At 42.8% G+C, this 144,179-nt stretch overlaps 2 protein-coding genes across 3 annotated transcripts; one reads left to right on the top strand and one right to left on the bottom strand.

Annotated features, from left to right (window-relative positions):
- Positions 1-20,007: 20,007 nt before the first annotated feature.
- On the bottom strand, positions 20,008-32,537 carry TDRD15 (tudor domain containing 15). 2 transcript variants are annotated; one of them, XM_048499105.1, is made up of 4 exons: positions 32,406-32,537; positions 30,462-30,580; positions 23,493-29,908; positions 20,008-20,809 (listed from the first exon to the last, which is right to left on the bottom strand). In XM_048499105.1, the coding sequence occupies exons 2-4, from the start codon at positions 30,499-30,501 to the stop codon at positions 20,795-20,797; spliced, it is 6,471 nt and encodes a 2,156-aa protein (XP_048355062.1). In that variant the 5' UTR covers positions 30,502-30,580; positions 32,406-32,537; the 3' UTR covers positions 20,008-20,794. The 2 variants fall into 2 exon arrangements, with proteins under 2 accessions (XP_048355062.1, XP_048355054.1); XM_048499097.1 differs by lacking the exon at positions 20,008-20,809 and having other exon boundaries at positions 23,197-29,908.
- Positions 32,538-79,134: 46,597 nt separating this feature from the next.
- On the top strand, positions 79,135-131,652 carry APOB (apolipoprotein B). Its single transcript, XM_048499092.1, has 29 exons — positions 79,135-79,221; positions 83,954-83,986; positions 87,288-87,403; positions 89,273-89,418; positions 91,235-91,388; positions 91,566-91,721; positions 93,848-93,972; positions 94,074-94,156; positions 95,151-95,373; positions 97,289-97,516; positions 98,979-99,096; positions 99,190-99,336; positions 100,567-100,778; positions 101,870-102,104; positions 104,707-104,883; positions 105,723-105,914; positions 107,002-107,169; positions 107,788-107,999; positions 108,081-108,263; positions 109,263-109,384; positions 110,783-110,993; positions 111,101-111,276; positions 112,403-112,590; positions 113,487-113,626; positions 114,887-115,260; positions 116,563-124,128; positions 124,956-125,070; positions 126,644-126,827; positions 128,752-131,652. The coding sequence occupies exons 1-29, from the start codon at positions 79,167-79,169 to the stop codon at positions 130,435-130,437; spliced, it is 13,725 nt and encodes a 4,574-aa protein (XP_048355049.1). The 5' UTR covers positions 79,135-79,166; the 3' UTR covers positions 130,438-131,652.
- The last annotated feature ends 12,527 nt before the right edge of the window (positions 131,653-144,179 follow it).

Raw genomic sequence — 144,179 nt, 5'->3', positions numbered from 1 at the left:
GTTCATTAATCATTCACACAGAAGGCCAGTTTGGCACCCAGGGAGAACACAAGTTGGGGAACTCTGATTATGAGATGACATATCTATAGTACTAATTGATTTCACTGTGCTGGCTTCAAAGTAACCCTGAAAACTGTGGCTTCATTATTGTGGTGACAATCCCATTATAAATCCCCAACCCTCCTCACAAAATAAATCCCGTGGTTACTACGGGCACGATTGCACGGAGCAAACTGTAGCCTGTAATAGAAACACATCCAAGGAAGGAGATATTGTGGATTCTCAAATGTTTAAAAGCATAAAAAACTCCCGAACATTATATATTTGGACAGAAAACTAAAGCAGATCTTAGAAGAAGAGTTCGGATTTTATAACCCACCTTTCTCTTTTGTAAGGAGACTCAAGGCAAACTCCTTTCCCTTCCTCTCCTCACAACAGACACCTTGTGACGCAGGTGGGGCTGACAGAGTTCTGAGAAAACTGTGACTAGTCCAAGGTCACCCAAGAGGCTCCATGTGTAGGAACAGGGAAATAAATCCAGTTCACCAGATAAGAGTCTGCTGCTCATGTGGAGGAGTGGAATCAAACCCAGTTCTCCAGATTAGAGTCTACCACTCTTAACCACTACATCACGCTAGGTCATTTTGCAGAAATATGGAGAGTCACTTTAGTGTAGCAATTAGGAGGTCAGACTATGATTTGGAGACCCTGCTCTGACATGGCAGCTCCCTGAGTGACCTTGGACCAATCACTTCCTCAGCCCAACCTATCTCACAGGGTTGTTGCTGCAAGGAGAAAAAAGGAACAGTGCTATAAGACACACTGGGTCCCCAGTGGCAGGAAAATAGGGTATAAATAAATAAATTTAAAAAAATTGAAGCCACAAAAGCAAGCTGGACACTGATTTCAGAAGTTATGCGTTCCATTGTTCAATCATACTGTAGTAAGCAAGTATATTCAACATATCATTATTGACCTGTTGCTGGTAAATGAGTACAATGTATTTTTGTCTGCCCATTTACATTGGGAAGAGAAAAGGGAAAGTCACAGACATTGCCTGAAGCACTCAGCTAGAAAAATACATCACATTCCTTTTTACCATTTCTCCCTGAAATCCAATAACCTGCCCCCCCCCCCTCCTTTTAGGCATCTGGAGTCCATTTAAAGTCAGTTCCATTTTTTATCAAAAGAGAAATCTTTAGATTTAGAGCAATTCTACAAAATTTCAGAATTTCATTGAGGTGGTGGTAAAAAGCAGACAATGTTTTCCTATACCTTTCTGCTAGACCACTCTGTGGTAACATAAAAAAAAATAGTCCCTGCAAGGGTAAAATTTCAAAAAGACCCACAGAGATAGAAAATTACAAAGGGAAATTAAAGAGTTCTTCTGCTGACATAGAATAGGAGGAACTGATTTTAAAAATGTGAATTCTGGAAAAAGAAATTCCACTCCCATAAAAGGGCTACAATGGCTCCTTCTGCCTACATACTGCAATAGGGGGGTAACAAAGAATAAGGTAGTATGTACCGCAGGCAGGCCAATCTTCTCTACCTCTACCCACGGCTGAGTAGAATCCCCAGAGCGAAGGAGTTCCTGACATGAATGCAAACGTTGCTACCACCAGAAATATGCAATGTCCGGTGTGGTGGAGTGGCTAACAACAGGTGCACTCTAATCTGGAGAACCGGGTTAGATTCCCCGCTCTGCCACTTGAGCTGTGGAGGCTTATCTGGTGAACTAGATTAGCTTGTGTACTCCAACACAGTCCAGCTGAGGGACCTTGGGCTAATCAGTTCTTTGGAGCTCTCTTAGTCCCACCTACTTCACAGGGTGTTTGTTGTGAGGGGGGGAAGGGAAGGAGTTTGTAAGCCCCTTTGAGTCTCCATACAGGAGAGAAAGGGGGGGGGGATATAAATCCAACTAGTCTTCTTAATACAGAACCACTACCAAAAGGGAAGTCTTAAATAGGCTACATAAGCTCCATCACAATAGTTCTTTTAATAATTTTTAATTTAAATGTTTTAATTGCTCAAAAAAAATTCAATTGCTCAAAATTTTGTTCCCACACATGCAAATTATTTGACAAAAATGAACTATTCTGGACAAGAACCATCACATGTTTTTCAGTGTCATTTTGTGCTGAAAGCTGTTCTTTTGCACAGATGTTCATTTATGAAAATTAATACGAGGTCTCCACCTGGTGGCCATGGGAATGTTTCACTAGATCCAAAATTCTGTGTCATTTTTTCACTCCGTGCATCCTTCAAAAAACAGGAGATAATAATGTACCTGTCTTTATCCTACCTTATCATAGGCCAGCCATAACGTTACCCTTCCTTAGCATACATCTGTAGGTCTAACATGAGGCAGGATTTTTCTGAAGCAGAACCAGGAGCTAATAAAGAACCAGAGAGGGATACACCACTTCATGGACCAATATTTAAAAAAGAACCTTTCTCAACTACGGTCTGAAGTGTGGCAGATCATTCTACTATTTCATTCTACTGCATAGGTATTCCAAGCCTCTCTCTGTGTGTCTTCCATTTCCTTTCCTTGCAACGTTTTACTAGACACAATGCATGATTTGAATTGCTTTCTGCTCACACAAGAACTTCTTTGGATCCAAGTGAAATCAATCAATCAATCAATCTGTCTGTCTGTCTGTCTACCTATTTATAATTTTTTAGCAATAGCAAACTGAAGATCTTGAACTTGAAAAATAGGACCACTTACAACTTTTAGAGTTAAACCAACGTCAAGAAGGGGCCGGTTACCTTTGCCTTTTGGCACTTCTGGAAGTGAGAACAGGGAGTGGGTACCATCAGAAAGTGACTTCCATGGAAGTACAGCCAACTTTAAAACAGTTTCCAGAGGATTGGACCAGTCACATAATACTGGGCAGTTCCATGTCAAGTGTATCCTCCTATGATGAAGGCATCTTTTTCCAAATGGCTACTCCATGCAGACATCAAGGTGAAGCTTTTCTGAAGCACCTCCTGTCCCAATGAAGTGACAGAAATGCAGAACTGGTTCAGTGCTCTGTCTATGAAGGCAGTAGATGCCATGCCATGAAAATTGTCGCATGCCCATTTCACAATTTAAGCCTGTATTAAAAGAGCACAGCGGGTTTTTTTCCCTACAGGTTGCTGGCAACCTTATTTTAGGAAGCAGAATTGCCACTGCAAGAGAAGGAGGTAGTAAAGCATTCTGCCTTCACGAGATTCCAACTGTTAGCACTTTGCGAATAAGAGGAAAACAGTAGCCAATCTCTTACACTGAAATCCTAAATACAATGATACCATTCCAGTTCACTGAAGTACATAAAAGGTATAACTGTTCAGGACTGTACTATTATCCAAGAGATACTGCTAGGGCTTACAAATATGCAAAAATAAAGAGCAGTATAACATTTCTGTTATTTAATATGTTTGTGAAAATAAATTTGGTGCCAGCAAAAGGTTTCTGAGTTCTACATTGAGATCTACATGTACCGTCTCCAAAGAGTTTACACCCTGGGTGCAAAGTATTCCTTCTAATATAGAATCATAGAGTTGGAACAGACCACAAGCGCTATCAAGTCCAACCCCCTGCCATGCAGAAACACACAATCAAAGCACTCCCAACATATGATCATCCATCCAGCCTCTGTTTAAAAACCTCCAAAGAAGGAGACTCCACCCCTCTCTGAGGCAGTGAATTCCACTGTTGAACAGCCCTGAAAATCAGAAAATTCTTCCTAATGTTTAGGTGGAATCTCTTTTCCTGCACCTTGAATCCATTACTCCATGTCCTAGTCTCTGAGGCAGCAGAAAACAAGCTTCCTCCCTTTGACGTGACATCCCTTCAAATATTTTAAACATAGCTATCATGTCCCCTCTTAACCTTCACTTCTCCAGACTAAACATCCCCAGCTCCCTAAATCTCTCTTTGTAGGGCATGGATTCCAGACCTTTTAACACTTTGGTTGACCTCCTCTGGAAACATTCCAGCTTGTCAAATTGTGGTGCCCAGAACTGAACACAATACACTAGGTGAGGTCTGACCAATGCAAAGAAGAGTGGTACAATTACTTCCCTCGATCTAGACACTATATGCTCATCGATGCATCCCAGAATTGCATTGGCTTTCTTGGCTGCCATATCACACTGCTGACTTGTGCTCAGTCTGTGGTCTACTAAGACTCTCAGATTCCTTTTACATGTACTATTGTCACGCCAGGTGACAATCCTATATCTGTGCATTTCATTTTTTCTGCCTAAGTGTAGAATCTTACATTTATTTCAGTGGAAATTCATTTTGTTAAGTTTTGGCCCAGCTCTCTAATCTGTCCAGATCATTTTGAATTCTGCCCCTGTCTTCCAGGGTATTAGCTACCCCTCCTAATTTGGTATCATCTGCAAATTTGATTAACCCGCCCTCTTTTTCATTATCCAAGTCATTGATAAAAAATATTGAATAGCACTGGGCCCAGGACAGAACCCTGGGGCACTTCACTACTCACTTCTCTCCAGGATGAAAATGAGCCATTGATGAGCACTCTTCGTGTTCGGCTAGTCAACCAATTACACATCCATCTAATAGTTGCACTGTCTAGTCCACATCTTTCCAGTTTACATGCAAGAATATCATGGGACACCTTTTCAAAGGCCTCACTAAAATCAAGGTATGCTACCTCCACAGCATTCCTTTCATCTACCAAGTTTGTCACTCTGTCAAAAAAAGAGATAAAATATATTCCTGCCAACTAAGTAGGATATAGACTCCTGCCTTGGGGGAGAAGTTGAATCAGGTACAGTAGACTTTCAGACACAAAGAGACTCTTGCTGGGACTCTTTCTAGAATATAACATGCCATCCATAGTAAAGAGCAGGTATCACAGGAGTCAAAAATTACTTGCTACCTAGAAGAAAGGTTACATTAGCAGCAGGCAGTTCAAATTAGTTCCTTTAAGGCTGCAACTGCCTTGCCCCACATTTAAAATCTCAGTCTCTAGAACACCAAGCTAGGAGGAAGGGAATTCCTGCAAATGAGCAACCATCTAGTAAGTGAATTTAAGAGACTGATAGAGGACACTACTTGTATAATGGCAACTTCCATCCATTCAAATAATCCAATTAGTTTTAGCGCAAGTGACAAATTGGACTGAACCACAAAACCCAACTGCTCCTTTACTGAAGATGAAGAATTGGTTTTTCTATTTTGCTCTTTCTTTACTGTAAGGAGTCTCAAAGAAGTAAAATCATCTGCCTTCCCCCTAACAGATGATTTAATGTGTAGGTGGAGCTGAGAGAATTCTGGGAGGACTGACTATTCCAAGGAATGAAGAATAGATGCATAGCCAACAGGTACTCACTGAAACCTATCATCGATGGTTGTCCCAATCTCCACAGAATATTACTAGAAAGTTGGTGATGAATTTGGTTTGTAGGCTTTGTCTAGGTGAAACCTCTGTAACAGTTAATGGTGTAATAATCACATTATTGGAGAGATCACATTATTTCTGCATGACCCTGCATTTGTTTTGATTGTTTAAAAGACTTTCTATGCTTTGCTTTGTAACTGACATGAATATTTTAAAGCAAACTTTTAGATTTCTAGAAATAGGAAACTGTTAATTTGTAAATCACTTTTTAACCAGCCACAGCCCTATCAGTTTGTTCCGCACTCAACATTTTCAGGAAGCAAGTTCAGGTAATGCCATAGCTTTCCCTTACTAATCAAGATTTTCAGACTGCTAAAGCAGGAGGAATATGGAACCTTTTAAAGCTTGTGGGGACCTGCAATGCCCAGTCTTATTTCTTTACAAACACACACACACACACACACACACACACACACACACACACACACACACACACACACACACAGAGAGAGAGATAAAGTGCAAAATAATGTTTACTCCTTTCTCTCCCTATATTTTGTGACCCGCCCAGAGTCCTTTGAGGATAGGGCGGGATATAAATCCAATAAAATAAATAAATATAATAAATAGTTTGCTGCCACCAGGAATTTAATTCCAAACCCCTTTATTCTTTCCTCTGAAGTCATGTGTCTGGGTTTTAAAGCAGCTTCAAAGGGCTACGTGTTCCTGAGAAAATTACTAGCATGGGATTCCAGGCTACTTTTAACAAATTAAAATTTTATTTATAAATGTTCTTCAACTTAAAGGTTTCAAGAAATAATTTACAACAAATAAAACAAACTGAGGCAACAACTTCTGCAGAGCTGACTTTCACTTTACATCAATTACCTCTTTCCTTCTTTGTATACACGAGACCCTATTCGGATTTGACTCCTTTTCTAGTCTCTCAGTACAGCACAGACTGACTGACTCTCTCTCAGTCCTGCCTACAGAATACTGTTTCTCTCTGTGTGTGTTCAGCACATATTTTCTCTTTCAAGTTCTGCACACACTATGATTCAGTTTAGCTCAGACAGACACCGACACTCTACAACTCAGACAGCTGTCTCTTTCTCAAAGTTTTATCACACAGAGGCTGACTACTCATTACTGATTGTCCCCCACCCTCACCCCACTCTGGCGCGAAGTCATGCCAGAAGGGCTCTCATTTTTCCCACAGAAAGTGGGAAGCACGCGTGGGGCAAGAGGAAACACACTGAGACAAGAAACCTTGTTTTAGCATTCAGAATAGAGCTATTCCATCTTCTGTTGCCAATCATATAATTTATTTGATTTGTAGACTTCCCATCTTGTAAAGTTTCCGCAGGGCCTGCAAAACGGACCTGTTCCACCAGGCATTCGGCCAGCAGGGCTGAATGTGGTTACATCGGCCCAGGCTTGCAGCCCCTGAGCTGTGCGAAGCGGCTGCTTTCGAACAGGGAGCAAGGTTTTTCGAAAGCAGCGGCCTCCAACTGCTGCTGTGCGAACGGCAGCGGCTGGAAGGCGCCATTACCCCCCTTTCCTGAACGCCTTACCGTCCCCTTCTGGCTTCCGGCGCGTCGCACAGGCCAGGGGACACCCTACCCTGCGACTCTAGAGTTGTCGCGCAGGGCAGGGGGGGGGCGTGTCCCCTGGCCTGTGCGACGTGCTGGAAGCCAGGAGGGGACGGTAAGGCGTTTGGGGGACGGTAAGGCGTTCAGGAGCCTCTGCGCAAGCTGCGCCGTCTCCCCCACCCCTACCGGGACCGTTCATGCGAACGGTCCCAGGGGTGTGTGTCGGCATCATATACGCCGACGCACCCCCCAAGCGTGGCCATGCGGAAACGGCCTTAGATAACTTTACAAGAAAATTAGTGAAGTCATGGAGAATAGGTCTATCAGTGGCTATTAGCTATGGTGACCAAAAGGAACCTCCACATTTAGAAATGTGAATACTAGTGCCAGGAGGCAGCATTTGGAGAAGGCCTCGACCTCTATATTCTGATGCCGTTTCTTCAGAGTAACTGTATGGCCTCTGAATGAGACAGAATGGTGGACTAGGTAGACCAATGGTCGATCACAGCAGGGCTCATCTTAATGAAGTCTAATAGATACTCTGGTGTTTGTTTCGCTGTTAGCTTATACACTGTTCACAGTCTGGAGGCAACATTGGGGAAGGTCTCAGCCTTTATATCCTGTATTAAGACATCCAGAGGAACCAGTTGGTCACAGAATGCTGGACTAGATGGATCACTGGTCTGATCCAGCAGAGTTCTTGTTATGTTCTTACCTCATGTAGTGTCTTTCTGAGACCACCTGCTGTCCAGGAACCATGTTACCTCCAAGCTTTCCTCAGCCACAGGGCCTTATGCAGGTATAGATACAGGAAGACATAATCTTGTTCCAAAGGTGGTAAATCATTGTCAGGGCTATGTATAATCAAATAAGTCCATGGTGAGACTGCAAGGCTGCCATGGGAAAGTTGTTACTGGACTGATACAACTCATTCTGTTACATCCAGTTGAAATCAGAAGCTCCAAAATAATTCCAAGTACAGGCTCCAAGATGCATGCTTCAAAAATAAGAAAAGTTTATTTGGAGAGTTGCAAAGTCAAATCATCTCTCTCAGTAGCCCGTCCAGTAGAAGCTGAGAACTCAGTCTGCCCTTTATGTATACAAATTAGAGATCATCAATCATAACACATCACCACATCTATTGACAATTTCAGCCCACCTTCTGTCCATCAATGCAAAAATCTCCAGAGTTCTCTGAAGTTCATCACATGACTCAAAGGAACTGTGATATGGTGAAGCAAAGGTGACCAGAGTTTACATTCAACTATGTCACAAGGTTTAATATCGGACAATTCTGCCTAGGCACATCACCTGACCAAAGCGCTTCAGTTTGACTCCTCTATGCACTATGTTTTGTTGATGTTCACTGTAAACAGTGAAGCTAACTTTGGCTGTCTTATCAAGAGATTGAGTGGTTGTGTATTGTCTACAGTAAGTTCACTAAGCAGAACACCTGCAAAGCCTTTGAGGCCTTTGTCCCTGTTCACCATGCTTTCAAGAGACAGATTTAAAGTCATGACTATTTTGCAGTACTAAAACATTTCAGGTACACTGCTGACAGCAGTGAGAGAAAAAACTCTATTATCTTAAGAAGTAGAACAGGAAGTAACGAGAACAACATAATAACGAAGAATAACATTGAAAACAAACATCAAAACGTGACGAACTCCAAGTATTTTATAACTAACTACCCCGATCCATAGATCATAATAATAAACGAAGGAATGATTAATTTTGGAGACTGCATAGAAAGTGCGCACAGGGAGGGCCAAGATGCCCTCATCGCCTACCAGGAGAAGGTCCCTTCCAGGAGTAGAGTACCAATGTACCGTTCTCCTGGAAGGCGATCATCGGGCATCTTAGTTAGGACCCTCAGAGCAGTGTCGAGGAAATGGGGGGGGAATGTTAGTCTCAAATATATGTTCCGAGGCTTACTCATAGATTCCAAAAGCAGTTTCGATTTAGCTGCCATGGGCGCATAGCCTGTAATGTCTGATAAAGGGAGGATGAAAGAGAAGGACCAGGTGGCCGCCCTACACACATCCTCCAGAGGAACCTGTCGATCCTGAATGCCGCGTTAGTTACGCAGCACTCCGAGTGGAATGAGGCATTGATGCGCTAGGCACAAGGTATGTGAGATGCTTTATATGCCTCGGTAATGCACATTCTGAGGGAGTGCTTAACTGGAGTGCAGCCTTGGACATCTGAGCTCCCAGATTTAAGAGCATGGTAACGTTTATGAATAGGGATTCAGTCCGTCCTGATATTACTCTGTTCTGATGATACAAATGTCTTGGCGCCCTCACAGGACATCTAAAAGGTGTGCCAAAAGGATTTCTTTGGGATGTGAAGGACTTGGACAAAAGGTGGGGATGATCACCTCCTGCTTCGCCAATGTGGAACCTGGGAAGCTTAACTTTTTTTGGAACAAAGGTGAAGAGATCCAGCCTCATGGCTTCTCTGTCCTTGTGCAACTCTGAAAATTCTTCTTCTGGCTGTAGTGATGGCAATCAGAAGAGAAGGTTTCATCACGCGAACCCATTTCAACCTTCAGATGCATGGAGCGGATGGGCTCGAGAAAGGCGGTTTAGGTGAAGAGCTAGAGAGCCGCGATGTTGAAGAATCTCCATAGAAAGGGAACCGATGGACTACTCCGGAGGAGTTGTTTTTGTAGAGACCCCTTTGAGGAATCTGAAGGTATATCTGGAGTGCCTGGACAGTGGTAGTCCATGAACCTTGGGCCAAACAGTCGTGAGCGCTGCCAGCTGTCAGCGAAGAGTAGCACTTCTAAGGCCCTTCTCGAGATCCGACCTGGGAGGAAACTGTAAAAACCTGAGGGACAAGAGAGGCCTCAGTAAAAGGTTACGATCGGGCCTCTTGAGCCCAGGAGGAGGAAGGTCCTCCACAAAGAGTTATAGATTACCGAGAGAGGTTGATGAGGTCCTCACGGGAGGCCAGCGATGATTGTATTGATGACCTGGCGGAATAACCTTTTTTTGGTTAGGGCCTCCCGTTCAAAAGCGCCAAGCGGTCCAGACCAAAAGAAACCACTTGAGAGGTTGGGATGGACCACGAGGGTCCCTGAGAGAGCATGTCCACAGAGGCGTTAAGAGCAGCCTCCAGAGAGTCGCGGGAAGTTGCCAGTTGAAGGATTGAGGAGAACCATGAGTCGCCTGGAGCCTGCCATGGTGCTACTAGAATGCGTGGGCATTTTCTCTGACCAGACCTTTCTTATGAGCTTCAGGGATGACTGGGGTAGGTGGATAGGCATAGAAGGAGCTCCCTCGGCCACGGGCCGTCAGTGCATCCTACTGCTAGTGCTGGGGAGATAGAAAGTATCTGGTGAAAAATCGAGGAAGTTGTGCATTTTTTTTGGCCCGAGGAGGCAAAGAGAGATCGGCGGTGCAGGACAACCCGAGGAGTTTGAGTGATCCAGTTGGAAGATGCGTCCGGATGGAGCTTCCACTCTGCTTCCCGTCACCCGATTTGGCGGCTTAGCCAGTCGCTTAGCCTGAAGCGATTAGAGATTCCCCTGTATGTGCTCTGCCCGACTAGCGATAGGGAGATGTTTCTACCGGCCCATGTCAGTATCTCTACTGCCTGTAGTATGGCGAGGGGATCTGGACCCGCCCTGATTGTTTAGATATGGAGCCTTTGCAGCTGATGTTGGCTAGCCGGATTCGGACCAAAAGATGACAGCCCTGGATCTGAAGGCTGGAAGGCCTGGAAAAGCGCCAAAGAAGGAATGGGTAAGCTTCGCCAACTCCTCAAGAAGTTGATGGAGCAGGCGTGTTTGGAGTCATCGTCCCAGAGACCTTGTGCTATAATGTTGTCCCTCCAAGGATGCCCCCCATCCAGCGAAGACTACAGCGTCTGTGAACAACTGCCTGCATTTTGATGAGGGGTAGATGAAGACTTTCCCTTTGGAAAGGTTTTCTGATAGAGACCACCAGCGAAGACTGTAAGCGTAACTGATCTGTGATCTGGAGTGACCTGTCTTCGCTTCCCTCATTCGATCCGGTATTGGTGAGGCTGGAGAAACTTGTTGAAGTCGCATGGAGACCTCCCCCACTGCAACATATGCGATAACAGAGATGAAGAGACCCACATCCAGTCCTGTGGCTAAGCTGAAGAAGGGAAGCTCTCCTGGCTGGGAGGAAGACAGCTTCACCAACCTCCTGGATCTTGAGAATTTTGGGCGGCGGAATGAAAGAGGCATTCGATTGTGTACTGTGTCTATGAGTGGCCTTTGAGGATGTTCCATTGGTGGCTGGAATCAGGGAACTCTTTTGCAAGTTGACCCTATAAACCCGTAGTGACGAAGAGGATTAGTCAGAGACTGACATCCAGGTCTCCGAAGGAGCTTGTGTTCTGGACCCGGACGGAGAATCAGGGATGTAGATCAAGTATGGGTGGATATGAAGACCTTGTTCCCGAAGAGCCATGATAGGTGCCAGAAGGAGCTTTTGAGAACTTGCTCTGGGGGCGCTGTGGCCAGCCCGAAGAGGAGACTTAGCCTTGTACTGGTAGTGTTCCGACTGTAGCGTGAACCTGAGAAGCGTCTGTGGAGTGGAGTTGATGGGGGCGATGAAAGAAGATATGCTTGGGTCAGAATTCGAGAGATGTTAAGTAATAAGCCTATAGGCTGAAGAGGCCTCCGCTATGGATCTCAAAGGTTTCCATCTTGAAATGGCGTAGAGCATGAATCTGTTCGCACGATACCCGCAAGTTCAGGATGGCTTGCGCCAATTACAGTCGCCCGTTCTTTTACTTAGTACTGTAAAGAGAAATGTGAGTAAACACCGCCAAGGAAACGGCTCTGGAGATAGAGTGCGGGTTCGATACGCCCTGAATACTCGAGTAGATGGAGAATGGCTTGCTGTGTTCTCTTTAGTTTGTCTGGATTGCATTGGGGTTGGAGGTCCCGAATTTGGATCTTACTGGAAAGGTTGAAAATTCTAGGAGATAGCCGTGTGTGAAGCTGACCTCCTTTGTCCAGCAGTCGAAATATGAGTCGCCCACCCACGGTGTTGAAAAAAATTGCAGACAACCACCTACTGGAGCGTTGAGTGTAGTCCAAGACCTGGAAGTGATGCATTGGCTCAGGTTGGAAAGGTTTGCCACCTCTATTGGTTTTGTCTAGAGTAGTTGATTTAAGGACCCGAAAGGAGCTGCCAGAGAATCCTCTTCTGAAAGGAGGTAGTGTTGCTGTTGAGGTTGTTGAGAAAACCACTTTCTGCCATCTCTGGGAGTTAGAGTGCAGAATTGATAGCTGAGTCGCGAAATGGGGAGTGCCAAAGGTTTGTAGGTGGGAGGAGCCCTGGTCTGGCCTAACGTTACCTAGAGGCATAGATTTCTTGTTTCCCTTAGTCTCCACCAACACAGAGTCCTAAATCTTTGCCAAAGAGCCTGGAACCATGATAATCGTGAAGAAGTTAAGAGCACCACCTGTTGTTTTGGAGTGGAAGTCCTGCGGTCCAGGCTCTCAAGCCAGGCCTGTCTCGAACCACTACTCCCAAGGCTAATTGGCGGGGGAGACTAGCAGAGGAGAAGAATCAAGGTGGGAATCTGCCCGAGTCTGAAAGCTTCCTTTGCTGTGAGTACTGCCTCTCTAAACCCTCTCTGAGGCCTTGCTAGCAGCCGGGAGGGATCATCGTAAGAAACCTCTCGAGAAGCCAAAGGATGGAGAGCTGGAGGCCATGGAGTGGAAGGAAAGGGGCTAGAGCCCTAATGGTAAGGAGCAGAAGTCTGTCATGAATCCCTTTTCAGGAAAGCGTCGGCCCTGCGGTCCTGCGGCATCCCTTAGGGAACCCTCCCCGTCCTTGGTGACTAATCCACCACCAGATTGGAGAGGGCAACCACAGGTGCATCAATTACAAGGGAGTTTTAATGATGTTATGTATGTGTTAGGGCAGTATATATAGACTCTTGAGATGTGGCGGGCAACCTCTTACTAGCCTCCAGATTCACCCATTGCTTTTTTTAGAATTCTTTTCAAAGTACTGCACCGAGGTAGTGGAAAAGCTTCTGGGACATCCTCCGTCTGGGGAAAAATTTTTGTAGCCTTGGGACACCTTTAACCTGTTCTCTCTTGGAGGATGGGGAGACCCTCCCAGGGTCCTCAGAAGCGTCTGCTGAATCCCTAGGAGTTCTAAAGTGGGAAATAGTTTTTGACATAATCAAGGCTAAATCCTCCTTTCTAAAAATCTGATAAGTTTTTCTTTTTTGGCTCAGCGATGTCCTCCTCCGCTTCAGAGAAATGCTCTGAGGGAATGTCCCCACTTCCACCTCACTGAATTCCCTCCCTCCCCATATTCATTAGGGGATCTCTGTAGAAAGTGGAGGTGGAGGGCTACTAAGGAGATGAGTGGGGGGGAGTGGAAGAAGAGGAAGCTAGATGAGCGTCTGCGTCTACCACCCCTCCTAGAAAGCGGGACCCTGCGTCTCCCTCTGCGTCTACTTTTCTTTTTTTTCTTGTCATAAGCCGGAAGGGAGAATCTCTTCCCTCATTGCAGCCCTGAACATACTCATTAGCTCGGGAGCGAAGGCATGCTAGCCCAGGATGCAGGGGAGTCTGAAAAGAGGTTGGAGCAGGAAGGTTGGCGCTGAGGGACTTCCCTCCCCCACGGGCCCCTCTGATCTTGCCTGAGTGGCGAAGAAGATCTATGAGGAGAGCTGCCCGGGGGAGAGCCGTTTGATCATCACGGCTTCGCTCCTACAGGAGTCCCTTGTGGCTCCCAGCGCCACCGCCCGCTGGGCGTGGCTTCAACACTTATAAAATTGGGAGCGTGGGGGGAGTCGCGAGAGCTACACCTTCAGCAGCCCGGACTGGGGCGCTGGTGCTCCCTGCGCCTTAGCACTTAGCGCGGGAGAGCTCTAGGCGCGATGTTCTTGGCGGCAGGGGCTTTGTTGCTTTCCGGCCCTGCACGCCATCTCCTGCGAGAAGCGCCCGAAGCTTGGCGGCCTTGCCGCCGCCTTACGTCGGCAGAAAGAAGAAGTGGGCGGAGCCTCAGCCGAGGACTCCTGACTGTTGCCCAACTCTTCTGATGCCCCTTCGGGTTGCTGCCCGAGAATTGCCACTCTACAGCAGCAGTGCTTGCCAAAAGACTCGAAGCGGGAAGTGAGAAAAGGAAGCGGCAGTAGAATTCCATGGGCGGCCATTTTAGAAGGCGTAGCCCGTTAAGGTGGGAAAAAACTGACAGTTGGAAAAAAACTGACAGAGCTGATTCACCAAGAGGACAGGAGCCCGACAAGGGAAACAGACACACAGAACCTGCACGTGATGAAGGAATAGAAAGTAAGCTGAGAGAAATAAGGTAGAAATAAGGTAGAAATAAGGTAGAGAAATACAAGTAGCTTGGAACCCTCTCACAAGCACTGCGCTCCCTGCTAGGCAGGAAGTAATACTGGGGATCTAAGATGGATTCCAGCCTCTACAGGAAGTGACATCATTTAGTCCTGCCTCCCTGAGTATAGGTTGGAAATCACCCAATCCAAGATGCCCGAGATCGCCTCCAGGAGAAGAACTTTTACACTTTTAAACTTAAACTCTTTATAATATAATCTTTTCTACTCTTAATAATATTATTCTCATATTCTATCTTAGCTTATCCTAACTTAACTGTGTATGGCTTATATTATATTCTAACTTTACAATATATTCTTATCTTAACACACTTATCACTTAATACCTAAAGCTTATTATTTATTAAAAATATAAGTCTCTGGTGCTGTATCAGTTGCAATCCTCCCTCTGCAGTCCAAATAAAGACAAATGAAGATAAGAATATTGAGACTAATATTGATCTCTTATGCTCCACAAGACTGTTTCTTATAATATAGACACTTAAGGGAATATAATCATCCTTGATTAGTATGAAAATGTAACTTCTACCACATTCCCTTCAGATGAACTCATGTACCCTGGAATTAGGTTTCTTGCCATCAGTAGGAAAAAGGAATAAAATGTACTCCCTGAGATATAAGTGCATGCTCTTCAGGATAGGCAGAGTAATATCTAATTTCTTAAAGTTCTGCTTCCTGTCTCCCATTTCACCTCTATATCCTCCTTTTCCTACTCTGCAGCTTCAAAGTCGACTGACTCTATTCTGTTCTCATGGACCAGTTCATTTACCCTCTGGCGTCTTCTCAACATCCACACCATCAGTCCCTGTAAACTGTAAGCATGTGTGGCCACACACTCACCATATTGGTGCTGCACAGATAAGGGGTTGCCCAGCAGGTGGGAGTCCCCACCTCCAGCCATGGACTATTTGCCCTGCTAAAGACAAAGAACTTGATAATGTGTTTGTTCCTAGTGTCCTGCCAGTGCAATGATAATCTTGACTACTTCTTCTGACTAATTTATCTTTAAACACCACCTTATTTACATTGCCATTATTTTGCAGCTGTGATTGAGTCAGTGCAGGCACTCCCTTGCTCAGCCCATTAATGACAAGTGACAAACCATTAATTCTAAGTACTATACCTGTCCGAGCTTGGGCGCGGGGGCAGCGCCCCAGCCCAGACTCTCCGGCGATCCAGCCCCACAGACGCAGAACCCGAAGTTGCCCATGATGCGGGCAATCCCCGCAACCTAGGGAACTCCTGACACGCTGACTGGGGAGAACTGACCCCAGTGTAACCCAGTCCAGCTGACCCGCGTACCACCTGCATCAGAACTGATTAGGGCGGGGGTGGCCAACTGGGAGACACTGGGTTGGGAACAACAGCTGGGGAGAGGGCAGGGACACTTAGGGGAGAGGGCATTTAAGGAAGGGAAGGGAAAGGAAGAGGGACGGCAGCTCAGGGAATCAGTGGGAGGGTAGGAGAGGTTTGCTGGGGAAACGCGGACGGGGAAGCCGGGGAAGGGAGGGAGTGGTGAAGAACAGAGTGGGGAGATAGCAGTGGGGACGTGGTGGGAGGTGCCGGGAGCCAGCCAGGGCCACTCCATGGGCATGGGTGGCGACCCTGGGAAGCAGATACCTGCTAGGCTTGGCGGTCTCAGACAGTTGACCTGCGGGAGAAGCTGATTTTTGGCCCTCAGGGCCAAGGTGAAATATCAGCCCACGGGAGGCAGCAGGGAGGCGGGACACCACAATACCAATTAACTTGAACATCACTGTTCAAATTGATCACTTCCCTCTAGTCTTTCCACTTTGTTTTAGAAGATTAAGAGTCACTTTGCATAACCCTGATGGTCCCTTTTTCCCCTATAAGTAGCCCCCTCTCCCAATAGCCAGTGTTCAACATCTCTGGACACCCGTCGGTTGATATTATCCGCAATGTGTTGTTTCTTCTTCTACCAGAGCTAGTGAAGGTCGCTCAGTTCTGTTCATTGGACCTAAAGCCACTTCAAGATCTGGTATAGTATTACCGCCAAAATCCCCCTAATTCATCTGTCTCCAAACCTATCCTGTCAACTGCTTATATTTTAGGGCTGTGTGTGTGTTCTGCTACTTTAATTATTGTGTGCTTGTACATTTATTATTATTATTAATTTCCTTAAAATTGTTTAAACAGATTTCTTGTAAAAGCAACTTTTTGTATACATAGGGAACAAAGATTCTGAGATTGCCCGATCCCTCACTAAGCAAAAGGTCTGCTTTCGCTAATTCCCCAACTTTAAAAGGAACAGACTTCCAACACTTTGGGTAACACTTCCTCCTTCCATCATTTAGCTGGTCTTTCTTTTCCCCTGTAATGTTCCCAGTCCCATTTCAGCTTCATCCTCTCTTTCAGCCCCCTCCACCACTCCATTCAATCTTCTCTTACCTTCTGATTTTCCCCATTCCATTTGGGACATGCAAACACCATCACCACCAATATTCCTGGGCCTTTTTAATAAACTGGACACTTACAAGTTGTGGGGGGGTGCATTTTTCTGAATTAAGCTATTATACTTCAGCTTTATGAGACAATAAGATTCACTGGAAGAAGAGTTTGGATTTATATCCTCTTTCTCTCCTGTAAGGAGACTCAAAAGGACTCACAATCTCCTTTCCCTCCCCCGGCCCCACAACAAACACCCTGTGAGGTGGGTGGGGCTAAGAGAGCTCCAAAGAGCTGTGACTAGCCCAAGGTCACCCAGTTGGTGTGTGCTGGAGTGCACAGGCTAATCTAGTTCTCCAGATAAGCCTCCACAGCTCAAGTGGCAGAGCAGGGAATCAAACCTGGTTCTCCAGATTAGAGTGCAATACTGCAAAGAAAACTTGAAGGAATCAGGAAAAGATGCAACATGAGATGAACTGTGTCAAAGTAAACTAAGGCCTTTAGAGGTGGAGCGAGGGGAAACTGTGCCCCTGCTGCAGTGCCACCCACCCCGCCCAGGAATGCCGCGAGAACGCTCCAACCACACCCCCTCCATGGCCTGGCCACGCCTCTTCTGTGGCTCCACCTGGGGCGTTGCGCCATCCCCGCAACGCCAATAAAGGCCTTCAATTTACAAGACGATTAACAATAGGACATTTTGAACATCAGTAATTCATATGGTTGCAATGAGTTGGAAGCAAATTGAAAACACAAAAAAATTGCCATTGCATTTTACTCTTGGGTTGCTGATTGCTTTTGCAATTTTGGTTGCTTAGAAATGCTTTTGAAATCATTCCTCCAGGTTCTTTTAATCATATTTTCTTCCCATTACTACATAACATTGTTAGGTCAACAAGGTAAGTATCTGTGCCTTTCTGTCTGGTAAGAATGTCATGTTTAGCTGAAGCTGTAAGTATGGTAGCTAAAACATTTCTGGCACCAAGGTCTGCGACCTGAACAAGTGGAGATCCCTTACATGTGTTGATCCTGGCATAAGCCTCTTCTCCCCCCTTTTCCAGGGTAAGGACAGTGTGACAGGCTGCAGAAAAAGGATTAATTTCAAAGAACAATCCTAACACAGAAAAAGAATGAAATGAATTAATCCAGAGCTCCACCTGATTGGTTGGCTGTAGCTGCAGATATCTATAAAGACCAGAGGGTGTATACTCGTAGCCAGATAGGGAACAGATACAGACAGGCTGAGAGCCAGAAAACTGAGGGAAAGAGCTTTGCTGTATAGCCAGTTTTGGTGAAAGACTGGGAAGGCCAGAGGTGTGAATCTGAGCCTAGATCCTAGGAAAAACCTAATCACATAAACAGTACTTAAAACACATGGAGGGTTTGGTTATAGCACCTAGATATGGGACAGAAGAGTCTTTGAGGGTGTGTGGTATATAATTGGCAGTGGGTTCCAGTTGTGAAACCCCAGAGCCTGCCCTGTGAAGTCCAGTGTGACTCACTTTAGTGGAAAGAGTAGGTTAAGTATTTGTTTGGATCTGTGAAAGGAAGGTTTCCCCTGAAGAAAGTAAGTCAGTGAAGGAAGCTTTATTTAAACGGAGTCAACGTTCCATCTGTGACAACTAAGGTGATTAACGAAGAACTGTCTATAACAACAAAAGGTTTATTCCAAGTATTCCTGCCTAAGAAACAGAAAAGCTTAACTATCTCTGTAACATCTATTCTGGTAATTCTGTAAATGAGCGTTCTATCTTTGTTGTTGGTTGATAAGCCTCACAGAGTCTCTTTTAGAGTGCCCAAGCCAGCCTGTCAGGAGTAAACCATTTTGGAGGGGAAAGTGAAATCTCCTCACAGCGTTCCCTCAGAGGTGGCAGCGAGATAGCCTGACAGGATCTCCTGAAGAGGTTCGGGGGGGGGGGGGAGAGGGGGGTGCCTGCTTTGTTCTGCTCTCTCTCAGCTCTGCAACTGTTACAGGTAGCATTCCTGCTATTAAAGAAAGACAGGTGGATCACTGAAATCAGCCTTTTTTTATTCAAACAAAAACATCTGGGGATATTATACATGTTCAGTACTTTTACAGTAGACTAAGCATGAATGTACATAATGTTTATACTACTTGCCAACAGTGTCATAAGTTAATCAAGTTGTTCATTAAACCTAATTATCTGAGCAATCCAAACACACAAACATTTTTCAGTACATGAGATGACATGACTACACAAGTCTGGCTCACACTGGTTGTCTGAAGAGTGCCTTCCTTGTTTATGACTGCTATTATAAATATCCCCATTTTGTCAAAGGATGAGTAAACATGTCCTCTCAGTTTCTGTAGCTTGTCAGATTCAACAGTTGCCATAACCAGATGGAGCATTCTGCCCACTGACGGGTTCTTGAACAAGGCCACTATTCAATGCATCAAATATGAGGCTTCTTACATACATAGCCATGTCTTTCAAGCTGCACTTCGTTTTTCAATAACTCTAACATAATATACTAAAAACACATCAGGCAAAATTCACAGAGGTACAAAGAAAGCTTCCCTCAGTGGATGTTCCCAGCAAGAAGTTATTTCTAAAAGTTGGAGGATTATCAGAATGGGTATCTGACACAGCACAAGAAACCTGAAGGTGAGAGCATCTTGGCGTGCTCACGAGACTCCTTGGATTTTAAATCATTCATCTATTACATATGCCACTACATGTGTATATGCATACGTTCAATTAAATAACATGAGAAAATAAATAATAATCTAATAAAAGCAATTTATGCTATGAAAACAGCAAACTTGTAACCGAAAAAAAAAATTCACAATAGATAAATTTTCATTACCTTTACTACACTGTTAGGCCATTCCTTATTACATAGCAAGAAATACCAAAGTGCCATGTAGTTTAAACAACATTCTTGTGTTTCAGAACAAATATTTTTCTTGTATACACCAACAGTGTAACTAGTTTTAACACATTCCAAAAATTGTGCTGTTACTCATTCATGTGAGACTAGGCAGAGGACTGCAACCAAATATTAAATAGCCACATTCTTAAAAATAACTCTGCCGAGTGTATGGGTGCTACATCCGCAATCCATAAGAATACATGTACCTAAGAGTAAGCACCAATTAGATTAAAGCAGGGGTCTGCAACCTGCGGCTCTCCAGATGTTCATGGACTACAATTCCCATCAGCCCCTGCCACCATGGCCATGAACAATTGTAGTCCATGAACATCTGGAGAGCCGCAGGTTGCAGACCCCTGGATTAAAGGAACATGTTTCCAATTCAGTTTGGAAGATAATGAAAGTCTTACATTCACTCTGAGAAGGCAGATCTAGGAAGAAGCCACTTTGGGTTTAAACAAAAAATCCCACACCTAAGCCATGTCAGAATCATTACCCACGTTGCTCTTCATCTATACAGAGATGGAAGTGATCCTCTCTACAACAACAGCCTGCCACAACCTAAACTAGTCTATGGAAGGACTGCATTTTAATGGTGTTTCCCTGATTAACTTTCACTGCTAGCTTTTGAAATTACTGGCAAACATACACAAAATAATAACTTAACATTCTATTTCAATAGTAATGAGGATTCCTTTCTATCATCGAAAAGGAACATTACATCTATCTGTGCAATATCAAATAAATGGAGACACTGGATAAGATTTGCAGGAAGACATCCATGCAACACGCAACAACTAGCACATGACTGTATGAACATAAAAGTAATTTCATTTACTCTTTTGTTATTTCAAAACTATCAAATTAAGATAGAAAATGACAAAGAAAATGAAAAAGGATAGCAAATAAACACGCTATCAATGCTATGTAGAGTTACAGTCTATCTATGTAGAGTTACAGTTTTCTAAGTTCACTAAAAACAATGAGCTTGGAAGGACATAACTCTGCTTAGGACTTCACTGCATGGCCAGTTCAATGTCAGGATTGTAGATCTGAGCTGCAACTTTTCCAGCTCATGGTGGGGAGTTAAGACAACAGCAAAATAACTAATTATTCCATTAAAAATTTTGCCACTTAACAATGCACATTTTCAGTCTTTCATACATGAAAGTCCATCTAATCAGTTTTTACCTAGAAAGTAAAAGAATTATTAAATTAGAATAAAGGTATACATATTTACTTAAACTTTAAAGTTTATATTGGTAATACATAGGTGGACAAACACCTATATAATATGTAATATTCTGAGCAAGTTACTATAAAGCAATAACCTCCCTTTTTGAACATGATATATGCAGGTTTAAAACAGTACCTATTACTTCCACTATCTAATATACTGGTCGTTGCAGCATGAACTTTGCTGACTTTTTCCTCCTAAAATTGACCTGGAATTATCCATGTTTAATTTCTAAGGCTGGGCTTATGTGCAGAAAACCCACTATATCAAACGTAAAAGCACATTGTACTACAGTCTAATTACACAGAGATATCATTATGAACCAGCAATTCCACATGGACAGCCCCTCCCCATTGATCGTATACTTCTGGGGCCAAATGAGACATGATGGAAGCAGTCCTGTTAGTCTGGATCAGAACAGCATGAACAAGGAGAGGGGTGGGGGAAGACACAGGTGGGGAATAGCTGAACGTCTTTCCTGACTTTTCTTTACCTCAACACCACATTTTGAAATAACTCCTTTCCTCCTATTGGGGATCCATAAAATAGCAACAGTAGGGGAAAAAAGTAGCTAAAAAGTAGAGTGTGCACACCCCAGTAGTAAAAAGGAAACTTTTTTGTCTTTAGTGTCATGGTTGTGACCTTAGTGTCATGGTTGTGAGAACATGTCTGCGCTTCAAAGGAAGGAGGCTCACCCCCTGGGACTCCTAGGGTAAGAAAGGGCAAATAACAGGTAGGCAACAACAGTGGTAAAGGGTAGGGTGTTCTGCCATATGCTTCCTTAGGTTACTAAAGGGCTAGCAAAATATTGCTAACCTGCTCTCGAACTGGTGGAGAGTGAACCATATATTAACACCAGCCCAGAAAATTTTAGCACATCATTTTTCCAGGCCTGTTTAACAGGCCTGGGAAATGAGGCACATCTGACCCAAGGGTTATAGGGTCTAGAAGCAAGCAGCTAACTTTGGTACGAGCTTAGCATCTCCAGCCTGAAACCTGAGCACCACTACAAGAGGCTTGACTCAGGCCACTCAGAGTGACTCATGCAAGTCAGAGAGTGACTAAAGTAAGGCAGGCTCAAAGTACAGCAGAGGGACAGCACCTTCTTAACTCTGACACCTCTAAAAACAGCTTCCAGAAAGGAACAGAGAACTGCCGACTACTAGTAATGCAGACAACAGCATCAGAATCCAGTTCATAGCTGTATTCCCAATGTAAATCTCTGGGGAGGGTGGTACACTGCATACAAGTCATGTCTGCCTCAGGGATTGTATCTCTCTACTGTCATTTTCCTTTCAGTTTTAGTGCAAAACTAGGACCTGAGGATCTGAGGGGAACAGGACTAGGCAGGTCACTGCGGATCCCAGATGGCATTTAGAGAAAATCTGTATCCCCTGGCTGAACCAAAAGGCTTGTGTAAAGAACTGTTATAGTGCACAACTAGGATCTGAGGGGAACAGGACTAGGCAGGTCACTGAGGATCCCAGATGGCATTTAGAGAAAAGCTGTATCACCTGACTGAACCAAAAGAACTGCCTAATCCGCACCCTTTGAAACCTCACAGTAGAGTGAGGCTGCCTAGAGGAATTTAAATAAGACAGTAAAGTTCTTTATGGCAGTCTGTGGCTCTGGTATGATCCAAAATCTGGGCAGCTCCTATAAACAAGCCAATCTTTACAGAGCTAATGCATGCATGTGTCATGCCAAGTCATATACCAGGCCTGATCATAATTCCCCTCCTGGCAAAATCACGGGTATGTAGATTTGCTCCTGCACAACTCTAGGGAGAAGTTTTTGATGGCAAGGCTGCTCTTGTCAAGAGTTGATATTCTACTTCCACCCTAACCCTGCCAATGAGGAGTATAAACAGCTCCTGCTACACTCCCCTAGTGATCCTATGTAAGTATGTGTTTTCGGGGTCATCACCTACTAGTTTATGCTTTAAACAGAAGAACCCCAGTATGAAAACTGAGACTTTCTGGATGCAAAACAGATGCAGCTCCACAGAGTAACTACCCAACCCATGCTATGCCAAAACTCAAGAAAACTGCATTCAATGAAACGGTAGCCTTATGTTGCAAAAAGAGAAAAAACAGAGAAGCTGTCCCGTATCCACTGGACACAGCTGCAGGTACCATGCTCCAAAACATTTTTAAATAAAGTTATCTCATAACAAATACGCCTAATATAGTCCTTATGCTGCCACCTAGACATTTGAAGTCTTCTCAGAAAACACATGAAATCTCCTAACTGCTTACCCTAGCTGCAATTCCAACTTTTCACAAAGCTCTGAAGACCCTGTCTATCAAGACATCAAAGCAAGTATTCTTACAACTGGTATCCCAACTGGAGCAATGTTTAGATCAGGATCCAAACCATGCTTAGTGATCACCTTTTTTGTTGCCGGGTTTGTTAACATTTTAATTTCAGCAATAAATATCACATTCTTGATATTTTAAAACAGTTTTAAAACACAGTCTTAGTTTTAAAAGCAATTTGCCATGTGCATTCAATAACCATTCAGCAAACAAAAGCACAAAGCTCCTTTGGACATGTAGACCTGGCTGTAGGTTTTTGTTTTAAATCTCTTATTACATATAAAGGACATAATTATTTTACGATAAACTTGAAACTTACCTCTCTAGTACAGTGTTTATTTGGTGGGTTCTCTTCATTGATTTGCAATGCATCAAAATTTGTACTCAATCCAGAAGGATCTGGTTGTGCCGTTTCTGCCAATATACCCATGGCATAAGTGTCCTTCAATCCTCCTCTGAGACAACACTGGACAATGCAGGACTTGTTACATTTCAGAAGATTCTCATTTTTCCTTGTTTTGCTGTGTAAAGCTACCTTCTTACATTGATGCCTCCTACAGTACAGTTTTTTAGAACTGCACTTTCTTGAGCATTTGTTACAAGTAAGCTTGGACAGCAAAGCTGATTTTTCGTGGTCCTCCTTTTCTGGCTGCAACACTGTCACTGCATCACAGCTTTTGTGACTGCCCGTTTGCAATGGATCATACAAAATTTGTGAATTCAATTCATTAAATTCTAACCAATTAATTGACATGAAAGAATACACAGCACATCCAGAAGCAACCAATACATCTGCAGCACTGGTCTTCTCACATAACACATTTACCTCCATCTTCATCCCACAGTACTTTCTGAACTCGAATAGAAGGCCTTGTCTACGAAGAAAGTGCTGAATTTTATGTTTAGCCTCCTCATTCCACTGTTCCCCAAGAACGGGTAACACCCCAAATAAACAGCAAGGATAAGTTAGTCGAGGTACATTTACAAGCTTCTCCGGGAGAACTTTTAGTCTGTGGAAATTTGAGATGGGTATGGGAGCCAATATTCCATCATCTACAAATATAAGGATTAATTGATCCGAGATTTCAGAAACTTCAACTCTATTCCATTTTTTATTAGGCTCAGTCTTGATCAAGCAGCCTGTACCAGCAACAATAAGATCCTTTGGCACAGATGGCAAGTTTTCAGGCAGATCAGAGAGCAACTTGAACAACACTTCCATAGTCTTGAATGAGTCTTCCAACTGGATGCAAAAGTTTGAAGGATCAGTGACTGATATGACAAAACCAGGATAATGCCGATTGTTTTGAAACTTTGCCCAGGAAATTGAACTCTTCTGAAATGAATACTCGGGCACCATCATTTTCACATTTAAGCCTTCCAATACATTACATTTCTCTAACATTCCTTGATTAAATATTTGAGACCAAAATTCAAGCAACAGAATCCCACCCACCAAAATGTCTACTTGCCAAATTAAAGCAGATTCTAGGTATTTCACAAATAGTATCTTTATCTCCTGACCTTTTACTATCTTCAGAGCTCTCTCAAAAGCCAGGCTATCGGTATTTCCAATCCAAGCCCACTTACAAGGTATAGCACACCTTGGAATTCTCCTCATCTTCCTGCTCAGCCTTCTTGTATCGTTAAATGATACCATTTCATATATTCCCAAATCCACCAAAAAAACCAGAATGTTCTCATTTACAAACTTTTTTATAACTTCAGATCGATGCCATTGGAAAGTAATTTTTGATTTTGTCAGGCATTCAAATCCTTCGTGAATGTTTTCTACTGCAACTGCCGTCTGAGCTGCTTCCTCAGCAGCCATCATATTTAAATGAAGCAACGTTTGTTCATCCTTTGTTAATTTTACATAGAAATTCCCATTTCTGGAAATGTGACCTATTTCAGCAATTTCTAGCTGTCCAGGGTTTATTTTTTGATAGGCAATTTTAGGAAGACTTTTCCCGGTAGGTCCAGATTCAACTTCTTCATGTACAATTTGGTTACTTTGGTTATTACCCACATTTGCAACTGGCAGCCACATTATTACTTCTCCTGTACCTGCCACAGGCATGTTTAGTAAACCCAGACTGGTTTCCATCTGAGTTAAATCTTCAATAACAGACACTCCAAGACAAAACAGATCCCATAACAAAACTTCCCATTGTTCTCCATGTTGTTCTAGAAACTTGCAAATAACTTGCTGATCATTTCCTTTACTGACAAAATAGGCAGTAGCAACACAACTCCAATTTTTACCAAGAAACATACAGTTTGCGTAACTAAGGAAGCACTGTATGCTAAGTCTTGGCAAATTTAAGAATTTTGTTTCTATCTTATAGATTTTGGACACATTCACAGTTGACAAGTTACCATAGTCAATGAACTCAACTTCACAGAATGCTTCTGACTGAACTGCTCTAACAACAGCTCGGTATATGCAATGATCCACTTCATACTCTGCTAAGACTATGTCACCTTCCTCGATGTCAGTCTGTGGTTCTAAAACTAGCGTACATCTATTCAGTTCTTCAACAAGCTGCAAAATTTTATTCTCATTCTCCTCAACATGAACATAGAAACTGGATGGGCTAGCTATGAAGGAAATATAACACATGACTTCAGAATTTGGCTCAATGTTATACTGTATAAGATCTCTGTACTTTTGCTTAGCCGAAGTGCTCCTTACTTGCCCTAAAGTGCTTGGCTGCTGGCTATGCAATTCAGTCATATTATCTGCAAGCATCTCCTTGAATTCTAGTGTTGGGTCATCACTAAGTTCTCCATTTACACTCTTATCTTTCTTTCCGGAAGTGTTTTGCAAGACTAATTCTGTCTTTTCACAGCCCACTGAAACTTGTACAGACTTACTGAACTGTTTCGGCAGATCTACCACAGTTTCTTTTACATATTCATCATATATTTCACCATCATTCTGATAACAAGAATGTACTTGATTCTCTGTTTCTCTTTTAACCTTGGTTATAATTGCAGTTATATTTTTTTCATGTTTCACATTTCGGTTCTCAAGAGGCTTTTCTATATTTCTGTTTACATATTTTGGATTCGCATTGCATTCTGTGGTACTCTCTAATAATTCAGCATGTATTTCATCATTTTGAGAACAAGAATTTATCTGATTCTCTGTTTGTCTTTTAACTTCCGTTGTAATTGCAGTTATCTGTCCTTCATCTTTCACATTTTGGTCCTCCAAAGGCTTTTTTGTATCTCTGTTTACATATTTTGGATCCCCATTTGCTGCACTCTCTAATAATAATTCCTTAATCTTCTTATTTATGTGTAGATGGTTATCATACAACTCCACACCAAGTTGGCCATCAGATTCTTTAGCTACTATTACTGCCTTCAGTTCTTTACCTAAGAAATTGTTCTCAAACCATTTATTTATTTCAACTGCAATTTCAGTATCTTTGAGATCTGACAGGTAGCACTCAACAGCTTGCATAGGGGTGAATAATATTTCTGAGGCATGATCTGGAACATTAATCAGTTCAGCATTTGCCACCACTTGTTTATTCCCAAAATCCACAAAGTATACAGGAAAGTAATCTGATGATCCTACAGGAGATGCAAAGGCCCTGTAAAACATGCCGTCTTCAAAATATTTTGCTAAGCATAATCTCTGGGTATTTGTTTGGCCTAGATAGCTTGCCATCTGACTGACTTCTGCAATTTTTCGAAACAGTTTATCAATATCATCTGCATTTCTAGTTAGCTGGCAATAGAATTCTGTAGGGCTGATTATATGGGTTACACATACCTCCTCTACATTTCCAATTTTCATATCAAAAGATGAATAGTAAAAGCTACACAGAGAGAAGGATGGTGCAAGTGATCTTGGGAATTCAAGAGAGCAGAACTGGTCATGTCCACAGTCTAAGAGAAATTGCTGTGCTCTGACAGATGGAGTCCACAAGTCAACCACATTATATAGGCATCCACGGTTCTTAACAAGGGCAGAAATAGTGCAAGTCAACAATCCACTGGAAGAAGAAATGAAGGATTTAAAATCATTACAAGCCTCCATAGTCCAATTATCTGGGTCAAACTTTAAAGACTGAGTTACACTATTAAGACAACATCTGAATGCTTGACATTCCAAAGTCAGAAAATCTGGAAGAATAGCTTGAATGTCTTCCAGCAAAACACTTATTTGATTTCCATAATCTACTAATACAACTTCAATTCTGGTTTTGGATATGTACTTCTGGATGCAAGCCCTGTACCACTTTCCATCTTTAGAGTCTTTCACGACACATGCAAGCTGTCCACTTTGATATGGTGAGGTTAGAGTCTTGTAATGAATCTGAATTTGGTCCATTAAGTTATTTAGTTCTGGCGATTTAGCCTGTAGCTGGCATGAAAAATCACCTGGTGAAGTACAACAACAACATATAACTTTGAGGACAGTTCCTGGTTTAAATCGATGTTCTTTATAGGGGGACATAGTATTACTTTCCTCAGACATTCTCCCATATTTCTTGGAAAGTATTTTTTCCCATTGTGGGAAATCAGAAGAGCTCTTTTTTGTCATAGTGTGAATATTTAGTAATTGATTAACATTTCTATATGCCCCTATGTTTTTATTCTGTGTAAGGTCTTTATGCCACATGCTTTTACTTCTACATTTTGAGTCTCGTTTTTTTAAAAACCTTATACTGTTCAGGACTGGATCTGGCTTTATTTGCCAACGTACAGCATATCCAGCCTGAACCATAAATGTGAGAACATCAAGTTGCTTTGAGCCATTCATACACTGAATATTGACACTGTATTTTTCATTTTGTTTTCCAACTACATGAAGTGTGACTGGATTGCCAAACACCAAGTTTTTAAAGAAATCTGTTTCCTTGTTAGTCCATACATCTTGAACTGGAAATGCACAGGCGAGTGAACAAGATATGGCTAAAGCTGGTAACTCTTGGAACTCTGGAAGCAGAGGTCTCACATCAAAAACCAGCACTTTTTCAGTATTACCAAAATCCAAAAAATAAACATAAATAACATTGTCAACTACTTGCTCTATGACACCCCTATAGAAGTGCATGTCCTTACTATAGCGTGCACAGCACAGCATTCCAGGTTCTGGATTTTCTAGAATCTTATTACCTGTTTCACTTGCATCATATACGTCTGAAATTTTATCCATCAAGTTTTCAAACATATCTAGATTATCATTCGTTTGAACCCAAAAATTTGAGGGATTCAAAACATATTCTACAAAAGCAACACAGACAGCATCTACTTTCATTTCTGTTGTCCTGTCAGGTATTGCTAAAACAGAACTTATGGGACAGTCCTTCACATTTGAACAATTTCCAGATTGTAGCACATTCTTCTGAGCTGGCTTAGCAAAGAAAGGGCTGGCATCAGAAATTTTCATGTCCTCATATGTAATTTCTGTTTTACAGGAAGGACAACATTTTGGAACCACATCATTTCCCTGTTGCACATATTCACCATGCCTAGTTGATTCATGCTTATGCAGTGTAACATAATACAAATGTTCATCAGCATCAAATAAGTCAATGTGGAGATAAACCATGCTCTGTCTTAAGAGGACCTCTGTAAATTCTTTCAGCTGACTATTCCTTACAGATTCATTCTGGTCACTAAGACATGACAGAGCACAAGGAAATGAGAACGTAGGCACCGATATGAATTTTGATTGAAGCTTCAGAACACAAGTAGAAGGCACAGCTTCACAATTGCCAATATCCACAAACCAAATCTTCACACTGTAATCAGAGAGGAGCTCTTGTATCACTCCTCTGTACCAATGACCATCTCTTCGTTTTGCCGCACAGAGGACTCCCAGACTGTCACAAGATGGAATATTTTCTTTATTAACAGTTTCATAGTATGAAGACATGCTGTTTGTCAACTCATCAAGCTCCGGTAGACGCAACAGTGGCTGACAATAAAATTTACTTGGACTGATGGCCACTGATATTTTTGCTAGTTCTACTCCTCCAACTGATAAAAGTGGTTGAAGCCTACCCAAAACTGGTTGAAAATCTGGTTGAATCCTACCATTATAAAAAGCTGAATCAGGTCTTTTGTATTTCTTCTGAATCAAATCTGGCATTTGCTTATATATGGGCTCCTCTGACAAGTCAGCTAACAGTTCTACAATAAGACGGAATGAGTCTCCATCAACAAGTTTTCCTAATTTCAGTTCTATTACATCACTAGTAACTTTTGGCACATCAAGAAGATATGTGTGGTATGGGATAATGGCTTGCACATGGCCTTTAATTTGTAAGTCTACTAAGGATGAAAAGTAATTCAGAGCTTTTGGAGACCATTTTTCCTCAACAGGAAGCATATTTGCAAAGATTCCACAAACCATTTTTGGAGGAAGCTGAAACAATTCATCAATGGCAGACGCAATACAAATATCTTGAACTGCTATTTTTCCCCCGCTGTCTATCAGAAATACTTCATAAATGTGGTTCTTCTTCTGTATTACTCTTCCTCTGTACCATTCTCCACAATTTGGATCTTCTACCAAACAAAGCTCACCAATGCCAATGCAATCTTTCACTTTGGATACCTGTTGTATTTCATTCTGCAATATATGGTAATCAAACTCACAGTCTGCGTTACAAGACCCCTCAAATTTTACAAGAACATCCTTCAGGTGGCAGTATATGTTAGTTATCTTCAGATCTATATCTATGAATTTTGTTGGCAAATCCATTCCACCTGGAAAAGCAGTACAAAGTATGACATCATCAATAACACATACTAAGTTTAATTCTGTTAACTTATTAAAGCTTTATCATAAGATTTCAAGATTTTTTTGTTTCCCCAAGAACAGAGCCAACAGCATGCATGCACAAACATGTATATGTGGTGGAAACCACCATCAACTTACAACTGACTATGGCGATCCCATATGGTTTCAAGACACGAGATGTCCAGAGATAGTTTACCACTGCCTGACTCTGCATGGGCTAAGAGAGTTCTGAGAGAACTGTGACTGGCCCAAGCTCACCAAGAGTTCACTGCTCTTAACCACTACACCCTGCTGGATCTCTCAAATAGGCATACACTTACACAAAAACATTTTGTAATTTTTTAAAAATTATTCTTATTATAGACTGTACTGCAATGCTGTGTAGCTGCAGCTGCTATAACTGCAGTAGTAACAGGTAAGCAACCTTTTCCCCCTGCCAGAATGCCACCAGTCTCTAGCTCCCTTCATTACAGAGGCATACCTTTCCTCTTAAGTATCTGCAAGAAAGGAAATACTTACATTTTTGTTTGAATAATCTTGAAGGCATCGCTGGACTCATGTTTATTTATACTTGTATATGTGATGCAACTTGGTGTTTTCTTGAAAGCACCATTACAAGTTCGAGTCTTTTCCATAACCTACAATGGTAAATACCTTAGTCATGAACTTCCAGCAACAACAAATCAATCGAACACCACAAACTTAAGAGTGGCTTCATATAAAGATTGCAAAATAAGTCATTTATGAAGAAAAAGAGACAAAAATAGGCAAAAGAGCCAATGGTGCAAATGAAGAATTGTATTCAGTTAAAATATAATTCAGTCATAAAGAATACATTTTACCATTAATCCAATAACCTTTACAATCTATTCCCCTCAAGAAGCTTTACTACAAAACACAGAGAATTCTTTTACTTAAACAAAATATTATTCATTTACACCATTATTATTTTTTCTGAACAACTAAGCCACAAGGCTAAGAGCCTGAAAGGGGAGGAGCAGCCCTTTAAATTCAATCAAATAAATAAAAATAAATAAGACCCTTCTATTTATTTCTTTGAGTGAAAAACATAAGCAGCAACGTACAGTGGTGACAAACTGGCAATCTCCCAGCCAGTCAATAAAAGCAGCAATTTGGGGTCTATTATTCACTGTCCACCGCATTATGAGAATTTAAGTGGAAGAAAAAGAGTTTGGATTTATACCCCACTTTTCACTCCTGTAAGCAGACTCAAGGTGGCCTACAAGCTCCTTTCCCTTTCTCTCTCCACAACACCTTGTAAGGTAGGTGGGACTGAGAGAGTTCTGAACAACTTTGACTAGTCCAAGGTAACCCAGCAGGAATGTGTAGGAGTGCAGAAACACATCTGGTTCACCAGATAAGCCTCTGCCTCTCAGGTGGAGTGGGGAATCAAACCCAGTTTTCCAGATCAGAATCCACCTGCTCTTAACGACTACACCACATTGAACCTTGGAGCGCTGCCTAAGCACTTAGAAGAAGAAGAAGCGTTTGGATTTATATCCCCCCTTTCTCTCCTGCAGGAGACTCAAAGGGGCTTACAATCTCCTTGCCCTTCCCCCCTCACAACAAACACCCTGTGAGGTAGGTGGGGCTCAGAGAGCTCCGAGAAGCTGTGACTAGCCCAAGGTCACCCAGCTGGCGTGTGTGGGGAGTGTACAGGCTAATCTGAATTCCCCAGATAAGCCTCCACAGCTCAGGCGGCAGAACTGGAAATCAAACCCGGTTCCTCCAGATTAGATACACAAGCTCTTAACCTCCTACGCCACTGCTGCTCTCCTGCAGGAAGGGAAGATGTGATAAAATGTACAGCTGGATCTGCAGAACACCCAAAAAAGGCTGCCAGCATGATGTAGTGGTTACGGTATGACTTGAGAAACCCAAGTTCAAATACCCACTTAGGACAAAGAAGCTTAGTGGGGGCAGTCACCCTCTCTCTGCCTTGATCCTTGCTAGTAATTGGATGGGATGACCTCCAAGGTACACCAGGGTGACATGGAGCCAGACAATGGCAAACCACCTCAAAGTGCTTCTTGCCTTGAAAACCCTACAAGGTCGCCATGCAGGGTGTGGCGGTGTGGGGCCAAAAAAAAAAAAAAAGCATTTCCTCTTTGGAGAAAGTCAGCAGAGTTTTGCAGAATCCGTGAGCAAAGTCGCGGGGGCGGGGGGGGGGGGGGCGCCGACACCGAAGGCTCATCCGGGAGTCAACTCTCTTCAAAACCGAAGGCGGTTCAAAGCCCGACGGTGCACCTTTTAAAAAGAGCGCCGCGCCGCCCACGCATTGCTTCATCTCAGCGCACGAGGAAAAAAAACAGGATCCAAAGGGGCTGCAAAAAGGAACCAAAAAGAGTCGGGGATGGCGGGAATAACGGGAGGATTTCACCACGCCCGTCCTTCAAGAGAGAGGAGGTCCTCTTTGCTTTTTGCTCCCTGCTGTGGCCTTACCAGCGGAACGGCACCACCGCGGCCATCTCCCCAGTCCCCAAACTCTCTGCGGTTTAGATGTGGGCTTTTTAAGCGGTTTTTTGCTCTTCCCTCAGCAGCAACCCCGCCCACCTAAAAGGCTCCAAAATTGCCTCAGCCCCCGTTAGAGCGCATGCGCCCTGGGGAAAGCAAACCGCCGCCACGCGCGGGGGCGGATGACAAAGGGGTGGGCCGGCTTTTGTTAAAGGGTGGGGTGGGGGCCGCTGAGTTGTTGACGGTTGAATGTCACTCGGGGGGGGGGGGGGGGCTTCCTCATTCCCTTCGTCTAGTTCGTTTTTCAAGCAAAGAGGGCGGGAGGTGTTTGAAATGCCACCTGAAGGGTGGTTACTTAACTACTTGAAAGTTAGTCTTTCCCCCCTCCTCCCCTTAGTTTAGTTTAGAATAGAATAGTTAATAGTTTAGGTAATAACAGGGCTTCATCTTGCAAAAAAAATATAGTGATGGTCTCTTGGCATTGGTCCTGGGTGATTCCCTCCTGCATTTTGTGCCCATCAAAGGTTTTGTGCTTTTTAGTTGGAATTGTTTTTTAAAAAAACAATTATTTATATCACAAACAATAAGAATATCAGTTCCCATTGTACAGAAATGTTATCAAATAATAATTCAGTAGTAAAACAATATCTAAGATATTGCATTTTAAAAAATAAGGAAAGGGTATATATATATATAATAAAATTAATAAAAATAGGGGAAGGGAAAGGAATACAAATAAAAGAAAAAAATAAAATGAGAAAAAAAGGAAAATGATGATGAATAATATAAAAAAGTAATTCAGCTTGTTACACAGATGTTGATATTTAAAGTTTTGCGAGCTTAGTTGGAATTGTTTGGACCTCTTCAGCCCCTGTAGTGTTGGGGAGTGGGTGGAGAGGTTGGAGTACATTGCTAGTGTTGGCTGTGTTCTGAGACAATAAATTGAATTTTGCTTAAGGCCTAGTGACCCTTAATTCTTCCTCCTACCGGATGTAGCACTTCATCAAAATCTCATCACTGACTGTGCTGTTTTGTTATCAGCAGGATCCCAAATTACCCCCTCCCCCCGAAAAATCCTTCTCTTTCTGTGCTTCAGCACCATCACTGTGCTGCAATGCTGGAATAACAAACACTGGAATACATTGCAGGAGTTTTGCAACAAATTCAGTCCCATTTCCAACTTACAGAATTAGCAGACTTCATTGCTATCATGTCACCACTCATTAGCCCTGCCCTTTCCCAGTTGCTTTAGGGGGGTGGCAGTGAACTACATTTGTGTAGGTACAGATTTTAAAAAAATGTTTATAGGGTGAAATGCTTCAATAAGCTTGAACTTCTGATTTTAATTTTACCTTTGGAAATCAGCCTGCTTCCCCTATCACAGCTATGCTAAAAAAGTGCATTGTTTTTCTTTTGTCAGTTATTTTGCTGCTCTCTGGATCCATTGCTTTAGCAAACTTTGTAGTGAAAAACATTTCCAAATATTTAAATACTCTCAGTTCTTTGCCATGGGATTCATCACTGTTTAAAATATCTTGCTGGTATAGATGGGTCTGTGACATGATCTTGTAAAGCAGTTCTTAAGAAATCCATAGATAAAGCTGTATGTGGTATTGAATTATCTACGAATGCAAAATTTGTATCACCTAAAACTTAATTTACTCTGCAAGCGTATCTTGTTTATAAAACTGCTTTTCCAACAGCGCAGTCCTAAATAGCATTCAAATTAGGGCTGTCACCACAGCTAATAACCTGCTAGAAAAAGTGGAGGGGCGGGGACAGGTTGCAGTTACACCATAGAGCAGTGGTGGCGAACCTTTGGCACTCCAGATGTTATGGACTACAATTCCCATCAGCCCCTGCCAGCATGGCCAATTGGCCAGCATGGTCCATAACATCTGGCATGCCAAAGGGTCGCCACCACGGCCATAGAGTTTGGGGCATATCCTAGAGCAGGGGTAGGGAACCTGCGGCTCTCCAGATGTTCAGGAACTACAATTCCCATCAGCCTCTGTCAGCATGGCCAATTGGCCATGCTGGTAGGGGCTGGTGGGAACTGTAGTTCCTGAACATCTGGAGAGCCGCAGGTTCCCTACCCCTGTCCTAGAGTGTTACTCTGATGGCACTTCCAGTTTTGCATGAAAAGTGATGTTTCATTTCAGTGTGATGCTTGCAAGCCTCCTTTCCCACAGTTTCTCCCCACTGGCCTGCAAAGTCGTGGTAGACAATGGGAGCAATTGCCAAGAGCTTTTCTTCTAGAACAAGAGATCTGGTCACCCCTACCCTGTTCCCCAAATATAAGATATCCCCTAAAAATAAGACATAGTAGAGGTTTTGCTGAAGTGCGAAATATAAGGCATCCCCCGAAAGTAAGACATAGCAAAGTTTTTGTTTGGAAGCATGCCCGACGAACAGAACACAGAAAAATAAGACATCCCCTGAAAATAAGACACAGCGCATCTTTGAGAGCAAAAATTAATATAAGACACTGTCTTATATTCGGGGAAACACGGTAGTTTACACCCTTCTAAGCCGATTATGTTCAGAAAGATATAACTCCAGCTAGGTTAGCAATGTAAAAGCATTATGTGCTGGTACAACAAATCTTAAAGTCAGGCTTGATAGTTACTTCAGATAGGAATGCATTTAGTTACAGATAGTATGGCTGTTGTTAATTTAACGTGGACTTAGAGAGATAAACACTCAAATCTGAAAAAGTTGTATAGCAAAGTTAATATACTATTGTGAGTTTTCTGGGATGTATGGCCTTGGTCTGATAGATTTTGCTCCTAAGGTTTATCCTGCATCTATGGCTGGCAGCTTCAAATGCATGTCACAATAGAATACAATAAGATGTGTTCATCTCCATGGCATAGTGTGGAATGATTGTATGATGGAGTATATGTTTTGTCCATCTCACGTAGGAGGGGGAGTGTGAGGTGCTTTTGGATATAACTTATGCAACTTATCCCTGAAATCAGGCTCCATCCCTGAAGACTGGAAGATGGCCAATGTCACACCAATCTTTAAGAAAGGATCTAGGGGGGACCCGGGAAATTACAGGCCAGTCAGTTTGACATCTGTTCCTGGTAAATTAGTAGAATCTATCATTAAAGATAAAATTATAAAACATGTAGAAAAGCAAGACCTGCTGAGAAAGAGTCAGCATGGCTTTTGCAGAGGCAAATCCTGTCTTACAAACTTACTAGAGTTCTTTGAGGGTATAAACAGGCATGTGGACAGGGGTGAACCGGTGGACATTGTCTACTTGGATTTCCAAAAGGCTTTTGACAAAGTTCCTCACCAGAGACTGTTGAGAAAACTCAGCAATGAAGGAATAAGAGGGGAAGTCCTCCTATGGATTAAAAACTGGTTGAGAAACAGGAAACAAAGAGTGGGTGTAAATGGGAAGTTCTCACAATGGAGAGATGTCGGGAGTGGTGTCCCCAAGGATCCGTTTTGGGACCAGTGCTCTTTAACCTATTCATAAATGACCTGGAAGTAGGGGTGGGTAGCGTGGTGGCCAAGTTTGCAGATGATACCAAATTATGTAGGGTGGTGAGAACCACAAAGGATTGCGAAGAGCTCCAAGCGGACCTTGATAAATTAGGTGAGTGGGCTCAGAAATGGCAAATGCAGTTCAATGTAGCAAAATGTAAGGTGATGCACATAGGGGCAAAAAATCCAAACTTCACATTAACACAGCTACAGGGGTCAGTGCGCTATCAGTCACAGACCAGGAAAAGGGATTTAGGCGTCTTAGTTGATAGTTCCATGGGAATGTCAACTCAGTGCAACAAGTGTTTTGTGAAAAAAAAGGCAAACTCTATGCTGGGGATCATTAAGAAAAGGAATTCGATAATAAAACTGCAAAAGATTGTGGATGCCCTCCTTTTATATAAAGCAGTGAGCAAAAGCTGTACCGCGTGACTTGGAGTACTCGTGTCCCAGTTCTTGAGTCGCCGCGATCTCAAAAAAAGGGATATTGAGGAGATAGAAAAAGTGCAGAGAAGGGGGGGGCAACAACAAGGATGTGGGATTGAGGGACTGGAGGCACTCCTTCCTATGAGGAGAGGCTGCAGCGTTTGGGACTTCTTTAGTTTGGAGAGGAGGCGCTGAGGGGGGATATGCGATTGAAGTCTACAAAAAATTCATGCATGGGGTAGAAAATGTTGACAGAGAGAAATTTTCTCTCTCTTTCTCACAATATACTTACTAGAACCAGGAAAAGGCATTCATTGAAAAATGCTGGGTGGGGAAGAATTAGGACTAATAAAAGGAAACACTTCTTCACGCAACGTGGTGGATTGGTGTTTTTCTGGAATATGCTGCCTTGCAGGAGGTGGTGGATAGCCCACTCAACCTGGATGAAAAGCTCTTAAAAGGGCTCTTCTGACAGATTGCGATATGGAGGAGAAGTCGTGATTTATGGCTGCACCAATCTTGATCCTCTTTGATCTGAGATTGCAAATGCCTTTAACAGACCAGGTGGATCCGGGAGCAACTTAGCCGCTTGAGAAGGCCATTAAGCGCTCCACATCCTACATGTGAGCTCCCAAAGGCACCTGGTGGGCCACTGCGAGTAGCAGAGAGCTGGACTAGATGGACTTTGGTCTGATCCAGCTGGCTTGTTCTTATGTTCTTATGTTCTTAACTTGGCAGGATGAATCTTCTGGGTGACTTTGGGCTAGTAACCAGAGGCGTACCAGGAGAAAATGGTGCCCAGGGCAATACCACACATGCCCTACCCCCCACGCCCCACTTACAGTAGGCGCCTGGCCTGGCCGGGCTGCTTCCTCAGCCAGAGAAGGCAGCAGTCCCAGTCAGCGGCAGGGAGGGCACCAGGCGAGGGCGCCTCTCCGTAGAAGGGGTGTAATGGGTGATTTTTTTCAGCTTCATTGGGTTAGGGGGCCTAATTTTACAGGTTCTCAAAAGGGGTGTCTCCTTGTATCCAATGGAGTTTTCAGTTGTTTTCAAACCTCTGTCTGGAATGGAGTCTGCTGGAACCAGACCCCCTTTTTATGCTCTTTGGCCATGTACAGAAAAATATGAAAGAAATCCCGGCCAAAAAACACTTGCTGTAACTGGCCAAAAAGCATTGTTGTCCCTAAGCTAAAATACTATTGGCCATTCTAACTTTCTGTCTCCACTTCCACCCTGCCCTCTCTATAGGTTGTTGGAATCCACATATGATTGTAGCCTCCTTGCAAAAATTCAGTGCAAAATGCATACATCATTGGCAAAATAGGAAAACTCCAGTGAGCTCTCCTATTTGTCACTTCAAGAAGTTCCCCCCTCCTGTTGCCTTGGAAACCAGCCACAGGGCAGGGAATTTAAAGAGATATGGCTGGATATAATATTTTAAATACCTACCTAAATTAACTAGCAAGCTCTCACTAATGAAGTGTTCACTCTGGAAGAAATGTTCACAAAAGCATACAGGCAGTCTTCCCCCCCACCCCCTCACCCTGACAAAATACATTATGGCCCCTTCTAAGTGTGGTTTCCATTGTGAATTTAAGCCACTAGGTGGCAGGCAAATATGCTTTAAAATACTTGCAGGTGTATTAGGCTTTTTGATCAAGAATTTGATTACAAAATAACAAATTCCTTCACATAATTAATTAATCAGATAAAAGTGATTTGCAGTATTACAAATAATTCTAGATCCTGGATAAATATATGTTCCACTTCTCCAGAAACCTTTTTAAAAGGGCAGTTCCTGGATAAACTTCAAAATGTCATAGGCTTCAATCTTAAGCATACTTTCCTGAGAATAAGCCCTACTGAATAACTGTGATGTACTTCTGAGTAGAACTGCTTTGAATTGCTCCCCCAGGCTTTCAGCTGTTATGAAGGTAAAATGGAATGAGCCTGTGTACATAGATCCATAGAAGAACTGTGGGTAGAAATGTCATAGATAGATCACGGTATAGGTATGTTTTGAAAAGATTAAGATGCAAGTGTTGTTTCATAAAATACAGACAGAACTTCATTATATCCAGCAAGGCTCTACCCGAGAAATTTCCCCTTCTGAAAGCGAAATGCAAAGTGTTCACACAAAGTCTAAGTTACTACAGTCACATTACTGCGTTTGCATATCGACAAGCAAAAGTGCTACTCAGTCAGAGCATAATTGACTTAGAATTTTGAAGGGAAAATCTCCTCAGGGCATGTGTCAGTGGGAAGGCTTAAGGGTACCAGCAACCCTTCTTTTTTCATACCCTCCCTGTTGGCATTTGTTTGTTACATCCCCTTCACTTTTCTCACTTTGGCTGCTTTCTCTTTGGTTGTATTACTGATGCTATCTTAATTCCTGATTCTTTCCTTGGTACTGTGATTGCTCTCTGTTTTAACTAGTCTTTTGTTTGTCCCTTCCTGTCTTTCTGCCTCCTTCTCTCCCCACTTTCCTTCCCCTGTCTGTTGCTTTTCTTCTACCACCAACCGTCCATTGTATCGCTACCATAGTCCGCTGCACATCCTCAGTCCTTGCGTTCTATTGCATTGTTGCCTCAATACCTTTTTCCTGAGCACTTTCCTTTTGCTGGAGATCATTCCTCCTTGTTGTGGAGACCCCAAACCCAGTCCCTAAGCAGTCCTTAGCACTCCTACCTCTCTTGGGCACTTTCTGAGACCTTCAAAATGATAACTATTCTCCATCCCACCATTTAAGATTTGTGTCACAAGTCCTGTTGTCTATGCCTTGACCATCAGAGGTGAGCAAGGTGGCAAGGTTTTTTTCCGTACTGGCACCCAACGGGTGATGGATTGACTCTGTAATCGAAGTCATAGCCCTCAGTTTGCAAGACCTGTTAACAACAGGATGTCTTGGAGGACATTGATCCATAGGGGTTGCCATGAGTCAGAAGCAAATTGATGGCACTTAACACACACACACCTCACATATGGAATGCGTTTCTCTTTCAGCATTGCCTGGTGCCTATGTTGCTTCCTTTTAGGTGCCAGGCCAAAACAGTGCTGCTCACCCAGGCTTCTAATTAGCAGGTTAATCTTCTAATGCTACTGTAGTTTGGAAACATATTTTAAGCAGTCATTAGTGTGTTTTTGTGAGAGTTGGGCATAAATTGAGGTTACCGGGTATGGACTGGGAAATACCCAAAGATTTATGGGGTGGATCCTGAGGAGGGTTTGGGGGAGGGGAGGAACTTTAATAGAGTATAACGCCATAGAATCCACCTTCTAAAGTAGCTATTTTTCACAGGGAAACTGATCTCTGTCACCTGGATATAACTTGTAATAGCAGGAGATGTCTAGTCACTACCTGGAGGTTGGCAAAACCCTATTGTAAATATATATGTGTGTGTGTGGGGGGGGGGGGGTTCTTAGGATAAACAAGGGCAGAGTCACATCTTGCTGAAAGTCTAAAAAAGCTCCAGTGCAACGATTGCATTTCAGCAGATTGCAGAATAAGTTATGCTGAAGTGATTATTCCAGGTATAAAACTCCACTGTTTACAATTCGGTACCAACAAAAAAACAGACTGTAAGGACTTTTGATTGTAGAAAACTGGTCTGTCTTTTACATTTTTGTGAAGTCTAGAACTGTAGGGCAGCATGTTAATCATTATATTTATCTTGTTAAATATTGTTCGTTTATCCTCTGTTTATAAACAGAATAGGTGACCTAGAACTGCCTCTTTTTTGACATTTTCTATTGGTCAAGAATGTTGCAGATGAAATCACAGTGTAAACAGAAGCAGTGGTCATACATTAGCTGCCCTGGAGTTCCTGGTTTAGATGTTGGGTGAAAATGTTCACAGGAAATCTTTAAATACACATTGACTGAGAAACGGCTTACTTGATGTTCAAACCTGTTACTCCAATACAAGCATGTGCATACATTCATGGACATGCATAACCTGGAGCAGCAGGGGCGTAGTGGTTAAGAGCAGGTGCATTCTAATCTGGAGGAACCGGGTTTGATTCCTCGCTCTGCCACTTGAGCTGTGGAGGCTTATCTGGGGAATTTAGATTAGCCGGTGCACTCCCACACACGCCAGCAGGGTGACCTTGGGCTAGTCACAGCTTTTCAGAGGTCTCTCAGCCCCACCCACCTCACAGGGTGCTTGTTGTGAGGGGGGAAGGGCAAGGAGATTGTAAGCCCCTTTGAGTCTCCTACAGGAGAGAAAGGGGGGATATAAATCCAAACTCTACTCTTCTTCTTCTATGTATATGTAACCTCAGCTTGTGGGTTCTGTGGGGGAGTACTTGGAATGAGTTGCAACAACAATTTTTAAACAACAATATGGTTTACTTTTCTTTACAATTTACACTTTGAAAACCATCAACATTTAACGTTACAATTCAAGGTCCTGTTCAGGTTTGCATTTCAAGTCCTTATATTTACAGTCTACTGATATTGCCAAGTCCAAATCTTCTTTGCAAGTTGGCTGGCTCCTGAAGACTCCAAGGGCTTGATGAACAGGTTGCAACATGATGAAGGTTTCCAGGAGAACTCTCACCCATTACAACCACAAAAGAAAACCCTTAACAAGGTGTTAAGGGCTTATAGAAATCAAGGTCCAAGTCTGGTAGCCTTGCTTCTTCTGCAAAAGAGCTCTTGCAGCCTCTCTGCTGCTCCGAGTCTCCACCCCTTACTGGGTCAACCCATTCTGGGCCAACCCATTCTGGGCATGGGGGTTACATTCTCCCCCACTAAAATTCTGTCGTCCCGACAGTAATTGCAATGCAACTTTTGAAATCATTGCACAATGATTTCCCCAGAGATTCCTGTACTTGGAGGAACCACATTTGGTGCATCTGAATGCAGAACATTGTCTTTCCCTTGCAAGGATTTCCAACTGTTCCAAACTTAGCTGCACTGGAAGTTTGCAAAACTCTTTACAGCAATTGTTGCAATTCAGCCAAGCAGTTTTGCAGAAGGGATGGGGGATTGCAACTGGAATCCCTTCCTTCATGCAACTTCCAAACAGTGTTTCAAATTAACACAGCAACATCTCTTGAACTTACATAACAAAACAGTTTTATGGGGATCAAACCCCAACTTGCTGCAAACTTCCATTGCAAGCAATTTATATTTGCAATCTCACTTCCAAGCCCCACGTTGGGCGCCATTTGAAACCTCAGCTTGTGGGTTCTGTGGGGCAGTACTTGGAATGAGTTGCAACAACAATTTTTAAACAACAATATGGTTTACTTTTCTTTACAATTTACACTTTGAAAACCATCAACATTTAACGTTACAATTCAAGGTCCTGTTCAGGTTTGCATTTCAAGTCCTTATATTTACAGTCTACTGATATTGCCAAGTCCAAATCTTCTTTGCAAGTTGGCTGGCTCCTGAAGACTCCAAGGGCTTGATGAACAGGTTGCAACATGATGAAGGTTTCCAGGAGAACTCTCACCCATTACAACCACAAAAGAAAACCCTTAACAAGGTGTTAAGGGCTTATAGAAATCAAGGTCCAAGTCTGGTAGCCTTGCTTCTTCTGCAAAAGAGCTCTTGCAGCCTCTCTGCTGCTCCGAGTCTCCACCCCCTTACTGGGTCAACCCATTCTGGGCCAACCCATTCTGGGCATGGGGGTTACATATACATGGGGTTTTCTCCATTTTTATGTATATCCTTATCCCTTTATATAAGAGCATGAGATTACTCTTCATTCCAGCTTTTGCTTAGATAACAGTTTTGAGGGTATAGATCTGAATCTTCTTTATAGCAACCACATTGTGGAATGCACTTTCCTGCATCCCTTCCTGATGTTGCGCAACATTTGTATTTTAGAAGATATTTCCTTCTGTACAACTTGATTTTGAATATCATTTTAACAATCTATTTATGCGATCTGATTTCAGACATCACAATGAACCATAATTTGATCAAAGTGTGATGCAATCAAATCCCAGTCCATTGTGATATCCAGTTGGTATCAAGCCAGCATTTGGAACTGGTTAGTTAACCGGAAGTAGTATTAGGTGAGGTTTGTTGTGATGTCTGAATTGACAATGCAGATTTCCTTGGGTAATACCTCTTTTTGCAACTAACTGCCTGACCATAGGTATGACAGTATAAAAAGAAAGAGGAAAAGTTGGGGAAAGAGGCACAAAGTGAAATTATTGTGTTTTGCATAAACTAGAATGTGTTACTCACGTCTGATAGAGCAGAAGAGAACTTTGGAACCCTGCTGGATTAGAACAAGGGTCCATTTAGACCATCATCCTATTTTATACAGTGGTCAACTAGTGGTTGTGAAGGGCCAACAGACAGGGCAGGGATAGAGTCCAAGGTCATTATACTGATGCTGCTTAGCACAGGTTTCACAGATTTACTGCCTCAGCATGTGGAGGTGCCCTGTAGTCACTACTGCTGGCAGCCACTGATAGACCTATCTTCTATGAATCTGCCTAATTCCCTCTTAAAGCCCTCGGTGCTCATGGCCATCACTAAGTATTCAGGCAGTAAATTGCATAATGTAATTACTTGTTGAGTAAAGAAGTGCTTCCTTTTGTCCATCCTGAATCTGTTACCCACCAGCTTCATAGGATGCTTTTGGGTTCTGATATTATGAAGAAAAGGAAAAGTTATCTTTATCTCCCTTCTCTTTCCCATGAATAATTTCATAATTCGACCCAAAGAGTATTGCACAAACCACCATCTAAACAAACAATTTTTAAAAATTTAAATGTAGCCCTTGTCTTACAGATAGATTTGTGTTATTTTAGAGACGAGAAGTTTCTTTGCATGTTCCTGGTTTTAATCCTTATTTTACTGATTTCAATTTTGCAGGCTTATTTTGCGGACCGTATTTGGCCAAGAATAAGACTGTATGCATTATATCCTCATGAGTCCACTGGCCCTTGTCCCACCTCCTGTATATATTTGTCATTATGAATTTAGGGTCTCTAAGCATGGTGCTATTGGAGGATTCCCGCTGGAACAGAAAAACCCTGCGCACATACAAAACTGCATCCTTCCTGAGTTAAGACAAAGAGCCCCATCCAAAGCGGTGGGGTGAAATCGGCTTTTGGGCTGGTGCAGTGCTATGCCAGCAGATCCGCTCTCCCTGGGGCACTTAACCCGATGATGGGGCAATCCTGCTGGTGTGCACCTGCCACCGCCCCTGGCACTGGAATGCATGCTGGATGCTGTGCCAGTGTCCCAGTGCCACTGCTGCCAGTGTAGAAGGGGCAGAGCAGGGGTTCCCTCCTGACTTTTGCTGGGATTATGCCAGCAGGCCACAGTCCAGACTTCAGCCAGGCTTTTGACTGGCACAAGGCCATTGCAACCCATTGAGACTTCACAGCGGCAGGGAGGTTGTCGCACTTTGCCACTGGGAAGCCTCTTTGAGGGCGGCAGTGATAATGAAACATGGAAAACTCAGATTGACTGAGCAGTTCTCCCCCACCTGTAATGCACATTATCCTAAAATGCATTTGATCAAGATATATACCGGTGACTTGGGTATCCATTGCGGGATAGAAGTTGCCAGAATTTCACATTACTTAATCCAAAATTTTCACCATTAGATGTCTTTCAATCATAACATGTTACAGAATAAGCCAGCCTTTAACCTTCCGAAATGTTTGTTAAATCAAAGAGATTTTAAAAACCTCAATAAATTACCTTCTGGGTGGGCATTTATAACTTGTAACCCGTGAAGTCTCATGCAGTTTGCCAGTTGTGTGTCTGCCTAGCAAGGATGCTTAACAGACCTATTTGTATACTCTGCAGTTCTGGGGAAAAAGTGATTATACACCTTGCAAGCCGCCGAACTTTATGTTGAGTTTAATTTGGTTTGGTGAGTTTTGGGTTGTGGCAGGCCTTTTCAGATTTGTCCGCGTGGGCTAGTCACAGTTCTCTCAGAACTCTCTCAGCCCCACCTACCTCACAAGGTACCTGTTGTGGGAGAGGAAGGGAAAGGAGTTTATAAGCCACTTTGGGATGCCTTACAGTTGGGGCAAGTGGGATATAAATCCAAACTCTTCTTCTGAAATGGGCTTCAAATTAGCCCATCTTTGGCTGGATCAAGAACTCATTTGTTAGAGAATAATTACTCCCGCCACTCTCCCAGACTCACACACCATACCATCGCAAAGTCAAATTCTAACTTTTAAACTGCATTGCTTTCTGGTAGTTTATTGGAGAGAGGTGTGTTTCTTGACAAATGGCCACCTTGGCTAAATAGGGCATGATGACTTTGTCAAACTGAACTTTTTGCTGAATAGGTCAGTGTGCTTTGGGATGTGGCATTATCTGTTGGACACAGGCCTAAAATGTTTACACTGCAAACTGGTACATGGTTTTGTTAAACCATTATGCAAGATATGGGACTATTTAGATGTAGGTGATAAACCTCTTTGGCCATAAAAATCATTGGCACTCTTCAGGAAAACAGTAAATTAAAGCAACATGGCTTAACTTATAAATTGCATCACAGTAAGGGAAATTCTGCCATGAGCTACCAGTTATCTAGATCCTTTTTTGACTAACGCCAGATCCAGATTTTTTTACTAACGCCATACTTACCTGGCAGGGGAGACGCCATGATCCTATAAATTCACTGTAGTAGATGCTAAAAACAGGGCAAGAATATTATTATTATTATTATTATTATTATTATTATTATTATTATTATTATTATTATTATTATTATTATTATTTATTAGATTTCGTAGACCGCCTCATCCCCAAAGGGCTCTAGGTGGTTCACAACACAATAAAGACCAATAAATTACTTAAAAATATCTAAAAACATTTAAGGTTCAATATGCAGCATATCAATTCCAATAATAACAGTCTAACCCATATTGGTGGCACACGGTCTTAAGGCCGGTCTTAAGGCTGGGAGGGGCTGGCAGTGCCCAAAGATGAAACCAGTGTGGGTACTGCCAGAGATGACAAACCATGGCAAGGCCTCATAAGGGGGCAGTCAACTCGGCAATCCAGTTCCTCAAAATCGGCAAAAGCCCGTGGAAATTTCCAGCTCAGTCTTACAGTCCCTGTGGAATGAATATTACTTTATATGCTTTAGATGTTCTGCTGATACAAGGTAGAAGATGGGTGATCTTCTGATCAGTTCTCCTGGCCATCTTGGACTTTGTGTCTCCAAGTGTTCTCCAACTCCTGGGCCCTTTCTGCTTGGGCGGTAAAGAGCGCACCAGAGACGCTAAAAACAGTGTCCCTCGGGAAGGGTTCGCACGGTCGCCGCCTCATCGCAGCAGCACCGGCCTCGCAACCCCCAAGCAGCACGAAGACGCTGCTTCCAAACCTCGCTCCCTGAGCGAGGTTTTTCGGAAGCAGCGTCTTCCAACCGCTGCCGTGCAAACTGTAGCGGCTGGAAGGTTTACCTCTTCCCAAACGCTCATGCCGTCCCCTCTGGCCTTCCTGAAGCGCAGGTCATCAACAATAACAAAGACCATTAGGGACCAAGCCCCTGCCCTGCTACTCCAGACCTTCGTCGCGCCAGTGGTAGGGGTGTGTGTTTCCTGGCCTGTGCGTCGCGCCAGATGGGACGATAAGGCGTTCAGAGACGGCGCAGCCTCTGCGCAGGCTGCGCCGTCTTCCCCACCCCTACCGGGACCATCTGTGCAAATGGTCCCAGGGGTGTGTGCATCGGCGTCGTTTATGCTGACGCACCCCTGCAGCGTGGCCGTGCGGAAACGGCCCTGGTTTTGCCTCTTCACAGTTCACAGTGGGATGCTAAGAAAAGGTGGAAGTGGAAGGGAAAATATATAGGACCCCACCCATAACTAACCACTCTCCAAAATTGCCAGTTTCAAATGCATCTTGCCTTGGGTGCAGCATGCCATTTTCTATGGGGAGCCAGTGTGATGCAGCGGTTATGATCTGAAATCCTGACCAAATGTCTGAAATCCTAACTAAATGTTAATCTTCCACAGAGATAGATTACTGTTATTGCGGAAATGTTATTTGCGCAAGTAGAACAAGATTTGTGAACAGCAGAAATAATGTTTGAAGCTTCTACCCCCCCTGAACATTACCATTTTTTCTCCAAGAAATTTTTTATCAAGAAGCTAATTCTCTTGTTAAAACTACATATTCATGCTTGACACAATGGATGAAATTTCTTTCCTCTCCAAAGTAATGTCACCCAGTTTTATGTATATCATATCAGTATATGAGTTCCTTGTTGTGCCTATTAGATTTGTGCTTAACAATGGACAATATCCTCTTTGTTATCCATTTACCTCTTTCAGGGAGGGGTTTATTTTAATATTATCAGAAAAATCCTCAATGCTAGTATATATTCTGAATCTCAGGTTGCTGGTAACATGTAGTGTTTAATGCAAAGTATGTGAGCCATACTGAAAAATATACAAATGTTTGGACTTTATACTATATGCCTGTGGAATTTTTTAAAGATAACATTTTAAAGTTAAGATTTCTGAGACATCTGTGGAAGCAGTTTGCTAAAGGAGCGGCTGCAACTTACCGCAGCCGCCATTGCTGGCGTGGCTGCCCCCTCCCCAGCCTCGCAAGCTCCCAATGACTCGTGAGGCTTTGCCCTGCCTGCTGCAGGCAGCAGGGCAGGGGATGATGATGTCAGGTCTCCCTGACGCCATCGGGGAAGGCCGGGCCGGGCGGCCTACATAAGGCCAAGCCTGGCCTCTTACCTCCTCTCTCTGCTAAGCAATATCTCTTAGACTCTCTTATGAAGGGTCATCTTATCCCATTTGGTTGCTGCTAATCCCACAGCAAAAGGAGAACATCTGAAGTCAGAAACAATGAAGTTTGTTGTTCTGTCATGATAAGTAATCCAACAGGTAATTCCAGGCCCCTTGAGAAGTGCATTGTCTGTGTCGTTTCTAGTTATGATGCAACTGCACTTCATATGTTTAGTAGGTTATAACCTTTTTCAGTTGTTATGTTTGACCACACATACAGTGTGGGGAAGGTTGCCTGCTCTGGGTGGGGATTTTGGGGGTGGAGCCTGGGGAAGGGAAACTCCTCAGCAGGGTATAATGCCATTGAGTCTACTGTCTAAAACAGGGATCTGCAACCTGTGGTTCTCCAGATGTTCATGGACTACAATTCCCATCAGCTCCTGCCAGCATGGCCAATTGGGAATTGTAGTCCATGAACATCTGGAGAGCCACAGGTTGCAGACCCCTGGTCTAAAACAGCCATTTTCTCCAGGGGAACTGATCTCTGCTGTCTGGAGATCAGTTGTAATGGTGGGAGATCTCCAGGCCCCACCTGCAGGTTGGCAACCCTACATATGAGGAAAACCTACACTTATATTCAGCCTCAGTATACAGGTTCCTATGCAAGCATTGCTCCTGTAAGAGAAAATGAGGGTCAGTCCTATCAGATTGCACCTGGTTATTCCCCCATGCGCATAGAATCATAGAGTTGGAAGAGACTCCAAGGGCCATCACGTCCAACGCCTTGCAGTGCAGGAACACATAATTGAAGCTCTCCTGACAGATGGCCATCCAGCCTCTCTTTAAAAACCTCCAAAGAAGGAGACTCCATCACACTCCGAGGTAGTGCATTCCACTGTCGAACAGCCCTGACAGTCAGGAAGTTTTTTCTTGATGTTTAGATAGAATCTCAAATGTAATGACAAAAAAGGGCTAGACTTATTCCAACTTGGAAGCAACTGTAGAATTAGCAACAATCAGATCAATAATACTCCAGAAAGAGGAATTAACAACTGTAAAACAAACGTTCCTCGTTTAACTTGACGTATCATGTGGAGAAATAATTGTCTAAATAGTTGGTGTGTTTTTCTTAAAAACAAAAGGCTATATTTTCCAAACTATTTCTGGTTATTCTGTAATGGGCACCCCATCAACTTGTTTGTTTTGTTCCCATGATCTAAGGTTAAACTCCATGAGCAATTAAGTGCCTTGCAGCTAAAATAACGATATGGGGATTGCCAAACAAGTCAATTTCTTGTGACACAAGGGTCGGCCAATCATTTGAACAGGAAAAAAACGAAGTGTGTAACTTAGAGGTAAACTTTACAAAACAATCAGGAAAATGTAGGTTAAGGGATCAGGGCTCCAATCTCCATCAGAACTTTATTTGTGCAGTGATTTTTTTTTTCTCTGATCAGGAGCATATTTAGAATCCAGCTTGTATTTCCTGCCATATTTTCACCAAAGCCAAATTTACTGAAAAGGCTATTGCGGAATTCTAAGACTGGAATGGAAAAGACTGAAAACAAGCTGCTTAATTAGTGGGATATACAATTTTATAACAATGTATTTTATGCATGATACATTTTGAGTATCTGAATGGATGAGTAACAATATTGTCCTTGTCTTAAAAAATAAAAATAGGCTCTAAGATTGTTGAAATGGTCTCAGGATAAATTAAGATTTCAGACATTTACATTTCTCATATAGAACTGAATTAGAAGATTTTTTTAAATACCCCTATATGCAAAAATGTGTAACGCAAAATTATTGCTGAGTGTTTGGTATACTTGATTTGTGGTGGTTGGCCACATTGTTCGGCTTCACGTGATGGAAACTTCTGTTCACATCATCCTCTCCCTCTCATATGCTGTGATTTGATTAGTTAGTTCTGCTGTAGCACAAGCCATAGCCTGCTGTGACATATGAACCAGTAAACTAGGGTTTGCACTTCCCATCCCAATCAGGATTGCAAACCAGCATCAAACTATAGCTTGCATTCCTGGTTTGGAAAGCAAACTTAAGCCATAATTTGGAGGTTTGTATCTAACAGCAAATTATGGTTTACACTGAACAGGAAGTAACTAATGGAACTATAGCGTTTGGGAGAAGTAGGTTTGCCAGCTGGCACCCTGAGGGAAACAAGGAGGAGAGTGGAAGGCAGGGTTGCCAGGCGTGGCAACCAGCAAGAGACTGGGGTTGGGGCATAGGAGGTAGCTATTGCCAATGACATAATGCCATTTCTAGGTAGTGAGCGCAGATGCTTCCAGGTAGGGTCACTAGCCTCCAGCATTTAGCTGGAGATCTCCCACTATTACAACTGATCTCCAAGCCACTTTGGAAGATGAGCTCTATAACATTGTACCCCATTGAGTCCCCTCTCCAAACCCCACCCCCTCGGGCTCCACCTTTGAAATCACCAGGTATTTCCCAACCCAGAGCTAGCAACTTCCTACTTCCATAAAACCCCTGGAAGTGATGTCACACTTTCCTAGGAAATGTATAAAAACTATGGTAAAAAAGAAGAGGCAGGGATGGAGGCCTAGGAACTCAAGGGAGAGGGAGTGAGTAAACAGAAACCCTTTTTATGTTGCTCCAAACCAGGGATTAGTATCATGTCTGAACTAACCCACAGATCAGCCATTTCCTGAAATATTAAAAATCCCAGTTTTAAAAGTCCAGCTTAATTTCATTTTCACAATGCAAGCTGCCAGGAATAGAAATGTGAACTTCTATTTAGGTCGATAGCAAAAACCCTGCTTAAATTATACATTCAAATGGATTGAAATAGCCTAATTGCATGCAAAATTGCATTCAAGGGGGCCCTGAAATCTCCAGCAGTTTTGTTATTGTCTAGTAAGGTGTGCTTAAATGTGTGTGGAGGGGGGGGAGGCAGAGGTGGGATCCAGCGGGTTCTCACAGGTTCCCGAGAGTAGGTTACTAATTATTTGTGAGTGCTGACAGGGGCTTACTAATTGGTGATTTTGCCACGTGATTTTTGCCTTAATTACGTCCCTCCTCTCAGCAGTAGCACGCTGAACTTGATGCAGTCTAGCAGGAGGTGCACCGGCGTGCGTGGCAGCCTGTGCCTGCGTGCATTTGTTTCCCACCCAAGGACCGGCGCAGTGGCTGCATCCTTGCCACAGCCTCGGCCAGGAATGCCCCACCCCCAGAATGCCCAACCACGCCCCCGTCGTGCCCCGCCCAGTCCCATCGGCGCCACGCCACAGTTTGAATCCCACCACCATGGGAACCTGTTACTAAAATTTTTGGATCCCACCACTGGGGGGAGGGAAGGTGGAAAGGAATGTGAAGTGAGCTGGGGTTGGGGCTGATCTCATCCAAGAATGATATCTCAGGAATAGAAGGGCATTCTCCAGATTGTGTAGAGATCTAAGGCTTCAATAAATGTTTCTGATACAAATCCATCTGGAAGAAGCGTGCCCGCCCCATGCAACAGCTTGAGATATTTGAAGGCCTTAGCCATGCTGACTTTACATTTATTTATCAGTATTATGTGTGTGAGTTAAAACTGTTGTCAGTACTGAACCCAGCTGAGACTGAAACCAGCATCTGCCTGCCCGGCCTGTTTTTGTCTGTCCTTATCGAGGAAGTTATAAAGACGCTGCTTTATCTGAAGTCTGTAGATTGCAGCAGAACAGCAAGAAACACTTTGCCTTAGTTTATTATAAAGACCGAGGATCCCCACTTAAGACTTTGCACCAACATATTTGTTGGCTGCAACCTTTGCCCAGTGTAATAAATATGTTTGCTGCGTGGCAGTGAGCTCACCGAGTTGGTAACAGAACAAAGACCATTTTAGAGTTAGTTAGCCATGCAAAAAAAAAAAAAAAAGCTTTCCGACAAGGAAGAAAATATGCATTTTCATTATTGGAGCTCTTGCTGAGTTCCCATGAAAAGTCCTGATAAGCCAGAATAAAAAGCTGTACTCATTTATGTCACTACCCAGTATTTTGGCCATAGCGATAGTACCATGTGTAGTACCACAAAGGTACAGACAGGTTCATTCTTTCTTCCTGTTGGTTTAGTCACAAAGTCATGTCCTTAGAAAGTGTATCATTCCCTATCTGTCTTGATTAACATCGCAAGTTTGATCGTACACGCTCCATAGGAGAAATGTTTTCACTCTGGGTAACTGGCAATCACTTTAGTTCTCACTGTCTGTGATTTTTGACCAGGAGTATCCTAAAATTGTGGGCATGTATTGTAAAACCAAAGCTCAATCTTAAAGCACACTAGGCAATAAAGTCCACGGAACAAAGTAGGAATTACTTCTGAGCAAATATGCTCAGGACTGCAGGGTGATCTTAAGCACATCTACTTCAGATTAAGTTCCACTGCAATCAGCAGACCGGCTTCTCAGTAAATACGGATGGTTGAGCTGCAGATAGTACCGTACCCTACTAATTTCTGTCCCCAAATCCCTACCCACTTGGCAGCCCCGGAGCATTTGAAATAAATCTGTCCTGTGCTTATTGCTGCGTTGTTGTTGATCCTTCTGAAGCCAGCCTTTATTAAAGCAGTCTGTTGTGGACTCATCAGAATTTGCAGGTGGCTATATTGGCCCAAAGCGCAATCCGTTTTATTGAGACCAGTGAAAAGGGCAGAAAATAGCGTGTAAGCTTTCAACTTTGAAACTCTTCAACCGTGTGGCTGTTAAAGTGAAATCTTCTGTCAGTTTTTCCTCACGTGCTGTGCCTCGTAGACTCATGGACGTGTGTGTTGTGGCTCTGGAGCACGAAGAAGGCCAAACACTGTCATAGGTTTTTTTAAAAAAAAAAATATGTAAATGTAACATTTCAGAATTAAGAAACGATCTTCGATGGCTGATAATTAAATGCTCCTCAGTTCAAATCACAATTGGATAGCAGAGTGCAAGCAGTAAGCTGAAAAATATTTGCTTTTTAACAAATGCTCAAAAATGTTCAAAATTGTATTACAAATAGTTTTGTCTGTGTACTCTTTCTCTCCTTTGCTGCTGTTGTTCCTGTCTCCCGCAGAATCCACCAGACAGAAAATAATTACTCATAAAAATCTTTGGTTGTCTCATTGGCTCTTTCCGCACATGCAGAATAATGCACTTTCAAACTGCTTTCAGTGCTCTTTGAAGCTGTGCGGAATGGCAAAATCCACTTTCAAACAGTTGTGAAAGTGGTTTGAAAATGCACTTTTTGCGTGTGCGGAAGGGGCCATTGAGGAGAGGGTGAATCAAACCTTCAATCATGTTCATGTTGAGTGTTCTAAATATTGTGTGTATTCTCTCACTGCTGCTTGGGAACGATAGATTGATCTAGTAAATTCTGAGCATGCACCAACTGGGGTTGAGCACAAATAATTGTGCTTGGTAAATTTTGGGTACAGGTTTTTAAAACCCAGAAATTTTTGGTAAGCAGCATTGGCGTACTGGTTTAGAGCAGGTGCATTCTAATCTGGAGGAACTGGGTTTGATTCCCCGCTCTGCCACCTGAGCTGTGGAGGCTTAACTGGGGAATTCAGATTAGCCGGTGCACTCCCACACACGCCAGCTGGTTGACCTTGGGCTAGTCACAGCTTCTCGGAGCTCTCTCAGCCCCACCCACCTCACAGGGTGTTTGTTGTGAGTGGGGAAGGGCAAGGAGATTGTAAGCCCCTTTGAGTCTCCTTAAAGGACAGAAAGGGGGGATATAAATCCAAACCCTCCTCCTCCTTCTTCTAGTAGAAGTTGTTCAGGAACTTAGAATCCACTATCAGCTCTACCAGCATGGCCAATTGGCCATGCTGACAGAGGCTGATGGGAATTGTAGTTCCTGAACATCTGGAGAGCCGCAGGTTCCCTACCCCTGTTCTAAAGCTAAATAAACCTTATACCCATTGTCAAAGGCTTTCACAGCCGGATTCAACTGGTTGTGGTCGGTTTTCCAGACTGTGTGGCCGCGGTCTGGTAGATCTTGTTCCTAAAAGCAAAACATTAGGAACAAGATCTACCAGACCACGGCCACTCAGCCGGAAAACCCACCACAATCACTTACACGCATTGGCTTTATTCAGCTTTTTACTGCTTTTTTTTTTTTTTGGTTTTTAAAACTTGACCCTGAGAAATTTCAGTTCTCCCAGCCACTACTTCTAAAGTCCATGTGAATGCCAGCATTCAGTTGAAGCTCTTTCAGCCCCGCTTTTGACTCCCAAGTCCATATGGACATGGGTTACAGTGGGTGGAGAGACAAGCTGATCATTTTTTAAAAATGTGACCCAAGGATCATCCCGCTCTGATATTCTTTCCATTATTTATTACCTGCTCAGGTAAGATAAAATTGTTCTGTTTCTGCATGTTCTTCAGGCATCAGACCAATAGGAGGAACTGATAAAAGAACTAACCTGATAACAAAAACTAAAATAACTTTACTGATAACTAATAAAATACAGGCAAACATAACAAATGAAATAGTTCTTTATTTTCCACGGAACTACATTTTAAAAATTATTAAACCCTATGCTAGGCAGCAATTGACCTTGATAGTATTGTTTTGCTCTAGTCTGTCTTGTTCTGGGCATCTAGGAATGGTTTTGAAATTCTTCAAATATTGGGCAATGGAAAGTTGGGGATTCAAATAAATGATGAGAACTAGGACAGGTCTAAATAGGAGTGTTTCTAGGGCTCCTTCCGCACATGCAAAATAAAGCACTTTCAAACTGCTTTCAGTGTTCTTTGAAGCTGTGCGGAATAGCAAAATCCACTTGCAAACAGTTGTGAAAGTGGTTTGAAAACGCATTATTGTGCATGTGCAGAAGGGGCCTAGGTAAAGTTCAGTTGAACTTTTCTGTAGCTTTCGAATAAGGGTGAATATCTCACTGGAGATCTCTTCCTAGCAGTTGTTTTTCTTGCTAAATTATTAATATTAGCTAGCATATGCAATAGTGACATCATCAGGAGAATATATTAACAATATAAATAACGTTAGGAAATGCCTCTGTTACATTCAATTCAATTAAAGTTTTCAAAAATATATTTATTTGGACATTTATGTCACTTTTCTCCTCACCAAGGACAAAAACCCAGAAAAAAATATTGAAACAAGGGTAAAAAATGCGACCAATCTCTTAAAAAATAGTTATCTCTCTTCTGAACCTCAAAGGGGACAAAGGAATAAAAAAGCAAAATTTACAATCTCTGTCTAGCAAAGCTGTCACATTAAAGACTCAAAGGGGCTTACAATTTTTAAATGCCCTCTAACAGTTGCGTTAGTAGTATATGAGCAGCATTATCGGCCCTACATAATATATAAGGAATATTGAACAATTTTAATAGCATTCAGTTTAATTTCATAGTTTTACATGATTTAATGTGAAATCAACTCAAGATTGCACAACGTTTCAGGGCCAAGCTTCGTGTTATGTAACATGTCATGTTTGCTTGCCCAAACTGTTTGGGTACTTTAAATCAAAGCTTCAAGGGTTGTGACTGGAATCATGACTTTGTATATTATTTCCTGGGAATCTTTCCACTATCCTCCATCTAGGGTTGCCAGCCCCACAGTGGTGGTGGATGATAACTTTGGGGCCAGCAGCATGTTTGGGGGTTTTTCCCAGAAGTGACATCATGCCCCCCAGTAATCATCAGAAACTCTCTGATAAAACCACAGAGTTTCCAGAGATTCAAAAGGATGTGTAATATTATTTCCAGGTTTCTCCAGAAATGATGCCACATCAATGCTGATATCAGCCCCACCCCTACTTTTCTGCCTTTACTAAACCCAAAGGACCTGCCCAGAAAAGGGTTGGGTGGCCTCTGAACTGTAAAACATTGACAGTGATGTCATAAAGGATGACAGGAATCAGGGTATCTAAAAGCCTTGAAACTCACAGCACAGAGTAGCTCTACTTACTGCCTCTGTCATCTTTAAGGAACAGACAGTCTTTATGGATCCAAAAAGGGTACTCCTGAGTTCTAACCTCCTGGACCTCTAAACCTGGCAACTGGAGGTCTTTTGCCACACTAGCAAACCAATTATGTAATTTTTTTCACGTACCCCTAAAAGCTTTGGTGTACCCGTGGCCACTTTGGTTGGTGAACTCTATGGAATTGTCCCCTGCTGAGGTCTCTCCCCTCACCAAGTTCCACTTCCCTAGGCTCCACCCCAAATTTCCTGGAATTTCCCAATCTGGAGTTGGCAACCCTGTAGGATGGAAGGTAGGGGTGCCAATGCAGCTTGGGAAATTCCGGAAGATTTGGGAGTGGAGCCTGGAAAGGACTAAGACATTAGTGGGGGTACAGTATCATATAGCCCACCCTCCAAAGGATCCCCCCCCCCCGGGGACACTGATCTCAGTAGACCGGAAATTAGCTGTAATTCCACTGGATCCCCAGGCCCCACCTGGAGGCTGGCATCCTTAAATCCTAGTTGCATCCATTCAGAAAGGAAATAAGTAAAAATATAATGAAAATGGTGGCCTAGTTATCACTGTGGGTCAAAAACTGGAAGCAATTTCCTTTTATTGGAAACTAAAAGGCTACTTTCTTTACTGGTCATGTAAAAGCATGATATATAATTTTTGTGAAAATGGTAAATCATTCAAACACAGAAGAACAACAGTAAGAAGGTAATTGTACAAGATTACTAGGAAGTCTAGGGAGTCCTATGTGACTGACTTTCTAAAACTGTGCTCAGAACTGTAGTATCACATTTAGAAGAAGAATTTGGATTTATACCCCCCCCCCCTTTCTCTCCTGTAAGGAGACTCAAAGGGGCTTACAATCTCCTTCCCTTCCCCCTCACACACAAACACCCTGTGAGGTAGGTGGGGCTGAGAGAGCTCCAAAGAACTGTGACTAGCCCAGGGTCACCCAGCTGGCATGTGTTGGAGCACAGAAGCTAATCTAATTCACCAGATAAGCCTCCACAGCTCAAGTGGCAGAGCAGGGAATCAAACCCAGTTCTCCAGATTAGAGTGCACCTGCTGGACTGTTCAGTCTTAGGCTGTCATTCAACTGCTGCTGCGCCAATAGAACACATAATCTGCTTATACTCAGCCTCCATGTGATCGCTGGGTCATCTCCTTGTGGTGGGAGACACTGCTTTCTAAATGCCTGTTCAAATCCTCTACACACAGGTACTGTGCTCACAAGTCAAATGATCCCATGGAGGCAGAAAACAAGGTCAGCACAGTTCTGTCTGCTCTCTTCCTCTCCAGCTGTTCAGTCGACACTTGTGTTGTATGTTCAGGACTACTAAATTGATCTCTCAAGGTCAGTATCCTACCATCAGTGGGTCTCCAAGGTCTCAGCTAGAGGTCTTTGGCAGTATCTGATCCTTTTCACTGGAAAGTTGAGGACTGAACCTGGGGTCTTCTGCATCCTGACCAGATGATATACCACCACTGAGGCACAATCCCTCCTTTAAGAAGTTTGTGTTAGAGAAGGCAGAGCAAAATGGCTCTGTTTCACTTCCTTGTTAACCTTCTCTAAAAAAACCCTCCTTGATTCTTTGCAACACAAATCTTTTAGTGCCATGTTGGTCCAGCATTTGGGGAGGCTCTGAAAGTCCTTTAACTCTGGTACGAGAGGCTAATTGTATTGAACAAAACCATGCAAAAAATCATTGTCAGGTTTACATGAAATAATCTACTGCAGATCCACCAGGGGCACCCCTTTCTGATTAGATTCTGTGGATTTTTTCCATGCAATTATATTTCATACTGTGTTATTTTTAATTGCTCTAGGCCCACAGTATATGTGTTCATGACAAATTTGACTTTAGACTCTAAGCACAAACAAACTAAGACTCAAAGTATCTGTTTTTTTAAAAAAAACATTTCCTTCCTTTTTTTGTAGATTAACATAATCTGATCAAATATTAGGACTGGAATGAGTGTTTATTTAAATATATTTATAGGCCTGCTTTTCTCCAGGTAATCTGGGAATTAGCATACAGCTGAGAGGATAGGAATTTTCTTACACCTCTGTCAGTGTGTGTACCTTCTCAAAGTAGTCCCACTGATCCCAAACAGCGAGTTCTGGTTATATGCCACATCCACTCAATGTTGTATTCCAGTAATGGTTTGATATTTGTTTTCTGTCCCCAAACTTCCCAAACATCCTTTGCGTTCATTTGGTGGGGGTGGACAGGAAGAGCACAGTCCAAACATGTGCTTGGCGCATAATTATGCCATCAGCATGGAAATGTGTACATTTTCTTGTCCTATACAACTCCTACTCCAATCAGCACCATTTTTGTTCTATCAGTCCTTTGTGAGAGCTGTTTTCTCTGCTTTTTTAAAAAATTCAGTAATTGCTACAGCATTAGCAGTTGTAATAAACAAACCGACAAAATCAATGGAGGGGAATGCAGGGGAAAGGGTGGCTGATAGTGGAAACTGAGCATAAAACTCCAAGGTAGAAGTGCCATTGTCAATGCACATGTCTCTGCATTTGCAAGAGCCAGGAATGCAAAACCGGGAATCCTTACCATGTAGAAGTAGCCTCTATATTTGGAGTCTTAACCCATCACACCAGTCCTGAACATGTTTTAGGCATGTTTGCCATTTGCAATCCCTGGCAGAACAGTGGTGTAGCTGTATTACTGCTTAAGGGTTATGTCCTATCATTTGTTAGCAGTCACAGGGGAAAAAAGTCAGTGGCCAATTGTGCATGGCGAGTTCCTGTGACTTCAAAAGAGAATTGGCTGTGGAGTCTTTGTTTCAGGGCACGGTCAACATTTTTACCCAGCGCCCTGTTTGCAGGGGGCAGGCATTATCCATCAGCTGGCTTTTTGCTTGCGTCGGTGGGGGGGGCTGAGGGGGCGATGTTTTGTAAGTTTTCTATCATGCACGTGTGCTTTAATTTTTAATATAATCTTTAATTTTTATCTTTAATCTTGCCAGTAGATCAATAGATCAACACAAAAAGATGAACTGTTCAAGGCAAGTCTTGAACGCGGCAACTGCACACTTGCTGCGGCGGACATGTGCCTCCACCACGCAGCAAGCACTTTGTGCATAATCGGCCAACGTGTTGATATATCGTTCATGATTTTGGAACTGACACAAATCAAGATGGAAAGGCTGCTGATTGGCTATGAGAGAGAAAGAGAGAGAGTACAGAACTGAGGCCTCTATCTAGCCCTGACTGAGCAAGTGGTAGTGAATACATTTGGAATGTAGAAAGTTGATGGCCATTATGACAGAAGCTTGTAGAACAACAAGTTCTGTTTAGGAAAACAGATAGTTAATGATGACAGTAGCAAATTGCTCAGTGTGCAAACAGTGCTCCCTGAATTAATGTTCAACTAAAGCAAATTTGCTCTTGGTCCCCTTCACAGAACTTCCAGGACAGTTAAATGTACACAGAGGTCTTTCAAGCATTCCATGAATCCAGCGCACCAACAGTAATGATTATTACTTAGAGGACCCCTTAGCTCCTTGACAAATCTTCAAATCGGAAGGCAACATTTGTGAATGAAACACCTTCAAAGGAAGTTTGATCAGAAGAACCGGGCTTTCTTATCATTCGTGGGATCTAGAATGAATCTGACCATTTAGCAGATTGGCCCTTCTTTACTATGTAACCACTAAGTGAAGTCCATAGATCAGGGTTGTACAAGCTTTTAAATCTTGCCTTTGTAATTCTGACACAGGGTGATGGGCACAACTACAAAATGGCTGCCACAAGAGCCAGCTACAAAATGGTGGTAGCAGGAGGTGAAGTGCCACAATCAGGGAAAGGCCAAGTGCAGGGATCTGGATGGATAATTTAACAAAATACGCTGGGAAAGATGAGCAAGAGAGTTCCACTAAACAACATTGTTTTAATCTGCATGTGCAGTCGTATTTCCAGTGACCAATCAGAAGCCCTTCTGGACAGGAACCCCAACTGGTCCCACCCACTTAAAAAAAAGTGAGCATCACTTGGTGGACACCGGGAAAGGTGTTGGTGGGTACCATGTTGGGAATCCCTGTCCCAGATGGTACAGATATGTGGGTTCTGTATAAAATATAAAATTTTCAGTATAAGATCATAGCAAACAGGTCTAATATGCTTAAAAAGATAAGCATTAATAAAAGTAAATCCAGCTGTTCTAGTTCAAAGTGCCATTTATAATACAATGTCCATGCAGATCTCCCAAAAAAGCTAATATTCCCCCGTTGTTTCAGCATTAGAGATAACGCTACATATATGCAGAAGACCCTTTGCACTGGCACTGGCAGGCTACCATACATGACATCAGCTGAACTTGGCACACATTGTGGCATCCACAAGGCCATGCTGTGTACTAAGATAGGGAGAAAAATGCAAGTAATGTAGTTTTTGTGCAATAGCTCTCCATTCATGGCCAGTGCTTTTAGATTAGTTTACATGTGCCCTTTGTCATTTAGAAGTTCCAAAACAGTGCCAACATTTAATTTAGAAGGGGGGATATTCTTAAAATGGTGATGGTTAAGCAAGTCAGCTTGATATTTTAAGTGCAGCCAATTTTGTCTGGTTGCCAAAGGATAGTATCTTTGCACCCAGTGCCCTGGTTTCAAAGTCTGGCTCTGTTTTTGACGCCCTGGATGACTGTCGATTGACATTTTCTACTTACCTCTCCTTCAGTTGAAATTATCTTTGAAAAGGCTGCTGACACAACATGGATAATTTCTGTGCCCCTAAAGGGATATATTACTTGGCAATACCTTATACCATTTGGTTACTAGAGTCAGTCTAAGGCACAGAGGAGTTTCTCACCAATGTAGCTTAACCGATAACCCTATGACAGGAGCTTGTAATTGAGAATGTCATCATGACAACGTTACTAAGGGAAGAAAAATATATATTTTTCTTTCACCTACACATTTTGACAAATTCACTACTGTTTACTTAATTGGATCATATCTTATCTTTTATGTTTCAGAGACCTGTTTTGAGGTTGTTCGGTGACTCATTATGAGGACTGATAAGTCTGGGAAATCTTTTGCCTAAAGCAGAGGTCTGCAACCTGCGGCTTTATTTAACTTAAATGAACTGCTTATTCTCACATCGTTTTTTAACTGATGACATTTATTGTTTTGACCATCACCGTCAAAACTTGGAATCTGTCTAGCTATTCGAGTGGCTTCTTATTTATTTTCTAATGCCTTGCCGTTTGGATTTTGCCTTTTTACTAAGGCCCCTTGTAGGGATGAGCCCCGCTAACCCAGCAGAGCCTCAGAAAGAGCGCAGGAATGCCTGTGCCATCTGTGCCCTTCTGGATGCACACGCTCACCTGTCCCCAGGCCCCCGTGAGTCATAGGTCATGAGATGCCTGACTCACCGTCACAAGACATCCCAGACAAAGAGACAAAGGGGCGCATACCCCCAGGTATGGATTAGGGCCAGACAGGAACGTTTCCTCTCTCACGTAGGCAACCCCATGAGTCATGTACTGTACAGTATTCTCCCGCTCTCCCGCCTCCGTCCCGCCTCTTGTGAAACCCTAATAAAAGGTGCCAGGGACCAGACCACAGCAGAGTTGCCAGATCCACGGATCACGATTCCTGCCACTGGCTCTCTCCACCGGATGATATCGCTGCGTCTCGCCTCTTCCTCGTGACCCTCGCGGGCCGACTTCACCCCTTCCGCACATGCAAAAGAATGTGTTTTCAAACCACTTTCACAACTCTTTGCAAGTGGATTTTGCTATTCCGCACAGCTTCAAAGAGCACTGAAAGCAGTTTGAAAGTGCATTATTCTGCATGTGCGGAATGAGCCTAAGATATGAAGATCAGTTCTGAACTGCTTTTTGGTCTATTATCTTTCACAAAAGTTATTAAAATAGGGGAGAGGCTGTGACTCAGCGCTGGAGCATCTGTTTGGCATGCAGCAGGTCGCAGATTCCACACCCAGGATCGGCCATGAAAGAATCTGGCAGCAGGGGATGTGAAAAACCTCTGCTTGAAACCCTGGCAAGCTCACGCTGAGTGAACTCCATTATTCCAAATGGAGCATAGCAGTGTTAGCAAAGATCAGCGAATTGGGCTATGATAGCGACAACTTTTAGGGAGTCATTTGCCCTCATTAAGAAGCGGCTACTAGCAATGGACTACCAAAAACTACAGAGATTGGCAAACAAATCCTGCTCGCCAATGAATGTGGAAATTCCATTTGTACAGGGAAAACCAGCCTACTACTTGGCAGCACTTACCAATCCCATTCATAGGCGAACCTACATGCTGGCTAGATTCAATATTATGCCATCCCCGCTCCATAGAGGAAGACTCAAGGGCTTACCGAGCGATAAGAGGCTATATTCCTGCAACCCGGGGGCAGCTGGATTCTATTTTGCATATCCTTCTACACTGCCCATTATACCAGAAATTAAGATCCAGTTTGTTAACCCAGGTCATTGATCCTATCGAGGCCCTCCCAGATGGATGCTAGTCTGAGTAGAAAAGCCAGCTCTGATGGACCAATGGTCTGAGTCATTATAAAGCAACTTCACATGTTCAGATATTAGAACACGATATGCAAACACATCCTTCGGTGCAGTGGAGAATTGCCAGAAAATGGAGCCTGGGGTAAGAACTGAGTCCCCCCCCCCAGCCAATTAGTGCCCTGCCCCCCAATGTCCTCAGTGTCTTTACATAAGGTGGAATAAAAATTTGAAAATGTGATGCTGTAAGTACATTAAGGTTTGGCTGCCTTCAACATATAAAATATGAGAAAGATGTATGCATCCACAAACACATGGAAGTTATAAGGCGGGCGGTGAGTGACGGACCTGCTGGTGGAGCTGAATGTGGGTGGTCCAAGGCCGGTCTCCTTGGCAACCCCGCTGAGCAAGGCCGCCTGGCCTGGGAGCGCAATCCCCCCACGATGCCCAACCTTGCTGTATGCTGATGCCAGCACCCAAGCCTGGCTTGCCGGCACCCTCCGCTCCGGCGCCATACGCTGCATTCTGTGGCGGGTCACTGTGACTGCCCACCTAGCTGCCATGTGTACCATGTCCTCCTGAACTCACGACACCTTTCCTGGACTGAGGCACACAGCACAACCATTGGGGCAGCTCGGAGTGTAGATGCTGCAGCCTTCTAACAGCAGGGCGTCTTGTGGTTCCTAGACTCAGGAGGAGGGAAAACTGGGGTCTCCTCAGGGTCCCAGCATGCCTCCTTTATTTGACCTTGCTAGCCAAGAGAGGAGTACCATTGCCAGCCAGAGCTGAGCATCATGGCAGGCTTTAAGGTCACACAGCTGAGTGCTTGGGGCCCTGTACCAGGTGCCTGAAGTCCTTTCGGATTTTTTTTCTGCTCTAATTGATAACTTTTTACATATTTTAAAAATAGGCCTGAAAAAAGTGGTAACCTTCCAGATTTGATCTATAGTCCTGTTCTGGTAAATATTCATCCCATGGAATTCAAAGCAGTTTCTGGCGAAGTATGCATAGGAACAAACAGCATGTCCTGTTAACTTCATTGGAAGTGATAAGTATTACTATGCCATTAACATGTTCCAGAAAAAAAACAGTACCACTTTTAAGTACCTAATGTGGCTAAATCGCGCCTTTTGGAGTTTAATTGAAGTCAGTCTCTAACATTGCACCCTTTTATAATCCTGGAATTACATGAACCAGTATGAAAAACTAATGATTAACGTCTTCCAGTCCTCTGAGAAAGAGCCAATACAAACCATTTTTCTTTTGTAATGCCATGCTCACTTCCAAACCCAGCAAAGCAAATATGCACAAATTGCCAAATGCCCAGTATTTCAGGTAACATACAGGGCTGTCGATATCCAGGTGCAGATCTCCTGCTGTTACAAGTGGTCTCCAGACAACCGAGGACAGTTCCTCTAGAGCAGGGGTAGGGAACCTGCGGCTCGAGAGCCGCATGCGGCTCTTCTGCCCTTGCACTGCGGCTCCACGAGCTGAGCCGCTGGCCCCATCCTTGCCCGCGCACCAACTGCCGCAGCCGGCTGGGTTGCACTGCGGGCTTCCCCTCTCGCCCGCCCCATTGGAGCAGGGCGGGTGCTTTCCCGCCGGCCGGCAAGGCCGAGCCGCTGGCCCCATCGTTGCCCGCCCTGCAGGCAGCAGGGCGGACACATCCATGCGCTTCTCAGAATGAACGGAGTAAAAGGTAAAAAAACCCCAATATATACAGTATTATCTTTATTTTAAATGTCAAAAATTATTTGCGGCTCCAAGTGTTTTCTTTTCCCATGGAAAACGGGTCCAAATGGCTCTTTGAGTGTTAAAGGTTCTCATCTCAGCGAATGCCCAGATGTTCAGGGTCCTGGGAATCCCCATCAGTTTTCTGTCAGCATGGCCAATTGGCCATGCTGGTAGGGGCTGATGGGAATTGTAGTTCCTGAACATCTGGAGAGCCGCAGGTTCCCTACCCCTGCTCTAGAGAAAATGGCTGTTTCTAGCTGCAGGGTGCCTTGTGGTTTCCAGCCTCAGGAGAGTCACAGCTGGCTTGAAACAGCAGCCAGGGTCTCCTTGGGGTCCCAGCACACCTGCAAAAAAGGAGGAGGAGGAGTTGCTGTTGTTGTTTGGATTTATACCCCACCTTTCTCTCCTGTAAGGAGACTCAAGGTGGCTTACAAACTCCTTTCCCTTCCTCTCCCCACAACAGACACCTTGCGAGGCAGGTGGGGCTGAGAGAGTTCCGAAGAACTGTGACTAGCCCAAGGTCATCCAACAGGAATGTAGGAGTGTGGAAACACATCTGGTTCACCAGATAAGCCTGTGCCACTCAGTTGGAGGAGTGGGGAATCAAACCCAGTTCTCCAGATGAGAATCCATCCGCTCTTAACTACTGCACCATGCCTTGCTTGACCTTGCCAGCACCTTCATTATCCGAAGCTGTGGGCTTTAAGATCACACAGTGCTTGGGGCCTTGTGCCACATGCCTTAAATGCAGCATCCAACTCATGGTCAGCCAGTTTGGAAGTTCTCCTGTAAGTGTGTGGCCCAAGGCTTGGCAGATCTCCTCCCCGAGCCCCCACAGTAGTTATTGAACATGAAATACTGTCACTAACACATCTTTAAGGCACTCTTCCTCCAAGCAACTCATGGCAGCATGCTTGATTGATAAATATGCACTTACCCTCATTCCTTGTATCTGCCCCTCTTCTGCCATGAGGCCTATAGCCAGGGGGCAAATGAGTACAGTGGTGGTCAGCCCATCATTTATTTTCGTTATTATTTATTTATTTGTGCTTTGTTATTTATTTTGTACTTTAGACTCAAGGTGTATACATAGTATAAAGCAACGTAATTGAATAGCATGAGGGATCTAATAAGCAATGCAATAGAACCAGGATAATAACCATTAGAAAAGTGCAAAAAAAAGTTTCAGGCATCCTATGTGTCCCCCTCCCCCCAGCTTTTTAAATTGGGATGTTTCAGCCCAGCTAACTCCTCATTTTGTTCCATCCAGTTACATAGGCCCCTTCCGCACACGCAAAATAATGCGTTTTCAAACCACTTTCACAACTGTTTGCAAGTGGATTTTGCTATTCCGCACAGCTTCAAAAAGCACTGAAAGCAGTTTGAAAGTGCATTATTCTGCATGTGCGGAATGAGCCATAGAGAATTCATATGTGGAGATTTAGAATTCACACCTTTTTACCTCAGCTCCTTCCGTTTTTTACACAGAGAATTTACACATGAAAGACTGTAGGGTATGAATGGGTTGTATTTTGTAACATTTTAATTTGTGTTTTGTTTTTCCTTTGATTTTTTCTCTGTCTATAGTTGTTGGCGTCTGTGTACATTTTGTGTATCCTTTGTGAGAAAAATAAAAAATATATACTAAAAAAAAGAAGAGTCGTGATTGGTTTTGCACCAACCCCAGTGCTGATTGGAGGGGCATGACAAATGACTGATGAGGCCCAGCCCCCTTCTGCACCACCTTGGCTACAGGACTGCCTGCTAGGAACTCTTCCTTCATCTTCAATGGCTTGCAAATCAGAGAACTGCATAGATTCCCTTCTGTTACCAAATACGAGAGATGGAGGAGCCTGGGGACCTGCAGCTTGGTTTTCTGACAGGCGTGGGCTCAGATCAAAGTCAGACTCCTTCAGCCACACCTGACAGACTCTACCTTCTGTGCAAAAAAACAAAAATGCAAGGCAACCCAACTGCCTCCACCACACACAGGAGCTGCTATTGGAGAATGCCTGTATCACAGCTGCTGGTGTGAATGGAGAAGCTGGTAAAAAGGAAAGGGGTGAGCTGAGAGGGCAAGATCAAGTCTTCAAACAATCCCCAGCCCCTCTGTACAAGAGTCTCAGATCCCTTGGGGGAGGGGGAGAGATTGCTCACGCCAAACTGGCAGCCTCTTCATTCCTCCTTGCCTGAGGGGGGTGGGGGTAGGTGTTAACTTGTGCAGAATCCATGCCCCCCACCCCTGCAAGAAATGTTATTTCACAATTCTAGAAGAAGCGCCTTCACTGGCCAGCCAGTCTCCAACAGCTGAGCCTCTGTTTATTTAGACAGCAGAAGCCAGTAAAACACTGGAGAAAATGTTGATTGCAAAAAGATGCAATAGTAGACACAGCCAAGGCTGATGTAACAATAATGTGAAGGCTCATGCACATTTTTATTTGGGAAATTGTTGATTATATATGTATATTGTATATACACTAAATTCACTATTGCCCTCCTTCCAAAATGTACATCTGGCCCTGCTTTGGATCGGGCTGGTTGACCCTCTTTCAGAATGCTGAAGAAAACCGAGAATAAGTAAACTCCCATCAAATTGCCGCCAATTTCTGAGGACGCCAGCAAGAGCCTTTCGAGGCAAGGGAGAAACAGGTGGTTTGCTGCTGCCTTCCCCTGCAAAGTGTCTTGGAGGTCTCCCTTACAAGTATCAACCCTGCTTAGCTTCCAAGATCTCAGGAGATCAGCTATAACCAGGGGTGGCCAACCTATGGTGCTCCAGATGTCCATGAACTACAATTCCCATCAGCTCCTGCCAGCATAGCCAATTGGGAATTGTAGTCCATGAACATCTGGAGCACCATAGGTTGGCCACCCCTGAACCATGATGCCGTCCTTTACACTTAGAGTGAATAACATTGTTATAATTTTTACAAAACCATAAATAACCTTTTTATAGTTTTTACCAAAAAAAATGGATTTTTACCTGTATGAATATTACCTGTAATATTACCTGTATGAAGTTGTATGTTGCCAATCTGCCCAGTGGCCTCTTGAATCAGTGAAAGGCTCTTTGTGCCAGAGGATCACACTGATGTGAGCTGTATACAACTGATTATGTTCACGTTCAAACAGAGACTCTAAGAGAGATATCCCCAATGTGGTCTTACCTATGGCCAGTCTGGGCAATTGTACACGATAACTACTGGGGGATGGGGGCAACAGCTGGTGGAGGAATAAACTATCTAACTTACTGAAGAATCCATCAGCCAGTGTGCAGAATGAAAAAATATAAATATTTTCATCTGTTTCAACTTTTTCTGATAGCCAAAAAAATAATCCCAGCAATTAGTTGTAGATTAGCTATTCCACTCACAGTTTTTTTAAAATAGCATCTGCAAAGGATCTAGATCAGTGGTTCTCAACCTTCCTAATGCCGCAACCCTTTAATACAGGTCCTCATGTTGTGGTGACCCCCAACCCTAACATTTATCCATTTTACAGATGGAGAACACTGATGCAGAGAGTCTTAGGCGACCCCTGTGAAAGGGTCGTTCGACCCCCAAAGGGGTCGCGACCCACAGGTTGAGAACCACTGTTAGTCAAATTGTTCTAGAAAAATTTTGCGTGCACATCATCAATCTCGTTATCTTTAAATTATCGCATACCAGATTAAGTTGGAATAAAGGGGAGGACATTCTTGACCTTTATACAGGGTCCAGAAATCACTTAGACTATCCTGGATGCCCCAGTTCAATCTAACGCACTACGTAGTGCAATTCTAAGTAGAGTTACGCCCTTCCCAGCCCAGTAACGTCAGTGGATTTAAAGGGGTGTGCTTCTGTTTAGAATTGTACTGTTCATGACTTGAGGAACTCTTACTTGTTTTCCACAGCTGACCATACCTAAGAGCTTTTTAGCTAAGTCCTTACGGAGTTTCAGTTTATTAATGCTGGTATCAGTACGGGTTCATGGGCAGGGCATGGAAGATGGGCAGACGTTCAGTGCTGATACCATTTCTTCGAGCTATCTCTGCTGCATCATGCAATTGAGTATTAGACTTAGGACTCCATCTGAAAGATGGGAGGGTATGAATAAGAGCAATAAACAATCAGAGAAAAAAAATAATCTGAGACTAATATATATCTGTCAAAGGTAGGGTATAAATCACTGTTCCATTCTTCTTGTTCGTCATATTGTGAATGTTCGTCACCAGAAATTTTACGATGAATAAGTTATTTTGTTTGTGGGAAAGGATGATTATAACTATTGAACTAATGCACAACTAATTGGTTGTGGTGGGTTTTCTGAGCTGTGGTGGGTTTTTCGGATTATAGCACAGCTCTGTCAGCATCTCCTGGTGAAGTACCATGAGAGAAACCTACTCCACAACTCTATCCCATGCCAGATTTTATTCTAGTTCTTGGGACTAGAATAGGTATTTGGGAAGAGGGGGATCGATGCCATATTGCAGTGGGCCCACAAATATAAATGGAAAAATTGCCCCAATGTTCTGTTCCTTTCCATTCTTTAGACCCACTCCCCAACCTTGTGTGATGATTGCTTTGGAAATTTAGAGGGATCTGAAAAGTAGAAATCAAGTTAGAAAAAGGGCTACAGCTCAGGATGAAACAAGTTGAGGATTTCAAAGAACAAGTTTTGGGAAAAGGTCTGCTTGAGACCCTGGACAACTGTTGGGGCAAACAATCTTGGGTGCTAGATGGACCAGTAGTGTAAAGGGACTGGCTGCACAAAATGCCCAGAATTTGATAAGCACAGTTCCCAGAAAAATCTGGTGCGCAATTCAGATTGCAACCACAGTGGTGGGAGGAGGTTAAACTTCTGCTACCCTGCCAGACATTTTTCTGACTTGAAACATAACAGGGGAGCTGCTGTTTGCTCTTTGTCATTATAGGGTAAACACGGGATCCCTACGACTGTTTCAGATTGGGAAAATTGTCTGGGAGGTTTGCAGCCTCTCTCCTCTTGTTCCATGGTGCCCATCAGAATGAAACCTGAACTTTTGACAGAAGAAGAAGAAGAAGAAGAAGAAGAAGAAGAAGAAGAAGAAGAAGAAGAAGAAGAAGAAGAAGAAGAAGAAGAGGAGGAGGAGGAGGAGGAGGAGTTTGGATTTATATCCCCCCTTCTCTCCTGTAGGAGACTCAAAGGGGCTTACAATCTCCTTGCCCTTCCTCCCTCACAACAAACACCCTGTGAGGTGGGTGGGGCTGAGAGAGCTCCGAAAAGCTGTGACTAGCCCAAGGTCACCCAGCTGGCATGTGCAGGAGTGTACAGGCTAATCTGAATTCCCCAGATAAGCCTCCACAACTCAAGCGGCAGAGCTGGGAATCAAACCCGGTTCCTCCAGATCAGAGTGCATCTGCTCTTAGCCATTGCTCTTAGCCACTACACCACTGCTGCAGAAGAACAAATGCTGAGAACAATGAGGCTCCAGGAAGTGGTTAATAACAGAGAAGTGATTGTTCCAAATGCAGAGAAAGGGGCTTATACAGATGAGTTAGAGGACAGTAAATGGAGTTAACATAACAAAAATCAGTTGATGGCATATATGGGGTCAGAGCCAGCCTGGTCTAGCTGGTAAAAGTGTTGGGCTCTAATCTGGAGAACTGAATTTGATTCCCCACTCTTCTATATGAAGCTTGCTGGTTGACCTCGGAATTCTCCCTGAACCCATGCAGGGGAAGGCAGTGGATAACAACCTCTGTTAGTCTCTTGCCTTGAAAGCCCTACGGGGGTCACCCTAAGTCAGCTCTGACTTGATCACGCACACACAGGGTTGACTGTTTGAAAGCTAAAGGTACTGACGGCATACAGTTCACAGTTTACCGATAGCATATCTGAAGAAGTGAGCTGTGCATAAAAGTGCACATGGACATAAATGTCATTAGTCTTTAAGACGCTTTGCCAAAACCTGTTCCTCTAAATCTTTTAAATGTCTCATCCTGAGCTGTAACCTTTTGCTAACCTTGCCACTCGACTTCTATTTTATTTTTCAGGCACCACAAAAGCCCATGGGTCAAGACGAAATGTTACAGGTTTTCATAATACCAAAATGGAAAGTGATATAAATTTCCCAGGGACTTGAAAAATCATGGATTATTTTTGCTCCAGATTTCCACACTACAACCCTTTTTGCACGACTCAGTCGTCCCTTTTTCGTATTCCGCTGCAGGTGGCACTCACAAGGGTATTTCACAGGGCACTTAATATATTCCACCTTCACAATCTGCAGTCCTTTCCATGACATTGTAAAGGAAGTGGGCTTTGCATTACCAACCAAGGATTGCAGTGTTCCACGATCCTATGTATATTTACTCAGATCAGTGGCAGAGCTACAAGGGGACAGAGGGTGCACATTGCATCCAGGCATGCACCTGGGGAGTGCGAAAATCATCCCCCCCCCGACCCCCTTGCCCCACCAGCCTGGCCCGTTTTCAACTGGCAGAAAACTGTTTTCTGCCGGCTGGAAAAGGTAAGTGGGGGAGCATTTGTAATGCAAATGAACATTTCAACCAATATGACGATTACATTCTAACTACAAACTGGACTGATGCAAAATATTCTTTACGGCATATGTTTGACTTTCTTATGCAATTCAGTGTCTTGCAGACATTACTTATTACATGGAAAATATATCCATTTAGTAAAGCTAAATCCAGTTTAAATCATAGCCCAATTCCCACAGAAGTACTGGATTTATCTGAGTTGATATCCCAAACTCTTGAACTTAATTATTTTGGACTTGGGGTTCAATTGGGGGTTGGACTTGATGGCCCTTGTTGTCTCTTCTGACTCTATGATTCTATATTGTACAATCCCAATATACAATAGCAATAGCTGAATTATTTCTTAATATGGGTGTTAGTCCTAAATAATGTCTTCTTGACTCATTGCATACATTTTAACTGGACTAATAAGGGGGAGTTTCCCATCGTGGAAAAATAAAAGGACTTTGTGTTCTCTAATTGCCTCTGAGTCAGATAGTGAGAGACTGCAACTAGGTATGCTAAGAACATCAACACAAATGTGACTGCCACTGGACATACTGTAACCCACTGTTTACACATATTGATCTCCCTTACGGAGTCAACTTGCTGTTCAAAGTTTGGGTTAAGTACCATACCAAGCAGCTTTTGACTAGTCCAGCTATGCCTGATGTTCATCCACCAATTCGGTTGTCTTTGTTTCAACCTCAGACTTGAAGATTCATTGAAATAGGTCAATGCCAGATGTGCCCTGGACATGCTCTGCCCCTCCCCACAAAATAGATAATTTGAAGACTGACATATACTCAACCAACTCTTCTTTACTCAATGCAGGTTCTAAAAACAACGTTCTAATAATTGCTTCCTTCAAAGGTCTAGGGAACACCCCCCCCCCCCGTTCCTGGGGTCAGGAAGGCATTTATGATTTTAACCAAAGGCTCCATTATTTTTCCCAACATGGCTTTAAAAGCATTATCTAATTTTGTTGAATACCACAGCTGCTAGTTATTTGCCTTTCATTTCAATTCGAGACTCACCCAGAGACCTAGTACCTTGTAATGTATCAGTGTAGTATTCATGTTGATCCCCACAGGGTTGCCTTCTGAATGTGACAGATGTTGATTTTGTCGATTTGAAGGTGTTTCAGGTGCCACCCTAGTATGTTGAGGGCCTCTGCTGTACATCATAGTCCAATCTAGTAAGACCTGGCAGGTTCGGTGATTATTGTACCTTCCATGGCAAATGCCTATAAGAAACCCATCCCATACTTTGAAAGCTCCGGGCTTATGAAAATAATGCCCTTTTCTCATAACAGTCTACTTATTTCCCTGAGTGTGAACACTGAAACTGCACTCAGGCATCACGCAAAGCTTCAGTTTGCTGCAATGGACTTTTTCTTGGGCCCATGCAGTCTTCTTGTCCCCTGTCTGGCTCAATATCTGAATAAGGATTCCTGGTTTGAAACAAACTTCAGTTCCCTATGGTATACTATATGGAATATACATATATCAGCAGAGTAGAACAGAAGAGACAGATTCTCAGTTTTTTTTTATAAATGAGTTACTAACTATAAGGAAGGGTTACGTGGAGATAAAATAAGAAATCCTTTCTTTCCTGTTACACATCGACATTACTGTGCGTTTGGCTACATCTTGCTACCTATCTGCTGTCTCATGCTCGTGCTGGTGGTGTCGTGTCTGCTCAAACAAAGCGAAAGAGTTAACTTTATAACTTCAGATGTACGTGCTCATTAACACGTAAGCAATGGCTATCTGACTGACCAATAGCTAATCAATCGATCAGGTCATAAACAGTGACTTCAGCAACTTGTTTACATACAAACAGTTAACCCTTTTATAACTGAGTTGTGACAGACACTTGCGAAATCCCAACATGTACGACGACCCCCGCTTGTGTGAACTGGAGTTTTTTTTACTCCTCCAAACCTGGCTTTTAAACTATGATTTAATTGTAGTTTGGAATCTCAATGTGTGAGGTTTAATCACACATTGGGGCTTTCCCCACTGACAGAGTTGAACTGGTTTCTACCTAGGTTCGCCTCAGTGAATCCCCACTGCCACCGAGCTCAACATTGTTTTGTCTCAGTTCTCTCTCCCCCCCCCCCCAGAACTGCGAAATCCTTGTCGCAGTTATGAACTACACTTTTCTGCCGGATCAAGGTCGATACCGCTTCGAAGCTTCGAAGTGGGGAAGCTTCAAAATGACACCTCATCCGTTCAACCAATCACGAGCCGCTTTTGTGGCATGTGCAGAACAGGAGAGTCGTGGCAGGCAGAAAGCGCATGTAATTTGAAACTGTAAACTGTAAAAACTGTAAAAAAAACTGTAAAAAAAAAGAATGCTCCCGTTTCCCACACATGCGCCAATCACGATCGAGGAGCGAAACAGGCACCAAGATGATCCCGCCCACTTAGCTCGGTTCCAGGGGGCCAACTCAGTTTCTGTGGGGACAGCCTGGAATCGCCCTCCACTGAAGGAAACTGAGTCGACCTTAGCTCCCTTCTGTAGTGGGGAAAGCCCCTCAGGTTCACCAGGATTCCCTGGAGTTGTTTCAAACCAGGAATGGTTAGTGAAGGGGGAGTGAGGGAATTGTATGGACACAAGAACATTTGTGACTATCACGTCAAGTTGCTGTGAATGCAGTCTGAATATGAAAGTAATTCCAAATGGGTTTTGCTTGCTGAGTAGATACATAGGTATTCTGTTTCCTTTCACTAAACCTGTTTTCAAAGAACGGAAAAAAGTAACTTCTCAAAGATTGCTTCCAGTTACTAAATAACTTCAGTTTCCTTCACTTCCTTGACACCCGCTGTTGTCAGTAGATAATCTCTAACCTCAAATTACAATTTGGGAGTTTATCTAACTCATAAAGCAAGTTTGTCTAAACAACGATGAAAAATAAAGGAAAAAAATGACATCTAGACTTCATATAGACTTTATATCAGAGGTCCCCAACATAGTGCCCATGGGAACCATAGCCCCTCCGACACCTTCCTGCCAAGTGTTTTTAGAAAGTGGGTGGGACCAACAAACATTCTCATTGACCAGTGGAGATCTAACAGGTACTGCCAGGTGAGTATTTCTTAACTAACTCAATATGTATATTTGTTTGTATACATGAAAATATTCAAATATATTCATCCTGTTAAACAGAGCTTCTGTTCTGAAAGGCTGAAGGGCTATAATCAGAGTTATGCACAACCTCACTCTCTGAGATTCTGTGGTTGATTCCACCTCCTGTGATACCTGAGTCAACTACCCTGTGTCAGATTCCCAAGGTGTCAGCTGGGTCCAAAAGGTTAGGGACCTTTAGTTTATATGATGCTGTTTCATTATCTATTCATGAAAATGTTCTCTTAACAAGATGTGAGGATTTAATTGGACATTTTGCACAGTTGTGAGTGTTTAGGATTGGCATCTCCAGTTTGGGAGATTTTTGGAGATTTGGGGGCAGAGCCTACCGAGGATAGAGTTTGAGAAGGGTTAGGGTTAGAGTTGCCAATCCAAGGGGATGGAGTTCAGCCAGCATGTGATATCACTCTAGGACTTGAGTTTCTCCTAGACTCTGTGTCATATCATAGAGTCAACCTCACAAAGCTCTCGTTTACTCCAGGGGAGTTGGTCAGCAGTCTGGAGCATCAGTGTATAGAAACAACTTCAGAAGGAGGTGGTTTTGAGCAGGGAATGGTTAGGTATGCATAACTCTTTCCCCAATGGCTGGTTTGTATACTCACCAACCAGCAGCTATCCAACCGAGTCATACTTATCTGTTAAAGCAGAAAGCCCACATTTCAAGGGCTCACTACACATTGTAAGCAAATACATTGATGTACCAGTAGCATCTGTTTCTTCTATCCCGTAAGGACACGCTGGATTAGTATGAGGGGTGTTTCAAGGCAAATGTGATCATTCCTTATACCCCTATTGTTGGCTATTGTGAGGAATTTTTTTAAAAAGCAGTCCTAAGCAGAATTTCGGCCCTCCAATCCCATTGATTTCACAGAATGGGACTACACTGCAAATGTTCTTAAACACACTGATGTTCTGTGATTTAGTACAGAATCTGAGGCCGTTTCCACATGGCCACGCTGGGGTTGGGTCGGCGTACGAACGGTCCCAGTAACTACCAGGAAGATGGCGCCGTGCTGCACCGTCGCCCGATCGACTTACCTTCCCTGCGACTGTCCAGCGCGTCGCTGAGGCCAGGGGACACGCCCCCCTGCCCTGCGCGACCGCTCTGGAGTTGCAGGGCAGGGGGGGCGTGTCCCCAGGCCTTGGCAATGCACCAGACAGTCGCAGGGTAGATAAGTCAATTGGGGAAGGGGGGGGATGGCGCCTTCCAGCCGCTGCCGTTCGCACGGCAGTGGTTGGAAGCCGCTGTTTCCCAAAAACCTCACTCGAGGAGCGAGGTTGGGAAACAGTGGCTTTGCGCCGCTGGGGAGGAGTGAGGGCGGTGTGGCTGCGAAGCAGCTGCACCCCCCATGCGAACAGCTCCCTGGGGATGGCGTTTTTGCCATCCCCAGGGCGCTGTATTTGGCCCGTGCGGAAAGGGCCTGAGAGTAAGCTTCTGAATGAATGTTATGATCTCACCCAGCACACACACGCATACACTGAAACCCTTTGCTCTCCACCCTGCTGAAATTTGAAATTGCACCTCTGGCCATTTATTAGGTTTTTTTTAAAGTTTATGTTCAATGTAGACGAAGAAGAAGAAGAAGAGGAAGAGGAAGAGGAAGAAGAAGAAGAAGAAGAAGAAGAAGAAGAAGAAGAAGAAGAAGAAGAAGAAGAAGAAGAAGAAGAAGAAGAAGAAGAAGAAGAAGAAGAAGAAGAAGAAGAAGAAGAAGAGAAGGAGTTTGGATTTATATCCCCCTTTCTCTCCTGTAGGAGACTCAAAGTTGCTTACAATCTCCTTGCCCTTCCCCCCTCACAACAAACACCCTGTGAGTTGGGTGGGGCTGAGTGAGCTTCGAGAAGCTGTGACTAACTCAAGGTCACCAGCTGGTGTGTGTGGGAGTGTACAGGCTAATCTGAATTCCCCAGATAAGCCTCCATGGCTCAGGCGGAAGAGGCGGGGAATCAAACCTGGTTCCTCCAGATTAGAGTACACCTGCCTGCTCTTAACCACTACACCACTTCTGCTCTGTAGCGTATTTGATTCTAAGGAATATCTGAAAACCATTCTGTGGAGAGGTATGGGTCTTGTTTTATAGGACTTTATAGTATTATACTCCCTGCAGCTATTCTAAAGCAATTTGAACAGTGAAATCTTCCACTTCATATTACTCAACAGGACTGGGATGTTTATCCATGATCAAAGGTGCAAAAACTCAGCTTTATTTAGCAACAAGTACATCACTGTAACTTTTTTTTTTCCAGCCCTGAATGGCTGTATGGGGCAAAAAGTCCCTATGAACAATATGCCTTTCGTTGTTGTTTTGAACGGGTGAGAGAAAGCAAAATTGGTTTGGAATCCTATTTGATTCGTTTTTAGGGAATCCCAAGACCAGTAGAGAACCTCTGGTGATCGCAAAGGCTGCCCATTTTATCTACTTCACCATGTTTGCAGTACAATAGAGTAGGTGGAGCAGACTCTAAATTTGTTCATTGTATTTCATTTATTTATTTTTATTTATTTATTAAATTTGTAGGCCGCCTCATCCCCGAAGGGCTTTAGTTTTTTGTAGTTGTGGGATCTGTGATTCAGGAGTTAGCTGGTGCCCATGGGAAGGAGTGAGAGTCCTTCCCCACCCACCCCATTGGAAACACCTGCAGGGTGTTTGGCAGTTACAAGAGGAGTTCCTATGTTGATTGATGCTATTGTAACCCCCATGCTCAGAATGGGTTGACCCAGAAAGGGGTGGAGACCCAAAGCAGGAGAAAGCTGCAGAGCTCATGTAGTTGGAGGAGACAAGGCTACCAGACTCGGACCTTGGTTGTATAAGCCCTTAACACCTTGTTAAGGTAACTGCAATATTGTTGGGAACTACTGGGAAGGTAGTTGTTTATTTTTGCTATGTTGTAAATGTTGGAGTTTATTGTTTCAGGGTTTCTTTTGTGGTTGTAATGGGTGAGAGTTCTGGAAACCTTCATCATGTTGAATCCTGTTCATCAAGCCCTTGGAGTCTTCAGGAGCCAACCCACTTGCAAAGAAGAATTGGACTTGGCAGTATCAGTAGACTGTAAATATAAGGACTTGAAAATGCAACCTGAACAGGACCTTGAAATGTGATGTTAAATGTTGATGTTATATGTTATGTGTTAAGAAAGTAAACCATTTTGTTTTTAAAAATTGTTGTTGCAAACTCATTCCAGGTTCTGCCGCACAGAACCCACAGCTAGAGGTTACACTATGTTGATTGATTTTTTTTTTTGCTTGATGTTATGATTGCTGATGTTTGGTATTATACTGTTGTTGTTCACCTCCCTGATCCCTTCAGGGGAATGCGGTATACAAATTGAATAATACAATACAATACAATATGGAACTCAGGCTCTCCATATGGCATCATCTCTTCTCCGCTCTTCCACATTACAAGTATCTGAACCAGGTCAAAATCATTACCAATTATATTGTGAATAGTCATCATTTTCTTTTCCAATAGGGCTGCCACCTCTGGGTTGGGAAATTCACAAAGGCTTGGGGATGGCGCCTGGGGAGGGAATGCTTTGCGTAGGGTGGGATCTCAGCAGGATATAATGCAACAGAGTCCAGCACTCCAAGGGAATTGATCTCTGCGGGGATCAGTTTTAATTCTGTCTAGCCCACACGGAGAGGTTGGCAACCATATTTGCTGGGAACAAACCAGAAACAAAGGCTGACCAAATGACATCCAAATCCAACATATTTTTGGATCCTTTGTATTTCTTTTTAAAAATTATTTGAATAAAGCAGGAAAAAGAAAAACATTTAGTCATCTATAGGGACCTGAGTCAGCAGTCACAGAATATATCCTATTGCTGAGTTCAGTTTGTTTTGGACAACTCTGAGATTTGAGTAGTATCAGGGATGGAGGGTGAAGAAATGGTCCACAGTAACGTTTCTTTATTATATTGAAATCATCAAGATATCCTTCGTCATAATCTGTATTGCTGTATATAGCTCTGACATCTCATCTCAGACGTGAAGGAACTGGAAAGGATGCGGGAAACAGCAACGAAAGGTCAAACTAGACATGATGGCTTAAATTCTAACTAGATGATTTTAACATGTCATGAAGTCTCAAGTTGATGATTCCCTCCCCCCACCCAATGCTTTTTAAAGTCCTGAAATAGCTATGTGTTTCAGCACTTGAAAAAGTGTGGAGCGAGGCAACAATACTGCCTCATCCTGCTGCACTACAGCCTCAGGGTGTTTTAATTGCCTCATGATGGCAACGGTATCCTCGGACCACATTCCCATAACATCTAGGTTAGTCCTGATCATGCAGTCAGGGGCAGGTGCTGGAAGAGCCATCTCCCAGCCTGCCCTCAATCCCATCTCCTGACAGATGGGGGGGGGGGGGCAGCAACTGCTCAGCTGCTCCAGTTGCTCTTTGCCATAGCTGCTCTACATGTACCACACAGGGACTGGGCTTGCATGCATCTGTATTTTCCAGCAAATGAGCGATTCTGTGCATATGTGGTACAGATATTTCTCTTCATCACCATCCCAAACTGCAGCTTGTAATTATGACTCCTGTCAAGGAAGTTATAAAATAATGTGTATGTAATTTTGTGATTTGTTGAAGACAGTGGTGGCCAAGCCTGCAGTATAAGTCTATAAAAGGGGAGGGAAGGGAAGGAGCCAAGGGAAGAGCCAGGAAAACAAAACAGCTGAAACCAGAAACCTCAAACTGAGTAGGGGGCGTCAAAAAGTGGAACCTTCTTTGGATGAAAGGTCTCGGTTTGATTGTTCCTTATCCAGAAGAAATCTTCCCTATTCATGGAACCGAATCTTTGGCTTCAACCCCCGAAGGTGCTAAATAGTGGATAGAACTAATCTAATACATGTTTTGAGGCATAGTGAGATCCTTAAATCTGACTGCTGATCTAGTTCGTGTGAGCATCAGGCCTTTCTGAGACCAAGCTGTGACTCTAGGCTGCTTCATCTTTGATTGTTTGGTGGACTAAGTGATATTAATGTGCCCAGCTTCACAGTGTCCTTTCTGGCATTCCAGTGTTCATCCCAATTAAGAGATGCAATCAGTGATCTTCCTCGCGTTCAAAACATCCTTTCCAGGATTGCCAACCTCCAGGTGGCACCTGAAGATTTCCTGCTATCAGAGGCGTATCTAGGCAAACTGGAGCCCGGGGGCAAAACCTGATCTTGGCACCCCGCCCCCCCCTTTTTGCACCAGCTCACAAAACGCCCCCCACCGCCAACAAAACATACATGGCTCTCTCCCTACTACTTTCCTAATTGTGTCCTCACACCAACCCTGTGAGGTAGGCTGCTAGCCTGAGAAACAGCTCCAAACCAATGCAAGGGGAATTAACTTTTAAGCATGTAAATCTCTCACAAGTCACCCCCCATCTGAAGGTTAACCAATCAAACGTCAGCATCATCTTCAGTTCTGCTGCTGCTTCTGGGCTCCCTGCTCAGCTTGCCTTTTCCTGTGCCTGCCAGCGACCAGCTGCAGGGGAGAAGGCTTCTGAGTAATGCCACACTTAATTTAAGGCGAATAAGGCACGCTGGGTCAGAGGGGTAGGAGGCGGAGCTCCCCAGTCTGCTCCTGGGAGCCCAGTGGGATTTCTTCCCTGTCCCCTGGACACTCCAGGCCACCGTACAGAGTGGGTGGGGCTACGACAGGCACTGGGAGCAGTAGGCTGCTTCAGTGCCTGTTTGCTAGGGCTTGCTCAATCACTCTCTGTGTAGGAGGATGTTTTGGCGCCCCCCATGTGACCTCAATCAATGCGCCTGGGGACAAGGGGTACCCCATGTCCCTAGGCAAGTACACCAGTGCCTGCTCCGATGACGCAAATCAGTTCCCCTGGAGAACATGGCTGCTTTGGAGGGTTGACTCTATGGCATTGTACCCTGCTGAGACCTTTCCTCTCCCCAAATCCCACCTCCCAAGGCTCCACCCCCAAAATATCCAGGTGTTCTCAACTTAGAGCTGGCAGCGCTAGTCCTTTTCCCTCTAAAACAGAAGCTTCCCTTCACCGGGTAATATTATAATATACATTATTATACCCAATAAAATGATCCGCTGGCTGGCTGAACAAGATGCCTTAGCGATTGTTTTGCCCTTTCGTGCCTTCTGCCCGCTGCTGCTGCATGAAGCAGCCCCCGAGGAGCCTTCTGTAGATATTGCAAAGAGGCTCCAGGACTCTAACCTTTGGACCTAATGTAATTTGCTCTGAACTTTCTAAATCGTTTGGCTCAGCTGCTTGCTAGGCAGTATATAAGGACAGGTCCAAGAGGGAATGCTCAGTCTCTCTGACGCTGGCTAGGAGGAGAGGGCCAAGGAGCCCCAGGGTCCCTTGCTCAACATGGGCCCCCCACAGCTGTGGCTGCTCCTGCTGCTCAGCAGTGGTGCTTTGACACGTAAGTAGCATCTTGTCGTGGTTATGCAGGGGGGAAGGGTGCTGTACCTGAGATAATCCCATCTATATGCCCTTGAAACTGGCACGGGCAGGGTGTGCCAAGGAGATTCAACAGCTCATAATAATGTGAATGATATGATCAGATGTTCCTTTGAGGGATTGTGACCTCTTAAATTCTTGTTCAGTCTTTGGAAATCTGATGTACACACACACACCTGGATTGAATTTGTTGTACGGCTAATTTATTCCGCATCCTGTGTGCTGTTAGCCTGGTGCGCCTTTTACCTGTATCTGTTTGCAGAGTGCGGCTATCTCTTCTCCTTTAAAGAGACGTTAGAGGTTAGACCCTTTTATTGGTCTGCTGTGATGTGATAGGGTGTCACAGTTTGCGGGATGGTGTTTAATGGCAGGGATCCATGTCTGGCAAGGGACTTGGTTTATTAGATTTTGATCAGAGTCCCCAGGATACTGCTTTGTTTTGGCATTTCTCTGTGGATCAAAAAAAATAATCAATTGTCTACTTTAATATAATGGAATAGTGCTACTAAACCCTTGAAATTTAAAACAAAAGCTCAGTGTACCTGACTGACAAGAATATTTATTGCAGTGGGTAGCTACAAGCCAGTATCCTTGGGAACATCCTAAAAGAAGACGCCTATGGACAAATGCTTAGGAATAAATCCCATTGAATACAGAAAGTCTGATTCTCAAGTACTTAACATATAAGCAGATTATGGCACAGAATGTTTACAATTAGGATGTCAGTCCGGTTTAAGTCAGTAATCTCACTGACTCAACATTATATAGTAATCCCGAAATTCGTGTACTTCAAACTTAAGTGCCCATCAGTTTGGATAGAACTTGCTTCCCAATAAGTTGCCTGCGGTGGAGCTTCCTTTCGCGCTTGATTGTTTGCATATTTTGGATGATGGAACTGTGGCTTATAAAGTTGTTTGGACACTCTGGCCCCTTCCGCACACGCAAAATAATGCATTTTCAAACCACTTTCACAACTGTTTGCAAGTGAATTTTGCTATTCCACACAGCTTCAAAGAGCACTGAAAGCAGTTTGAAAGTGCATTATTTTGCATGTGCGGAATGAGCCTCAGACTGGTTGAAGAGGGAAAAAAAGTTTGGAATGCTAAACCTGCCCTAAGCATTTACTTGCTGTATTCACTGGAACAGCAACCAATGTTCATCAGCTCCTGGATAGAAATGTTTGTTTAGAATTAGATATTTTGCTGGACAAGGGCGTCCTTCTAAGAATTCAAGCAAAGCTTACCATTGATCACATCTTTCTACTTTCCATAGTCTGACTGCCTCTTAACAGGAAGAGTCCTTTTAACAATGTCCAGTCCTTAGAAAGCAAACATTTTAAGTATTCTTACTTGCTGAAAGCAGAACAGATGCTTGTATGTTAAACAGATGAGATGGTTTTCAATAGCTCTGTTTTCAATTGCTTGAGCAGTTACATCCACTGATAACTGCATTTTTCATACTCAAATACATTGGTTTGCATCCATCACAGCATTTTTGGGGATGGAAGGATTTGAACATGTGGAACATGACTTTCTGCCTCCCTACACCTGCCACAGCTCCCAATTCCTCCCCCCAACCACAAGTCCTGGAGGTCCAGCATTTTGGGAGACATTTTGGACCTCAGGAGACCAGGAGAAAGTCACCCACCTCAGATGGAAATCTTTCTGTCTCTGGAAATGTTCCAATGGATCAAAGTTATTACAATTCACTAATGTAAAAAAACTGGCTCCTATCAGTGACATAGGTATAGATTTTTTTATGGGGGGGTTCAGGGGAGAGTCCACGCCCCCACCTGCCTCTGGGGGCATGGCCACACCTCCCCAAGCCCCACCCCCAGCCTAAGTGCTTATAAAATCAGCTCTCCGAGGCAAGGGATGGCAGACTCCCGTGATCCGCCCGCCCCGCCTCCCCCACCTGGGCTCCCAACTGGCAGCCGGCAGTCCCTTCTCTCTCTCCTCCAGGCAGAAAGGTAGCTAGGGAAAATGGAGCTCAGTGCAAAATGTGAGGTTTGCGCACCCCCCACCCCCAAACAGCATCACTTTCAATGGTGTTTAAATTAGGGAGCCCAGATTCTCCTTTTAAATCCACCTTAAAGGGAGAATCTGAGGTTCCCAGATAAAACAATATTGAAAGTGATGCTGTTTTGGGGTGGATTATCCCCCACCCTGAAACAACATCTTTTTCAATGTTTAAACTGGGGACCTCAGATTCTCCCTTTAAATCCATGCTGAAGGGGGTGGATTTAAAAAGAGAATCTGGGAAAATTTGGGGGGTGCCTGCTGTCAGGGGTGCAATTGTTAAGCTAGCAGCACCAAACTTTCAGAGTATCTTTGGGAGACTCTCCTGATGATACCGCCCATGTTTGGTGAAGTTTGGTTCAGGGGTCTAAAATTATGCACTCTCAAAGGTGTAGCCCCCAATCCCCTATTAGCTTCCATTGGAAACAATGGAGGATGGAAGCACCCGCTTTGGGAGTCCATAACTTTGTACCCCCTGGACCAACCTTCACCAAACCAGGGTGGTATCAGCAGCGGACTATCCTGATGATACCACCTAGGTTTAGTGAAGTTTGATTCAGGGGGTCCAAAGATATGGACCCTCAAATGGGTAGACCCATCTACTATTAGCTCCCATTGGAAACAATGGGGGATGGGGCACCCCTTTGGGGGTCCATAACTTTGGACCCCCTGAACCAAACTTCACCAAACTTGGCTGGTATCATCAGGAGTGTCACCTGACGATAGCCTGAACATTTGGTGCTGCTAGCCTAAAAACTGCGCCCTGTGCAGGCCAAAAACCAAAAAAACACTTTAAAAATACAAAAACCCACAAACGGGGGGGGGGGAGGGCGGAGCTTCGAACATGCAATGGTGGGGTCTGAATCCTTACCTATGTCCTTGGCTCCTATCAGTGCTTAGTATTATTATTAATCAGAGGTTTATAAAGCGTAATAAGCCTGACAGTTTAATCTCCAAATTATTTCACTCAATATTTTGGCTCAAGTGGGCCACTGTCATAAGAAGAAGAAGAGTTTGGATTTATATCCCCCCTTTCTCTCCTATAGGAGACTCAAAGGGGCTTACAATCTCCTTGCCCTTCCCCCCTCACAACAAACACCCTGTGAGGTAGGTGGGGCTGAGAGAGCTCCGAGAAGCTGTGACTAGCCCAAGGTCACCCAGCTGGCGTGTGTGGGAGTGTGCAGGCTAATCTGAATTCCCCAGATAAGCCTCCACAGCTCAGGCGGCAGAGCTGGGAATCAAACCCGGTTCCTCCAGATAAGAGTGCACCTGCTCTTAGCCACTACGCCGCTGCTGCTATGGGGTGCTGTGTGGAAAGTGTATGGTATTTCCTGGGATTGCATATGATTGGAACAGTAGCTGTCCTTTTTACATTTCTCTCTCAATTCTTAGAACACCAAAAGACTTATTCCCCTGTTGCCTCACAATACTTTACTGAAATCTGGGGGGTTTAGCCCAATTATATCCCTTAGGACCAAATTTTCTGTGGTCTACTCTAGGTATTAACAGTGTGCTTTCATAACTCTGTCCGTAAGCTCTTGCAAAATGTATCTAAAGTACAATATTGCAAAACCCAACATAATCTTCCTCGGTGTTGCTGTGCTGTTTTTGTGATAAGCCAGCGATGGGAAAAGAAGGCCGCACCAGGCACTGACTTAAAAAAAAATAGACAATTGGTGGAGGAGGAGAATGTATTTTAATTCACTCCGAGACTCCTATGCATTTTGTATATGCTGCAGCATTAGGCATGTGAAATAAATAACAAGAAAAAATAAAAAACCATTAAAAGCATTGATTTTAAAATATGCTTTTATAAGAGAGACATTAAAAATCCCCGGGATGAAGCAAATGCCAAACATATAGGGATCTCAGCGTGAGTTAAAATTAATAGTCCCACTTAAGGATTCCAGCCTCCAGGTGGGACCTAGGGATTCCCTAGAACAGTGGTGGAGAACCTTTGGCACTCCAGATGTTATGGACTACAATTCTCATCAGCCCCTGCCAGCATGGCCATTTGGCCATGCTGGCAGGGGCTGATGGGAATTGTAGTCCATAACATCTGGAGTGCCAAAGGTTCGCCACCACGGCCCTACAATTACAGCTCATATCCAGACTACAGAGATCAGGTTCCCTGGAGAAAACGGATGCCCTGGAGGTTGGACTCTAGGCCACTGTACCCCGCTGAGGTCCTGTCCTCCCCAGGTTCCGACCCCAAACCTCCAGGGGTTTCCCAATTTGGATCTGGCAACCCAACCCCTGCCATCCCCCACCTCCAGTAGCCAGAGGGCACCTGCACCAACTGTCTCTTGTTTTTCACTCTATGATAAGCAAGACATTTCATGGGGTGCTGTGTGGTTTCCGGGCTGCATGGCCGTGTTCCAGCAGCATTCTCTCCTGACGTTTTGCCTGAAGATCCTCTGAAGATGCCAGCCACAGATGCAGGCGGAACGTCAGGAGAGAATGCTGCTAGAACTCGGCCATACAGCCCGGAAACCACACATCACCCCAGTGATTCCGGCCGTGAAAGCCTTCGACAATACATTAAGACATTTTATATTTGTCTAGTTTTTCACTCTATGATAAACAAGGCATTTTATATTTGGTTCTAGATCACACAATTGCTTTTGGCCTTGAAAGACAGTAAAATACTAATTGCAATTTAATTTTCCTTTACAGAAAATGACGGGTCAGAAAATCCATCTTGCTCAAGTAAGCCCTTATCCATTCTTCTTCTTTTTCTTCTTCTTGGTCACACTTTTGCTTCAAATTGCTTGAAACAATTACCAGTGGACTCTTAGTATTGCCTTTCATAGAGTGAATGTTCTTCTCATACATAATGGAGTAGTGAGCCCACAGATGTTTTCCTTAGATATACAATCTTGTCTCTCAGGGGAAATCAGTTTCGTGTTCAGAAACCTGGGGCGGTCAGCACTGATTGGTGGCAACCTTTCTCCCTGCAAAACGTTTTAAAAACATGTTTAAAATTGTCGACTTTTAAAGATTTTGTGTGTGTGTGTTCAAGTTACAGCTGACTTATGGTAACCTCCAAGAGGTTTTCAGGGTAGGCGACATTCAGAGGTGGTTCTCCATTGTCTTCACAGCTATTTTGGTATTTCTTGGTGGCCTCCCTTTCGAATACTTGCCCAAATTGACCCTGCTTTATTATTAATATTACTATTATTACTATTATTATTATTATCATCATCATCATCATCATCATCTTTATTTATTTATTTATTTATTTATTTATTATTGATTTTATATACCGCCCCTCCCCCGAAGGGCTCTGGGCAGTGAACAATAAAACAACAATTACATTAAAACCCCATTAAAACAGCAGATTAACAAGATTACATTGGCATCCAGCATAAAACTTCATAAAGCCACCCTGGGAAGAAACAAAATAAGGGAGCAGAGGGCCCCCATAAGTATTAAGGGACCCAGAGTGTAAAAGGGAGGGGAAAGGGGAAAGAAATCATTTCTGAGTTCTGATCAGATAAGGCTAGCCTGGGATATCCTAGCGGGCGAAAAGAAAACAATAAATGCACATTTAACCATGCACTTCTTCAGTGATCTCTTGCTTCTCCACACGTGCTTCATGTAGGCGAACCACCATTTTGTTTCAAAGTGCTGCTTCAATATTTGTTCAGTTAGCTCTGCAAGCAGTGGTTTAAGAATAAAAGGAAGGAAGCAACCTGCCAATGCTTAGAAGGAAGGGTGAGACATATTAGTGAATCAATGGCTGATTCTTCACGGGCCAACAAACACAGGTGTAGGGCACTAGGTAACCCATTTTGGGTGGGGACTTCGCACAGTCCCCCCCTCCAAAACGAGCCTGTCCCGTTTTATCTCCCCCCAACCTGGGATTTTGAAAATCGCTAAGCTAGTGACCCTTTTGAAAAATCCCAGGTTGGAGCTACTCCCAACAGCCAGGTAGGAGGCACTTTATTTCCCTCCCTTCCACTGCGCTGTCCGTAGCAGGGAGAATCCGCCTGCCATTATCCTGCCATTGCATGGAGGCCCCTTTTCCTTTTTTTTTAAAAAAACCCTGCAGGTTGCATCTGCATAGCTACACAGGTGCAACCGGTCGTATCGTGGGATGGTTGGCATGGCTTTGGGGATTCATTTCTGCGTGCCTGCATAGCTACACATGCTTTGCTGGGAAGTTTTTAAAAAGAAGCAAAGGCGTGACAGCAGTCCAGATCGTTTCCATGTGCTCCAATCGCTGCCTGCATGGAACACATGTGAACAGAAGAGCGGGTTCCTTTGTCACATGTTTGCTATGCAGAATTGGCCATTGTTCCCTTCTCTGGCCGATATGTATTCAAGGTGAGGTGGTGGAAGGAAGGGAGAATAGCCAAAAAGAGGTTTGCCTTTTCTGCATGCTCAAAAAATATGTGTGTGTGCATGTGCTATCAAATCAAAGCTGTCTTATGGCAATCCCAGAAAGGGTCTTTCAAGTGAGAAGGAGAAGTGGTTTGCCATTGCTTTCCTCTCCAGAGCCTCCCTTGGTGGCTTCCAGTCCAAATACTAACCTTACTCAGCTTTAAAGATCTAATAAGACAGGGCTATGCAATGAGGCCTTACGTCCCCTTAGAAAGAAGCATGACACACACACAAATACACACCCTCCAAAGTGGCATAGCTTAACTCTATCAAACCTCTGGAGCTTAGGTGGATTCCTCACAGCATGTTTATAACAATTGCGACTCGTTATAAATAGGCCGCGCAGAATCCACTTTAAAAACCTTGAACAAGATGTTTTGTTTCAAAAGCATCCTTTGAAAGTCAGTGATTATCAATGTGGCAGTCAAAGGTTTGTTTCTCTTTGATTGTTCTTAGCGCAGTTTTAAAACTGATTTCGCTCCAAACAAAATTAAAATAAATTATGTAGATTTCATCCAAGATGCTAGCGATCCAATTATTTTTCTTGGCTAAATTATCTGACCGCCTATCTGTTGTTCTACATTCAGACATTACAGTAAATGTCCAAAATATGAGGAGGCTGACAAGTCCATGTGAATTCTAGTTATTCCAATTAGCTTTTTGAATATCTGAAAATTTCAGACCCAGCGAATGCTGTTACATGTTGTAACTATTAGTTTTTACAATTGTGTATCCCGTGTATGGATACATAAAGTAGGTTTTCTGGACTTGTTGCCCAGTTTTGGACATGCAGCATTTACACATAATGAAAGTTTGAAAATAAATGGCTGATGGATTGAAATGGGAACATGGGAGAAGCCAAGAACCGGGAAGTGTTGATGAGCAATCTCTGTAGGGAAACATGTTTGTTCCTGATTGCTTGGCTTGATACATGGTGTTCATGCAGGGTCAAAGTATATGATGAGCTGGTATTTGGTTATCTATCCCCTGATAAGAGTTGTTTTTCCTACTACAGTTCTTTAGCGCCATCTATAGACCATCATGACTAATTTGCCTTTTCAACCAAACTCAGAAAAATTTATGGATTGCTGTTTTCTCCCAACCATTTTGAAAAATTGGATTCAACAGCATTTAATTCATGTTTAATACATATATACATATGAATTAGTAGAGTACAGATCTTAAGTACGCTCTAGGAAATGAGTAAATGGATATTTGCTATTTTTAAAAATTCACACTGTCTATATATCGTAAATTGTATTTTGGATGCTGAAATACTGTTTATATTTATATGTTTAACATTTTTTTTGGAGGGTGGGGGTTGTATACTGGTCAATGACCATAACAATAAACTGAACTGAACTGAAGTTTGTGTATGTGTTAGTGATAGTTGAGGAATTCCAACTGATTTGGTTTGGAACAAGATAAAGGCAGTATGGATGGGCAATGTTCTCTCAAAAGGAAGGAATCATATGTTCTCTCAAAAGGAAGGAATCACCAAATTGTGTGTGGAATAATAGCTCTAAAACCTAATTTCTTTTTCAATTTGTTAGCATATTGCAATGATTTAAGTCTGAAAAAGTATAAAGGAACAAATGCACACTTTCTTGATTATACCTTGTAGAAGACACAACCAGATTTAAGCACTTCAGAAAGTATGTCTACAACTATGAAGCGGAAACAACAACTGGAGTGGCAGGAACATCAGATTCACGAAGTGGTTCCAAAATTAGCTGCAAGGTAAGTGATAAGAAAGAGAAAGTCCAAGTTGAGCGGAATGTTTGATAAAGAAGAGTTTTGACAATTACAGAGACTATAAATATTTTCATATTGCCAACAACATTCTTCTAAGATGGTTTTAATATTCTGATTTTGCCTATTTTCATATGATTTTATTCATGTTCCATTCATGTTTTAGATTCCCTGTTAAAGCTACAACAAAACTCCTTGGGGGTTTTTTTTTTTTTTGGTATTCCATCAACAAATTTTCATTTTCTTACTTCAGTATCAGCATTATTCATTCATTCATTTATTTTGGCTTCATCTTGGTCATTGCCTTCTTGTTTTGTTGTGTTTGTTACATTGTGCTGGCACAACATCTCAATATAGTAAAACATTTGCTGGGGCTTGTCACACTTGAATTCTGCATTGTATAGAAGTCCAGAGTTCATAGATATGTAGAAAAAGCAAATCTGAACTTAAATTTTGCACATAGCTTACAGTGGAATCCTAAGCAAAATTACACCCTCCTAAATCCATTCACTTTACTGGACTGAGAAGGGTGCAACTCGGTGTAGGATTGCATTTTTAATTTCTCTTCCCCCACCCCCCCTCCCCCAGGTACTATTCTGCTGTAAGGAGAAAATATATGAGAAAATTCTATGAATATTTATCGGTTTTTAAAGGAAATTGAGATTTTTCCTGCCTGATCTACACCAATCTGATCTAGTAGATTCCCCCCCCCCCCCATGACATTTCGTCATGAGCAGTTTGTCGATTGGACTTTCATCCAGTAAATTCTTTGTGGGCATCTTAGAGATAGCTGGTTGGCGCTGTGTGAACAGAATGCTGGACTTGATGGGCCTAAAAGGCATGATTCAGCATGGAATGTTCTTGTGTTCTAAACTCTGACCTGAAAAAACCCTAGTCAGTATTATATTGGTGCAGGCCTGATACTGTAGCATAGTTCTCTTTGAGAAGAAGAAAGGGAAATTCACATGTAAGAGGAGAACGAGGAAGCGGGAACCTGTGAACCTAGCAGGAAAGTCACCATTTCCTACTTATGGTTATGAGTCTATGTGCCAGTTTTTCTGTGTAGATTCCCATACTTAGCCAGCCAATCTTTATTGCATTGGGGGAAAAAAGACATAGCAACAATACAAAAACAAACTGGGAATTCCACCAGTAAAGTGGGCAATTCCACCAAGATAAAATTATTATAAAATAATTTAAAGTTGTTAAACATTTTATAGAGTATTAAAATACAAATTCATCATTAGAACTATATTATTATTATTATTATTATTATTATTATTATTATTATTATTATTATTATTATTATTATTATTATTATTATTATTATTATTATTATTATTATTTAGGAAGCGGAGAGACCATGCAGTCCAGGGAAAAATTAAAATTACACACCTGTCCAGAGGGCTCAGACATACTTTGATCAGCATGCCCCATTATCTTTTTATCCTTCATGACGGCAGCAGCAAATCTTGTTATTTGGGAAATAATGCATTGTCCCTATCTGCCACCAATATGACTAATTTCTCCTGATCTGGCTTTCCTGAGAAGCAGGCTATTATGGTCTGCAAAAATCTATTATGTTCATCCTCTTGGATATTGGAGTATGATGTGGGTTAGGTCCTCAACAGACTTTTGATCACAAGAGTGGAATCTTTTCCTATAGTGGATCCCATTAAAGCAGCCTTCCAAAACTTTGAGCTGTAAAATATCTAAGCATTCCTTGGTAAAGGTCTTTCTATGATTGCAGTTCCTTAAAATGGTATGATAAGTAGATTCCCACTCATAACATTTAATTACAGGCAACATATTGCGGCCAGTATCAATCATTAATCTGTTACATTCTTTCTGTTTCAGGTTCAGCTGGAAGTCCCACAACCATGCAAATTTGTGTTGCGGACAAGCCAGTGTAGCCTCCGAGAAGTGTCCAGTATTGGCCCTGATGGAAAGGCTTTGTTAAAGAAGTCGAAGAACTTAGATGAGTTTGCTGCTGCCATGTCCCAGTAAGGAAACCTAATGAAATGGTCCTCTTTGAGAACATAGTTTTTCATTGTATAGCTTTACGATCCTTTCCAACTGTTGTGAAAATACAGAGCAGTGGTGTTCCAAAGGCAAATCTAAAGTTGGAGTCCTGGGACGGGGAAGGGGGGGTGCCAGCACAGCCTCCTGCAATAGATTTCGAGCTCCCTCCAGGCTGTTTTAGGGGCTTTTGAGAATGCAGTGGGAGGACCGAAATGGGGCAGCTGGGCTTCTGTGAACCGAAATGTTTGGTCTGCAGAAATTTTAGACTGGATTCAAGTCCAAGAGATTAGATTGATAGCTTTAAATAATAACTTGGAATAGATCTAAATGCTTCTCTCACTTATCTCCATAATAATTCAGCCACTGGGCACACAGTGACATCCCATCACTTTTGCCAGTTCTGGGTCAGAAATGTAGAATGAGCTTCCTTTGATTAAGTAACCAAACATTTGTGATAATACAATCCCCAATGCTCTCTCGCATGCCTGCCACAGCTCTCTTCTCTCTGTGTGCCTGGTTCTCTGAACATACTACTGCTCTTAGTTGAAATACTTCTGTGTGAGGACTGAGCTGCTGAGGAGGCAAGTCTTGTTCTTTGAAGCAGCTGGATGTTTTCTTGAGACTTGGTGGTAGATCTAGCTGGGAGCCTGCCTTGGAGCAGGAAGAAGAAAGCTTAGATTTATGCATTTCTTTGGCTATGTGGAACCACCCCACAAGAAAGGAAGAATTTCAATTCTTACAGCATAATTATGGGACATCCCATTGATTTCTCACAGTTGGAAACACAACTTTGTTTAAGAATAAAGGGAAGCTATTGAAATAGATTTTTTTTTAAAAAGCAAGCCAGACAGTATAATAGTGTTTTTGTTAACACTGGTCATATAAACATTTTGCTGGGTCAGCAGCAACATGTAAGGCTAGGAGCAGGAACAGCTGCATATGGAAAAAAGGTTCATGCCCATTGTCATGGCTATTTTCATAAAATATATATATGGTCAACAGTTTATATTATATATGAAGTAGTATAGTGCACGATGTAGTAATGTGCTGGTATGTAACCATAAAGGCATTTGTGGCAGTGAGGCAAATGAGGACATTCTGCATTATGCTTTGGAGTGCCCTCTTTATGATGACATAAGGATCAAACATATTAAAGGATTTCTCCCAATTGTAGGGGATATTGACAACACTGGGAAATTGATTTGGCTATTGTCCGATGGAGATCCATACATTTCCATCCGAGTAGCGCTTTTTGCTCCTGCTGCAAGAAGAATTAGGCTACTTATGGTGTAATGGTGATATATTTTATTATTTGACAGGGATGTTTGTATCAATGCTAATGAAGTTATTTTTAGCTGCATTGGTATATATGAAGTAACTACCAGTTCATCTGTTCATACTTTTAAGCTATCAGTTGTGTTGAGCTAAAAGGGTTGCAACTTCTTTTGTCAATAATTGTATGCAGATATTGTTGAACTTTTTCCTTTTGGTCCACACATTTGATCAGAAATCTGCCAAATCTCTAGCTAACAGCATGCTGTATAATAAACTTATAGGAAAAAAAGTAGTCTCAAATGGTATTTTCTGAATGAAAGTGGTAGTTGAAGGAAAGAAAGACGGCGGCTTTCCACATTTCAGGAATTTGCAAACAGTGTTTGCTTACACTGGAGTGCATGGAAATCCCCAATTCATTTGGTTTAGGGATGTAGTGTATCAAGCAATCATCTTCACTAGTAAACAAGTAATTTTGCAAAACATTTATTTCCCACAAATACCTTATTTATTTGTTTTGGGCAGGTATGAGCTGAAATTTACTGTTCAGGATGGACAGGAGATTGAGCTATATCCTGAGGAAAATGAAGCCGTACACATACTTAACCTCAAGAGAGGCATCATCTCCGCTCTCATAGTGCCAGCAGAGACAGAAGACAATGTCCGTACACTTTCTATGGTAAGTTGTGAGGTTATCAGACATCTTATTTGCCTTGAATTTATTCACTGAAACCCATTTGTGAAACCAAGATAAAATCCCTCCAGTCGGTGGGATGCCTCATCTTGGCTCATCAAGCTTGACTCTAAACAGACTTCGAAGACACAAATAATATTATTGACATCTCTCTCGTTCAAGGATACTGTATATGGGAACTGTGACAGTGACATTGAAGTGGAATCCAGGAAAAGCAACACAGCTGCAGAAATTTCAATCAGAAGAAACCTGAAATCCTGTGATAAATTCAACCCCATCAGAGACTATGTCAGTCCAATTGCTCTCATTAAAGGCCTGGTAAGCAGACAAGGACAGTGTGTGGACTTTTATCATGTATTACTGGTGCCATCGACATTCAAATATAATCCCATAGGTATTCTAAAGTTAAACTTCCCAACTTTTCCATTGTACTCTATCCAGTCCATTTTTATCACATCATTACTTGAAGATGCTCTGGGTGGTTTACATGGGTTTTCCTTCCCTTTTTTATCCTGACAACCATAACTGTCCTAAACTCTCCTCGAGAGTTTCACAACTGAGTAGGGAATCAAATCTGTTCCACCATGGTGTTTGGAGTCCAAGACTCTAGCCATTATTCCACACAGTGTTCCACATAAAGATATTTGGTCAGTTGAGATGCAGCAGTTGAGAAAGTGGCATGCTTCCTCATTAGAGTACAGTCCTGAATGAATATGGGAATTATCATTAATTTTCACGCACTGCCTTGGTCAAAATCATTATTTGGTGCATTATTGAACATAGTACTTATTGAAACAGAAGCATTTCTGTCAAAATGTATTTTTACTTCCAAATGGTTGAGGGGAGCAGGGCTGGGTAGGCACTAGGACTGTGGTGGCGAACCTATGGCACGGGTGCCAGAGGTGGCACTCAGAGCCCTCTCTGTGGGCACGCACAAATAGAGTCCCCCCCCCCAACACATCTAAGACCTAGTTTTGGGGAAGCAGTGTAGGTAACCCTGCTAAGCGCTATTAAACTCCACTGATTTTTATGCAAAGAACTAAAGTGTGATCCTTTACCTGGGAGTAAGCCTGGTTGCTGGCAGTGGGGCTTGCTCCTAGGGTCGTGATGGAAGAGTTGCATGGTTCAAAGCAAAGCCACCGACTACCACCAAACTTACTCCCAAGTAATGCATGCCTCGGGGGCCACTGTTTTTTCTAAACTAAAACCTCAGTATTTGGGTTAAATTGCCGTGTTGGCACTTTGCGATAAATAGGTGGGTTTTGGATTGCAATTTGGGCACTCAGTCTTGAAAAGGTTCACCATCACTGCACTAGGACCCAAATAGAGCATTCTACAACAAGGAAGGTCCGGCATGCTTTGTTCTGTGGTGGAGGAATTACAATCTACTATCATCTTTATGTGGAACAGAATATAGCATTCAACCTGCTAACATCTCTTTCTGGAAAGAAAAAAAATATTTTCATTGAGGCCAACCAAGATCCATTGTGTGTTAAGCAAATTGTTAAATTACACATAACATTCTTTAATATGTTTTTGACGTGAGCCATAGTGATAAGCTCTATTTGCAGTTTGCCTGCATCTTCAGACAGTAACGTAGGAAACTGTTTGCTGGTTAAATAGGTCCTGTGCAAAATACCTCAGTGCCAGTGTGGCGTAGTGATTAAGAGCAGGTGCACTCTATTCTGGAGAACTGAGATTTGTAATGGGAAATAATGGAGGCTCGCTTTTTAGAAATACAGAAACCAAACATAACCTTATTTTGTCCCAGGAATGAGACACTGGGCATGTTAGTTTGATGAGATTCAGTGTGATGCTATCGTAAGACTTAAACTCAATGGGTGGCCCAGTCATTCCCTCTCAGCCTAAGCACTCATCTATGGTATACCACTGTCACTCATCTATGGTATACCACTGTGAGCAATTTGAAGGAAAGGAAAGACATACATATTTAATAATGAATGAAGCAACCACTGACCGAAGTAGTCACTTACTGTGGTTTGTATGCCAGTACTGGGTAAGTGGATCATTTGCATTATCCTGACAAACAATGAGTAGAGTATTACCACTGTCCTGTATTCAGGGACATATCTAGAGAACCAGGAGAGTATTCTAATTCCCCTCATTGCTGGGAAGTGCAGATGGCCAGCTGGACAAAGAGCTGCAGCATTGTTGAAGGCTTTCATGGCCGGAATCACTGGGGTGCTTTGTGGTTTCCGGGCTGTATGGCCGTGTTCTAGCAGCATTCTCTCCTGACGTTTCGCCTGCATCTGTGGCTGGCATCTTCTGAATATCCTCTGCAGATGCCAGCCACAGGGGCAGGCGAAACGTCAGGAGGGAATGCTGCTAGAACACGGCTATACAGCCCGGAAACCACAAAGCACCGCAGTTGCAGCATCATTTGTGTTAACCTTACACTAACTCAGCCACCACCTTTTCCACAGAACGTACCCTTATCCACTTTGATAAGTAGCAACCAGCATTGTAAGTACAGCATCGACACAAAGAAAAAGCATGCAACTGAAGTGGTCTGCTCTGAAAAACACCTGTTCCTGCCATCATCATACAAGTAGGTTTCCTGTCATCTGCCTCTCTTGTCCTACGGTTGAAATTTACGCTGTTTTTTTTCAGACAAGCCAACCATGTATTTTTGTCTCTGTTACCAACTAGAAATCAGTATGGCATGATGGCCCAAATCACACAGAGTCTGAAACTTGAAGACACCCCCAAAATCAATCACAGAGACATGGATGGTAAGGCTTCAATTCTGTGATGTAGATGTATATGAGTAATATTCATATTGCCACAGAGATTATAAACATCTCCCCCCAAAGAAGACCCACCTACACACCTAGCTTAAGAACTACTCGTGCTTCTTTAATGACCATTTTATGTACATTTCTTGACCTGCCCAAATTAAAAAGGCGTCGGCTTTAACTTGACGAAATTAGAAAGGCTCCCTATTAGAGAAACCTCATTTATATGAAAGTATGTCATCCACAGAGCAAGCTGATTAAGAAAGTATGCTTTCTTGTTTAAAACATTTATATGCTGCCTCTTCAGAGTCAAGTGAAGTTTCATTTGAGAAGAGTTTTGTTTGAGAAGAGGTAATTGTAATCCAGCCCTGATGTGGGTAGCCTAGGTTAGCCCAGTCTCATCAGATATCTTAAAGCTAAGCAGGGTCAACCTTAGCTAGTGAGATCACCAAGGAAGCCCAGGGTTGCTACACAGAGACAAGCCAAGACAAGCCAATTTCTGTTGCCTTGAAAACCCTGGGGGAGTCACCATAGATTAGATTTGAGTTTGAAGAGAATTTATACCACCATTTATATCATCAAGGGGAAGTTTTCCCACCTCAGCATGACACATTGCATTTGCCCAAATTATCTCCAGTGTGGTGTAATGTCAGCGTGGTGTAGTGATTAAGAGCAGGTGCACTCTAATCTGGAGAACTGGGTTTGACTCTCTGCTCTGCCACTTAAGCTGTGGGGGCTTATCTGGTGCACTCCAACACATGCCAGCTGGGTGACCTTGGGCTAGTCAAGTTTTTGGGAGCTCTCTCAGCCCCACCTACCTCACAGGGTGTTTGTTGTGAGGGGGGGAAGGGAAAGGAGATTGTAAGCCCCTTTGAGTCTCCTTACAGGAGATAAAGGGGGACATAACTCCAAACTTCTCTTCTCCACCTCCTCCTCTTCCTCCTCTACCTTTTAAAAAAAGATTCTTCTGAAAATATCTGTTTCTTTACAGTTTCAGGTCTGGCGAAGAAAGGACTAGGTTTGGAGGGCACTGAGACCAAATCTCACAGGCACGGTGATGCTGTTCTGAAGGTCCTCCAGGAGTTGCAGAAACTTTCCATCTCAGAGCAGAACCAGAAAAGAGCCAGCCTCTTTTACAGATTCGTAACCGGACTGAGGGCCTTACACAATCGCACCCTGAGTGCCCTTGTGCCAAAGTTGATGGAAACTTCCAGGTAACTTATCAGCAGAGTTGAGTAAATGTGGAAAAACCCTCAGTGAAAGCAAGTGGCTGGTACATTGGACACCAATCGATAAGCTCTGTATCACCCAGGCAAAGCTTTGGTGTTGCAACAGAGCAATGTGCATAAACCAATATGTCAGAGTAAGCACACGAAGTAATCCTGTTATTTTAACTCTTTCAAAACTTTTCTGTCTGGAATAAAACAGACACCTTCAGCACAGCCCCACTCCCAAAGGATATCATACTTTTTGGTGTCAAATGGGATCAGTATGGGCTCTGAAGCTGGTTATAAATGGAGCTGTAAATTATCAGCACTTCTGAACCATTTGGGACCCTAAAATCAAATAAATCTTCATGGATTCTGATGTCTTCAGGGAAAGTCTTAGTTTGGATCCCATCTATTTAAGAAAGAACTTGCGAGGAATCGTTTAGACCAAACAGTCATTTAGACCAAAACAGTTATGAGCAGTCAAATGTTACACAAATAACAAAATATAAAAAAAATTAAACCAGGAAAGCTTCAAATGTGTATCAACAGTTGTGGATAAAACTTTGCATAGTAAATTTAAAAAGTCTACAAAAATATTATAAAAGCATTGATTGGAATCGCCCTGCCATGCTGTTGCGAATTGTAATTACAGCCATACAAAATTTAGCAGCATTAACAGTGGCTCAGAAGCTTTCATCCCTTAAGGGCTTTTTAACCTGCTCAAAATCAGTTTGGCCTGGAAATGTAGCACTGGACAGATCAGTTTACTAAATATGTCATTGTAGATTGGGCAATATAATAAAACGTGTTCCCATGTTTCTACTTGCCCCATAGACTCTATCAGGAAGAGGGATTTTTAAAACCAGCCTTCCAAAAGAGCCGATGGCCAAATGGAGTATCTAATGAATAAGAAAGCTCTCCGCTGTTGGTGCAGGGCACAGTATGATGCACATGGACATAGAAGGCTCAGATTGAAATATCTTTAGCCATGAATGTTACTGAGAGAACTTGGACCAATCGATTTCGATTTCGAATACCTTTAATGGCATATAAATAGTTTAACATTAACCCTGCAAGATAATAACAGCCTTTACAACTTCTGACAAGTTAAAATAACACCATTTAAAAATTTAGCCACCGCTTCCAACAGCTCGTAGTTGTGGCTGTTTAAAAGATATGTAACCTTCTGTTTATCTGTAATGCCTTCACTTCCATGCAGGAAGGGGATTATGTGCTTCTTCCTATCTATCTCATAAAAAGGACAATTCAACAGCATATGAGATACTGTTTCCACAGAACCCATGCCACACGGGCATTTCCTTTCTTTATGTGGAATTCCAAGGTGGCGTCCAAGGCTAAAGGAAGACTTAGACCAATCACCACACTTCAGCCTAGCCCACTGTTCAGCGTTGTAAAGACAAAACAGGAAAACCTAATGCACACTGGCTTGAGTTTTTTAAAGGAAGATCCACTTGTGATAAATAACAGAACAACTCTAAGCCGGAGTTACACCCTTTAAAGTCTCTGGAAATCACTGGGCTTTGAAAGGCGTAACTCTGCTGAAGACGGCGCTGTAAATCTTGGTAGTAATACTCAGGAAATTAGCTTCTCAAGCCTAGTGCTATGACTGGTCCTATAACTAGTGTCACAGAAGCTGGCCAAACTGCATAGTATCTAATGGTGTTTCTTTTTTTTCTTTATATGGGAATTTTGAATTGGAGAAAGATTATTGAAATATTGTTATAAATACTACCAGTACTTTATTGTATATGCTTTATAAAAAGGTGATTGGTACGTTTTCTATATTTTAGAAGGAAATTAATAACTTCTAAAACTAAATAACAGCAGCGGCAGCATTTTTGCGAAGTGGCTTTCTCAAGAATTAGACTTTTACATCTATTTTTTCTTTCCTTTTTAGTGCAGTCACAATCCAGGCTCTGACTCAGTGTGGTACCCCAGAGTGCTTTGGAGCTATCCTTCAAATACTGAGGACTGGCAGTGTCGATCCACTTGTGGCAGATGCTGTCACATACAGCCTGGGGCTACTGCCTTCTCCGTGTACTAAGAGGATACGAGAAATCCTTAACATGGCTCAATTTCATCCAAGCCGAGCATCCTTTTATGCTCTTAGCCATGCTGTGAACAGGTAAGATAAACAATGACAAGCCTTCTCATGGTTTAACTATGGATGCCATATTAATGCTAATATACTTGCCAATTCAATAATGTAACTTATTTTATCCAGCTACCCATATATTCCATGATCAAGAGAGACAAAATGCACAGTAGATACAGAAAATGTCATATGACTTGTTATACATGACTCTCCTGAAAATCTTGCAGGTGGAAGAGGGGATTATTTTCACCAATTTTTTTCTCCCCCCAGAATATATCTAACTCCCCCGAAAGCTGTTTCTGGCAGTCCCTCATGCTCCCAAAACAACACTGGGGCGGGGGGGGGGGGATTTGTGATGGGAAAGGAAAGCAGGGCAGTTACATTATACAGAAAGGAACCCTTCCATCAGCAGACGTTTTAGGCAGGATCTAAGCCACCAATAGTAGGCTTAGAATCCTCTTAGTGGGAATGGAGCAGTGGTGGGATTCAAATAATTTAACAACCGGTTTGGGTGATGGGAATCCAAATAATTTAACAACTGGTTGTTTACAAGCACCATTTTAACAACCGGTTCTGTCAAAGTGTTGCGAACCTACTGAATCCCACTGGAATGGAGTCAGTTTTGTTAAAGATTACAGCAAGCATCACAGGTCATAATTAGCCAACTTTCCAACAAGTGATCTTAATTATGCACCCTCTCCCCCCCTTTGCTTTCACCCCGACAAATTGGTAACTAGACCATGTTGGGAGGAGAGACGTTATACTTCTGTAGACTTGGGGTTGTTGTTTGTTAAAGTCGCCATCTGTGGATTTTAAATTTTGTACTATTTTCGTGTTAAACTTTGTATTATATTGTTAGTCATCTATATTTTGTTCTGTACGTGAGCTGCCCAGAGCCCAACTTCAGTTGGGAAGGGCGAGGTATAAATTTAATGAAATAATAAAAAAATAAAAATAAAATAATGTCTGGCCACATCGATTCTCCTGGAGCCTGAAATATTCACACATCAGTTAAATCATTTCATAGGTGCCCAGGCTTAACAATACAGCAATAAAGCTTTCACAGTTATGGCACACATATGCTGGAGTATGATAATAACATAGCACAACCCCCCCCCCCAAAAAAAAAGAGGTATAAAATCTCTTCTACTCTACTGCGTCTGACAAAGGGAACTTTGATTCTCGAAAGCTAATAATCTGAAGATCTTCTTGGTCTCTAAGGTGGTACTGTACTCAAATGTAACTATTCTTACTGCAGACCAATACAGGTACCCTCTGAAAGTATAGAAACTTGATTAAACACCTGTTCCCTTTATGAGTGAAACAGTGAGCAACTGGTACCAGCAACTTGATTAACTGTCGAGAGTTTTGCCAGGAGCCAGATAAAGTGGCACTGCAGACTGAATATTGTGCTGCTAGTTGCCAGTTCTTTGCTTTATGTGATCTTTGCAGCTTTTAAGGGTCCTCGATTCACTCCTCTCCTATATTCCAGATTCTATGACGAGAACAGGATTATAACCGAGGAAATCAATGACGTTGCAAATTTCATGACATCGCTGATTGGCAACAAATGTCATGGGGATGACGAACTCACCTATCTGACTTTAAGGGTATTTTTTTATTGGTACCTTATCTCCTGGTTACAAGTTAATATTACATGACTGGACAAAAGCCGATTTTTAACTACCTTATGCAATTCACAGGCCATCGGCAATATGGGAAAAGTAATCGAAGCCGCCAACCCTGACATGAAACGCTCTCTAAAATCATGTATGATGAACAGTGATGCGTCAACTGCAGTCCAGAAAGCAGCTATCCAGGCTCTGAGGAAAATGACCATCACTGATGAGGTAAATAATGCCCCATGGCTTTTAAAATGCTTTCTGAAGAGAAGAGAGCTATAAAATTGCCCCTCTAGACCCCTCTGTTCTTCGGGGGGGGGGGACTTACTGGAGGTCCCTGGCCCAAGACAGGTTCGGCTGGCCGCCACTAGGGCCAGGGTCTTTTCAGCCATGGCCCCGACCTGGTAGAATGAGCTCCCAGCTGCAATTAGGGCCCTGTGGGACATTTGTGAGTTCCGCAGGGCCTGCAAGACTGAGCTCTTCTGCCAGGCTTTCATCTCGTGCCAGCCGGCCTGATTGGAACATCGTTGCCTCCCATGGGTGTCCGGTTAGGGTTTTATCGCCATCTGTTTTTCTTTTATTGTTTAGTGTGCATTTTTAAAGTGGTACCGCTGTGTCGGTATTGGTTTTATACTGTATTATGTTATTTATGTGGTTTTATTCTGATGTTTGCCGCCCTGAGCCCTATGAGGAAGGGTGGGATATAAATCTAAAAATAAATAAATAAATAAAAATTAATAGTGGAATGGCCTAAGAGGGCACTTTTAGAGAGTTGCTAAATGCCAAGCATCTCTTCAGCTCCTTTCAGTTTGATCTGCATACCAGAGGCAGGCCTGTAGTCCCAGGTCCTCATGCTGCACCCACTCCATGAAGGGCTGACCTTTGGAACAGGCCACTGGGAGCTGCTTGAGAGTTGGCTGGCTGACAGCCAGTGCTTTGGCCAGTTGACCAAAGACATCCTTGCTTTAATGGAGTGTGATTATACTTGAGAGTGCATTGTTTGTGTGACAAACAGACAAACCATTGCCCCTGGCAATCAGTTTTTATAAGAAGCATTTGGCTTAAATATATTAATTTACTGTATTTGTAGCCCATCTCACTGAGACTCAGGGTGGATTGCAGAATATTGAACAACGCAATCAGACAGCATCAAGCAACCAATGAGCAATGTGATAGGCCTAGGATTAGAGTGAGAAAACCATTCAAACAACAAATTGCCCAACAATTCGGAAAGTGGATTGCAAGATTAGAAGGCAACGCAGTAAAAATAAAATATCTACAGCAATAATTGCAGTAAATTACAACTCTGTTCCATAAAAAGAGGCTCTCCTAACCTGTCAAAAAGTACAATTTGTTATCAAACTAGATTTAGGACTGAAAATGTTCCATAACATAGTGATGAAGACCCTAATTGATGACATTTCTATACCTAATATTCCCCTCACCCTACTGTTACAGGACCAAGCAACACTTGTTGGAGTTTTCCAGGAAACTTCCTACCCAGCTGATAAGCGTCTGACAGCTTATCTCATGCTGATGAGAAACCCTTCCCAATCGGACATTTCCAAGATTGTTAGAGCTCTTATGAAGGACAAGAGTGAACAAGTAAAAAGCTTTGTAGCGTCACACATCGCCAATATCTTGGACTCTGAAGAACCTGGCATTCAATTGTAAGTGAAAGCTTATTGGACGCTGTAGTGCAGATATATTTTCACAAAACCATCTTCATTGGTCCTCTTGACTCTAGAGCAGGGGTCTTCAAACACCTGGCCATGCTGGCAGGGGATGATGGGAATTGTAGTCCATGAACATCTGGAGGGCCGTAGTTTGAAGACCCCTGCTCTAGATTAATGGATAACTGTTGTGTGCGCAATAAAAATGCAGAGGCAGTTGCTTACCGAAAACAAAGTTTACTAGCTGTTAAAATGGGGAAGGGCAACTTGGATAGAAAACAAGAAAATATATTTCCAACTAGCTAGCTCCTTCGGCCAGCTTGCTACTTGACTATCACATGGCTAACAAGCTACTACTCAGCACGTGCAGAGTGTGACAAAGAATATACATCTAATGCCTACGTGTGGGAATGCCTGTAGCTCATGCCGGGTCTGCTTGACCAATAGGTATCAATTACCTGGTCAGTGACTTCTGACCTCACTAACTAATTAGCATGCATCAATTAACTCCTTCATTACTGGATTGTGTGACTGGCACTTGCCAAATCCCATCAATAACTGAACAAAGCAAGAGTCCACCTAGTCCCATAATAACCAGTATCTTAATCTGAAGTACCGACCATCTTTGATCAAGCTATATGTACGCAGGGATAATACCCACCCACCCACCCAAACACACACACACACACACACTAATCACAATATCATCAGTATTTTACTGGACATACATGTTAACAGCCTCTCCTTACACCAAAAGCAATAGAGGCCTAGACTAGGATTTCCAGGGGTGCATTTACTGGAAAAGCACAGGAATTTTTATGCTTGGATGCTTTTCATATGCCGTTTCCAGCACCAAACTGGGCAGAGTGTTCCATAATGTTATTATTTATTGTGTGAGCTACATCCGCAGCAGCAGAAACACAGAGAAAATCTTAACGCATTCCCCAGTCTCATTGACTCTCAGCAAATTAGGCCAATATACACTAAGTAAGAAGCTATCACCGTTGCAGTCTATCTAGTTAATACCCAATATTTTTGTTAATATTTTGTTAATAAGTGTACCTAATCTCCATTTGTTAAATCATAAGGCTAAAAGACAAAGTGCATCACGCTCTCAAAGGAGCCCAACTTCCAGCCGCCAAGGATTTCCAAAGGTTTTCACGAAATTACCTGGTTTCCAAAACGCTTTCTGTGCCTGGGTTAGATCCTGTTTCAGCAAAAGTGGAAGGGAATCTACTGTTTGATTCTAGTTACGTTCCCAAGGAATCTATGCTGAAAACCACACTGCAATTGTATGGACTCAGTTCTGTGGATATTTTTGAGGTAATAGCTTTCAACTTTTTCTTTTTCTTTTTTAACTGTTCAAATTGGGTGCATTTTTATGTACTGGCAACATTTATTTGTTTATTTACTTTACACATAGTCTGTCTTTCTCGCAGAGACTTGAGGCAGATTGCAAAAATTCCAAACTTATAATACAATAAATACAATTTAAAAATGTGCATAAAACTTCCCCTATATCAAAACTACACAGTATTTCCTGTATGCAAAGGCCCTGCTCTGTACTTTGTACGGAATAGCGGGGGAGCCTTCCTGATTTTGGGGTGCTGTGTGGTTTCCGGGCTGTATGGCCGTGTTCTAGCAGCATACTCTCCTGACGTTTCGCCTGCATCTGTGGCTGGCATCTTCAGAGGATCTGAATGCCAGCCACAGCTGCAGGCGAAACGTCAGGAGAGAATGCTGCTAGAACACGGCCATACAGCCCGGAAACCACACAGCTCCCCAGTGATTCCGACCGTGAAAGCCTTCGACAATACTTCTTGATTTTGCCAGGCGGGCCATTCTGCCGGGTAGGTGTCCACAGCAGAAAGTGTTTAGGTGTAGGCAAGGATCTTACATACTACAATTAGTGGAAGGTTGGAAGTTTTGTGCAAACCATCTTTCAGGGAAGGTTGTCCACCATTACTGATAAGCTTCCACTGAATCCTGAGATCTCCCAAATAAGTATACGTTCTATTCCAAATCATGCTTAAAAACGTGTCTGGGTCAAAAGTAGGTCCCAATTCTCTCATAAGTTGATTACAAAACTCAAATTCCTAAGCTGGGAGAGAAGGCTCTGCCTCCCTCATCTAGCCATGGGAAGAGAAGGCAATGCTACTGCATTACCTCCTTTGTCCTGTAGCCTTAATCGTTCCCATGGTTTTGACTCACCCCCAGCCACTGGCAGTGTGGGAGATAATGGGCATAGCATAAGCAGATATCACCCAGCCTGCTTTCACACAGACTGGATAATGCACCTTTAGCAGAGGTGGGATCCAGCAGGTTCTCTCAGGTTCCCGAGAGTAGGTTACTAATTATTTGTGTGTGCCGAGAGGGGGCTACTAATTATTTATTATTTATTTATTATTTGGATTTGTAGACCGCCCCATCCCCAAGGGGCTCTGGTGATTGGTGATTTTGCCACGTGATTTTGGCCTAAGTTATGCCCCTCCTCTCAGCAGTAGCGCGCAGAACTTGAAGCAGTCTAACAGGAGGTGCACCGGCGTGCGTGGCAGCCTGCGCCTGCGTGCATTCGTTTCCCGCCCAAGGAATGCTCCGCCCCTGGAATGCCTGGCCATGCCCCCGTCGTGCCCCACCCAGCCCCATTGGCGCTACGTCACAGTTTGAATCTCACCACCATGGGAACCTGTTACTAAAATTTCTGGATCCCAACATTGACCTTTAGCAAATGCTAAAGGGCATTGAAAGTGCATTATCCAATGTGTGTGAAAGCAGCAGTAGACTGACACTGCTTGTTACTGGGTGTAGCTTACGCCTCATGTCTCCTGGACCTGGACCCTGCTGATGCCTTCAGGTGCAAGCTGAGCTCTGGTAGCAGGTCTCAAAAACTGAGTACGTTTAGAAGCTGATCTGAGTTCAGAGAGTTCAAGTATCATTCGTCTAGTACAGACGTCAGCCACCTGCGGCTTCTGAGCTGCACACCGCTCTTTCTCCGCTCTGCCATGGCTCTGGATGCTCTGTTTAGCTGGCATGGCTATTAGCATGCCTCTCTATGAACTTGTCTAATTCCCCTTTAAAGCAATATTTAATGATGATAATCAGTGTATTTTGTGTGGTTGAATTTCTTTATTATGTGCAGTATAAAGTCATTTACCAGCACTATCTTGACTGTATTGCTAGTCATTCAGTCTGCCATTATTATGGCCCACAGGCCTCTCGTAAATGCAACTAAGCAGAGTCGTATTGTAATGGAAATGCAAAGTTAATAATCATAAATAGTCCACTGCAGAGTATAACCACATGTGGTAAGACATATTAATGAATTCTCAATTAGACCTATTAGTAATGCTGATAGTCTAATTTAAACTCAATAGGCTGTGTTTCCTTCATTATAAGGCTTGAATATGTTGAGCAGCTCTACACAGTTTTTTTTTTATTGGACGCAGTGATGGTCATTTTATTGGGTCTTTTGATAGTAAAAGGGTACCAACCCCTGGTCTAGTAGGTGAGAAGTACAGCGGATTCTCTATTACACTTGTGCTAGAGAGAACAGTGAAGTCAAATGTAATTCATATGGACAGGAATGGCTTCTGTGTTAACAGGTAACCTTTTGCAATGTCCTCCAGTTCCTCTGAATGTCGCCTAGAGTGTAGACAGTGAGCTGGAGAACATCCTTCAGAAGCGTGTTTCTTTGAAAATTCCACTTTCCAGTAGTTTGGATGTCCAAATTGCTTAAAATCCATTAGTTTTAAAGCAGTAAGGTGCACCTGCCATTCTGTGTGACTGTCACTCAAACTGAGACCTGTCCGTTCCTTGCTTGCTCAAGCCTGCTTTGCTATCAGCCTCTCCATTTGATGCATTGAACTGTTCAATTCCCGTGAGAAACTACCTCACTTGTGCCTTTATTTGTTTTTCATTTCCTCAGATTGGCTTGGAGGGAAAAAGTTTTGAGCCAACGCTGGAAGCCATGTTTGGACCAAAAGGGTTTTTCCCTGACACTGCCAGCAAAGCTTTATACTGGGTCAATGGCAAGGTGGGAGATGATGTTTCCAAGGCCCTCTCTGAGTATTTCGAATACCCCAAAGATGAAAAACAGGATCAGGTATGCTATTGGCCTGTTGGTTTCCTCCAGACTTTAAGGCTCAGCGATTAGAACCAGAGATTAGAACTTTCAGTACACATAACCAGGGTTTGATCTAGCAGAAAACTTCATGGAAGGTGCTGACAGAGTGAATCTTTCCTAAGGCAGACTGCCACTTCTTTCAACACTCCTCAATGAAGGCTGGGAGACTCTCATAAACAAAGAAAATGGGGAATCAGATAACATCTACAATTGCCTTCTGAACTGGAAGTTGTAGACCTTACGAAGAGGCAGAAATCAAGGGCTAGACACCAGTCTAAGTACCCACCTATCAGGATTTCTAGGGATATGTCATCTTGCCTCAGACTCCCACATCCTGTGTCAGAGGAACCATTCCTGAGAAGTACCTGATGCAGCAAATGAAGCTGCATTTAGATCAGGGGTCTCCAATCTAAGGCCCTCCAGATGATCGTGGACTACGATTCCCATCAGCTCTGCCAATTGTTCATGCTGACAGGGGCTGATGGGAATCATAGTCCAAGAACATCTGGAGGGCCGTAAGTTGGAGACCCCTGATTTAGATAGTGACACCACAGAACTCCTGGTCACTTTGGTATACTTAGAGATCTTTGCATCATGGTCAGAATACAAAGGCAGATACATTGCATCAGAAGCTGAGCAGAACCATGTTGGCATGAGTGACTTTATTCCATTGAGGATCACAGTTGGCAGAGATGTCTTCTTGAGGCAAGGTCAAAGATTCTGTGTTTCTGTGCACAGGGTTGCCAAGTACTCTGTGCTCCCAGACATTCACTACAATGATGTATTGTGCTTTTTTTGCATTTCTCACACACTCCCAGGATATCATGAAAGGAATTATGCTTAATCTTCAAAAACTAATTGAAGACATGGCTACCAGAGAAACCCCTGAAGCTACAGCTTTCCTCAGAATCCTTGGCGAAGAGGTCGGCTACCTGAAACTCAGCGATTTTAAGCTCTTGGGAAATCTGATCTTGAAAGGCTTTAAAACTTTGGCGAGCATCCCAGAAAAGGTAGGTTTATAAACATCTTTTGGACCATGTTTTGTCACTCTGACATTTGCACTTTGAGCCCAACTAGGTGTTATCTAGAAGGTTTGATGTAAGGATCTCCCACCGTCTTCCACAGTATACTAAAGGCTAAGAGCAGCCCCAGTGAGAGGAGGGCAAAGATTCATGTAAGATTCATGGTGCTGGAAGAGAAAGGAGTCATTACTTGTCCAACAAGGGGGGGAAATGGGCATTGGTATTTTTCCTCCATGGAGAAAATAGAAGGATCAGGGAAGAGGTGGTCAATTCAGAGTAGAAAATTTTGCTTAGGGTAAAACGATGCATTGTCAGGGCCTCTTTCCAAATCCCCCTGCTGACCCTTTGTAAGCTTGTAACAAATCAGGGGTCTCCTGAATCATATGTTGTTTGACCCACAATTGCCACTGCTGACATTTAAAAGACAAATGACTGCGTAGCATAAAAATATAAATTAGTGTTCAAGAGGATCAGAGCTAATGAGGATGGTGGAGGAGGTCATAAAACATGTATTTTTATCCTGAAGTCAATACGTTTTGGAGGTTTGGGTGTTTTGCTCATTGAGCTCTACATACATCCTGGCTTGTATTGTGCAATCAAATATATACAAGCTTGGTGCTCAGTTACAGTGAGTGAATTGTGAATCTTTGTTATCCTAATGGGAAACCTGGAGTCCATAATTACATCAGAAATTTGAAAGGATTTCCATTTATTTTTAAGATTTCAGCCACTATCATACTCATGCAAATACTTCAGGTCTTGGTCTAAAAATTTTCCTCTGAGGTGCTGGAGGAAGTATGGAATCCCAGAATAACCCTAACCCTAACCCTCTTTGATCCTCTTTGATCTGAGATTGCAAATGCCTTAACAGTCCAGGTGCTCGGGAGCAGCAGCCACAGAAGGCCGTTGCTTTCACATCCTGCATGTGAGCTCCCAAAGGCACCTGATGGGCCACTGCGAGTAGCAGAGAGCTGGACTAGATGGACTCTGGTCTGATCCAGCTGGCTTGTTCTTATGTTCTTATGTTCTTATGTTCTTAACCCCAAAGTAATTCCCTCCTTTCGTTTGCTCACAGATTGCCCACGCCATCTCAACGGGGACTGAGAAAGATTTATTTGTGCACTACATCTTCATGGACAATGAATTTGAGCTGCCAACGGGTGCAGGGTTACAATTACAAGTCGCTTTGTCTGGAGTAGCTACCCCTGGAGCAAAAATCGGAATGAAAATTACTCAGAAGAGTGTGAGTCTTAGCTACCTTTCCATTGCTGACTCAGTTCAAGGACACAAAATGGGACATTAAAGTAGAATTTGCTAAGGTGGACCCAGCCATCTTACCAATACACATTTATGGGGGCTGAGGTATTCTGCATTGTCGCCTCAAATTTGGACTTTTGACATTATCTCCAGGTCAGATTATACATACAATTGCTGAGATACACTGACAGGATTGAAACAAGAAGATATTTAATCCACCACAATTTTTGTAACTCTATTTTGGTATTTCTGCAAGTTTGATATACCAGGAACCTCAACAGCCTCTACAAAATGCTATTTATTTTATTTACTTTATTCAGTTTCTATCCCGCCCTTTCCTGACACAAGCTGGGCGAACAGCAACATAAAAATTTACAATTTATCAGTATAAGCACATAAAATGTGTGTGGGAGTATCTTAAAACCAACCAGTTTCAAATGGCACCCAAATAATGACAACCACATATTTATTCTTTCCTATGTAGAAAATTGTACCTAGGAACCGGTGCTAACAAACCAGTTCAGAAAATATCTTGCCTGTGCATACCCCTGGAACTATATGATGTTGAAGAGAAATAAACATGTGATTTGTGTCTATTCTGCAGATGCAAGTTGGACTGGTCGCTAAACCCTCAGTGGCAGTTGAGTTTATAACTCATGTAGGTGTGAACATGCCAGAGTTTGCTAGAAATGGCGTGCAAATGAATACCAATCTATACCATGAGTCTGGCATTGAAGCCAATCTTGCAGTGAAAGCTGGGCAGCTGAAATTAAGCATTCCTTCTCCAAAGACTCCCACAAAGCTCTTCAGCATCAGGTAATGGGAGGAACTAGTGCTTTATCTAATTAGAATTGTAATTAGACATGGAAAGATAATTCACTCCAATTTCTCTCGCAGCAATGCCTTGCATTTGGTCACCTCAACCCGAACTGAAGTGATTCCCTCTTTGGCTGAGAACAGAGAGTCTCGGAGATCGTGTAGGCCTTTCTTTGCTGGCCTTGACCTCTGTACCAGAATAGAATACTCTGATGCCAGCAACTCAGAAACCACACCTTACTACCCTCTCACTGGGGACACCAGGTAAAGGAGATCATATGGAGTCCTGGCATTCTGTTATTCTTCCCTACTCCCTCAAGTAGCCCAAATTATGTGACAAAATAAATTCTGTCACTGTGTAAATCATACACATTTGAATACACACGCTTATTTAACATTGAAGAACCACTTTCTTCCATATGTCCCTCTTTGCCAATGGTGGTGTTCAGGCAACCATCTGTTGGTCATTCCACCACTTGGGGGGGGGGGGGCTATTGCACCAAGCAGAGCCTGAGCCTTTTCCGCCATGGCTCCTACTCTTTGAGGGGAGGGGAGCCTGATCATTGGAGATCTTCAGGACGTACTACATTTCTTGCTTGTTTGCCAGGACTTTTGAGGGAGCTTGAATGGCAGACATCTTTTAAGGGGAGGAGGGAGGGAGGGAGATATGTGGGGTCTGTTATTTTAGTCTGTTCTTAACTGGAAATATTTAGCTATTATTGTAAGCTGACTAGAATTACACAGAAAGACAGGGTATAAATGCTTTAATAAACAAACTAATAATAAGCCAGCATGGTATAGTGGTTAAGAGCAGTGGGTTCTGAAGAACTGGATTCGATCCCCCACTCCTCCACATGAGTGGTGGAGTCTTATCTGGTGAACTAGTTTTGTTTCCCTGCTCCTACACATGAAACCTGCAGGGGTGACCTTGGGCTAGTCACATTCTCTCAGAATTCCTCAGCCTCGCCTACCTCACAAGGTGTCTGTTGTGGGGAGAGGAAGGGAATAAGTTTGTACACCGCTCTGAGTCTCCTTATGGCTGAGAAAAGTGTGATATAATCAAAACTCTTCTTCTGATGCATTTACTAATATGAGGTCACATTGTCCAAGCCTCAAGAGGTCTCATGTCACGTTCCCTGGGACTGCCAGCTGTTAACCCATTAAGATCAGCAGCAACTACCACTATATGTTTAAGTAAAAGACTTTTCACAACCATGATTGCATTCCACTACTTACAATAATAAGTTCATTTGACTTCTTTAGGTATGAAATTGAAATACAGCCAACAGGGGAAGTAACAGAATATACTGCAAGTGCTAATTATGAAATAGAGAAAGAAGGAATGGATGTGCTTAAAACTCTCAAATTCATTGTTCAAGCAGAAGGTAAGATGCTCTAAACTTATTGTTGTAATGTTAAAGGGTAATTTGGGGGGTTGGGGAGAACACCCAACACCCATATAGCCCGGAATCCACACAAAACCCCATTCAAGGTTTTTATTTGCCAAAATTTCTGTTGAAAGTATATCCTTTTAGTAAACCTTCCTTAGGTCCTATTTCGGCGTCACGGCTGGCCTCAGACCAGGTTTTAACCCTGGCCCGGTGACCTGGTGGGCAGCTCTCCCCTCCAGCTGTCCGGGCCCTCTCTGCGGAACCTTAAGGAGTTTCGCGGGGCCTGTAAGGCGGGCTGTTCGCCCGGGCCTTTGGAGGACCAGCAGCTATCAGTGCCCGTCTGTGGCCTTAACACCGGGCCGCGACTCCATCACTGTGACTCGCCAATGCCTCCCTTCATCGTGGGGAGGGAGGGATTTATACTGTTGAAATGCTGGGCCTCTTACATCTTGGATTTTAATTTAATTTAATTTATATCTAAACTTGGATCGCTGCTTTTAAATGTTATTAATTATACTATTTTTAAATGTTGTACACCGCCCAGAGCCCTCCGGGGATGGGGCGGTATAAAAATCTAATAAAATAAATAAATAAATAAATAAAAGTATCAAGATGTAAATCTGTGGGACGTACAAGTATTTTAACAACACAGACACTATGTTTAAAAAGTAGATCAGAATTAGAAGGCTGATTTGAACCAGAGGTTTCATTCTCCATAAAGAACCTTAGTTGGAGAAAGACCTAGAACAGCGGTGGCGAACCTATGGCACTCCAGATGTCCATGGACTACAATTCCCATCAGCCCCTGCGAGCATGGCCAATTGGCTGGGAATTGTAGTCCATGAACATCTGAAGTGCCATAGGTTCGCCAACATGGACCTAGAAGAAGGCTTCCAATATCACTGTAGACTAGCAGCACTTTATAATTTGATAATTGTCTCTGCAAATGATAACTAGCTTGTGTGAATGTGCTACCACGAAACTTCCATAACACCAGTAGTCACTCTTTAGTGGAGTCAGCTGACATTCAGATAAACCAAGTGATATATGTGCATATGTAAATCATAAGCAGCTAGGTAAGTTAAAATCTGGGTTTAAAGAAAGGATTAAAAGAACTACCCAATTTGCTACAAGCTGAAACTCACGAATCCTTTTAGTTAGCAAAGGTACTTTCCCTTAGTGGGCGAAGTTTCCTTTGACTCAAGACTTTGGAAAAGTATCTTGCGTTAGATGAAGGATTCTTCCACTGGAGGGCAGTGCCTCTACCAGTACAGTGAATCCACAAAGGCCAATCTTTTATTCCTTTTGTTCGGAGCAAATATTTTCAGTTAACTATTGTGTCTTGCCTTAAAAAACAATCTGTAAACCACTGCCTACCATTGACTGTTTCAGGTGTAAAAGACTGTGAAGCTGCTCTGATCTTCAGATACAACCAAGACAGAAGGATTTTCACTGGTGACTTGCAGGTTCCCAGTTTCAATATTGATGTTGGTACCAGCTTCAGAATGACTGATGAGTCAACTCGGGAAAGAAATGCATACACATTTATTTTAGACATCAACAATAAGAAAATTCCTGAAGTTACTCTTACCGGACGCATGGGGTAATGCCACAATCTTTTCTAAAATTTGCAGATGGCCAAAGCCTTCACGCACCCAAATTAAAACTGTGAACAAGTAATCATGGTTCCAATTGTCTTTGTTTTCCCAGATACATTGTCGGAAGAGAGTCAATGCTAGGGGCTGTGATCTCTATTCCTCGTCTGCAGACTCAAGCTAGAACAGAAGCCCTTCTGCAACGGTCATTTAACGGGTTAATGTTCCAGATTGATTCTTCCGCCACAGCTTACGGTTCCTCCATTTCAGAGAGAATTGTGGTTCAATACGGTAAGTCCGTTTCTTATCATAAAGGTTCTTCTTCAACGTCAGGCAATAGTCCTGTGCAGAGGACCATTCATTGTGCGGTACAAGTTCAGGATTTCATGTATCACATCTCACTTTCAGGCCCCTTCAACTTTCATCAAGTGGATGTCATCTGCATGTGTAGCATTTGAACAGGCCATTATTCACCCTATCCTCACTAGCAGCCCCCACTTCCTCCCCATCCACCTATTTGCATCCTTTCCTATCCACTTTCTTTTTCCCTCATCAGTTGCCCACATCAGAAGGGGAAGAGTTTGGATTTATATCCCACCCCCTTTCTGTCCAGTAAGGAGGTTCAAAGCTGCTTACAAACTCCTTCCCTTCCCCTCCCCACAACAGACACCTTGTGAGGCAGGTGGGGCTGAGAGAAGTGTGACTAGACCAGGGGTAGGGAACCTGCGGCTCTCCAGATGTTCAGGAATTACAATTCCCATCAGCCCCTACCAGCATGGCCAATTGGCCATGCTGACAGAGGCTGATGGGAATTGTAGTTCCTGAACATCTGGAGAGCCGCAGGTTCCCTACCCCTGGACTAGACCTTGAGCTAGTCACAGTTCTCTCAGCCCCACCTGGTGAGGGAACTGTGACTAGCTCAAGGTCATCCATCAGACTTCATGTGTAGGAGCATGGAAGCAAATCCAGTTCACCTGATTAGAGTCCACCTGCTCTTAACTACTACACCACGCTGGCTCCCATCATCTACATGCCCTTTGCCTGATGGTCCTGGATGTTAGATGCAGTGGGAGAGACACCACCAGAAGTCACACTTCTGTGTGCTGCTTGCATGCTCTTCCCCAGTAGCACTGGGCAGCATAGGTAGTCAGGAGCACGGGTAACAAAGTACTCACAAGCAGGCAGGGAAAGGCTGTGAGGGTGGGCATCAGAGGAGACATGAGGGTAGGGAAGTTATCAGCTCCCCCAGAAGCCCTGGGCTCCGGCAGCTCCCCCACCTCTAGATAGGCCGATGCAAGTTCTGGTTCTCTCCAATTCTCTCTTGTGATGTGCCAGCATTTGCATAGTTATTTTGTGTTCCTCGGCATTTCAAAAGAAACTGTAAAGTAACACGGTGTAATTTGTCGTGTTTTTTTAGATGATGAGAAAGTTGATGTACAGTGGAATTCAGGCTCCCGGGCTGCCCTAAAGAAAATGTCAGCTAACATACCTGTGGACTTTGGGGATTATTCAAAGGCTTTGCAGAAGAATTTCAATGAACTACTGGATCACAAAGTAGACTACTCAGACATGACACTCCGGCATATTCTTTCAGGTTTAATAAAAGTAAGTAGATATGTTGATAAACATTTTCTTCACACCCCTCTTGTTCCTGCGATAACAGATACGGAGCTGATGTCTCTGGAAAGTAGTTACATTAAGAATTAGCTAGCTGAATTGAATGTAAGCTCAGACCTTTTCTACACGCTTGAGTTAGTCCTGATTTTCTTGGGAGTTAATCCATGAGAATTGGAATCGATTTGGACAAGGTCCTTCCACACGTCTTCCATTCCTGCACACTTTTTACAGTTGTGGAGTCATCAGTAGTGTCAGCACTATTGATGTATTTGTAGTAATATCGTAATAATAATTTAAGCAGGTTCTGTAAGTTCCCAGCTGTCTTTTAAGAAGAGAAGTAAATCTCTATTCTCTTCCCTTGTGGAGATATGCCTTTTTCCTTATATCTCTGCAAAGGACGGGACTAGAGACTTACTAATTTTTAAAAGGAAAGCTGAGCGTTCAGACAGACTGCGTAAATTATCATTACAAGTAATGATAATTATCATTACAAGTAGTAATATATAAATTTAGGGCTTTTAAAAAACTGAAATCACTGAAATCACTAATGACGACAGTCCAGTAATTGAAAAGTGGACTGGAGGTGGGTAGGACAAAAAAAATGATAAATGTTTTATGCACTACGAAAAAGCCAACTCAGAATTGACTTCCAGGAAAACATTAAGATAAAAATGGTCCAAAGAACCAAGAAAAAAACTGGGAAATACACAAAAAACCCTGAAAGCTCAAGGCAGAAAAATGCATGTAGGAAACAAGGGGATGAACTGAAGCACTAGTAAACCAGAACCAATGGGGAAAAAAACCCAAGCAGGAACGAAGCCAGTGGCACGGGGGTCTCCTGATTATAGGCTGTCAATGCTATAACATGTCCTCTAATGTTACAGGCTACCAATACGTGGGCACAACAAGCATCCAGGGGGTTTCCTTATGCCCAAACTCTACAAGATAAATTAAGTGGACTGAAGAATATTAATTTTCAGAGTCCGCCCTTTTTCAACATTCCTGAAGAACTTTTCTTGAACAGGTAAAACAATAACCGAGAAGTCATTTGACTGGGTATTAAAGAATTGCTGATAAAAAGCCTTGTATGGCCTTGAAATCAAAAGGCATTGTGAGCACAGATAACTTAACACTTAAAATGGATTCCAAAAATGAATTCACTTGTACATAGCACCATTTATTGCCACCATAAGCCAAGCAGCCATCCTAATTATCCCTAATTATCCCTTCTCACAGCAGACCTCCCCTCCCCCTCCCCAGTATCCCCAAAATGTCACTGCCAAAAAATAGGCCAAATCTACCTGAACAAGAGCTTTAAATGGAGTTTTATGGAAAGCTGTCTTGAGCCAGGAGGAAGGTAGGATATAAATATAGCAATTAATTAGTGTGCCATAAGGATCCTCTGTAAGAAAGAAATTGCCAAAAGCTATCATTGGGGTCACTCCCATGCAAATCTTTTGCTTCCTTTAGGTATATTTTGAAGGGTGCAATGGGATGCTGTCCTGACCTAGGTAGCTCTGACTAGCCTGGTCTTATCAGCTCCTGGAGGCTTAGGCCGTTTCTGCACACACACACCCCCGGGACCATTCGCATGGTCCCGGTAGGGGCGGGGAAGACGGCGCTGTGCTGTCGCCCAAACCCCTTACCTTCCCTCCAACCTTCCGGCGCATTGCCCAGGCCAGGGGACATGCCCCCCTGCCCTGTGCGACAGCTCTGGAGTCGCAGGGCAGGGGGGCGTGTCCCCAGGCCTGGACAACACGCCGGAAGGTCGGAGGGAAGGGAAGGCGTTCAGGAAAGGGGGGGATGGCGCCTTCCAGCCACTGCCGTTAGCACAGCAGCAGTTGGAAGCTGCTGTTTCCAAAATACCTCGCCCAGGGAGCGAGGTTCGGAAACAGCGGCTTCGTACCGCTCGGGGGTTGCGAGGCCACCGCAGCTGCATCGCAGGGATGCTGTTTTTAGCGTCCCTGGGACGCTGTATTCTGCCCGTGCGGAAACAGCCTTAGTCTGACCTGATTAGTATTTGGTTGGGAGAGTACCAAGGAAGTCACTTACACAGAGGCAGGCACCTGCAAATTACCTCTGAACCTCTCCTGTCTTGAAAACTCTATGGGATTGCTGCAAGTTGGCTGCCATTTGATGTCAACACCAAAAAAGGATGCTGGGGAATACAAAGTTCCTCTGGTTGTCAGTCCTCATTTCTTGGCTAATAATCATGATTGATTTGAATGGGACTTGCTTCTTTACAGGCTTTTTAATGAAGGGTAAAAATTTTTTTGTATTGCAGCGATGGCCAGTTTAAATACATTTGGAACAAGGAGAGCACTACCATTACTGTCCCACTGCCATTTGGCGGCAGATCATCCTATGACATGAGGATGCCCAGGACTATAAAGACACCTGCATTGGTGATGGAGCCACTGGCAATCAACATGCCATCACGAGAGTACAGGCTTCCACCGTTCACCATCCCAGAATCGTACACGCTTCGAGTACCTTTGCTGGGTGCTGTTGAGATCTCTTCCAATGTGTACAGCAATTTCTATAACTGGTCAGCCTCTTACTCCTTGGCTAATAGCACAAAGGATGCACACAACCTAAGAACAAACTACCACTTAAGAGCAGACTCTGTTTTGGAGCTACTGTCATATAATATACAAGGTAAGAATACACTCTGGAAATGAACATTTATTGAACAGAAGAGTAAATTCAAAGCATGTTCATGCATACATCACCAGGTTTTTTCATCAAATTTCTATTTTCCTTTACAAACATGGTGCAGAGCAGAGCCTTTCGCTTGTTAGTTCTAAAGACAGTGTGAAAATGTAATAATATTGCATTGATACTAAGAAGATCTAGTGAAGATGTCCTCCAAAGTAAGGCTCAAATGCATAAGGTTTCTTGAGAGCCCATGATACTAGGGATCCCCTCCAAATTTATATGTGTGGCTGTTCTCATAACGAACTGTAACCAACTTCAGCCCATTCTTCTCCTATGTATACTCTTTCAGTCTCCCATTATTACATTGTTAGCACAGAACTATGAAAATACTCCTACTTCCCATTGGTCTGCACATTTCATTGTGCAAAGCATTTTGCTAGCATCTTCATATTGGATCCAGAACAACACTGAGACATGGGCTGCTGGTGTTTACCTAAAGAGCTGATGTTGAAAGATAATGGCTTCCACCAGATCACCCTGTCAGTCAGTCGCTGGCATGTGTAGATCCAGCTTCATCATCCACAGCACCTCATGGGCTCGACTCTGTAGTGCAAGATCTTCTTATTCATGACTGCATGTTTTTCTAGCATTCTTTATCCTTGTTAAAACTTGTTATAGGAGTTCAGAAAAGATTTTGGCTGCATTCAGATATCACAAAAAAATCGGGGGGGGGGGGTTGCGTGTGATAAAAATAGTTGCCTATCCCCCCCTTTTGTTTCCTCCTTCCCCCCCCCCCTCTTTTCATTTAGAGTTTAGCTTGAAGACTTCCTTTTTTAGGAAGTCTTTGATCTCACCACAGTTAGCTGCAAGGTATAAAATTAGGGTGCTCTAAGAAATTGGAGGTTCTTTCTTTCCAATAAACATTGTCTCCCCAAGGATAAAACAGGCTTGTCCTCAACATAGTCAAACTGGGGGTTGTGACATTTGAACACTCTCTTTGTGTAAAAGGCACAGGTATATTGATTTCATCAATGTACATGACCTAAAATCCATACAATCCAGAAAAGTTGACTTTGTGAACAAGTAAGGGTTGGACATTTAGCTGAAATTGCTTTCTGCAGTGAATGCTAACAGCCTCATCTACAGTCTATTTAGATCAAAGTGGTTCCATGTAAATTGCAGATCGTACTTTCTGCAGTGCAAACATGTAACTTATTGGGTCTATGCATGAAGACGTAACAATGGCAAAAGTTGCTCAACATTTTCATGACACTCACTTTAAGTTTTTCTTTTTTTCTTCAGGTCAAGGAGAAACAAATTATGATCAAAATATGTTCACCTGTACGTTTGTCAACTCCATGCAACACAGCCTCCTCAATTCCAATTTTAAATTCAACAAGGCAAACACATTTGGACCCACGCCCACCGTGAGAAATGCTCTTTGGTTCGAGACTTCCAGTCCCCTGGGTGTCCAGTTTTCTCTGTCTGCTGATGAAGATGCCAAGCTCAGTAACAACTTGTTCACTGATAATTTAAAACTGGAAGGACAACTGAAAGTTGCCTCGGCCTTTGCTAAAACCACATACACACTGTCAAGCAACTTTGATGCAATCAACTTTGTGCTGGCAGGAGAATCGGATTTGACGTTTGACTCTTCCTACCTTCAGGCAACCAACAAGATGACTGGCCGGGTAACTGATGATGCGTGGACGATCACATCGGTCTCAGATGTACAGAAGGGGTTTCTTACTAACACCGCTTCCTTGAAGTATGAAAACGACCAGCTGAAGTTGACATCTGAGACAACTGGAAACCTCAGAAGTCTTGCAGCTCTAAACAAGCTTGACTTAGCCATTGCCAAGCAAGGGGCTTCATTTCGCTCCGAGTACCAGGCCACTTACTTACAGAACCGATATTATACCCTGCTTTTGGGCTCCGTTAATAGCCAGGGTCTTCAGCTGAACACTGATGTGTCTGCAAACGGTGAAAGAAACAAAGCGGCTCATAAATGCTCATTAACTATTGACCGGAATGGCCTGGCTAGCAGTACGACCACAAACGTGATGTTTAGCCCACTGATGCTGGAGAATAAAATGAATGCCCAGGTTGGCATCGCAGGAACTTCCGTGGCAATGAACACTATTGGACACTATGGGAAACACAATGTAAAATTTGACCTGGATGGACGAGCAGCTCTCACTGAACTCATCGTTGGCAGTTTCTATCAAAGCAGCCTTTGGGATGTGGATGCCAAGAATGTCTTCAATTTCAAAGTGAACAAAGAAGGGCTCAGATTTTCCAATGGCTTGATGGGCTCTTACAAAGAAATGAAGCTTGAACACACACACAATCTGAACGTTGCCGGCCTATCTTTGACTTACGCATCAAGTTTAGACAATGCCATCAGCCCAGACAAATTTCATAAACATAGTTTTGACTTCCAGCTACAGCCCTACACTCTCACGGCCAACGTGAACAACAACTTCAAGTATGGCAATGCAGACATAGCTAACGTGGCTCGGCTGCAGCTCGAACCACTGAAGGTAAATCTTGATGGGAATGTAAAAGGCGCTTATAGAGCTGATGAAGTGAAGCACACCTACACCTTCAGGGTTGCCGACTTAGCCGCAAACTTTAAGACCGACACAGTTGCAAGCATTCAAGGTGCTGCTCTTACCCACAGGGTTAATCTGGATGTTGCAGGACTCTCCTCTTCAGTCAGCATCAACACAAATTGTGACTCAAAATCCTTACGATTTTCCAATGTCATACGAACTGTTGTGGCCCCATTTACCGTCACTGTTGACATGCATACCAATGGAGATGGAAGTCTTTTGATTATGGGAGATCATACAGGGCAGCTGTACAACAAATTCCTGCTAAAAGCAGAACCTCTTGCTTTTACCTTCTCTCATGATTATAGGGGATCCACCATACACAACCTAAATTCAGGGAAGAAATACAGTACGCTACTTGACAACAAAGTCAACGTCCTTTTTACTCCATCTGAACAAAGAAGTGCCTGGAAACTGAAGAGTGAGATGAACAACAATGTGTACACACAGGATCTTAGTGCTTTCAATGACGCTGAAAGGATAGGTGTAGAAATGAGCGGACAAACTTTAGTAGACCTTTCTGCACTGGACTTCCCTATCAGTGTGCCATTTGCAAATCCTGGAAGAGTCAATGTAATTGACATGTTGGATCTAAGGGAAGTTGTAGCGAACCCTCAAGAATTTAGTCTTGCTCTTTCTGTGAAGTATGATAAGAACACAGACATGCATGTCATCAGTCTGCCATTCTTAGAAAATCTACCTGCATATTTTGAGAAAATTAGGCATTCCATGGTATCTGCACTGAAGTCTATTCAGAAGACCCTGAGGACCGTAAATATTGAGGATTACACGCGAAAATACCGTACGGCATTACACAGGTTTTACCAGGACGTTAATTATTATGTAGATACTATCAATTTGGAAGGCAAAGTGAATAAACTGAAAGAAAACCTGGATACTTTCATGAGGGATTATACCATAGGAATAGATGACCTTCAACTTGCTTTGGAAGATGCTAAGAATAATCTTCAACGAACTTTGGCCCAGCTGCAAACTCTCCTGATAGAAGCTGAAAAGTATATCAGAGAGAATTATGACCAGTATGATCTGAAGGCAGCTATTGTGCAGCTTATAGAGAGAATTGTTGAAAAAATGAAAGTTATCGATCGACAATACCAAATCAGCGCAAAAACAATTGACACTATTCAGCAACTGCAAGTAGCCATCTCACAATTTGATGCCAATAATATTGGAAGCAGCATCGCAGCTTGGGTCCAGAATATGGATGCAGAGTATAAAATTAAAACTCGGGTGCAAGATAAACTGAATGAACTCAAAAGCCAAATTGAAAGTATTGATGTCAAACGTATTGCGGGTAATTTGAAGCATCAGATCGAAACAATTGACCTCAGACTATTTATAGAAAGACTACAAGTGTCCCATCTAGTTCAAAAACTGAACCACATTCTTGAACGAGTCAAAGACATTCTGCTAGATTTTATGGATGATTATGAGATATCTGAGAAGATCAATGTACTCCGAGGTAAAATCCATGAACTGATGGTCAACTATAAAGTGGATCAGCAGGCCAGAGCTCTGCTGGAGAAACTTACAGAGGTTTTGAACCAAGAGAAAATCAAAGAAACAGTTGACAAATTAATCCTGTTATTGAGAAAACTTGACATAAATGTATTCTTCTATCAAATACGGGCAACAATTGACAATGCTGTTAACTGGCTCGAAACATATGATTACCAAAATCTGGTGGACAAAGTCAACAAATTTCTTGATGACTTCATAAAGAAGCTGAGGCGCTTTGATTACAATAAGTTTGTGGATGAAACAAACTACAAAGTCCGGGAAATAATACAGAAGATCAATGAGGAAATCAGAGCCCTAGAACTGCCACAGAGAGTGGAAGCTGCAAAACAGTATCTCAGAGAGGTTGCTGTTGTGGTTTCACAGTATGCAGAGAAATTGAAAGAAACTAAACTAGCAATAATATTGGACTGGTTCAACGACCTGCTAAGCTCTACTGCAATAAGTGAACTTAAAACTAAGATACATGATTATCTAACAGAGGTCCGTAGTAGAATTTATCAAATAGATGTCCCAAAGGAATGCGAGAGGTACCTTGAGAAGGCAAGCCACTTGTACAAAGTAACAGTCACTTACATAGTTCATCAATGGCACAGTATCTCAAAGAAAATTACCCATTTGGCCGAAAAATATAATATTAAAAATATAGCTGATAATTTGAACCGGTTTGTTGAATCTGGATTTATAGTCCCTGAAATCAGAGCAGGAATAATCAATGTACCTGCCTTTGAAGTCAGCCTACGGGCCCTTCAGGAAGCAACTTTTCAAACACCAGGTTTTATTATTCCACTAACTAATCTGTATGTCCCTTCATATCAGGTAAACTTCAACAACTTAATGGAAATCAGAATTCCAGACAGATTTACTACTCCTGAATTTACTGTATTAAATACCTTTGAGATTCCTTCTTACACTGTCGACTGGAATGAAATCAAAGCGAAGATAGTGAAGATGATTGATCAAATTATTTCAAGTGACTTTCAGCTGCCGGCATCTGATGTGTATTTCAAAAACCTCAGAATGAAAGACATGCCCTTTTCTGATTTTTCTATCCCAGAAATGAATTTGCCTGAGTTACAAATTCCTGAGTTTGTGATCCCAAAGCTAAATCTCAATGAATTCCAGTTCCCAGATATACAGATACCAGAATTCCAACTGCCCCGTATTCCACACACTGTGACTGTCCCAACATTTGGTCAACTGTCTGGTACTTTCCAAGCTGTCTCACCCTTCTTTACACTGAGAACTAACGTTGGCTTTCAAAACGTCACAACTTTTGCTCACAGCCCGGAATTTGTGGCCTCGGTTTCCGCTCTAGCAACGTCCAAATTCAACTACCTTGATTTCACCATTGCTGCAGATGCTCGTCTCTCAGCTCCTGAGATGAAACAGCTGATTTTAAAAGAGACCCTGAAGCTCTCTCACTTGTACTTGAAAGCTGATCACAGTGGTGAAATAACGTGGTTGAGGACTTCTGCTCAAGGTAATGCCGAAACAACAGTGAGTCTGCACAGGGCCAAAAGTGTCATAGAACTGTACAACAAGTTAACAGTCAACCTGCAAAAGAAGGTTTCCATGGAGAGCAAGTCAATGTACACACACAGATTAAATGTTCCCCATATCTATTTCACTAGCCAAGCTGAACTAAGCAATGAGATAAAAACAGAGTTGGAAGCAGGACGCGTACTGCTGACTTCCACTGGTAAAGGGAACTGGAGATGGAAGGCTCTTGATTACTCTGATGAAGGAACCCATGACTCAAGTGTCAGTTTCACCATAGGAGGGCCTGTAGCTGCGCTTGAGGCTGAAAACAGGGTGAATGGCAAGTTCTTGAGAGTCAACCAGAGACTGCAGTACGAATATCGCCTACCAAGTTATGCAAGCCTTCAGGTTGAATCTACAATGGAATCTCCAGAATTGGGACTCAGTGTCTTAAACATATACGCCTCCGGAGATCTTGCAAAGGTGAAAACAGAACTAAGTGGCACACACAATCTGAAACTCAGTGGCCGTGTCTCTGGAACTGTAAAGAACAATGTGGCCTTCTTGGCACAGCCCTTTGAAATTAGAGTATCTACAGAAAATGAAGGGAATGTAAAAGTTAGCTTCCCACTCACGCTGGTTGGCAAAATTGACTTCCGAAACAACTATGGTCTCCTGCTGAATCCTTCAAGTCAACAAGTCAGCTGGGCAGCTGAAGGCAGATTTAATCAATACAGATATGCCCATAACATCTCTGCTGGTAACAATGCAGATAGCATGCAAGCTTTGGTGTCCATGAATGGTGATGCTAACTTGGACTTCCTAAACATTCCTGTCTCCATTCCTGAAATCCATGTGCCGTATATTGATGTCAGAACACGTCAGCTAGTAAAATATTCACTGTGGGAGGAAACGGGCCTCAAGAATTTGCTGAAGACTACAAAGCAATCATTTGATTTAAACCTGAAAGCTCAGTACAAAAAGAACAAGGATATGCACTCGTTTGAAATTCCTCTAGATGCAGTCCAGAGAGCGCTCCAGCACTCCATTGTGGTGTTCAACAAACATTTTGAAAGACGTCGAGATGACACTTTAGCTTTCCTCACGGATTCATATAACAGAGCCAAGACAAAGTTTGACCAATACAAAGTAGATACTTCCATTGACAGTCTTCCACGAACCTTCAGGATTCCAGGCTACACCATCCCAATAGCCAACATTGAGGTGTCTCCCTTTACAGCTGAGCTCCCAGCTTTTGGCTACGTCATCCCAAAAGAAATGAGTACTCCAAGTTTCACTATGCCACTCGTTGGATTTTCAGTGCCATCATATACATTAGTTCTCCCGTCACTAGAGCTACCTGTCCTACACATCCCCCAAGGCTTGCGTACACTTAAGCTTCCCAGCTATCGAGCACACAGGCCCCTGAACAGAATTTACTTTCCAGCTTTGGGAAATATAACCTGCGATTTTTCATTAAAATCCAGTGTAATTACCCTGACTATTAATACTGGGCTTTTCAACCAATCTGACATTATTGCTCGCTTAAGTTCATCGTCCACTTCTGTGATTGACGCACTGCAGTATAAACTGGATGGAACAACTAGTCTCACAAGGCAAAGGGGGCTGAAACTTGCCACTGCATTGTCCGTGAACAATAAATTTATACAGGGGAACCATGACAGCACCATCAGTCTCACAAGGAGAAACATAGAAGCTGCGGTGACGACGACGACAAAAATCAACACCCCCAGCTTAAAAGTGAATTTTGGGCAGGAGCTGAAGGGAAACACGAGATCCAAGCCTATCATTTCTTCAGTTATGAATGTGAATTATGTTTTTGACATGCCCGTCATTGGCACCAACGCTAAAGGAGCAATCGACAACAAGTGCACGCTAGAAAGCCTAACATCTGACATTGCTATAGAAACAGCCACCAATGGTTTCATTGATGGAGTATTTCATGAGGTAAAACCATTTTCTGGAAAGCTGCTTCTGGAAGCAAACGCCTTCTTAAACACTAAAGGTATCCGTTCCGGTGCCAAGTTTGAGTGTAACTCTAAAGTTGATCGAACCTGGAATCTGAATATCGACAATAACATTGCCATTGAAGCATCCCTCCGTCGTTTTTATGTCGTTTGGGACGACAACAATGAATACTCTCTGCAGTATCGTCCAGTAATTAACCTGAATGGAAAGCATGGTGGCAAATTAACTTCAGAAATAACTCCCGAGAGTCTGTCAGCAATCCTTCAGATCTATAATACCCTTCCTCAGGCTTCAGTTAATGAAGTTCTTTCAGTGACTGTCAGTACTGAACAACAGAAAATTGGATGGAAGAGCGAAAGCCAAATTTTCCCTCTGACACTTGGACATGACTTGCAGTTAGCAAATACCAAAACAGAAGTTCGATTTGATCTATCTGGATCTTTAGGTGGGCATATAGGTTTCCTGAAGCGTATTGTGTTACCAGTTTACAACAGGAATTTATGGGATGTCTTCGAATTAGATCTTACTGCTAAGGCTGGAGAGAGGCAATATCTGAATGCATCAACTGCCATAATATACACCAAAAATGAGGATGGTTATTTTTTCCCTATAAATGTGAATCCATTGTCTGATGGATTTTCGCTTACAATTCCAGAAATGGAACTGAAAGCTCCAAAACCTATGATCACAACTCCAGCATTCAATGTTCCTTTTACAACTCACCAAGTTCCCTCTTATACCATTGACCTACGTGAAATAAAAATCCCTGAAAAACTCAGCACCATGCCATTTGACATCGGATTCCCTTCACTGCCGAAAATGCAGTTTCCCCAATTAGATGTACTAACCAGCTACATTGATACAGAAGGAAGTAAACATCCCTACTTCGAATTGACTGTACCTGAGTATCTTTTAACTTTATCCGAATTTACTCTTCCAAAGACAATTTCTATAGGCAATAAAGTTGTGGATTTGAATGCCGTGGCCAACAAGATAGCTGACTTCGATTTGCCGACAATCACAATCCCAGAGCAGCGGATTGAAATTCCAGCTTTCAAACTTGCTGTGCCTGCCGGAATTTACTTCCCCAAATTTGGAGCTTTGAGCAGTTCTTTCAAAGTTGCCTCTCCAGTGTACACCTTCACCGGGATCTTGGGCTTCAAAAACAAGGAAGACTCTTTTGAACAATCCGTTGATTTTACTGCAAATTCACCTCTGCAATTTCTGGAGTATGACCTAGATGGTAAGATCAATTTTTCAATGTTATGATTTAATTCTTGGGGTGGACATTCTTCTAAGGAACATATTATGCAAACCAATAATTTACAAAATTAATAGTGCAGAAGAAAATGTCTGAATGAGAAATCTAAAGTAAGAACATAAGAACTAGCCTGCTGGATCAGACCAGAGTCCATCTAGTCCAGCACTCTGCTACTCGCAGTGGCCCACCAGGTGCCTTTGGGAGCTCACGTGCAGGATGTGAAAGCAATGGCCTTCTGCTGCTGCTGCTCCTGAGCACCTGGTCTGCTAAGGCATTTGCAATCTCAGATTGATGGAGTATCAAGATTGGTAGCCATAGATCGACTTCTCCTCCATAAATCTGTCCAAGTAGGAGCATACACTCCATATGCTCTTTTAAAATGTCTTGTTTATCTAGAAATATCTCTGTCTTTCTCTCTCTCTTCATATCTATATCTAATACAGATATACATATACAAAGTTTTTGCCTAAATATTAATTCTTACAATGGCTCTGAAAGTTCTGTTAGTGTTATCAATCGCCAGTTGATAGTGGAGGTAGAGCTGAGGTTGGAAAATAGTGGCTTGCATAAGACCACCTAGTGATGTAAGATTTTATTTAGGGATTTGTGGTTCATCAGGCAGTGTCTACAATGCATCTGTCTAACAGTTAGAACAAATACTTTAACTTTTTAAAAATCTTTGGGGAAAAACTCCTTCAATTTCTATGCAGTTTGGCGTTAAGAGAGTTTACATCTATGGTAGTCAGAGGGCTATCATCTGAATGCACTCTGTGACCTGGTTCCACTGATCTTAAATGTTTCCCTTCTAGCTTTGACCACCTACACTTACAAAAATGGCTCCTACACTGAAGCAACTCAAGGCACCCTATCGCATCGCGACCTGAGTGCAGACTTTAAATCCATTTATGGAATGCAAGGATTCAGGTAAATATTTCCTTTCTTGAATGTTTCAGTAAAAGAAGCTATGCACCATGTTCAAAAGAATCCAGTTTAAGTGAGGTGCATTGTAAAATGTGGGCCTGGTTTGTGGCCCCATCCAAGTGGGGAGGCAGGTAGCGGTGCCTCCGCAATCACGCTGCTTCGACCTGCCGCTCACAGAGAGGCTTCCTGGTGGTGTGGGGAGGCTTGCAAAACGAAACAGCCTCTCTGCTGCCAAGAAGCCGCTATGGGGCTGAATGGACTTGGGCGACCCAAAAGTGTGGACAAGTCACACTTGGAAAAGAGGGAACAGCTCCCCTTTAATATTATTTAATTTCACCCAAAATACAAATCTTTTGGGAGTTTGAGACAAAAGGAAGATAAAATCAAAACAGCCAGTGTGTTGTCATGGTTAAGAGCGTTGGATTCTAATCTGGAGAACCAATTTTGATTCCCCACATCTCCGCATGAGGGGTGGACTCGTATCTGGTGAACTGGATTTGTGTCTTTGCTCATCCACATGAAGTTTGCAGGGTGACCTTGGGCTAGTCACAGTTCTTGCAGAACTCTCTCAGCCCCATCTACCTCACAAGGTATCTGTCATGGGGAGAGGAAGGGAAAGGAGTTTGTAAGTCACTTTGAGTCTCTTTACAGGTAAAAATTCAAACTCTTCTAACACATAAAATAGCGCTATATTCTAGGAATGCTTGAATACTTGCTAGTTCGTCTGACTTCTCATTCAGCTGTGATGATCAGGCAGCCAATTAGACGACAGATTGTTTGCCTGTTCCCCATATGTTAGTGTGTATTCTGGGGAAATTTTGCTCTGTACCCAGCAAAGTTTGCTGAGATGCAGGAAATAGTGGACAGTAATCAGAAGACTTGCTGATTTCTGTCCTCTTCTCTCTGCCCCAGTGTGTTGGCTCAGACTGCAAAGAAAGTGAGGAAAATTGAACTCTTTCTTGTCTCCTTTTTGTAGTGCAGAGAATTTAAGCATTGTATCTGTCACTTGGAAGAGAGGGAAGAGCTCCCCTTTTCAACTTCACTGTGGAGCTCTTTTGCTGATGGTCCCATTTGGATAAGAAACTGATTCCCAGCTGTTCCTCCAATCAGCTGAGAGCTGGCTTTTGTCCAACCAGCAGCTGCATTTTTCTTCAGCAGCTGTTTGAGTTGTTAAATGCAATACAAACTTATCCCTGATTAGCTCACAATGGATCACTGGTCTGCAGAACAGGTTGGCTGAGAATCTCTCACCATTCCTAAGGTTGAGCCCTGAGGGAGCGAAGGTGGCCGACTGGTTGGGTTTGGCAACAAATTGAATCTGGCTTCGACTACATCCAGAAAAATCCCACCCAGCTCATTTTAATTTCTAATTGTATTCAATCTGTAGCCGCTCCCTTTCTACATCTAACAGCCCAAAGCCAACCGGGTCCTATTTCATCCAATAATGCCATCGAATAGTTCTACAAAAGCAACACCAGCAATTCTTCTGTGATATTCAGTGACTGAAGAACAGCTTTGCTTGTCATCATTAGTCATTATTTTTTACCTTTTCTGTAATTTTTTGTGGCTACTTCAGCATTCCCAGCTACACATTTTCTCTGGACATCATCAGCCCCACCTTCACTGATGCCCAAGTGCGCTACGAAGGACAAAGCTCAGGAATTTATTCTTCGGTGTCTTCCTCTTCTGCTGGTACTCTTGGTTTTGTCATCAACCAGGAATCTGATGCCCTTAAGGGAAAACTTTTCTATCGACCTCAGGTAGGACAGGTGGTCATTATTTGGGTTTTTGTCATTTAAATTATCATTTACTTTTTATTAGACCAGTTTGGGGAAAGACTGGGGAATTACAGGGACTTTCATGAAGTCATTGTCAACTGAGCCTTTCTACCCTTTATCAGGGTCAGGTCAATAGGGAGTCCAGTCTCCATTGTGGTCAGGCAAACCCATCACCTGGCAAAACCTTCTTTCTCCCATATAATTGCTGCTCTGCTGCTCTGTCACTTCTCCTTACCACCCTGACAAGTCTTAGGCAGATCTGCTGAGAACTAAAGCTAGATCTCCTAAACATCATTTGTACTTCATTCCCATATTTTGGCCTAATGAAAGTCATTTACTGTGACTTCAGAGTATTTAGAAGCATGTGATTTTTTTTTCTATTCACCTTCGTTTGTTAGTCTGATGTATTGTCAAAGGATTTCACATGGTAGTTTTTCCTCCTAACATTTCATCGGCCTCTGTGGTCTCGCTGCGACACAATTCTGAAGATTCCAGCCATAGATGTGAGCGAAACGTTAGGAGCAAAAACTACCAGACCACAGCAACATAGCCCAGAAAACCCACAACAGTGAGGTGCTGTGTGGTTTCCGGGCTGTATAGAACACAGCCATACAGCCCAGAAACCACACAGCACCTCAGTGATTCCGGCCGTGAAAGCCTTCGACAATCCACAACAGTGAGTTTGTTAGCTTTTGTTTGGAAAAAAAATGCAACCTGTCTCATTCAAAAGACTTAGGCAGATAAATTAACGTCAAACGTGGAAGAAAATAAGTGTTTGCATTTGTGTGCATAGGCCCTAGGGTTGCAGTGGTAGCATAAGGTAAGATTCAGTTCCTTACAGTGATGTCCCAGCAGTGTGTCAGTCCTTGTACTGCAGAGCCTGGTTCACTGATACAAGATTGTGAGTGAGGGGGAGTGAGCCCCGCAGTTAAAGCAAAGAGCCAACAACCAAAAGTCCTCTGGGTCTTGCCCTTCAGCATGTGCCCAAGAGCATCTGACTGCCCGCCCGAGCCGAAACCTGCAAGGAGAAAAGAAAAAATGCAGCTCAGATGTAACTCAGTTGCTGCGAGCTTGCTTCTAGCAGGCCAGCAGAATCATCCTCACTTCCCTTCGGCTACAGATCATTATGGTTCATCTTGACGTCTGCCTCAGTCCTGACTTGCCACTCTGACATTAGACTACTAGCACATAGAAACATATAGACTCAAGTCGTGAGCAAGAAACAGGTAGAGCAAAGCTGAATATTCTTGTGAAAAGAAGTCTGTATCCCAAGTGTACTCTGCCTGTACTTTTCGTGCCCTGATTCTAGTAGACTTGAGCAAACTGTGAAATTAGAACAATTTTTATAGCTTGTAATGGTCATAGAAAAAGCCATGATATTATGATGCTAGGTTGGATGTAAACCACGGTGTTTATCAAATGTTCCCCATCATGTGTGGAAAGGAATCTTCTGCAATTAGAGACGCATCTTTTGACCCAAGACACAGCATAGTGTAATGGTTAAGAGCAGCGGACTCTAATCTGGAAAACTGAGTTTGATTCCCCACTCCTCCGCATGAGCAGCAGATTCTTATCTGGTGAACTGGATTTATTTCCTCACTCCTCCATGTGAAGCCTGCTGGGTGACCTTGGGCCAGTCACAGTTCTCAGTCCCATCAACCTCACATGGAGTCTGTTGTGGGGAAAGGAAGGGAAGCACTTTGTAAACCACTTGGAGACTCCTTATGGTTGAGTAAAGCAGGATATAAATCCAAATTCTTCTTATTCTTTCCATGGCCTGGACCCAGCCAAATAAATTTAACTGAACATATTCCAGTTTATTCCAGTAAGCGTATTCCAGTTTAAAGCCTATTAACAAACATCTGTCATTGAAATAGCCCTTTCTCAATGCATTTTATGTTTTCAGTCTGACCCTCAGAATGATGTCGACATCGTGAAAAGTGAGGTATCATTCAAACACCCTGATCTGATTCAAGTCAGAACCAGCTGGAAAGAGGACGAGGCCAAGGAGTTGCTCCTCAGTTTAAAAGAGAAAGTACCCAAAATGGCTGCTGCAGTGTACAACAGTGTTAACAAGTACCATCGCCAGCATATGGGGATGGACATCAACACTGCTGGTTTCAAGCTGAAGGAGGAGCTGAAAACCACCGCTGACCAGGCTTTCCGAAAAACTTTAGAAAGCATCGATCAACTCGAGAACCATCTTGATGCGGTCACCGACCAGGCCACAGCGAAGTATGAAGATATGAAGAGGAAAACCATCAAACTGTATCGAAGAGCTGCAGATCAAGCGATGCAGCTGGACTACGACCAAGTGAAAAACACCATTTTTGATATCATAATGGATATAATACAGGAATACCAGAAAAGGATGAAGCACCTTATCGACTCTGCCATTCAGTTCTTGAAGGTAACCAAGTTCCAGGTGCCAGGGTTGGCCGAGAAGCATACCGGTGAAGAACTTTATCTGATGGCCATGTCAACATTGGCAGAATTTACAGACAGGCGTATTTCAGAGGTCCGAGAACAATTTGAGGCTCTGGTTAAGTATGTCAATGAGCTGGAGATTGAACTTCCAGCTTCTAGCAAAATCATCAAAGGTAGTGATATGCTTAATGAAATTAAAATATTTCTAACTCACATACAGGAGAAAGCCAGTCAGATATTTATTGGTCTTCGAGAGATCGACTTTGCAGAAAAGTTAAGAGAGCTGAAAGGATTAGTCCAACAAATCTTCCAAAAGACGGAAGAGCTTATCAGAAATTTACAGTCCCATGACTATGAATATATTATGGCCCAGGCAAAATCAGTATCCACGGATGCCTTAGAAAAGCTGAAGAACTTTGCGCAGGATATAAAGTATTTGCTTCCTCGCTATGTTAACATTATCCAGAATACCTTGCAACAAGTCATCTCAAAACTAGAGGAATTTCTGCACTATTTGAAGGATCTTCAGGAAAAATATATGAACCCAAGTGTGGCTGAGTGGTTCATCAGGCTGGAAGACAATGTGATAGATTGGCTAAAGAATCTTCTTGGTACTGTGGTGGAGTTGAATGACAATTGCGTTAATGCTGCTGCTGACTTTGTGTCACATGTCACAGATCGAGTGCAGGAATTTGTGGCACACCATGGAAATGTCGCTGAGCTCTCAAAATCTGCTCGTGATAAGATCCTGTACTGGTCAGAGGTTGCTAAGAGAAGTGCTGTTGAACAAAACCAAGAAGTCAAAGCAAAGCTACAGGAGGCCTATGAGAGTTTTAGTGAGTCGTATGATGGACTGATTGCTGGAACAAAGAAATTGATCGACCTGACAATAGAAAACTATGCCGCATTCCTCCAATACCTCAAAGAACTTCTTGACCGGTTTGAGCAAGCAACCGCGGATGCTCTGAGGCCCTATGTAGTTGTCCGACAAGGAGAAATCGGACTTGACATCCCAAAGCCATTTGCGTGGCAGTTTAGTGAGGAAGAGCTCAGGAAAAAAGTCGGATTAGCACATGAACTGATTCAGCAAGGCGTTGATCAAAGCACCAAGCAATGGGAAGAACTGCAAAGATTAATTGGTCAAAAGATGGAGGAGAATGTGTAGAGTCACATCCAATCTTGAGCACATGAACAGAAGGGAAAGATTGTGCAAGTTCTTATCTTGCCATTTGTAAAGCCAACAGCAATTGACTGCTACTTTTCCTATTTGGAGAGTCAAAAAGCTATTCTCTACATGGAAGGTGAAGAAATGTGCTGGTTAGCCTAATGCTCTGCAAAAGCCAATAAATGAATTCTTAATGACATTCCAGTGTCCTTTATTAAAAACTGTTTCCTTTCACGTCATAGATCGTGATGCAGGGTTGGTTAGAGCAAATGGAAGGTCTTAGCCATGGCTACATTCAGAGGATCTAGAGTCAGTCTGCTGTTGGGCCGTTGGTTCTGTAAAGAGTCTCAGTCAAAGCTCAGACCCATAGGGATTGAGAAGCAGCCTAGAATGCAAAGGTTACCCAAGAGCCAGTGAAGGCATGTCTGTAGCTTACAAATAATGTTTGAATGGACAAAGTAGCAAGTATAGCCATATCCTTATGCATTGAGTTGGGAGGGAGATGGGTGAGAGAGTAGAGCTGGGTTGGAATCTGTGCACAGCACACCCCCCCCAAAAAAATTTCAAAGATATTTGCAGTCAAACTAATCCCTCTGTGAGGAAAGCAGAATGCTGTCATTTCAACCAGAAATTAGTCTCTAACCAAAATAAATCAAGGATCAGCCATTTTCATTTTCTTTCTCAAAAGTCAGTGTTTCCTGGCCTTGTCAATCGTATCTCTCCCTTCTCTTGTCACTGTTAAACATCCATTCTTTTGATCCAGTCCAAGGTCAAACCAAGGTTGTCACAGTCTTGTTCTGAAGGATTCTGTTCTGCAAACGTGTTGCCTGTGCTGGTGTTGTGTGGCCGAGGAAACGATCAACATGTGCAATTCCTTTTACTGTTAGAGGAACATAACAGGACAATGTACCCCCTCACGAGCTTTTCCTCTGCTGTTCAGATACTAAAGTCACATAAGCCCAGTTTGGCCCAGAGGTTGACAACCTGTTAGAAAGATCTGATTAGATAAGACGGTCTGAAAGCAAAATATTTCGGCTTACTAATTTATTTGGCTTTATATTAAGCTTTTGCGATGCTATGTACATACTAGGAAAAGGACCTCGAGGGTTCAAAATAATGGGCTTTCCTCATTTCTTTAGCAAAATAAATTCATGTTGCTGTGTCTCTAGTCATTATGTATGCATGTGTCTTTTAATTAAACTATTCATTCTGGGAGCTTGTGTATTTTTTTTCCTTATTTCGTTGATTGGTGGCCAAGGTTTTGTCCTGTTGAGGGCACTTGCACTGTATGTTTTTAACTCTCCTTTTCTTTGACATTTTTTGCATTGGGTATAGATTTGGAAGATAATTTTGCAAATATATGTAAAAAATCATTTCCTCTGTGTTATTACCCCAACTTTTGTGGGGGGTGGGGGATCTTTTTATTAGGAGTTCATGGCTAGACAGAGTAACCAAAAAGATTTGGAAGACACCCAAAGCCAGGCACCCAGAAAGGCTGAGAAGTCTGATAGTTGTTTGTTAAACAATATTAAATATACATTTCAATGCACTGTGCTTGACTCTTATCAATGAAAAATTATACATAACAATCTCAATAGAAAATATACACCAGTATCTAAAAACACACACAAAATATCACAAAATATATAATTACATGACCTCAGGGCCATACACAAAATATCCCAAAAATATGCCCCCAAATATACCCCTTTGACTGCAGGTATCTAAGCCAGCAACATAGCATTGTATATTGGTTTTATTTTGTATTGTTGTTGGTTTTATTGTACACCATCCAGAGCCCTTTGGGGGTGGGTGGTATACTAAATATTATTATTATTATTATTATTATTATTATTATTATTATTATTATTATTATTATTATTATTATTATTATTATTATTTTATATATATATATATACCGCCCTCCCCAAAGGCTCAGGGCGGTGTCCATCAACACTAAAACAATTTAAAACATCAAATAAATAAATAATAATAATAATAATAATAATAATAATAACAACAACAACAACAACAACAACATTTTCATCCCACTTTTTCATGCAAAAAGTCACTTGTAACAACTCTGGTAAATCAAAAATTGGGTGCACAGTTCCAGTAGCAAGAAGAGAACATAAATGAAAATGTGACACTGACTTGGATCCTTTTGATATATCTAGGGTTGCTAACCTACAGGTGAGGCCTGGAGTTCTGGAATTAGAACTGATCTCCAGACTATAGAAATCTGTTCCCTTGGGAAAAAAAAATGGCTGCTTAGAAGGGTGGACAATGGCTGGAGAAAATGGCTGTTTAGAGGGGTGGACAATGGGGAGGGCAGGTGAGGTCCCTGCCCTCCCCAGACTTCACCCCAAAATCTCCGAGAATTTCCTCACCCAAAGTTGTCAACTTTAGATTAATCTCCACTGATGGAAATAATTTCTGTATGCATTCCTCATCTCCACCCTCCTTCTGTGGTCCAAAATGCTGACTCTGATTCCTCCACAAACAGTATGAAGGGGAGTCAGATTACAATGCATTATTTCTTCATAACCCCATTTTGCCCTTCCTCAGATAATCCAAATCCAGTTTGAACTGTTGTTTTTTCATCTCTCATCCAGAAGACTCTGATAGTTCTCCAGTGGAAGGGAATTACACGTTTTAGGAGAAATAATGCCCTTTCTGCAAGTTCTTACATTTCTGACCTGATGCACCAAAGGAGAGCATTCTTGAGTCGTATTAAAGGTCATAATAAGGGAGAAAGTCTTATGTATGCTAAGACTAGGCTACTTTAGGACGATTCCCCACTTTACCGGCTTCAACCTGAGTTCTACCTAGGTTCGCTGAAAAAGTTGTACCTCCATGGTGGAGTAGGAAATTTGAGAGGGGGTGAAGCTGGGATGGACTTGCGTCGAACTCAGTGGCTGTGGGGAGTACCAAGGTCGAACCCAGGTCGAACCTAGGTCAATTCAGCAAGTGGGGAATCAACCTTAGACTCTGTATCTCATTAGCACCTTCCTTGAGTGGAACCTTGAAGGTAATGGATCAATGAGGACACTGGTGCTCCTGGCATTCTTACCCTGACAGAATAAGACAATCATGTTTTTTGCATTTGCTTCAAGTTTCACATCATTATCAAGGACAAAATCAAGTTCAGAGTATAAAACCTGTCCCCTTCATCCATAGCAGCACCACGCTTTTTACACACAGCTTTGTTAATACCATCTAGTCTAAGAAACCTTGGCTGTACAGGGAAGTTCTGAGGTGAAATGCTTCGAATTGATCAGATGGTGGCACTGTGTACAAAGTTCCAGCAAGGATATCCTCTGCTCATTAAAGGGTGCATTATTGTTTTGGGCATTGTCCTGTTCTCATTCTCCGCTCTGATTTCCCCTTGGTTACCTGGTTGGAAACTGTACCCCCTGATAATTCATACACACACACACATGAACAGCCACTAACAAATGTTGCTAAGTGAGAGATTGCCACCTGTTAAGAATCTATGGTTTGGGGGGATTCACTGAAGTGTGGTGTTTTCCCACACTAGTATTTTAAAAGGTTATAGATCATGTGTGCATAATAGGCAGAACATTCGGTCACTTGTCTCACTTACAACAATAATCCATTTTGATATGGGTCAGGTTGACACAAAGAATCTACCCGTACCGGGCCTATTGATGAAACTGATCCCCTTTCCCCCCCAAACTAATGAAATTTTCAACTAATGGGTACTTAAGTTAATAAAGTGTGCCACACATCTGCTAGAAGCCATTTGTAAAATAAATCTCTGGAGTTCAGCTCTAAGATCACTGATATAACATTTGAGTGGCATCCCACTGGGACACAGCATGGTATCAAATTAAAGAAAGTAACACAATAAATGTGTGAGAAATAACACTCGTTCATAAACAAAGGTTGAGAGAAGAGGCCCTTCTTTAAAGATAGCATTAGTGCCACTGGGTGTTCACAAAAACTCACTAATGGATTGTCAGGCTGCGTCCTTATAGAAAGCAATGGCAGGATTTGGTCCACTGAGTTATCTGGTACAAAACCTACCCTAATGTTTAGATTGTTTTGACATTAAAAAATTAAAATCCCTCTAAATGTTGGCAGCAATTTCCTTCCTTGTTACACAGAGTATTGCACAACAGAGATACAAAGAAACCCAAAAAAGCACAGAAAAGAAAAGGTGGGAGGGTTATTTTTAAAAAGGTTATTGAAGGTAATAGTCTTAAAATAGGGAATGAAATATCTAAAGCAGGGATCAGTACATTAGAATATATGTTGAAACTTCCCCGTAAGCTCTGCCGTGAGGAGTCAAACTAGGCCTGAACAAAAAACAAACCTTTATCTCTTCGCTCCACCCTGTCCTTGAACCACTACAGAACTTAAGAGTCAGTAGAGTTGCCAAGTCCAGCTTGGAAAATTCCTGGAGATTTGGGATCGGTGTCAACAGCAACCAGAGTTTGGGAACAGGAAGAAGCTCAGCAGAGATGCGATGACTTAGAGCCCCTTTAAAGCTGCTATTTCCTCCAGGAGAACTGATTTTTATAATCTGGAGAGATCATTCATAATTCCCAGAGAACATCAGTCCCCACCCAAATGTTGGTAACCTTTAGTGTATTGTACTGTTACTAGCAAACAAAACCATAGCATGACTACGCCCTTTCTCTGAGATTCCCATTGGCTGTTAATAGTGCCGAAATCCGGGTTGCTTGCATGCCTTCACACAGAGATGTGTCTATTTTTTAAGTCACGTAACACATATGCGTAGCAACTCAAGCATGCAGAAATGAACCCCCACAGCCATGCCAATGTCCCACAATATGACCATCTGCGCCTGCATAGCTACACAGACGCAAACCGCAATTTTAAAAAAAGGAAAAGGGAGGCAAATAAAGTGCCTCCTGCCCAGCTGTTCACTTGTTTAGCAATTAAAAAATACTGGGTTGGGGGAAATAATGTGGGGCACTCAGGCATAGCTGCAATGGGGACATGTGGAGACGTTTGTCCCGGGTGGCCCCGTTGCGTCACATGGGGGGCAGAAAATCACCCCCCACACTTCCAGAAAGGAGGAGGGATGTGGCTGGGCCTGGACGCGATATGTGTGCACTGCTCAGGACAAGGCCTGCCTGGGCGGTGCACGCACGTCACGGTTAGGCCCAGCCATGTCCTGGGAAAGAGGAGGGGACACACCGCCCGGAATGAGGCCTGCTTCTGTTGGCTGGCCTGGTGTCTGCTGACCAGAGCAGGCTGTCTGTATTTTATCAACTTCTGTGGCAGTTAGTTAACCATTGGTTTATTATGTCTTTGTGAACAAGAAGTTGATGGAGTGATTAGAGACATAAACATGCCCAAAGAATTGTTGCTATGCAGTTCCAAAGTACCACCCATAACCAGTTCGTCAAGGAAGAGGAATGTGCTTATTACTACCCTGAGATTCTGCCATTACTCAGAGTTCAGATCTGCATTTATTTATATTTATTTATTGCTTCAATTTTTATACCGCCCGATCCCCAAAGGGGATCACAAATGAATGTATGTTTTCATCTTAATGAATCATAAATATGGTGTACTGTTTAATAACACCCAGAAACATGAGCATTTGCCATCATCTGAAAACTGGAATTGGTCACTTGGTGATTTATCATTAATGATTATAAGATTATTTATCCTTAATGATTATAAGGACTGCATTTGTATGAATCTGTGCCCATACCATACGCTTCTCATATTTGGCATGTGCTTGTGTGTGAAATCTGCTTCAGAAGGAGAACAACTGGATGGAAAACTCCTGGTGTCCTTTTCCCGCTGTGCTATAGAGAGTGTCTTAACCTACTGCATCTGTGTATAATTCTCCAGTTGCACAGTGGCAGATAGGAAGGCGCTCCAAAGGGTGATCACTACTGCACAAAGGATTATCGGCTGCCCTCTCTCCTCCTTGGAAGAACTCTATAATTCCAGAAGCCTAAAAAAAGCCCAAAATATTCTGAGGGACCCATCTCATCCAGCACACTCTCTTTTTGAACTGTTACCATCTGGTAGACGATACAGGACTATCAAATCTAGGACAAAGAGGCTTAGAGACAGCTTCTACTCTAGAGCTGTGGCTATGCTAAACTCCGTGGCTTCGTGTTGATGTGTTTGGGGCTGTGTAGGAATGGGTGGAGGAAGGGGGAAGTGAGGATGATGTATGAGTCTGAAATTGTATGAGTATGATGTATTGTATGAAATTGTACGAGTATGATGTATGAGTCTGAAATTGTGTGCATTGAGGAATGCTGCTGTAAATTTCGTTGTGCGTGCACAATGACAATAAAATGCTTATGCTTAAAAAAAACAACCAAGGATTGGAAAGGGAGTGGGGATTCTTCTCTTTTTTGACATCATTTTTTTTATTTCAACCCATCAGTGCTGGGCCACAGCTAGATGGACAATCAGAGTTGAAATATGAGTCCCAGATTGGCATGAGCTGAAACACCAGCGAGGAAAGTCAGTCCAAGTTGAAATCTCTTGCACCATCTCAATCAAGACATCACATTTTCAGTAGGCATTGTTTTATCACAATATTCAATAATACGACACCAGCATTTTCATAATAAAGTGACTTTACCACTTTCACATAACAGATCAATTTACAGAACAGTGTAGCCATCTAGATTTTTTTTTCTAACCACAGGCTTGAAGTTGAGGCCAAGTGCCCTGTTGGTAGAAATTTGCCCCTAAAGTTAGACTACTTTAGTCAGGATATTCAGGAACAAAAATGTATTGGTTTCACAGAGCTACTCATATATCCAAGAAGATTCATCGTTGGGTTAAACAGAATCTAATAGTTTATGATTTTAACAAGAATTGGATTAATTTTCCCCCCCAAACACTGCATAGTCATACAATGTCACCATTTACAAACAGATGAACCAGACTTTTCCACATCAATAAAGGTCATTTTATGGTTCCAAACATCTCTCCTTCCTAGCTGCTAGAGTGTAGTGCCATTTGTACAATAACTAGAGGAAGTTCATCACAACAACAACAAAGTGAAATACTTTGAAAATATAGTCCAGTTTAGAATTTTGTGGAACTAACAAATGTTTCCGCCTGTTTCTGAGATTGAAATATCTATTTCTGAGCTCAGTTATTTGGATGTGGTGTTCCAAATCAACCACCAGTGTGGGTATGTGTCCCATTTCTCATTGAGACATAATCGCAGCACGTAACCATATTATTACTAAAGAGAAGGAAGTGTTTAATTTAATTTCAATGGTTTACTGAAACACTAATATCTTCTTTTAGAAAAAAATGAAATTTGTACAGAATAGAAAATAAGAGCCCATAAAAGTAATCAATATGAATTTCCAAGCACCAAACAAGTCAGATAAAAAACAAACTGGTATCATGAAAAACTGGGAGAATTTATCCAAAAAAAATAACACCATCTGTTCTCACTCCTTTTCCCTTGAGGATGAGAGGGTTGTTATATTTTTATCTCTGGACTTCCCTCTAGCCGTTTCTAATAATTTTACCAAGTAGTATGTGCCCATGATTTTCTGCTAGCCTATCACCATAGTACGTAGTTCATAAGTGTGAATATGTGAATTTATGTTCACATGCTCAGTTATAATTCAACTCCACATTCTTGGTGTGCCACTGCTGTTCAATGGAATGTCTGTACTTTAAAGAATGCTGTTGTGTTGCATGTCCACAAAAGGGCATGAGCTGGATCCAGCAGAGAAGCACTGAGGGAAAAACTTTTCACTTAACATTGCCGGGTTTGTGCATTCATGGTTTTGATAGACCCTGAGAACTCTCTGAAGGGAGAGGGTGGAGAGAAACGTAACGGTCTGTCAACTAGTGGCCATTTTTTTCTTTCACAACCTGTAGCAGCATCAGGAAGCATGGCTTCCTGTGAAACTGCTAACAGGATGTCAGGTTAAGTTTTCTGGTAGTAACATGCTAGTGGTGAACAAATTGAATACTATATTGTGAAAATCACAAGACGATGGGAATTTGGATCCTCCTCATTTGGACTGCAATTAGAAGTTGAGAAGCTTATCAGACATTTCCCAGTAAGAAGAGCAGTTATGGCATACATATTTTTTTCTGAAAGAAAGCTTGACTATCAGTGTGGTATAGTGGTTAAGAATGGTGGACTCTGATCTGGACAACCAGGTTTGATTCCCCACACCTCCACATGAACAGCAGACTCTTATCTGGTGAAGTGGATTTGTTTCCCTGCTCCTCCTCATGAAATCGGCTGAGTGACCTTGGGCTACTCTAGGCTGACCAGACGTCCCGCTTTTGGTGGGACAGTCCCGCCTTCACACAATTTGTCCCACGTCCCGCGGGTTAGTTCCATTGTCCCGATTTTTGGGAGGCTGCCGCACTGCCTTCTGGGGCGCAAGGCAGTGCGGCAGACTCCTTAATGCGCAGCCGCAGGAGCACGGCCTTCTGGGGTGCTGCCGTCACAGGGCGGGAAGCGGCAGCGCCCCAGAAGGCAGTGCGCTCCTGCGGCTGCGCACTTATGCGCGGCCACCTACCCCTTCCCGGTTCACAAAGGTGACCATCTGGTCACCTTAGGCTACTCACAGTTCTTCAAGAACTCTTTCAGCTGCACCTACCTCACAAAATGTCTGTTGTGGGGAGAAGAAGGGAAAGAGTTTATAAGCGGCTTCGAGACTCTTTACAGGAGAGAAAGGCGGGGTAAGAATCCAAACTCCTCCACTACTACTACTACTACTACTACTACTACTACCACCACCACCACCACCACCACCACCACCACCACCACCACCACCCTTACACTACCCTCTAGAATCTACAATAGGTGGACAAGTCAATGCTGAAAAAGTTCCCTGAAGGAAGACATTTTGAAAACAACATACACACACAATTCCCTTTGCACTTCTTTGAGGAACCACAAATGTTTATATAATTTTTGATAGAAGAGCTGAAACTACCCAGAGTGAAAAACAAAATGCAGCAGAGTTATAAAAAGGAGTTATCTTTTAATAAAGTTCCAAGTATAAAAATTCAGGCTATAAAATATATATTTACAAAAGAGGAAGACAAAAATGGTCATGCGCTAAAAAGCACTGGCAAACAGAGAAGCTTACAAAATAAGCAAATAAGGAAAAAAATACAATGGCAGTACAGCACAGCATACAATAATGCAGCATAAGGACAAGGAGCAAAAGGGAGAGAGAAAAGGGAAAGGAGCATGGTAGCTACACCGTAATATGCAGTATTAAAAGTCACCTTCAATCAATCAGTGAACTGCCCAGCTGCCCTGCATCAACATACAGTAACCAAATGGTGCAACTATCTTGCTCCTGCAATTACTTACACAAAGGATGCCAAAAATTCTAACAATTTTAAATGCACATTTGGAGCCCAGTGGGAAATAAGTGCTTCACCACTGAATATCCCCTCCTCACAAAGGGACTTTTTCGTTTGTCAATCTATCCCACCTTTTCTCTAAGGAAGGAACTCGTCATGTCATTCCTGGATTCAGGGATCCTAGTCGTTTCCTCATAATAACCTTGTGAGGTAAGTTGGGCACAGGAGCATCCAGTGAACTTCATGAATCCAGATATCCCTGGACCAAGTCTTTCTCACTTACTCTATTTTTGTTTGTTTGGAGGTTTTTTCGCTTCAAGAACCAACTGTCATGTTAGTATCATCAGTCTAAAATTTGTAACAAATGAAGGGGAAAGAAGTGGAGGTAGAGTTAAACTGGTGAATTCATTATTGTGTTTAAATAACATGGTTAAAGTATATAGTTAAAGAATATGCTTTCATTCTGGATAAATTCTCAGAAGTGAGTACAAATACTTTTGGCCTAGCCCATACTATTCAGCTATTGCTGTCACTGATTAATAAATGGAGAATTTCTCTAAAGAAATTAAAGAAAGGAAGATAAATTCTGTGCTGGATAAATGGAGGTAGGGCATGTTCTGCAAGCAGGCCCAGATGTGATACTTCTCCATCAGGTGTTCAGTTCTGTAAAGGGGTCTCCAAGTCCTCTTGTTGTTGTTGCTGTTGTTGTTGTTGTTGTTAATTAAATTTAGTATACTACCCACCCCCGAAGGGCTCTGGGCAGTGTACAATAAAACCAACAACAATACAAAGTAAAACCAATATGCAACATAACTCCAATCAAAATTAATACATGAAAAGCCAATAGCAGCATTGTAACCCAAAATAGATGGCGTCCAAGAAATCCAAACCCACCATCTCAGGGAGGGGGCCATCAGTTTGCCAGTAGATGGAACGTGGGGGCTGTAATGGAGGGGTTCCCAGTTCTCACAGGGGCCCTTTCCGCACCGCAACAGTGCGAGGGTGCGTCGGCGTAAAAGACGCTGACACACCTCCCCCATGGACCATTCGCATGGATAGTCCCGGGAGGGCGGCAGGTGGCGGCGCAGCCTTCACACAGGCTGCACCGTCCCTGAAAGCTTACCTCATCCCCTGGCCTCCAGCTCATCGCAGAGGCGAGGGGACACGCCCCCACAGGCTGGAGCGATGGCTCTGGAGTCACAGGCCAGGGGGGCATGTCCCCTAGCCTCTGCGACGAGCTGGAAGCCAGGAGACGAGGTAAGCTTGCAGGGATGGTGCAGGGGACATGGCGCCTTCCAGCCACTGCTGTTCGCATGGCAGCGGTTGGAAGTCGCTGTTTCCGGAAAACCTTGCTTGGGGAGCAAGGTTGGGAAACAGCGGCTTCGCGCCGCTGGGGGGAGCAAGGGCGGCGCAGCTGCAATGCAGCAGCACTTCCCATGCGAATAGCTCCCTAGGGACGGCGTTTTTGCCATCCCTATGGTGCTGTTTTTGGACAGTGCGGAAAGGGCCGGAGGAGTTATCTCCTGGATAGAGTTTCTTTTTTAAAGGATAAAACTGTACTGTAAAATAGCTACATTATCACTCTTGTAAAGGAAATAATTTTGTATTAAACAGGGAATATCAAGGACAAATGAGAAATAAAACAGCAAAGAGCACCCCTGCAGTGTTGCTCCTTAAGTGATTAATGAGAGTTAAGGAATTCACCAATAGTTTCTCCAAGCAACTAAGCATGACTTCAGTGGAATGTAGTCAAGGTTGCAGTTATATGCAGAAATCCCAGATGTTCTGGCGCACCCCAAAGTGGTAATTGCAGATTTGAGAGAGGATTTATACACTATTTTGTTAAAGTGGCTCAGAGAGAAGGGGGCAGGGTGTCACAATTTCTCAGATAGACACTAATGGTTACTTGGCTGTAGGTTGGGCTAGCGTGTGTGTGAGGGCAGATGGATTTCTTTGATGACAAATGCAAGTTCTCGGCAACCAGGAAAAAAATTGCTACAGAGGAAATTTGGAGCCGGGCTTTCCTCCTGTAGGGAATTAACCATGAGGCCTATGGTGGATGGCTGCAACAGCATGCATCTTAGCTGGCCTCCGTTTCTCTGCCCTCCCCCTGGCTGGGTTTATATTGTTGCTTATTGCTCCTCAGTTGGAAACTTGTGTTTAAACGGTTGATTTATGTCAAGTTGTATTGCTGTGTCTGTGAAGTGAATGATATGAGCTGAGCTGAGCTCATCTCTTTTTCCAATTTATTTTAATTTTATTTTTGTAAGCATCGTAAAAACAGAAAATTAAGAGAAATAGGAACCACATTGTAACATTTACAGTTGCATTAAAATAAAAAGAGAAGAAAAAGTATCTATGTAATATTATTGACAATTATATAATGAACAATAAACAAGGCACGATGGTCATAACCATTATGACCATTGAATAGTGATATAGGAAGCATTAAGTGGTAATTATCTTAATAAATTTTAACATTAATTATTAGATATTATGTACAATATTTAGTGAACAGTAATAATGTTTAACAATATTGTAAGATAAGCTGTGGTGAAATAGAATAAGGAATCTCACAGTGATAACTGTTACTGTAAATGTGTAGAAGTATTTCTCAATTTTTCGTTTTATCTTGTTGTAAATGTTATACTTTCTTTGAGATATAATAAATTACTACATACATACATAGTTTATTTACGGTCATTGACCAGCAAGATCCAAAAGAATTAAAATCATAAAATTTACAGATATTACAAATATACAGATTAAAACAGTTAACAAAATACAGATAATAGACCTCAGGAACTCAGAACATCAGCTCAAGATAATGAGTGGAAGGTCTGTCTAATAATAATTAATAATAAGGATTAGCTGGCAGAGCCAGTAGTGCTCTGTCGGGCCTTCCTGATTTTACTTGATATCCAGGCAAACTTGGCAACAGAATACGTTAGATTTTTATTGGTATCTGATAACAGTATTTTAACCTTTTCTTTCTTAGCCAAAGGAGTGTTTGTCTGGTCAAAGGACAGAAGCATCCAACGTATCTCATCATAGTATGAGCATTCAAATAATATATGTTCCGAGTTTTCAACACCTCCTATTTGACAACTGCAAATTCTGCCCTCAGTTGGTACTTTGTTATAAATCCCGTTGGTATAGTTAGACGAAAGGGCTTTGTAATGGAGTAGGCTGTAGGCTCTTCGATAGTTAACGTTAAACAAAGAAGTAAGATAAGGCATTATTGAAAGTTTATTCAGCATTATTTTACTGAAAATTGGGTGTTTGAGTTTATTCAGGTCGTGTTACCTCTCGACATCTATGATTCTAAGTTTAACAAGATCCCTAGCTCTATCATAATTCATGCTGGTAAATTACTATAATTCCCCTTGATATAGAGTTATAACTTATAGAAGATTAAAAGAAAAGCATATTATATATTGCTCATCATATTTGAAATAAACTATGTGTCTTAGCTCTTATTTATAAGCTACCAGATTGTAAATTTCGGAATATGAATTGTAACACTGTGACATTATAACTATGCGGTATTACATTATAATATCATAGCCATGTGACATTTGACAAAATAAGGTGTTGCAGATAAATAACGAATGGGAAAGGGTGGCTTAAAAAATCAAATAAATAATAACATGTGTGCAACCTTGATTTTAAGAGGATCTGCATCAATTCAGCTAGATTCAAGTCCAGCGGCACCTTAAAGACTAATAACATTTTGGGGATAGATACCTTATTAGTCTCTAAAGTGCTACTGAACTCGAATCTATCTCTTCCACTGCAGACAAACACGGATAGCCTCCAAAACACTCAGATTCGCTAACTTAGGATCAAAATTGCAACTACATGTTAAAAGTACAGGAACATTGACTGTAAATCAGTCTTGTCATTAATTTGTCTGTTGATTTGCTGTCCGGTAGAACAGCCGTATTGTGAGCTGCCTCGAGCCCTTCGGGGATGAGGCGGCCTATAAGTCCAATCAATCAATCAATCAATCAATCAATCAATCAATCAATCAATCAATCAATCAATCAATCAATCAATCAATCAATCAATCAATCAATCAATCATATATTGGCATTAATTGGTCCAAAAATCATATACCAAAACACTTCAAAACAATTTGGCTCCCCCATATCAAGAACAGGAGACCTGCATTTTTGCTTTCCACATGTGCACCAGGCAGCAGGAAAAGGGGTTTAAAATAACTTTGTAAAGATGGTACATATCAGTTTACCCCAACAGCTGACCAGTCTTGATGTTAGGTCAGTGGCATACCACCCACGGGGACATGTCGGGTCACATGGCCCCGGGCGGAGGCAATTTAGTCATGGGAGGGTGAAACATAACCTGAACACGGCCACACTCCTCACACACCATGCGCCCATCAGACTGCA

This window comes from Sphaerodactylus townsendi, linkage group LG01, assembly GCF_021028975.2.
Source record: "Sphaerodactylus townsendi isolate TG3544 linkage group LG01, MPM_Stown_v2.3, whole genome shotgun sequence".
Lineage (NCBI taxonomy): Eukaryota > Metazoa > Chordata > Lepidosauria > Squamata > Sphaerodactylidae > Sphaerodactylus > Sphaerodactylus townsendi.
This window is presented reverse-complemented; position numbering and strand designations above follow the sequence as displayed.

What these genes read in the sequence shown, in the direction of transcription:
- TDRD15 (XM_048499097.1), bottom strand. Translation starts at nt 30,501, where the DNA reads ATGAGTCCAGCGATGCCTTCAAGATTATTCAAACAAAAAT. An exon ending in AAGATTATTCAAACAAAAAT is followed by an intron (nt 29,909 to 30,461) that starts GTAAGTATTTCC and finishes CTGCTTTTCCAG; the next exon opens with GTGGAATGGATTTGCCAACA.
- APOB (XM_048499092.1), top strand. Translation starts at nt 79,167, where the DNA reads ATGGGCCCCCCACAGCTGTGGCTGCTCCTGCTGCTCAGCAGTGGTGCT. An exon ending in TGGCGAGCATCCCAGAAAAG is followed by an intron (nt 105,915 to 107,001) that starts GTAGGTTTATAA and finishes GTTTGCTCACAG; the next exon opens with ATTGCCCACGCCATCTCAAC. An exon ending in ACAAAGCTCTTCAGCATCAG is followed by an intron (nt 108,000 to 108,080) that starts GTAATGGGAGGA and finishes TTTCTCTCGCAG; the next exon opens with CAATGCCTTGCATTTGGTCA.